The 143,516-nt window shown below is 48.5% G+C and overlaps 1 protein-coding gene across 3 annotated transcripts; it reads left to right on the top strand.

The window, feature by feature from the left end:
- The first annotated feature begins 69,169 nt into the window (after positions 1 to 69,169).
- On the top strand, positions 69,170 to 138,309 carry Gata4 (GATA binding protein 4). Of its 3 annotated transcripts, none has more exons than XM_041671560.1 (7): positions 69,170 to 69,242; positions 98,362 to 99,455; positions 131,970 to 132,139; positions 133,035 to 133,160; positions 133,663 to 133,750; positions 135,565 to 135,719; positions 136,659 to 138,309. In XM_041671560.1, exons 2-7 carry the CDS (start codon positions 98,843 to 98,845, stop codon positions 136,839 to 136,841), a joined length of 1,335 nt encoding a protein of 444 aa, XP_041527494.1. In that variant the 5' UTR covers positions 69,170 to 69,242; positions 98,362 to 98,842; the 3' UTR covers positions 136,842 to 138,309. The 3 variants fall into 3 exon arrangements, with proteins under 3 accessions (XP_041527494.1, XP_041527502.1, XP_041527485.1); XM_041671568.1 differs by lacking the exon at positions 69,170 to 69,242 and adding an exon at positions 94,612 to 94,740 and having other exon boundaries at positions 131,973 to 132,139; XM_041671551.1 differs by lacking the exon at positions 69,170 to 69,242 and adding an exon at positions 94,612 to 94,740.
- Positions 138,310 to 143,516: the final 5,207 nt, after the last annotated feature.

Below are 143,516 nucleotides of genomic sequence, written 5' to 3'. Positions count from 1 at the left end.
AGCCTGGACACCATCCAGGACGGAGTCAGGAGAGGGCCCGGATCTCCACAGAACATTTGAGCCAATTAAAATGACAAATGGCTGAAGCTTATCTTGTCTCTTCTGCCCTCTCCCCCGCCACTCTGCATTTGGACCTTCCCTTGCAGGGAAATAGACAGGGAACACCTTCGCTCCTCCAGGCCTGGGAACCTTTCAAAGGTGATGATGATGGCACGGCTGTTCCTTTACCTCCGCACCGGTCCGCTAGTGTTCTAGGACACGCTTGCTCTGCCAGGAGGACAGGGAGGAGGCAAAGAAGATAGGGAGAACGTAGACCACGGACACACAAATAGAGGCCAGACAAGGGTGGCAGGTGTCCTCCCAAGTCACTTTCTACGCTGAGTTCCCCAGCTCACTGATCCAGTAGAGTGACCCAGGGATACCCCTGTCTCTCACCAGCATGAGGACTATAGTCACACACCATTGCACCTGACTTTTTAAACCGTGGGTTCTGGGGTTCCAACTCTGCACATTACAGCCTAAGCCATCTCCCTGCCCCCAAAAGACTGTTTGAATTTTTTAATAAAGAAATCCTTGGAGCTTATTTTAAACTCTGACCTTGGGCCTTGGAGTTCTAGCAAAAAGCTAAGTAATTACGGTAACGATGACCATCCCCTGCCTTTGCCTTTCAGGAAAGAGGGCCATCCTGCCTAGAAAAGAGCAGGCTCTTTGGAAGCATAGGGCTTGGGAGACAGTCACGCGCATGCCCATCTGTCGGGTAGACCAACTCCAGGGAGGCCCCTCTCCAAGAAAGTCCTGTCTCTGTGGGAATCCTGTCCACCAGGGAGGCCTTTCTGCAGTAAGAGGCCCGGGTCTGAGGAAGGTTGTCTAGATGGGAGGCTAGCACGTAGACAGGAGACATGGAGGGATGTTGCCAGTGCTCACCAATGCCTTTCCTGGTGTGTCCACCGCACGACTTTTATTCTAACTTCCCTACAGCTCGCACTTCTGCCTCTAAGTTTATCTGATTTAAAGATCTCACAATATCATCAACAGAAAGTTTACTTGAGATCTGAATGGGAGTCTTAAAACATCCCTTTGCTCCTGTCACACCCCTGATGAACTCCTGATTACCCTTAAAAACCCAGGCCAATTTTCCTCCTTCTGTGTGTCCTGCCCTCCTTATTTATTCTGTGAGGCTTCACTTGTTCCATTGAGTTCATGAATGCTTCATGTCTCTTGTGTGCCAGGCCCTGCTGACCCAGGGGATGACAGTAAAGAGGGGGAAGGAGACCGTGCCCTTTTCTGGGCGTGGGCTTAAGTTGAAGGAAACAAATGTTAAAAAAAAAAATCCTTAAAACTAAGCCTTGTCAGTCCTGAACAGTAGATTGCAGCCAAGCATGGGCTATACACCCGTAAATGCAGCAGAGTTCGGGGCCATCCTTGGCTACATATCAAGTTCAAGGTAAGCCTGGGCTACTTGAAACTGTGTCTCAACAATAACAGATACTGTTAGACTCTATCACACACACACACACACACACACACACACACACAACACACCACGCTTCCTTTGATTTCCCATGCTGATCTTTGTACGTGGCCTCCAAGTGAGCTGGGCAGGCATTAACAATCCTCTCCAACACCCAACTTAATGCGAATGCCTCTTCCTTGGCTCAGGGCTCACAGGTCCCCAGCTCCTTGGGTCTGAGTCACGGACACAGTTTCCTACTGACCAACCACTAAAGCAGCTCCCTCCACCGGCAGCCTGAGCACGGTGGGCCAGGCAGGAGCCCTCGTCCTTCCTGCGAATGATGCCCAGCTCATTGCAGGCCCAGTCACAGCTCCAGGAACGGTGGGTCTGAAAGGAGTTCAGAGATCCATCCGCTGCCCCTGACCACCCACAGAGACGGCAGGTGGCCCCGTATAGGGCAGGGACACCGTTTAGACAATGCACTCTCAGGAATCCAGCACAGTAAGTAGATTGGACACTCCTTGCTTGCTTATAGCAAGCATGGATGTTCAACAATGGCTGATCATCTCAGCCCAGTCCCTTCACCCCTGCTCTCCAGGCCCGGATGCTACACCACGGCTGGTGGTAGTGACACTGGGTGATGCGGTTGATGGAGCTAGACACTGGCACATGTGTGTGAGAAGCGCTTCTGTGTCCATGTCTTCATTTCTCCTACTTATTTGAACTTTGAGACACTGGGAGGAAGATACCTATACCAGCCCCACATTGAAAACAAGGAGTGGAGGTGTAGCTAAATGCTACAGCTAGTGCACACACCCACAGCCTTTGACCTCAGGGGACATGTATGAAGGACAGGAGCACAGAGGCAAGGTCATCAGCCTGAGCCACCGGCACCAGCTCTCAGCGACAAAGACATGCAGCTCCCGCCTTGGCCAGGCCCTGAATCACCATGCCTTCACAACGGCATGAGCTGTTGCTGTCTAACGATACAAGCTAAGCATCTACTGTGTCCCAGGTAAAGGGCTGGATGATTGACACACTTCAGTCATTTTCATCCTCTGAGCAGTCTCACCAAGCAGGCATCATCCCTTTCACCTCCCAGGCAAAGAGATGGAGGCGCAGGGGAATTACCTTGCAGCTAGTCATAGCTTGTCTACTTGGCATCAGCCTAGCCCACTGACTTGGACCTACCGAAATCCTATGGTCTGATCCTTGTCTACATTAGCCTTCTTCCCTGATTGGACCCCCAGTGAACGGTATGAGAGGCTGGCTCCTCCCACACTTAGAGTCACAGCGCTGCTGCTGCCACAGCTGCTGCCTAGCTCAGACCAGAGACTGGGGGATCCCACTCCCAAGCCAAGTGCTCACTTGCCCTGGGCACCGCTCTGGAGGCAGCGGACCATTAGCACAACGAGGGGAGGCAGTGGCCTTACCCGTCACTGGGCCCATTAATCACAGGGGTATGGAGAAAAGTCGTGTAACTAGGTCCAAAGTCAGGAAAAGCAACTAGAGCAAGTCTGGCTGCATCGTGGCCTTGGCCTGTTTCTCCCCGCTAAGCCTTAGCTCCCATTTCCAGGCATTGGAAGGAGCTGGTAAACGGCAAGCACAAAGCACTGACTTGGAGGCTGGAGATCGGTGCACTCACCGTAGCTACCTGGAGCCAGCTGTTCGTACTAAGCCTCGGGTGCTTTTCCTACATAACGAAGGCATGGCACTCACCTACTTCCCATCCCTGCTGTGCAGGAGTGGGTGCTATCGTCAGGGGCATTAGCCCTGTGCAGAGGGTGCCCTGCATGTTGAGAAAATAACCACCACCTGCAGAGTACTTCCAAAACAACAATGTCAGAGTCCCAGAGCAAGCATCTGCAGAGTGTTGCCAGCTGCCTTAGCCCTGCAAGTGTCCTTGTGCCTTCCCAGGGTCACAGACCGGCTGAGCACCAGGGGAACAGGGCTCCCAGGCCCTTTCCCAGAAGGAGCTGTTTCTCTTCGCCAACCCCTTGCATATACAACAAACTAGAACTTTCTGGCTCTCCTGGGGCAACCGCAGCTGCTGCCTGAGATGGAACAGTGCCCTTGAGAAGGGAGCTCAAGGGCATGAATTCAGCCTGATTCCGACCCGGGCCTCCCCTTGCCTTACAGCCCACGACCTTGAAGATGTAGCACGCCGTGAGGGCTGGACCAGGACAGAGTGACAGGAGGCAAGAAATGGGAGCTGGAGGCAGAGACCGTGAAATCAGCAGTGGTGGGGGTCAAGGCCAGAAAGCAGAGGTGTCAGCCAGGGGCAGGTCTCAGCAGCTTCATGGTAATAAATAAACACGTTTCTATAGTAGCTCCCTCAGGTGGGGATCTCCAGGCCCTCCCCGAGCTCCAGTCCCTCTCACATCCTTTGTCCTGTGCATCCTAGCATCCTTACAGTGCCCTGTGACTCCAGCCTAGACATGCCTGGGCCTTTACCACATTCCATACGCACGTGTAGCTACAGTGGACCCTCAAGATTATTCACTACTCTCTAGCCTTCCCCGAGCCCCACAATCAGTATGACTGACATTCATGGGCTTTGTAGGGGCTGGGCTGGGCTCTCCCAATTCAGGTCAGAGTCCTGAATAGTACAGGATTGGGGCAGGGAATCCTCAAAGGGGTAGCTAAGGTCAACTAGAACCATTAGGCTGGGCTCTCATCCAGTGTGACCCGTGTTCTTATACAAAGAGATCAGGGCACGCAAGCACACACAGAGGGACATGGTGTGAGGACATGGGGGAGGATGGCGTCTGCACACCAAACAGCAAGGTCTTGGAGGAGCCAGCCATAGCCTTGATCACAAGCATCCAGTCTGCAAAACTGTGAGAGAATAAACATCTATTGTTTGAGTTGCCAGGGCTGTGAGCCTGTGCTGTGGCGGCAACAGAAAATCTGCCCACGGACTGGGTACGGAGACATACTGGGCATCAAGATGGTTGAGGCAGGGGGTCATGAGTCCCAGCCTAGTCTGAACTATAGAAAAGGAAGAAAGGAAGAGAGGGAGGGAGGGAGGGAGGGAGGGAGAAGGGAGGGGGGAGGAAGGGGGGAGGGAGAGAGGGAGAAGGGAGGGGGGAAGGAGGGGGGAGGGAGAGGGAGAGGGAAGGAGGGAGGGAGGAAGGAAGGAAAGGTCACAAAGAACTGGACAGTGGTGGTGCACACCGTTAATCTCAGCACTTGAGAGGTAAAGGCAGGGGGATCGCAGTTTGAGGCCAGTCTGGTCTACAAAACAACTTCCAAGATAGCCAAGATTGTTACACAGAGAAACCCTGTCTCGAAAATTAAAAAAAAAAAGCCAAAATAAGTAAGTAAATAAATAAAAATAAATAGTCCCAAAGAAATCCAGGACAAGTCTCCCTCGGTACCTGTGGCCCCTCACAGAATATCTCACCCTGCCTCCCACCCTTAACCTCCCCATTCCAGGGACTGGGTTTCAATTCTCTTCCCTCTGATCCCTATAGATCTCAGCCATTTTGGCTATACTCTCTTGGTCCTCTTGACTTCCGTCTGTCCTCTCTCACTCTCCCCTTCTCCCTCCTCTTATAACCCGGTTCAGTCTGGACTGTTCCAGATGCCTCTGGCTGTTCTCTCCCTCGTACCTGCAATAAAACCTTCTCCTCAACCCTACCTAGGAGTGGTCAGGCCCTTGTTTTCAGGAAGGAAGGAAAGTTTGCACAAGTGCCAGGCTTAGTGTCTCAGGCTTATAGTCCCAACACCTAAGAGCTAAGGCTAGACGGTCATTATTTTAAAGCCAGACTGGGCTACACGCTCAACACTGTCTCACTGTCTCAAAACAAAATAAAAGAAAAAAGAGAGTGGGGAGGAGACAAGAGGGACACGAGCCTCCATAGGACCTTTGACTCAATCAGGAGACACAGTCGCTCGGCAGCTGTGTGACCAATGAAAGGAGAGAGAGGAAATCAAAGATGAGTCCATCAAGTGGTTCATGGTCAAGTCAAGATCAGAGAAGTATGGGAGAATGCGTTTCTTCAGGGTTTGCCCCAAGTGACAATCTTAAGCCCTTACCATAGTCTTCTCTATACTCAGGCATCCATGTGGACTTCTGTCCTTGGAGAGATGAATCTCCCTCCTTTTCTCAGGCCCCAGAGTAGGGAATAGAACAGGGCTGAACATGTTCCATAGCCTCGGTGTCCATCCCCAAACCCCTGATACTTCTACCCTGGCCTCAGTGTCCTCCCCCGAACTTCTGCCACTGAAACTAGCTGGGTGGTCCAAAAGGTGAGGGCAAATGGGGTAGGAAGGAATCAGCACCACAGGTGTGTATGGGCCGGGCGGTGGTGGCGCACACCTTTAATTCCAGCACTTAGGAGGCAAAGGCAAGAAGATCTCTGTGAGTTTGAGGACAGCCTAGTCTACAAGAGCTAGTTCCAGGACAGCTAGGGCTGTTACACAGAGAAATCCTGTCTTGAAAAACCAAAAAATAAAAATAAAAAAAATCAGGAATAGGGGTTTTATATCAGTCCATTTTCTGTTGTTAATAAAATAACACTGTAAACTGAGCCACTTTATTAAAAATGAGGAAGTGTGTATTTTAGCTCCTAGTTCTAGATATCCAAGGTCAAGAAATGAAGTCTAGTGACCCTTCTTGCTTGCAGAGTCTATAGAGGCTTAGTAAATTAAACCCAATAAGAGACAAGAGATGGGACAATGTGTTTTGCTTTGCGTCTCTGTCCTTCATATAGAACTGCTAAGACTCAACCGTGGAGCTCTTCTCCACTCTGAAGACCTCATCTAATCATAAAGCTACCAAAGACTCTCTGGTTACATCAGGCTAAGTGCCCACCATCTTGATGCCTCACTGTAGGGTTAAATGTCAACAAGAGATTCAGAGGGACAGAGCCATCAAACCACAGCAGCTTCTTCCCCATGTTGACAATGACAGGTCATCTTGAAGTTCATCTTTTTGCTCTTATTTTGCAGTCAATGTGGATGGGTGGGCGCTGGTGTCCTCACTGGACCAGGTGACTTCTCTTCATCTCAGGAACACCAAAGGAGATGTCACAGTCTTGCCTTCATGGGGTTATGCAGAGCAACCAGGGACTCTCTGTGTCCTCTTGTCCTTCCTAAGTTGTCTAACTTCTGTAAGCCCTGCTGACGGTTCCAGCGAGAGGCTGGTGACACTGCAGATACTCCTAGACCTAACTCTTTGTTCAATTTTCCGTGTTCATCTTAACAGTGACCGTAGTGAGTACAGGGGTGTGTGTTCTCTGTGATTGTCACAAATCTGGTGCCTCAAGCAGCAAGCATTTGTTCTTGGGCAGTTCTGGGGCAGAAGCCAGAAGACTCGGTGTCAGCAGGGAAATGTCCCCTCCACAGACCCCGAGAGACGCTGCCTGCCTTCTTCCACCTTCCAGGTGGTTCTTGTCTTGTGTCTGCCTCCGTCTCTTGACTTAGCATGGTATGTCTGGGTCTGCTCCTCTCCCATCCCACTATGAGGACCCATGTGACCAGACATGATTTCCATGTGGGAAATCCAAGATGATCCCTTCTGAAGACTCTGACTTCCCACACAGTCCAATCTCCTCGAGGGCCACCAGTCAACACACAGCAGGAACACTAGCTCAGTTCTCCAGAGCACAGACAAGAGTCCTCTTTCTTGTTCGGAGTCATGGATGTTGTGAATCAGAGCAAAGCAGGACTTGAGGCTGAGGCCGGGGTGGAGGTGGGGATGTGGGCTGGAGAAGGTGGGTTCATTGCTTTCTTCATTGCTATGATGGAGTAAATGAAAATGGCAAACGAAGGGTGGAAGGGCTTGCACTGACTCACAGTTGGCGCACACAGTCCACCATGGTGGGGCAGCCACGGCAGCAGAATTGTGCAGGAACTGGTCCCATGGCATCACAGTCAGGGACCGGACAGACATGAATACTAGAGCTGAGTTTTTAAAGGTCAGGGGACAAAAAAGCTTGGCTACTGAGAAATGCTTCATGGAACAAAAAGGAGCAGCATTTACAGTGAGCAGAGGCCACCCTGCCCCAGAGGATCTTGGTGATGACACAATCTACTTGGGTTCTCTAGCTTTCAAAACATCAAAAGGCACACCTCTGGTGAGCCCACTCCTTGGTGGCAAGAAGATCATGCTGAGATGAGCCCATCAGTAAAGTACCTCAGGGACACGAGGACCCCAGGGGCACGAGGACCACGGCTCAGATTTCCAGCACCCATGTAAAAGCCAGGTATGTCAGCATGTGCCTGAAATCCCAGTGCTGGGTGCTAAAGTGGGGAAGAGAGGGTGACCCCCAGAGACCATTGGCAAGGCACTCTAGTGAAATCTCAAAAATGAACAAGGAGGGGAAGCTGAACAGATTCAATGGTTAAGAGCACTTGTTGCTCTTACAAAGGACACAGGTTCAGTTCCCATCACCCACGTGGCAACTCACAACCATCTGTAACTCCCATTCCAAGAAATCCTATGTCCTCTTCTGACCTCCTTGGGCACCAGATATGCACAGGACACACATACATACAAGCAGGCAAAAGATTCATACAAACAAAACATCTGAAATGCAGTGGAGAGCAACTAGGGAAGATACCTGGCATTGACCTCTTGACTTCACATGCACACATGCAAGCACACACACACACATGGGTGTGCACACATACCAGCACTCTTACACCCACACACAACAGAGAGAAGATACTGTTGAGCCTATCCGTGTCCAGAGTGCCATCATGAGCTCTAGATTCTAACCTCATCTCTGTCACTCACTTCACTCTGTGACCTTGAGCCAATTAGGGGAACCTGCGCGTGCCTCAATTTCCTTGCCTGAAGAAGGCAACACCTCTTTCAAGAAATTATGAGAATGGTAAACCAGAAAGCTTGCCTGCAGGTTGTGGCGAAGAGCAAACATTTAGAGGTTACTAACTACTACCTTGCTCCTGTCAGAGAACATCAACATTTCCAAAGGAAGAAAGCCTGGCTTTGGGGCTTCCTGGGAAGCATTTGAAGCCATCCGGACCACAATTTCTCCATCCTCATTGGTAAAAGAAGCTCTCACCTACATGGCTATCTTCATTTTCATGGGACCCTCTCAGCAAAGTGGTCTTCTGGGTCACAGCTTCCTTAGTGGTCACAACTCAAAGCAGCCAGGGCGAGTAAGCATGAATGTTTGGGACCTCAGGCAATGCCAGAGCCTAAGATGCAAAGCAAACTCCCATGGCTTTCTCCTGAAGCCATCCCTTGGTTCTTTTGCCCTTTGAGTGTTGGTCCCCTGTACTCTGGCCCTGGCAATTTCCTACAGAGGAGGAATTTGTGACAACGATAGACTTTGGTCCCTTAGCAATCTCAGTAAGAACTTCTCATGTCGTGTGAACAGTCTGTCCATAAGCCACGAAGGGCACTACTCTACCGTTGGCCTCATGGACCCATCGTTATCTCTTAAGGCTGAGTTTGGTGACTGGTCAGACATGTGATACAGTGCAGCGACACAGGACCTCCAAGTGGGGTGGCAGAACAGAGATGGACAGTCTACCTGTCACAGTCTGCTTGGTAACTCAGCTAGCCAGAGGCACAGCTGGAGAGAGGAGGGAGCACTCAAGTACTCTGCTTTCTAATCCAGAACTTTCTCCCCAGTCAGCTCCCATTCCCAGGCCTACTGATAAACCTTATTGATCAAGTGGTTGGGATGGATTTGTGCTATGCCGTTCCTTACTGAATTAGGGGGCTCACTACTGCCTTTCAAGAACCAGTCAACCACAAACTGTGGAGAAGCTAAACTTCAGCCTTGGTTGGGATGTAAGCACTATAAACACACATCCATAACTGCCCCATCAAAGCTGCCCCATGTGTGTGAGGGATGCTAGGGCAGCCTCCCTGCAGGGATGGCCGTACAATGCCACGCTCTAGCTCCCATCAAGAACCAAGGAGCGTCTTCCCTGGACACCACACATGTATCACATATCCTCAAAGGGCCAGGCAAGGGTTCTTACCTATCCCCGTGTGGGCCGAGCCTCTGTGATTAAGTACTTCAGGTCGGTTCTTTGGACTGGCTGCTCCTCCCTTTCCAGCTCTCTTCCTGTTTTCAGATGTTCTGGTATGGCTCAGGATGGTCCCACTGTTCCAGTTCAAATGGCCATGCAAGACTAGGTGCTAGCTGGAATTGTAATTGTGGGCCATTTACTCAGAGTACTTGGCTGCTGGGCCAAGGTTGGATGGAGCAGGTTGGCACCCTGATGATCCACAGAGCATTCCTTCATTTCACAGATGAAGAAAACAAAGGACAGGGCAGAACCTCATGACCTTAGGGCATAAGTTTACAACACTTGTCACAGAAGCACCAAAGGAAGTGGTCACCATAAATAGAATTGGCGAGACAACCTTCATTTGGGTGCCCTGATTCTTCTTCTTTAGTCATATTTGTTCTGGGCTCACGAGAGATGCCATTCTCTGTCTCACATGAAACCAGCGATGTGAGTCTTGGCTGGCACCCAAGGGAACGCAAATAGAGTGACAGCATCTGGGGATGAAGGACAGGTCCCTTGGGCCCCCTAGGCATCATTCCCCCCCAGAAACACTTAGGAGACCCAGTGCTGGCAGCTACTCATGTCTGTGTGACGATCTGAAGTGTTAATAACCATGATTTACGAGTTTCTGAGCGAAGAGAATGGGAGCTGCTCTCTTCGTGACACAGAGCCTGGTCCCGGGGGTGCCGGGATGAGTAATGCTCTCCCATGGGTCAAAGGGCTCTGTCTGAGTCCAGGGATGATGTAACTCCTCAAGGAGCCTGAGTCTGCCGCCCATAACTTACCCTCCCTGGGACAGGGATGGTGCATCTCCGGCCATGTTCGTTGCCTGTGCCCACAGGAGATGACATGAATCTGTCAGTCCCCCTGTTCAAGACAGGTCAGGAGGCAACAGACATAAAGAGAGACCAGTATATTGTGTCCATGCACCCCTGGGGGCCAAGGATAAGGTGATAGCCTTGGGGTGATTCCCAGGACAAAGCCAGGCCAGACAGTGAAGGGCCCAGTGTGGCTTTGAGTCAGGATGGAAAGAACTTCCCAGGACTTGAACACGAAATGTCTCCTGAGGCAAGGAGTCTCTCGTTCATGGAAAGGTTCGACAGAAACTGGTCCCATGCATAGTCATTGAGATGGCTGTTGTCAAGAGAAACAGAAAATAGCAAGTGCAGATGAGCTTACGTTGGCAATCACACCTGCCCTGCAGCTTTGCTTAAGGGCTAAAGGAGACAAGCTTGCCCAGTCCTTAGCATTATACCTGGCACAGAGAAAGTGATAGGAGCCACGAGAGCTCTCCTTGGGAGCACCCATCTCACCCCGTGCCTGCCCAAGGCACTTGGTTTTCACCCTCTCATCACACTAGGTCTCTTCAACCAGGCTTTAGGGCACTGGGATTCATGCAGCCGTCCTCCCTGCTCTCCCTGGACCATGTGCTGTTTGAATCTACTTCCCTCATCTCTGAGTCTCTGGTAGCAGGGGAAGACAGGTACAGTAAATGTCCAGAGAAAGGCTGGAATAATAAACGATGCTCGGTGCCCTTTGACCAAAATGCCCCTCCTGCAGCTGTCACTGGAGTCCCAGCCAGGCCACAGAGAGGAAGAACTACAGGGAGACCTGTCCATGAGGAAGGCCAGAGCTGTGTCCAGCCCAGACAGGCTCCAGCAACCGGATGTGCAGGGCTGTTTTCTGGGTCCAGCTGATTCCACTGTGGATAAGAGGAACCAGGCGGCTTTAGCTTTGGAGGACTATACTCAGCCCTCAGCAGACCGGCGCTGGGAGGAAGTGACAGTTGTGGGCCTCCATGCCTCCGGGGACGTGGTGGCTCCTAAGGACAGCTTGGCTGTGGAAAGCTGGAGCCTGCGGAAAAATGAGAGTGGGAAATGAGAGTCAAAGAGTCAAGGGAAACACGCAGCTGTTAACGGGGCTGCTTTGGCTTTTGTCTCTCCGGGAGGAAGAGGGTGGGGAATGGAGAGAGGACGCTGGGGCTGGCTTCCTGCTCTGCCAGTCTGGCGGCATCACCTAGATAATGGCTGATAGCAGTGGAAACAGGGGACAAGATAAAGACAGACCCGGGAGCCAGGGAGGAGCAGCCAAGGGTTGAGGAAGGAAGGGAAAGGTCTCAAGCCGTTCTCACCGTGACGCTGACGTTGGCCTGTTTGGCTGCCAGATGGCACAAGAGGCCCACGGACAGCAGCTTGCTCAGGCCCGGGAGTCCCTCCTTCCCTCCATCAAAAGATTAACCCATCCTTCATCCCCCGAGGAAACTGCTGTGGAGTTTGCGTTGTTAGAAACATGACTTCACCACTGGATCTACATCCCCTCCTTCTCTGGAAGCCACTTCCTCCTGTGTGGGGATTTTGGCCACTTCAGGTTTGGGTATCACCTGCTTGAGACCCTAGTCTCAGCAGCTCTGGTCCCAGGCAGTGGGCTTCTGGCTAAGACGGCTCTGCCTCTACACAGGCAAAGCTCCTGACAGACAGCGCCAGGCTGCTCCTCTATGTAGGGCCTAACCAACCACCCTATGCTTGGGTTCTGACTGCCCACCATGTAGAGAGACTGATCTCCCTCAGCCACACGGCTTCCTGAAGAGCCAGGCTGGGCTGGGCGCTGAGTGAGGCCTGGGAATGAGGCAACCTGAGCCCCTTCAGGAGAATGCCCGTGATTATGGGCCCTCTCTCCACATGTGAACCTGGCAGACTGATCCCCTTCAGCAGCCTTTAGTGTTTGTTCCCTTCTCCGTGTGCTCCGCTGTGGAGGCTGTAACATATGTGCAGCTATCTCAGTCCTGGAGCCTCCCCGTTGGGGTCTAAACCCTGTTGCTTCCCATGGAGCTGTCCACACTCCTCTGAAACCCAGGCCTCTGCGTCACACGCCTCTGCTTTCACCTTCCCCAACTTCACACATACCAACCACACATCTATATGCTTGTCTCCTCATTGGGGATGTGGGAACAATGTGGAAAAAACAAGAATGACAATCCTTGCCCGCAGAGCTTGAAATCTGATGAAGGGGAATGGGAAATTAGCAAATAATAATCACAAACCCTGGAAAGAGATTTGCTATCAAGAGATGGGGGGTGTGCGGGATGAGGAGAGGGCGCTAGCTCCGGTGTGGTCAAGGATGAAGGTACTTTTCTCCAGGGAGGTCACTGACTTCCGAAGTGAATCATTATTCCCGTACAGAATTGCAAATCCCAAGGAGAAGCAAGGTAAAAAGACAAGGCCAGAGACTGGAGGAGAGAGGAGAAAGGCGATAGTCTCTAGGCATTGTATGGAGGGGAGAGGAGAAAGGGCTCATCTCCTGACATTGTATGCTGAAGCAGGATTTCAAAGGCCAAGTGGAGCTCTGATAACTCTCTAAACAAGGCTGTTTGTTCCGGAAGAGGAGAAAGCACCTCAGTGTTTGTAAGAATTTTCCAAGAAACACAACTAAACCCTCTCCCTTTGCAGAAATGAGTCCCTGGGGTGGGGGAGACTTCAGAAATGTTGTTGAGCAGGGGAACACCTTGGAAATGTCACCCAAATCCAAAGAACCAACCAATAGAGTTCATCCCAAACACAGGGCTCCACGAGAAAGGAAATCGCATACCCCTTCCTAAAACGAAAACAAAAGCACAGGAAATTCCCAATCCGGAATCCCTGTCTCCCCTGCTTCTGTACCCTTCACTTGTCACAGGCCCTTCTCCCTGGGCACCTGGCACTCTAGGAAGACACGGAGTGAGTTAAAGTGCTCAGGACTTTGTGTGGGGGCTTACCCGCACATACGCTAGAGGTGCGGTTTTACTCTGACCACACTCTCACAAACAAACACACACACAGAGACACACAGACCTCTCTCTCACACACATATACATATACACACGTATACATACACAGTCAGACAGACAGACATGCGCACATATGTGCACACACAAAGAGACACACACACAGGACAGAAAGAAGGCAGGGAGGGAGGAAGGAAAGGAGGAAAAGTACAGGGCGAATCAAGACTGCAGATGTAGTTAGGTTGGCAGGTGCTTGCACAAAGCTCTGAGTTCAATCCCCAGCACCAGCACCATAGAAACTGGGGAGAGGTGGCACATGCCAGTAATCCAAGTTCTTGGGAAGTAGATATAGGAAGAACAGAAGTTAAACATCATCTCCGGTTACATAGTAGATATGAAGTCAGCCTGGTCTACATGAGATCCCATTCAAACAAGATTAACAAGCAAATGAACAAATTAAATAGCCTTAGTGGTAGAGTGCCCCGGGTTCAGTTTCCACTATGGGAGGGTGGGGTCAGGAGACTGAAGGGACATCTCTCATCACATGGCACTGGTGTGTTTGCCACCAGCTTCTGCAACCATTCTGAGCCTCTTGCACTTACAGGAGAGTGGTGTTATCAGGAAGAGAGGTGAGTCCGTGGTGTCTGGCTCTGGGATGGTGGTTTTCCCATCCTGGACTTTTCAAGCCTTGGCCTGTCTCTGAGCCAAGAACCCAAAGACAGTGGGTGCTAAGGGAACACCTGGAAGACCCTGAGAAGTAAAAGCAGTCTCTACGGTGGAGCATGCAGCCCCGCCCTTGCTCTAAGCCTCCTTTCATCCCAGGAATGTGTGTTTAAGAGACAAAGTCAAGAGACTTATCTTCTACCTCTTGATGTCATGGAAAAAAGCCTGAATCTGGACTCAAAAGACCTGGATTTTAATTACAACAATAGGCAGTGGCTTTGGCTACCAGGTTGGCAGAAGGCCTTCCCAGAAGACCTTCTAGGGCCTGGCAAGAAGCTAGTAAGATAGGATTCCCTTGTGTACACCTGGTCCTTGGAACTTTCTGGGAGCTCAGCTTCAACTCTGCTGTGCCACAGTGAGAGGAGCTGGACACCTGGAGACCCAAGAAATTCCCTGGATCCTGCGTGTTCATAACTGTCTTCCCAAAGCTTTCAGGCTCTTGGGGTAGCATGCTGGTATGTGTGTGTGCAACAGGGCTCACCTGCTGGGCCACACTGCACAGGTAAAACCCTTCTTAACACAAAACTTTCAGAGTGGGTCGTGGTGGCACACACCTGCAATCCCAGCGCTTGGGAGGCCGAGGCAGGAAGACTATGCATTTGAGAGCAGCCTATGCTATAAAATAAACAAACAACAAGTAAAACCAAATATTGGAGCTTGCTAGCGACACTTGGGAAGGTTTGAATGTACTTGTTATACACAAACTTTGACTCCATAGGCAGTGGTGACCTCTAAATGCTTGCGTTCAAGTCCAACCTTTGACTCCACAACAGTCTCGAATCTGCAAAGTCCAGGCTGGAGAGCATTACAACCAAGTCACCAAAACAAACCTAATGGCATTTCAAGTCACTTTACCACTTTGTGTTGGACCACTATCACAGCTGTCCTCCACTCGCCTTTGGCCCGTGGTCTGCAGGTTGGATCTGCCTGGCAACATGCCTGTTTTTCTTTTGAAAGATAATGGAAGAACTTGAAGTCCAGTGACTCATTTTCCAGATGTAGGCCCGCCCAGTCCATGGGGTTCCTCTCTGCCCCAGCTATCCAAAAAGGGATGCCAGGACAGTGGCCTCAGCCTTCCTTCCATTCTGTCTTGTTCGCTAGTTCCCCAGACCCGGCTTTGGAAAATCCCCAAGAGCTCAACTAGTCACAGCTTCTACTTCCTAGAGACCACACACCCAGTTCAGTCCTTAACTGTCCCTCCTGGGCATCTCCACAGCTTGAGTGCCCTCGGAAGCCACTGACTGGCCAAGTTGTCTCACAGTGAAGTGAAACATGCCCCCGGCAATGCTGCAGCATGGGTGGACAGCCCGTTTATACTGGGTTTCATAGTCTGAGTTGATAAGGATAACTGACCAGGTCTCTTCCCCAAGGAACAGGTTCCACCGAGATTCGAACCAGAGAATTAACCGTTACACCACAGTAATCGTGGAAAGACATCTAGGAAAGGCATCGGAGTAAATTGCCCAGGGTCCATTCAGCACCCAGTGGGCTTCTTTCTATGTCAGCCAGATATTCTACCCAGGATGCTTTATAATAAGTGCACCTCCAATGCACATGTGTGTGTGCACTGTGTACACGCACATACACACGTGCACATACAGGCTATAAATTCAATCCCAGGAGGGCCAAGAGCCTGGAACACACAAAGCCTTCCTTGTAAGTTGACCACACTAGGGATAGGATGTGGGTGCTCAGACTGGGCCAGAAGGCTTGCCCCAATGTGTTTATTTGGCTCCTGCCAAGCCTGGCCCTGGTGAAACCTTTATACGCTTTGCTTCGGAGCATGAAAAACAAGGGAAGCCAAGGGTGGTCCGGTGCTCACCTTCTACCAAAACCATATAAGTGTGCTAAGTCTCAAAGCCTACAGAAAAGGCTCAAAAGTTTTCTCTGCACTCCTCAGCATCTCAGCTCTGAGGGATGCCAGTCTATGGAGGTCCAGAAGACCTACCCAGGCCACAGAGAAGGCCTGGAAACGTAGTGGGGGAGGGGCGGGGGGCCGAGTGGGAGGGACCGAGTGGGGGGTGGGGGACCCATCCAGGGGGACCCACGCCCCACCCCCATCCCATTCTGGCTCCCATAGTGTCCAGGCTGTTAGAGGGAACAGGGTGACTTCTCATGAGAATTCTGATAGATGGGCTCCTCCACCCCTCCCCCTCCTCAATTAAAGCGAAGCTGTCGCAGCCCCGGTGCAGAAACCACTTCCAAGCCAGGCATGACATCAACATTTCAGTGATAAGGGGTGGACAATGGGGTGTTAGACTAATAGAAAAACAGTGCTGGATAAGGCCCGGCTCCTGATACTCGGGCTGATGGGAAATACCATTGTCTGTCGGGTGTCAGCTGAGTCCCTGGGCGACAGGGATTCCAGAGCCAGGGAGACTTTGAGAGGCATGGGAGGGGGGGAGGGGACAGGAGAAGGGCGGAGAGCAGCAGGAGAGGATCCAGAGAGCAGAAAGGCCACAAGGGCCACAGAATCAAGCCTGGCAAACTGTGGGAGAAGAGAGCTGCCTGGTATATCCCTTCCCGGAAGCCTCCTGGTGTGCCCTCACGCTTTCATCCTGTCTCTGTAGCGGGACAGATTTAGTCTCAGGCAGAAATTAAATTGGACCCTCCGCTTCTCCTCACGCTCTTCTCAAGACACGTGCCAGGTCTAACGAACCTAATGGATGTACTTGGTTTTCCTGCTACGTGGTTGATTGTTTGTTTGTTTGTTTTGCCAGGCTGAAGATCAAACCCAACGTCTCCTGTGTGCTAGGCAAGCCCTCGACCAACTGAACTACATCCCCACGAACAGATTTTTACAGAATTTTAAATTTTTGATCAAAGTAAGTCACAAACATGCTTGCTGGGCCTTAGCACCAATAATAAAAGAATATTTAACAACAGAAGAAAAACACTGGACTACCTGTTATTACCAGTCCATTCCCTCTCAGGCTCTGCTCCCTGGAAAACACTGTTAGCGCCTAGCTGCTTCTCCCTTTTTGAATAATGAGTCTTCCCTGACTAAGGACAAACTTCAGACATCAGCTGGCAAATGAGATACCAGCAACCTCACTCAGCCCCTGCACCTCCTCCCCACATCCACTCAGTGCCTTTGCAATGTTTGAACTAAATAATCCTCCCTGATTATTTCGAGAATAAAAATATTTCTGTGAGCCTGCTTCTTGCATCTCTGTCCTCATTTGGATCTACTCTCTGCTCTTGAATGGTGTCTCTCTAGGGAAGTGTATTTTTTATCTGTTGAAGTACCAGGTCCTAGGTGGAAATCATCTTTGCTTTGTGTGTTCACAGGGCTGAATCCGTGGTCGCTCCCTGGCCTGGGTCTCCAAGCGCAGCCTGGAACGTTTCCATTTCCCATCCTTCTTGTTGGGAGCATCCAACAAGGCATCATGAAAAGCATGGCTTTCTCCTTCATCACTCTAGACAGAAACACATGCCCTTCAACTAGGAGAAACGTTTATTAATGCTTAGCTAGTTTCTGCCTCTGCCCATGGCTTCCCTGCTCCCCATCTAGATGTTCTATTAGCCAGGATATTAGAAACCTGGCTTGGTCTTTTTTGTTCTATTTTTCTGGGAATTTCTCCAGCTTCAGCTTTACACTGAACTACAATTTTTTTTCCTCAATTGAATCCTGATTTTTAATGGTTCTTTTTTTTCCTGAGTGGTGCATTATTATACTCCCCAGACCTGTTAATCAAGACAATATCTCTCTTAAATAAACTGATTAATTATAGACTTTTATGCTTTTTTCTGTTCCTTACAATATTTGTTACTTTTTTTTTTTTTTGATTTTTCGAGACAGGGTTTCTCTGTAGCTTTGGAGCCTGTCCTGGAACAAGCTCTTGTAGATCAGGCTGGTCTCGAACTCACAGAGATCCACCTGCCTCTGCCTCCCGAGTGCTGGGATAAAAGGCGTGCGCCATCACCACCCGGCCTTACTTCTCATTCTTTCATACACCACTTTTTACAGGATTTTTTTACAAAATCATTGTTAGCGTAACAATCTTTTCAGACATGTACGTTGTGCTTGAATCATATTAACCCTTCCTTTACCACTCCCTAGAAATTAAATACCCATGTGTTTTGTTGTTTTTCAAACTGGAAACATGCTCCAGCCATTCTGTTTTCCTCCCTTCCACCAATGGACCATGAGGAGTAAAGAAATGAATGATAAACTGTACCCGTGGCACAAACGGGAGCTTTGTACATCATGCTTCCATTTTTTAAGTCAATTAGAAGAGAGTGTCTACCAAATAAATATAAATAGAAGCCGCGTGATCCTCACTTTTATTTGATTATTTCATACTACACACTTGCACACATAGAACATGCAGGAGCTCTCTTGTTTGAACCATAGTATGGCTTTTTCCCCCCTTTGGAAAGGGGGTGTTATGGAGAGTAAGTCTCATGTAGCCCAGGCTGGTCTCGAACTCACAAAATAGCTAAAGATAGCCTTGAACTGCTGGTCCTCCCGCCTCTCCCTTCCTAATGCTGGAATTAAGCCATGCACTAGGTTTTACTGGGTGCTGGGGATTGAACCCAAGGCTTCATGCACGCTGGGCAAACACCCATGAGCTGTAACTTTGTGGCTGCGAACAGCCACCTATGCCTACTTATCAGCACTTGTTGATGTGTTATTTGTATTAAATTAGCACTTCCTGCTTCATTAGGTTATCCAGCTACACAGAAAACAAAAGGGAAGTGCTGGCGCTGCCGAGGCTGGAAGGACTGGAAACTCAAGTCAGTGGAGACAAGAAGCCGCAAGAGACGCCAGTGTTTGGCACTGGGGTGAAGCATGTTGAGTTATTTGGCTGGCCATGCTCAACGGTGAAGCATTCTGGAGCAAGCACAGCATTTGGAAACCTAAAACTCTTTTCTTGAAAGCAGATTGTAATTGGAGAGCTCACTGTATCTCTTAGCTCTTCAGGAGTTCACTCTGCAGAAACGATCACTTGCCTGCTTTTATATATTTGAAACTGTCTGTAGTTTGGAGTCCTGCCCCCTTTTCTTCAACCTCAGTGACTTAGGGGAAAAAGTGACTCTCCTGGTCTCTCCAGTGACTACTGTGTTATCAGTCCAGGTATCAGTCTCCCAGAGACTACCACAGTAGCCAAAGCATTGTCTATGCCAGCAGCTGAGCCCAGTCGCTAGTGTGAAAAGTTCCTCCTCTCCCAAGGCTTACACGACAGTGTCCTTCCACTCTTTCTGCTCCTGGGCCCTTTGATTCCTTCTAAGAGCAGAGTTCTCAGGGCTGGGCCCTCAGCTCGGCTGGTAGATTGCTTATGTGGCATGCACGGAGTCCTGAGTTCACTCCTCAGCGCTGTATAAAACAGGGTGTGAAGGAGCAGGCCTGTAACCCCAGGACTCGAGAGTAGAGGTGGCAAGCTCAACGGTTCAAAGTCAGAAGTTCAGGGTCATCCTTGGCTATATAAGAGCTCGAGGCCAGCCTGGGATACATAAGACACTGTCTCAAAAACAAAACAAAGAATTCTACACCATCTAAAGAATGGGGCTTCTCTAGCCTGTTTTTACCACCCGCATCCCTGCTACTTGATAGTACTTTCCTCTTCTTGTGTGCGGCCCCATTCTTCTTTCTGTCTTCCCCTAATTGAGGCTCTTGAGAAGAAAATTCGGTGGAGGAGATGCCCCTAGTATTTGACTGTGAAACTCTACGCTGCTCCCACCAAATCCTGACGTAAACCCTCCAGGGGCTCTTGGCTGTCAAAATCCAGACTGCCAGGCATCACCGCACGGCCCTGCCTTGGTACATAGTTGGCACTTAATAAATACTATGGGATTTGTTTAACTAGACTTCAAATATGTAGCCCCTGACCACATATGGTTTACTATCAAAAAAGTGGCCAGAGAACTGTTTACATAAAATCAAAGATATGTTTTCAAATACTAAGACAAAGAGTTGGCTTTTAAAATAATCAATCAGCAGGAACGCTGGGTGGCCGCTCACTCACTGCGTGCTCACATCTGTGGAACTGAGAGGATCACCCAAACAATGGAGGTCACCCCTTTTTCACCATGTTCATATCCGCATTCCAGACACCCCAGTCCTTCTCAATCAGAGCAAAAATGAAGTCATGGCCATCAGAATGAGTAGAAATTAAGTATACCTTTCTCCTCTTTGCCAGAAAGGTGAATGGCCACAGATACAGTTTCTAAAGTCTTCTGCATGCCTGGGCTGATATTGAATGATGAACACATAGTGTGGCTACAGCTACTCCTCATTTCTTCCTCACAAGAAATAGATGAAGTTGGGCATGGTGGCACATATCTGCCATTCAGCATCTGGAGAAGCTGAGGCAGGAGGACAGTGAGTCTAACTGTGAGTCTAAGGCTAGCCTGGGCTATGTAATGAGACATGTCTAAAACACCAATAACAGTAAAGGTTAAAATACGGATCATCCATCCAGGCATTTTCTGTCTACATGAACCTAAGCATCACTTTTTCGATGTTCATCCCTCTACCATGAATGATAGAATGCTCCAACTGCCCAGTCTAGACCACTGTAACTTTCTTCTCTCTGCTTCTCTAATCCCTCTCTTTTTCGACCATAGTCCCTGAGGGCTCAGGCAATGCCATTTTCCCGCCATTAAACCTTGGCAGAGGAGCTGGAGAGATGGCTCAGTGGTTAAGAGCATTGCCTGCTCTTCCAAAGGTCCTGAGTTCAATTCCCAGCAACCACATGGTGGCTCACAAGCATCTGTAATGAGGTCTGGTGCCCTCCTCTGGCCTGCACCACAGACAGAATATTGTATACATAATAAATAAACAAATATTTAAAAAATAAATAAATAAATAAACCTTAGCAGAACAGAGTGGCAGTCTGGAAACAGCTCCGTGTGGGAAGAGCGAACTGGATTGATAAGGATGGGGACTGGAGGATCTGTAACCCTCCGAGACGCAGTTGTGGTTTTCACAAGGCAACAGATTTGAGTGGAAGCTGGGCAGATGTAGCAAGAGATGGACACAGTACCTGCCCATCAAAATGAGTGGGCAGAGGGTGGGCGACACAGAGGCAACCCCTGGTATTGAGTCTCCTCTTTAACCTTAGAAATCTATGCATTTCAGCCATGTTTCACGGGATTCTGCCGTCCCAGTGGCCATTCTTAGCAAATGTACTGGGGCTGTGTCTCCCTGCCCTTCACTGCTCACACCCTCCCACTCTGGGCCTCAATTTCACTTCCAGTGTCCAACTTATTTATTGTTCTCTTCTAGCTTGAGTTGCAATGACTCCAAGCCCCTTGTCTTCCTCTAAGCTCAGAGTTCTGAATTAGCCCCCAAATTACAGCAGTCCAGAAGGATGACCTCTCCCCAAATTCCCATTTCCCTAAGGTCTGCCTGCGATTCCTTTATACTCCTCAAAATCGCATGCTCCTACTAGTGATATCCAAAATCATTGTTAGCGTATCAGTCAAGACTCGGGTATGCATAACAAAAGTCCAGCTCAGATGATCCTTAGTGAGCAAAGGCAGAAGTCACAGGCTCTGTGATTGCGCGGTGTGGAGTGTCACGATGCACATGGCAGCATCAGACATTTTAGCGTCTGTCTCCATGGATGGCTTACCTTCTGTGTTGTCATCATTCTCGCCAAAGACCCTCAAACATGGTGAATAGAGACTTTAGGGCTCCAGCAGTCATACGTCATGATCCAAAAAGGAGGAGGACTATTCCGAGTCTACACATCATCCTGTAGCAGGATTCTAATTGGCTCTGCTCAGGCTACATGCCTACATCTCAGCCAATCAGTGTGAGGCCGGGCAGAAGAGATGAGCAATTAAAGACTACATAGATTATAAACTGTCCCTGAGGCCTGATTGTGTGACCTACCAGCACAGCACAAAGTCACCATGTGTACCCCACAGTGGCAGCTTGTGGGTCCTAAAGTCATTCATGTGACAGACACATCATGAGTAAAGTGTGGCTGTGGGGAAACAAAGATGAGTCCAGCTTGTCCTGGCCAACAGGGCTCAGTCAGTAAGCGACTTGGTTATTGTATTCGTTTCTTTTCTGGTTCCTCCAAGAACCTGAGTTCAGTCCCAGTGTAATGACTTATCTTGGCTGTCATCTTGACACACCTGGAAAGAGGGAGCCTCAATAAGAACAGCCTCCATCACATTCCTCTGTGGGCATGTCTGCGGGGGCATCTTCTTGATTTCTGGTTGATGCAGGGAGACGCAGCCCATGAGGGCAGAACCATCCCTATGCAGATTGAGCCTGGGTTGTTTAAGATAGGAAGCTGGATGTGATCCTGGGATCAAGCCAGCAAGCAGCATTCCTCCAGGGTCTCTGCTTCAGTTTCTGCCTTCTTATTCTTGCTTTAGCTCCTGCCTTGGCTTCTCTTGGTGACTAATTAACCTGTGTGCCTGTGTGAGTCTGCATGTGTGTGTGTGGTGTGTGCCTGTGTGAGGGTGAATGAGTGTGGATGTGTGTGTGTGTGGATGTGTGGTGTGTGACTGTGTGAGGGCGTATGTATGTGTGTGTGGTGTGTGCCTGTGTGAGGGTGTGTGTGTGCGTGTGTGTATGTGGTGTGTGCCTGTGTGAGGGTGGATGTGTGTGTGTGTATGTGTGTGTGGTGTGTGCCTGTGTGAGGGTGTGTGTGTGTGTATGTGGTGTGTGCCTGTGTGAGGGTGTGTGTGCGTGTGTGTGTATGTGGTGTGTGCCTGTGTGAGGGCGTATGTATGTGTGTGTGGTGTGTGCCTGTGTGAGGGTGTGTGTGCGTGTGTGTGTATGTGGTGTGTGCCTGTGTGAGGGTGTATGTATGTGTATGTGGTGTGTGCCTGTGTGAGGGTGGATGAGTGTGGATGTGTGTGTGTGGATGTGTGGTGTGTGCCTGTGTGAGGGTGTGTGTGTGTGTGTGTGTGTATGTGGTGTGTGCCTGTGTGAGGGTGGATATGTGTGTGTGTGTATGTGGTGTGTGCCTGTGTGAAGGTGGATGTGTGTGTGTGTGTGTGTGTGTGGTGTGTACCTGTGTGAGTATGTATGTATGTATGTGTGTGTGGTGTGTGCCTGTGTAAGGGTTTGTATGTGTGTATGTGTATGTGTGGTGTGTGCCTGTGTGAGGGAGGATGTGTGTGTATGTGTGTGTGGTGTGTACCTGTGTGAGTATGTATGTATGTGTGTGTGGTGTGTGCCTGTGTAAGGGTTTGTATGTGTGTATGTGTATGTGTGGTGTGTGCCTGTGTGAGGGAGGATGTGTGTGTGCCACAGCATACATATGGAAGTCAGGGGACAACTTTCAGGACTCTGTTATCTCCTTCCATTGTGGGTTTCAGGGATCAAACCCAGGTAGTCAGGCTTGTACCACAGCCATACCTTGCTCCATCTCATCAGCCTACTATTCTATTACTGATTCTTGAGCTCCTGGGTAGTAACAGCTCTTAAAGTCAGATTTAGTCCAGGCTTTTGTTTCCAGGGCCTCCCTTATGACTCCTAGACTATAAACTAGTCCTCGGACATGGACAAGAATGGCCCTCCGAATGGACTTACAGGAGGGCAGAGCCTTGCCTACAAAGGATAAGCTACTCGGGGCTATGGAGATGACTCAGTCAATAAAGTGCTTACCACGCAAAAATGAGGGCCTGGGATCTATCCCCAGTACCCACATAAAAGCCATGCGACCTATAAGCCATGTACCTAGAATCCTAGTGCTGGGAGGCAGAGGCAGGAGCATCCTGGGCTTGTTGACCAGCGAAGTCCACCAGAATCTGTGAGCTCAAGGTTCAGTGAGAGACCCTGCCTCAAACATGAGGTGAAGGGTGATTGGAGAAAAACCTCTACCTCTAGTCTCCACATACACCCAAGCGTGCACACATACACCCAAACGTGAGTGCATGCGTGCATGCGCATGCACATGAACAGCCACCTTCTGTACAAAGCAACACAGGTGGCTAGCCGAAACTGGTACACAGTAGCTACCAAGTGTTCCTAAAACAGCACAGTTCCATAGCACACACTGTCCAGGGTGATCGTCCAAATTCTGATCTATAGGCTAGAGAATCAGCGTCAGCAGCCAGTCTCCACCAGTCCCCTGTCCCCACCTCTGCTTTAACGGCCCTCCTTCTCTCGTGCTAATGTTGGTGTGTGGGTGGATCACTCCCGACTGTGGTGGAGAGGATGCTAGCTGGCCCTCAGGGCGTGGACAGGTAATGGGTTGCACGTGGCAGAGGAAACACCTGAACCAACTCAGGTTTCCTGTGAGCCACACCATTTGACTGGTCCACTGCAGTGCTTTTGGGAGCATGAGATGGATGGGGTTTGTGTTGAAGAACAAGATGCCCACAGCTTTATTCCACAGAGGCACGGCTTCCACCCTGCACAAACAAGCTGCACTGTTCTTTGTGTCGTCCAAATGAAATAGGATGGAAGCGGAGGAACACAAGAGGGCAGGGGCAAGCTGAACCCAGGAAGCCCAGAGAAGTTTTTGGTGAGGAGGTAGGCACCATGGTTGCCTGCTAGTTGCTTCTAGAAACCATGAAAGCAAGAAGTCAGGTAGTATTGCTCCCACAGGAGGGCAGGGTAGATTGGGAAGGAAGGGGGCCCGGGGCAAGGAAGGGCAAGAATAATTACCTGAGCTGGCAGCCTGCCCTGGTGAAAGAGTGACTCCCGGTAGCCCAGGGGAGAAGGAGCCAGAACGCCTTTAATGCTGCAGGTGTTGGAGTAGAAAATTTTCCATGAAGAGAGGGCTGTTCCACACGATTAAAATAACCACTTGGGCACACTTGGCAAGCGCTTTCTGTTCACACTTTGTGGCCACGGCCTGTCCTTTTGGAGGCCTGAGGATGTCGGGAAAGGAATTCCTCTTCCCTTCACACACTTTTGAGGAAAGGGGGAGAAAACGGTCTGGGGGACAGGGGCAACTGGGGAGGCAGGTGGTAAGACACTGTGCTGAAGGCCTTGAGTGAGGCCAGAGAGTGAAAACTTACTGGATAACAATAGGCCTGGGGACTAACGTCAGGAAAGATGGAGAAAGGGGTGACACACAACCTCACCCGGGATATCGGGCGGACCCTTGTGACAGTGTCTCCACAGTGTCACCCAGGCCTAGTGAGGCAGTGGGTGAGCCACACTCTCCTCTGTTATGCACAGATGACTTCCCTTCCCCTACATGGCACAGCACCTGTGTGAGGAGAAGCCAAGATGCGGTTCCCTTGATGGAACACGTGAGTCTCACTGCTTACAGTGCACACACAATGCTCATGGGGCCAGAGGATCAGATCATGCTAATGGCATGGGTTGGAAAGAACATTCAGAGAAGCCCCCGGGGAGATGGAGAGAGGTCTGTTGATAAACTTCTGCTCGGGCGGAACCACGGCCAGAAGAGGAGTGGAAGGAGCATCCCACAGAAGGGTCCCAGCGAGGAGAGCTGGCTGCGCCACAGATGCCTCACACTCACAGTGAAGGGCCTTCAGAGCAATGCTCTGGCCTCCTCCCTCAGACCCCTCCTTTCAGGCAAGAGGCTATACTACGAACTGACCACAGCTTCCCAGAAGACCGGGGCTGCTTCATTGATTGGCCTGTGAAAGGCCACTTGGCAGACTGGTTGCCGAGAAACGGCCGTGGAGGCCAGGGCCGGGATTAGCCGAGTAGTCCTGTTTGCTCTTCTTGTTGGGAGTAAAGGGGACTTTGGTCTCAGCTTATCAAACTGCCCTGAGTTTGAAAGCCCAGGAATGCAGCCCTGGGCAAATGTGCAGGTTCACAGGACACCCATTAATCAAACAGTTCCCTTCCCTCTACCCCTAATAACCTGACCCCCATTTCACACACACACACACACACACACACACTCCAACCCCCTTTCTTTCTTTCAGAGGTCCCAGAAAAGAGAAGCACACTCCACCAGCAGTCTCTCTCCAGGCCCAGCAGAGTGATCACAAAACAGTCCACGTTGGAAGCTAAGTCCTTCCAGAGTTTATCTGGTGGGCCACAAGCCAGCCTTAAGACCAGCTGGGGCTCCTGAAAGGTGAGCAGAGCCAATAGGTTTCCCTACCTGGTCTATATCCCTAGCAGCATACTGTTTCCTCAAAATGGAAATAAAAAAGTGTGGTCTCCACAGTAACTTCTAGAGACAACTTTAAAAAAAAAAAAACTGTTTCTTCAGCTAGGAACCCGTGAGGCCCTGCCTTCCCCTGTCATGCTATTGGCTGACGGATATTAGGGGTGGAAAGGAGACTTTCTCCAATGGTGTGACCACTCCTAAGGTCATGCTCCTGTAAGTCTCCTGACAGAAACCCATTGGGTCACACACACAAAAGGATATGAGATGAACTGAGAAGATGAAGATCAATGGGAGTTGGTGGGGGGGGGGGCACAAGAGAAGGTAATGACGGGGGCTGGAAAGAGGGCTCAGAGTTAAAACACATTGGCTGCTCTTCCAGGGGACCCAGGTTTGAGTCATAGCACCCACATGGTCATTCACAACCATCTGTAACTCCAGCTGCAGACAACCTGACGCCCTCTCCCAGCCTCTGTAGATACTGTACCCATGCAGTGCACAGATGCGTGCAGCCAAAACACCCACACACATAAAATAGAGTTCTTAATTTGAAAACAGAGAAGGTAACTGAGGATGAACATAACTGAAATACATCATATATATGTATGAAAGTGCCATGATAAATATAATGAACCTGTTATATATAATTAATAATATATGCCAATAAGATGCATAAATACAAGTTTCTTTGAGGCTCCGTGTAATGGAAAGGCAGTATCAGTTTTTCTCTACTACTGGTGGAATTGATGGATGGATAGTCACCATCAACCCAGAGCCAAAACTCCAGGCTTCTCAGCTTTACAGAGGAGAGTAGATGCGATACACCAGAACTCTGAAGGGATGGATGCGAGTAACAGCAAGTCTCCCTTCCTGTTAGTATGTGACTCTAACCTCCATGTTCCTGTCCAAGAACACAGTCTTGAGATTCTAGGCAGGGAGGGTTCTGGCTTTCAGGAGGCCATGTGCTTGTGGTATGAGCTGGCTGTGACTATGGCTACCACAGGGCTTATGTCAACTGGTGGCAGAAGGACAGCACCCAGAAAGAAGAGAAAATGCTAAATCTTCCTCTTCTGAAACCACTGCGTTCCACCCTGTATACAACCTCAAACCTTTAATGCAAAGGGAAGCCTGGTATCAGCAGAAGTGCCGACTGACTGGGAGGGACTTCCAGGTGTTGGTGATCAATCAGAGCAGAGCCTGGAGTTGTGTGCAGAGGAGAGCCTGACCGGGTCCTCCCTCTACCCCTTGCCTTCTGCCTAGTGGCCTCAGCCTCACCTCCTGACACTGTCCCCTCCTGCACAAGTCACCACAGCAAGCCCTTCTGAACTCTGGCCCTCTCTCCACCTAGAAGACAGGTGGACATTTGAAAATTCACCTGGGGTTCTGTATGTCACTTGCCCAGATCCTGGCTGCCCTGAGCTGTCTGGACCCTATATGGACAGGTTGGAATTAGCTGCAAATCAAGGGGTCCTACCGCTACCCAGCCTTTGTACACCCTACCTTCTGAGTCGGAAGTGCTTCAAGGATCAGAGTAACTATCTCCATAAGACTTGCCTCTTCCCCAAGCACAGCACCCTACCTGTGGCCCGCTGTTATCTTCCCACCAGCCTCCTTCCCTATACCATCAACTGCTGTGGCCGGCCACACATGTGACCTCAGCTCCCAGCAGGGCTATCCACAAGGATTTGCTAAATGTAGGGCACCAGCTTTCAACAATATGTGAGAGTTGGAGAAATGGCTCATCAGTTAAGGGTGCCCACTCCACAATCTGGATCGCCCAGAAACTAGGTAGCAAGCTAAGTGTCCCCACAAATGCTTGTAACCCCATTTCTGATGGGAGTGGAGACAGGAGGGTCTCTGGAGGCTTCCAGGCTTCCATGCTAAGCAAGAAAATGTGAACCCTGGGTTCAAAGAAAGACCCTGCCCTAAAGGAGTAGGCAGAAGGGGGGCACCTAACATGCTAACACTTACCACACATACATACACACTCCAGACTTTACTCATTAGTTCACACACACAAACACAGCAGGCATGTTTCAGTCAGAGGCACCAGCTTGGACCTCTCGTTATGGAGCTGAGGCCCTGAGAAGCCAGTTGCTACTTTATAAAGACCTGCTTTGCGTCTTCTGAAAGGCAATATGGGGGAGTTTGAGCAGCAGCCAGCAGGCCCTCGGGGAGAGCCTGACTCTTCTCTACCGTGACTCTGCAAGGCCAATACTCAGCTCCCAGCCTCCTCCTAGAGAGCTGAGCCTGCTTCCCACTGCAGGACATAGACCCAGGAGGCTGAGAGTAGGGTGCTGGGATGGGGTCCTGGCATCAGAGGCAGCCCAGGTGCAGCAGGGAGGAGAAGTGACCTCAGCAGCCAGCATAGCTCCTTGGCCCCAGTGGACTATCCTCCCTGACAGCAAGGTCACTGTTATCTGCTCCTCCGTGAGCACACTCACAGGGTCTGGACATCCTCCAAATATGTGCTGGGAGTTTTAGCCTAAGCCAGAACTGAAAGGCCTCCTACGCCTGACATTTGCCAAGTACTGTAGACTCCAAGCAAGGACAAGAAAATAAAAAGGTACTTGGAGGTACTTCTACGGCCACCACTGTGGCTGTTACCTCTGAGCGTGTTCACATACATGTCAATGCATGTGTGGTGGTGTCTAAGTGGTTAATGTGTGCACGTGCCATGCCTGTGTGTGTCGTTGCGTGTGCGTGCATCAGTGTGTCTGTGAACGTGTGTCAGTGTGTGTGTGCATGTGTCCTAGATACACGTGTGTGTCTGTGTGCCAATGAGTCAGTCTGTGTAAGTGTGTGTCTGTGTCCATGAATTGGGAAGGATGTAGGGAGTCGTCCACTTTGTGAGACAAAGTTAAAAATTGTGAAAATGGTGATCTGTGCTTGTATTTCCAGTTCTTAGGAGGAGGACAAAGGAGGATCAGACAGTCAAGGTCGTCCTCAGCTACCTAACAAGCTCAAGGCCAGCCTTGGATACAAGAGACTCTCAATCTGTTAAATTGAGTTACAATTTTAAAAGCCTGGTATAGTGGTATATACCTATACTCCCAGTATTCAGGAGTCTGAGGCAGGAAAAGCCAGTAGCCTTGGCTATCTACAGAGTTCACAGCCAGCCTGGGCTACATAACAAAACCCTGTCTCAAAAACCAAAACAGGTAACATAGGCATGTGGCTGCGATTACTCCAAGGGATGATCTCTAGGAGACAAGGAAGCAGGCGAGGGCACAGGCGGGCAGCAGTAGAGGCACAGCATCCTTGGATCAGCCACATTCTGGCCAAGCCAGTCCTGTTGGGATCCATGACTTGTTACTGAATTCCCCCATGCTCAGCCCACCTCACACGGGCATTTGGAAACAGGAAGTCAGGACAGTGAAGGTGACTTGAGGTTATATACACAAAATGTCCTTTGTGGTCTCTGCACTTCCCCATGCATGGTCTATGGCCTCAGCCCCTTGGCAGAGAGTTGGTCGCCCGAAGGCCATGTCCGCTGTTAACCATGCCTCACGTGGCTTGCAGCAGGGTCAAGACTTGCTGCGTCTCACCTGCTCGCACTCTGCAGCCCTGGCTGTCTGAGACTTCTGAGGTGCTGCCTCTGCAGCTAGCTGGTCAAGACTACTTCTGACTCTTCCAGAGGACCTGGATTAATTCCCAGCCCCCACATCAGGCGCCTAACAAGACCCTGCAACTCCAGCTCCAGGGGAGCCAGCACTCTCCTCTCGCTTCCATTGGACACCCGCACGCGCACACACACAGAGAGACACATAAATACAAATAAAATTTAAGAAAAATTGGTGCTTGGAACAGAGGAGTAGAGCAGAGCGGGTACGTCAGGGAGCCCTGTCCAAGGGTGAAGGTCTGGAATCAGCCCAAAGATGTCTATCTCACGTTGAAAACGTCCCTCTGGCCAGGCGGTGGTGGCGCACGCCTTTAATCCCAGCACTCGGGAGGCAGAGACAGGCGGATCTCTGTGAGTTCGAGGCCAGCCTGGTCTACAAGAGCTAGTTCCAGGACAGAAACCAAAAAGCTACGGAGAAACCTGTCTCAAAAAATCCAAAAAAGAAAAAAGAAAACATCCCTCTATTGGGACTCCCCCCTAGCCAGAATCTAGGGTGGGCAACGTAGATGGGTTGGACTTTGCTTTCTTTGTTTCGTCTTTAAATTATAATTACATTGCTTCCCTTTTTCCTTTCCTTTCTCCAGACCCTCCCGCGTACTCCTCCTTGCTTGTGTTCAAATTCACGGGCTATTGTTCATGAATTGTTGCATCCATCTGTATACAATGACTTGTCTGTATGTTTGCAGGGCTGACCGTCAGGTACTGGATAACCAATGGATGTGCTCTTCCCTGGGGAGGACTGCGTCTCCCATTCTCAGCATTCCTTAGCTGTCCGTACTTCTTTGTGTAGGGTTAAGGCCTTGCAGGCACAGGCGTTCCTCAACTCACCTTGACGCTATCCATTGTTGCTGTCTTTGTTCAGTTACTGTTTAGGTAGTCATGTGGGTAGAGCTTCTGACGTTACTAGTAAATCCAATGTCAGCAAACTCCCTGATCATCTCCTGGCTCTTACAAATGTTCCACCCCCTTTTGTGCAGTGTTCTCCGAATCTTAGGTGTGGGAGTTATTTTGTAAATGTATCCTTGGGACTAGGCTCAGGTCGCGTAGGTTTTTGGTTTTTTTTTTTGTTTGTTTGTTTGTTTTGAGACAGGGTTTCTCTGTGTAGCCCTGACTCCTAGAACTCCTTCTGTAGACAAGTCTGGCCTTGAACTCACAGAGATCCGCCTGCCTCTGCCTCCCGAGTGCTGGGACTAAAGGCGCGCACCACCACCTGTGGTTTTCTAAGTGTAGTGGCGTGTGTTTATAATCCTAGCACTTAGGAGGATGAGGTAGAAAGATGGTGAGTCTAAGCTTATATGGTGAGACCCTAGGTCAAACTATAATAATACAGTAAGAGAAGCTATGATAGCCAACCCTAAAATGTCTCTTCTGACTTGTAATCTCAGTTGGATAAGAGAGAAAATTAGCCAATAAAAATATAGTGAGCTGGATCTTTTATTGGGGGCATCATAGTTTTTTGCCAGCACAGACAAAGAGGCCTCCCAAATGGCTGAACCGGACAGGGAGCAGGACACTGGTGCTCAGAGACTGGGGAAGGTGACAGGCTGAGGAACAGTAGGTGCTCAAGGCCGGAGAGTCCCTCTGCTCAGAGCTGACCTGCGGGATTTTCTGGAGGGAAGGACACAGGCTTAGCACAGCCTCCATGACTGGTGGGCACTGAGGAGGGGCTCAGCTTCTGGGACGAACACATGACTGAGTCAACAGCTTTGGTGTTTTAACTCGAGATATTTTCCCCCAGTTGTTTCAGTCTCTCTGGTCCTCTCCTTCTTCCTGGATGAGGCATCCAGGCTGGAAGACTAACCCAGCCTGGATTAGTCTTCTTCCTCCTTCTAAGACAAGTGACATTAGCAAATGACACCTGTGACCTCCTTATTCCACAAATTACAGTGCTGCTTTTGGGCCCTGGCTTGTTGGGTCTTTAGCATTGAGTGCTAGAAATCTCTGTAATCTTAAAGCCCCTTTCAGCAGCTTCTGGCCATCACACTCTGCACTCTTCCCCCATCTCCTGACTCAGACCACTCTGCTATCTGTGACGCGGGTGGTACCCCTGATTCTCAGAATGACAGTTGATTTTTATCTGCTGGCAACAGGTTTGCTTTCATATCCTCTGGAACACAGGCACACACGCTAGAACACCCCAGCTCCCGCTCAACACACTTATTTAAACCTACTCAGTCCAAGGTAAGGAAGCTGTAATGGAGGCTCTTCCAACACCACAAATAAAATATGCCTAAGAATAATCCCAGTCGGGCTATGGTGGTGCACAGCTTTAATCCCAGCACTCAGGGGTCAGAGGCAGGCAGATCTCTGTGAGTTCGAGGCCAGTCTGGTCCACAAGAGCTAGTTCCAGGACAGGCTCCAGAGCTACAGAGAAACCCTGTCTTGAAAAGCCAAAATAATAGTAATAATAATAATAATAATAATCCCAATCACCCTCATCTCCTCATCACATTCTGTCCCCTCTCTGCAATAATGGACGCTCATCTAGTGACCTGTGTGTGTGTCAGACATCTACCAATGGTCTTTTCATCCCTTCCTTAGTCCTGTCCTTTAGGGATAATGGCACAAGGCCCTTAACATGTAGGCTAGGGCCTTCTTGTCGTCTCTCAGGAAGTCCCTACTGTTCTCCAACTGAACTTTGCTCCCCTGGGGCCACATTTACTTCTCTGGCCATCATCACTCACCCTTTCCCACCCTTGTGCCCTAGCCAGCATGGCCTGCTTGCCCTGGGTGAGACCATCCTGCTGTGCCCGGCACTGATGCCCTACCTGGGTCTTTTCCCTGGCTGGGATGCGCACCCCACCCTCCTTGGCTGGCATAATGCCCCATGCATTCTCCAAGACTATCTCAGAGGACGTGTCCTGGGAACTCTCTGCCTACAGTCTAAACTGGCACCATACATCCCCGTGCTCCCCATGTTCCATAGAAAAACCTGTCTGTGCCGAGCTGGGGGCATCTGACCGCAGCCACTAGCTGAGTTCAAGGTTTGGGTCTTATTCAACTTTGAGACCGTATTCCCTATTTTTATGCCTAGCCCAAGTGGCAACTTGATACCTTTTTAAAAAAATTATTTAATATGTATACAGGGTTCTTCTTGCATGTATCCTGCAGTACAGAAAAGGACACCAGATCTTATTATGGATGGTTGTGAGCCACCATGTGGTTGTTGGGAATTGAACTCAGGACCTCTGGAAGAGCAGCCAGTGCTCTTTATCTCTGAGCCATCTCTCCAGCCCCCAACTTGATACTTTTTTGTCAGACAGAACCAAGCTAAACTGTGGGATTCTTTAGAAGAAGGAAGGAGAAGAGAGCCTGGTGTTGAAACCAAGCTGCGGGTGACAAATTTCTCCCCCTCTCTCTGAAGAAGACTTCTGCAGCTAGGAAGAATCAGCAGCTGAGAGGAAGAACAGACAAACAGATCAGACAGGGGACACAGCAGTCAGCTGAAAGGCACCAACAGAGCGAGCAACCAGAGGAATCCAGAAAGGAAAGCATAGTCTGGAAATTGTATGGGGACTATTGATTCTGATCTGGAGAAAAACCTTTATTTCCAGGTGGCCTGCACGGCCGCAGGCTGAACCCTGGAGGTGGGACGTTTGTAGACAAGGCGGAGTAGTGACGGCAGACATACTATGAGGTTATTAGCAACGATCGAATGCTGTAATGTAATTTTGACTATATGGGAAAATAGCTTTTGGAGACCTCTGGAACTAATGGTGTGTGGTGAGATCCACACTTCTCTTTGAAGCACTTTAGTGTAAAATACACAGCGGGTTTGAAGGGTAAATGCTGCTCAGAGAACCTGCGAGTTAGAGGCAGCTAGTTCACAGCAGCTAACTTCTAAGAGAGACGACAGCTGTTGAGTTCATGCTGGTAGAAAAGAGGAGATTTGTACGAAGGTGCCTACGTTTGAGCTCAACTTCTTCGTGGCTTTGTCATACAACTGGTTACTTCTTCTTAGTGAAGTCACAATGGTTTAAATGACAAAAAGAGAGGCCTGGCAACCTAATTACCATCCCTTGAAATACTCCAAGTTCAGTCAGGGTCCTCTTCTTTGAATCTCCTAGTGGGGGTGGGGGAAACTTTCTCCTGCTTGTCACCTGACCTGGCTGTGCCCTTGAGAGTCACCCAACAGAGACATTGCTATCTTCATTAGTTTTCTATTGTTGTGATATAACACCACGACCAAGGCTACTTATTGAAGAAGGCGTTTATTTTCACTTACAGTTCTAGAGTGGTAAGTCCATCCTGGCAGGGAAGCTTGGCAGCTGGGGCAGGAAGAGAAGGGCTCACATCTTAAACCACAAGCTGGAAGCAGAGAGAAGCCCACCCCCAGTGACATACCTCCTCCAGCAAGCCCATACCTCTTAAACCTACCCAAACACCACCAACAACCCTGAGCCAAGAATCCAAACATCTCTACGTATGGGGGGGAACATTCTCATTCAACCCACCATAACCACCCAGCATCCTGATGTTAGCAATACAGGTTCTGTGGACACTTGCCAAAACTGCATTTTTCCAACAGGAAGACTGGTCCCCTGCAGCCCTGGCATGGGTTGGTGAGCTGGTTCCTAGATAGCTGCACCACCAGGATGGGTTTCACACATCTGTCACACGTGAGCCTTTGGGGAAAGGAATGCGCGATGATGGGAACCACTATGAGTGATTCTCGTGTTTGAGCTGCAGGAGCTCCTAGAGACCAGTTGACTCCAACAATCTTACTTATTAAGATGGAAACGTGAGCCCAGAGGAGGAGGAGACTGACCACTCACACGCAGGTTAACTATGGGATGGAATCAGAGCTGGGTTCCTAGCCACACTTCTTGGCCCATTTTGAACTTTGACTGCTCACAGAACTGCTCATTTAAACACTGGGCCCTACTCTGCCTCTGTGAGGGGGGATGGTTTTGTACGCCTGTTTCCTCCCCTACTATGTGAGTGTAATTGAGCTCACAAATGTGAAAGGAGGGGTTATAATATTCTGCACTGTACAGATCCACAGTTTACTTAACAGCTCTCTGTCCTCTGTGGGCACCCATACAGATGTGGCATACATTCATACAGACACGCACATACCCGTAAATAAAAATAAATCTTAGAAAACTGTATATAAAGCTAGGCATGATGGTGCATGCACATAATCTTAGCACCTTGGAAATTGTGTTCCACACTCAAAAAAAAAAGTTACATGAATAACAATATTTGTTGTACCACTGTGGTAAAGGTTGCTGGGAGTAGTCTGTGGAAAGGGGCCCTCAGGTCTGCACACAGTAGGTGGTCAACAGATACTATTTATTTCCTGAACTGAGATACTTGCTTCTCTGTCTGGGCTTCAGAGCCAGCCAGTCCACCCTCCCCACCCCACCCCCACTCCCACCAGTCACCCATTCCTTTGGTGGCTCGCAGGCCTGGTTCTGGGCTCTCTGAGCAGAATCGGCTTTACAGCTAATATCCCTCCACCTGCGGGCGCAGCTTGCAGAGGTGTCACTTTTGATAAGCTCCATTTAGTTTGGCGGCACTGCAGCGTTTAAATGATTCAAAGACAGATCGCTCCCTCCAGCAACCCCCCCCCCCCCAAGGATTTCTGCTCTGCTGAGTCTGCCGCTGGCAGGGCACTAAAGGAAACAGGGACGGAATCAGCAGGCAGTTTCTCACATAAGCTGAAATCAGTTCCAGTCCTTCTTCTCCACCCATCACACCCCATTATTCCCTGCTAATTGCAAGCCCCGGTATTTCAGGTTAACTCTTTGAGAACAATGGCGGCTTTGATTGCTGGAAATGCGGACCCCTCCCCTTCCTTGACACCCTCCCCCGCCCGCCCCACTGTCCCCAGCTGATTCAGCCTGTCTAGGATTCTGAGGGTTTCAGATTTTAAGACTGGGTTTCATGTAGCTCAGGCTGGCCTCAAATTCACTATGAGCCTAAGGCTCGCATTGAATGTTTGATCTTCTTGCCTCAACATCCTGAGTGCTGGTGTTATTATAGTCATGCCCCACTAAGCCTAGCGCTGCCACCCTGTGTTCTGGGGGGGGGGGGTCTGGGATGGGGCAGCTGGTAAGGTTCCACCCAGAGACAGTGAAGTCTTGTCTTTAACTGGTATCTGAATGCATCAGCCTAGAAATCTGGCCTGATGGTACCGGCCTGTTATCTCAGCACTCAGAAGACTGAGGCAGGAGGATTCCCAGTTCAAGGCCAGACTAGGCTACACAGCGAGACTCTATCTCAAGCAAACAGGATCAAAGTAGATGCAGCTGTTTGGCAAAGCCATCTGTCATACTGCCATGGCTGGGCTCAGTCTTGACCCCACACCTCCTCCAAACAGGAATAAGTCTCCTCACCCCTAGCACCTGGACCTGACCTCCCCCCTCCCCCCGTCCCTTACCTGGGCAGTTGGCCCACAGTGCTCACAATCAGTCTACATGACTATTGGGCAGCTGAAGAAACATTCTTCCAGGAACCCCTGTGTGTCATCCTCAAAACCTATTGGCCTAGATTTCGGGTGGTGCTCATTTAGGACAAATAAAACTATAAAACTAATTGAGTACCGGAGAAATGGTCCTGTGGGTAAAAGAGTGCTCACTGTGAACCCCCAGATCTCTTGTGAAGCTAGGCTGAGTCGTGTGCCTGCAAGCCCAGCACTGTGGAACGTGAAGACAGGGGCATCTCTGGGGATTGCTGGCTGCCAGCCTACCTCCAGGTTCAGTGAGAGATCCTGTCCCGAGTGAATAATAGATAGTTATGGAGTCCCATGGCTAAATCTGGCACACTCTTGTGTGGGCATGTGTGCCCCACCCCGGAAATGCACTGCATATATACACAAAACGGAACAAACTAATGATAAGATATTTCAGCTTGTAAAACCTAACATGCTTTTGCCTGGTCTTTTACAGGCAAAGGTCCTTGACTCTAGCACTGGAATTTGGATTCAGAGGGAGCAAGGCAGGGTGGCTCTGAAGACGTATGAGCCTGCCCTAGACTACACCCTGGCCCAGAAGACTAATGTCAGTAACATAACTGATGGTGTAACCTGAAGGACTTCTGTGCACTGACTTCCTTCACTGCGCTGGACGGCTCTGAGGGAGCCACTTACTGGGAAGACTGGGGACATATGAACTTGTACTGCTTTTGTAACCTCCTTGGGAACCTGCAACCACTTTATATTTCAAACCATCCTGCCTGGGTTCCTTGGAAAATTGGACTCATCCAAGAAGCTTTGCAAGAGGCCACTCTGATTTGGCTCCTTTCTCAAGATACTCCGAGTCAAGCTCCTTCTAAAGTGTCTAGTGCTTAAACACAGGAGGGGAAAGCACGGCGCCTTATTTCTATACCCCCAAGGATGCTGGAGGCACGGGTCCCCAGAGAAGGGGAAGTGGCAGTATGGATCCTTCCCCGCAAAGAGTCCTGAGAATAGTAACCTGGTATGTAATTCGATTTCTTCTTACACACTGAGGATGCCCAGTGGTTCTGTAAGAATTATCAAAGATGACAAAGGCCCAGGTTTGCACGGGAGGGATGCTTGAGGCTCCGGAAGCCAGCCCACGGTGTCAAGGGTTAGGAAATGGAGTTCAGAGAGGTTCAGAGCGAGCGAGCTAAGAGTTACTCTCAGAATATGTCTGGCGTCCGTGTGACTGTGTCCTGACACCGCCTCGTGTCTCCTCTAATCAAGGAGACATTTCTGGACTCCTGGCCTCAGCAGAATATTTATTTCAAAGCTCCCAAACGTGGGAATCAGATGGTCTTCGCACAAATCAAGTCTTCTAATGTGTTCAGCGCACCTCAGAGTAAGAAGGGTATCTTTAACAATAGCCGGGTATGCACATGCCTGAATGCTTAAGATACAGGAAGCAGAATCCTCAAAACGAGGCTCACCCTGATGGTGCCATGTGCTCCAGTTCTCTGCCTATTTCTTCCCTTCCTTTCACTGTCACTATTGAAAAGAAAAGTGCGCCTTTGTCATAGGACGAGCACTAGATGCAAGGAGTGCTGGGGGCCTAAGGGGGCCTCAGAAGAGGTGGCAGGTTACTAGTGGGCTATACTTAATCATCACCTGGCCCTTCTGTAATTGTGACCCCAGGCGGTCTCAACTCTATGGGTCGCTCCACTGAATTCTGATACCCAGGTTCCAGGTCCAGTGGGTATGCTCAGCTCAGATGTTCCTGGTATCAACTTCAGGAACACTAACTTACATATATTACATCACTGACACCCCCAGAACCCCCAGGCAAAAATAGAAGAGTTGTCCCTTTGTTACCTGATAAGAAGAGAAAGACCAGGTGAGATTGTCGGTGAAGTGCTTAATACGCAAGCAAGAAGACCTAAGTTCAGATCCCCTGCACCCACAAAAGAACCAGGCAAAGTGGCTTGTGGTGGTAATCCTGGTGCTGGGGAGATAGCCACAGGAGGGTGCCCAGGGGCTTGCTGGCCAGCCTGTCTAGCCAGATCAATGAGGACCGGGTTCATTGGGAGACTCTTCATGAAAAGCAAGGTGAAGAGGTTAAAGAGGATTCCTGACACTGACCTCTGGCTTCTTCCCACTCATACAGAGATGGGGCAAAAGGGGAGGAAAGGGAAGGGGGTGAGGAGAGGGGAGGGAGAGGGATGATCAGACCATTTGATGACTTTGTCAAGGTCACCTGCAGCCATTATTGCCAGACTTGGTCTTCTGGTGCTCTTTCCACCAATAGCGTCTGTCGCACCATCCCCAGCATTCATGTGTTCTCTGTCCCTGGACATCTGCGTCCTTCCTCTCCTCATCCTTGTATGTCTCCTCCAGCCCTCCAGTTCTATCTGGACCAGGACAGCCCTAACTGGAAAGAGTTTCTAATAGTCACTTTACTACATGGAGGGGCTTCAGCCAGAGCCTGCTTCCGGGGAGTGAGTGAGACGTTTAGCCATTTACACAGGCACAGCCACTCACTCAAGAGGAGCCAGTGCGAAGCCCAGGGCCTCGAGTTCTCCCAGGACCTCTCTGAAGATGCTGTAGTCAGAAATGACTTCAGAGCCTTCCAGGAAACTTGACTGAAAGGCACTGCTGGTGGCCGAGGGCTTTATTAATTGACTGTGTTTGCAGCTTCTTCAAGACAGGGAACAGCCACACTGCACCAGAGGAATCTCAAGCCCTGTGCCTGTTCATGGTCGCAGGCTCATCTATCTAGGGTGACTGTCAGATATTCCAGGATTTGTTGTATTTGGGATTAAATGTGGGGACGGAGGATAAAATTAACAGGGTTTCTATAAATATAACTTCTCTGGTGCTTGTTAAAACTCTGGGGTCACAGGAAGTCTGCCGTCCAACAGGACTGTGTGGCGGGAGCCTGTTTACTTGAGACGTCTCGCCAAGATCTAGCTTTGCCCCATTAAAACTAAATAAATAATTTCCACAGAAGCTATTTTTTGGCTCTCTTTACCAAAAGTTCTGGGAGAAGAGGCCAGCACAGAAGCTTCATATGCGTGTTTGCTATGGCGGTCTCAGGCTCAGTGGGAAGTGGGCTTCTTCTTCTGTAAGCTGTTTTATGACGGATGAAGCTCAGTTGGCAAATCAGTCCACGGAGAAGGACCCAGGGGAGCCGCCATCCTGGTCACTTCTGACAGGCAGCTCCATGGCTTCACAAATGTCTGTTCCCCATAAAGAACTTTAGGGGAGCATGGTTACTCAGTGGGATCATCTCATTGATCTAACACAAACGTAAGATGGTCACCTAAATTTGACTTTCAGAAAAACCTGAATAATTTTGCTTTTTTAATATTTGTATTTGTTGACAGTTTTGTCTGTTTGCTTGTCTGTTGTTTTATGGGTTTATTTTATTGTTGTTGTTATTATTATTATTATTATTATTATTATTATTATTATGTGACAAAAGACACATGAAGGTCAGAGGACAGCTTGCCATGTCAGTGTTCTTCTACCATGTGTATTCTGGGGACCAAACTAAGTTCTTCAGTTTTGGCAGCAAGCATCCTTACATGCTGAGTCATTATTTGGGCCCCTTTTTTTGTCATTGTCATTGTAGACAGTCTCACTAAGTAGCCCAAGCTGGCTTCCGATTTACAACCCTCCCATCTCAGACTCCTAAGTGCTGGGATTATAAAGTATGCAAGTCGGCCCAGCTAAGTGATTTTTTTTAGCTAAAAGTATGCTGTGTACAATCTTTGGAACTTCTTATGTTAATTTACTACTTGTGATTTATCTGAAACTCAAATCTAATGGACCATTCTATTTTACTGTTGTTTTGTTATTATTGTTGTTGGCAACCGCCATTAAAATGCTCCATCTGCTAGTCTCTCAGGAAATCTGATTTCTGACAGGATAAAGACGGGCAGTTATGAGCTTAGAAAGGAGCTTTGGGGCCTGGTGCATTGCTGACATGAGAAGAATTTGATTCACATCTGAAAAGGTGCTAATCCAGACATCTGGCCCCATGAGGAGGCTGCGCCCTGGCTCGTGAGAAGGCTGAGGGCTGGCGCTGACGCCAGGCAATGTGGGTCTCCCCCCTCCCTCCGAGACAGACTACCAGAGTGTAGATGAACTCAGGGGGGAATTTACAGTTCCTCTATAGCCCTGCCGAGCAAGGGAAAGGCAGGAATGGACAGCATGGATGCAGAGGGAGAGGAGACTAGGGGACAGCTAGAGGGTAACCACAAGGGAGAGTTCTATACGGTGATCTCAGAACACTGACTTTTACTGGCGTGTTCATGAATTCAGGAAGCTTTGGGGCCAAACATCAATGGAAAGAAAACCATGGAAGGACCAGAGGAGATTTTGTCAGGGAAGTAAGGAGAGCAAGGCGCCTATAGGGCTTCAGGGGAATGTACTCCTGACTGCCAGGGAGCCCTTGCCTGGAGAGAAGCCTGTCTTCTCTCCTTGGATTTGGGTCCAGTTTAATGAGAAAATGAAGCCAAACTTCTGGAGTCTCCTCAATCTTAACTTCAGGACAAGGACCCATCCCACCAGTTAGCACAAAGCCTCCAAAATCTCTACTGAAACTCAAATTCAGGCTCCAATAAAACCAGCACCCACATCCTACCAACTCTGGTACCAACGGTAGACTTTTTTTTTATTATTTTTTTTTTAGGTTAGCAAGCAAAGTAGTAGGTTTCTTTATAGCATTTTCATACCTTTCCATCATTACATTTTGTTCTCATCTCCTCCCTCATTCACCTCTGCACCTACTCTGGGGCTTCCTATCCTCCCCACAAATAGTTCTTCCTTCTACTACCCCAACTTCTAATAGCCTCCTCTTCCAGGCTTCTTTTCATTTTTTGTCTTCAAGCTACTTTTCGTATGTAAGAGAAAATATTGTACTTCCAAAACATTAAGGGACCTCTACTGGCCTACACCAGCAGTTAACAATAAGGAAGTGTTGTCCCCAGGATATGTGGGACAACGTCTAGAGATGTTTGGAGTTATTACTCCCTGGAGGAAGAGGAAGACCAGGGATGCTGATCTTAAACAAACAGAATATAGTGTACAAGCCAGCCCCTACCCGCCAAGATCTCAGAGAAGTACCTGACCCAAAAATACAGCCTGGATTGTTCACTTAATCCCTTCATTCAATCACTGAGCATCGTTTGAGCAATATAGTGTGCCCCGGATGTTGGACTAGATGACAGGCCTTGATGAAAATGGGACATGGTGTCTAAGGGTAACCTTGCACACTATAAAGGATGGAAGACTCACTGTGACTAACAAAGGCGACTACTCTGGGCATGGGGTGGAGGAAGGGTAGATGAAGAGAGGCAGGTAGGAGAAACTGTGCCTGGGAAGATCTGGGGAGGGCATCTAGAGAAATGTATTGGGAAAGAGTTACAATGAACTTGTGTTTGAGGGCAGAGGCCCAGAGAGGGCAAAGTAGCATGGCAGGTTCTAGAAACCATGGAAGTTCTGGGCAGCAGTGAAGGGGGATGGGGAGCCCAATGTGGAAGACTTAAGGCTACGTGTATACTGGGCCCTCCTGCAGCTGCTGAGGATAAAGCATAGGTTGGTTGGTCGATGATCCTATGCAACCCTAACAAATTTACCTGAGCCTGGAGCAGGAGGTCAGCCTGAGAGGATGAGAAGGTAAATGGCAAAGTCCTTGAGGCTAAAGGAGGAGACAGTGAAAGGCAAAATTGGAGAATTCTAAGACTCAATGCGAATACAACTGGAGGGCAAGGGTGGGTGCAAGGATCTGGAAAATGGCCAGAAAAAGATGAATGCTGATGTGGTTGAAGCAGAGAAGAAGCCAAAGCAGGTGGGGTAAGATGTATTAGTCTGCTATGGCTGCTGTAACAAACACCACTGATCTTCAGTAACAGAAGGGATGAGGATACAGCCAGGCAGTGGTGGGGCATGCCTTTAATATCAGAACTCAGATGGATCTGAGTTTGAGCCCAGCCTAGTCCACAGAGCAAGTTCTATGATAGCCAGGGATAAGCAGTGAAACCCCATCTCGAAAAACAAAAACAAAAAACAAACACAAAGAATGTAGAGTTGGGACCATCACCAGGAGGAGTAAGCCAAGCATCTTCTAGCCACCCCCAGGAGCTGTCAAATTTCGCTGATTATTAAACCTTGACTTCATAGGCAAGAAGACAGTAGCTCCTTCCCACAGACCAGGCTGCCAACTGTTCCTCTTGGCCAGAAAAAAAAGAAACATCCATCTTTTGAGTAATGACGACTCTGTGGCGTGTGTTTTACATCCAAAGCCATTTCATCCTCACAGTGACTCTGCAGCTAGCTATTGCTATCCTTGTCATATAGATTCAGAGACTAGAGGTCAGAGATGTCAAAACTTACCCCAAGCCCACTACCAGAGCCTCTCCTGCACTTGAACTTGCTAACTAGAAAAACCCAGTGTTCCCAGACATTATATCTCCTGGGAGAGATTTGACTTTATGTTACCATACGTCCATCGCCCAAACTCCATCTCACCAGGGACGTGCCCATAGAACAACAGGTAGCCTTCAGGACATTGGAGCCCCTGGTCAATATTTGCCTAGTAATTCAGGCAGGTAATAAACAGCTTATAGGTAGCCTCCCTTGTACCACACAAGCTTCCTCAACCAGGGAGCTGGGCCCAGCCCATGTAAGCTTAGGCTAGAGAGTTTACTCTCTAGATCCATGAAACAGAGGTAACTGTCCTGGATATACCTTAAATACCCAAAGAAGCCTTGAATGTCCTGGATCCAGGCCACATCCAGAACAGCTGAGGTAGCACTCAGGTGCTTACATTCCCATAGAGGACTTCACACACAGCTATGGTTGAACAGAAAGCCACAATCAATTGATGCAGTAAACATTCTTCATTGCTTCTCATCCCAAGGACCGAAATGAGAGTTACCGCATTCAGTTAGAGCCTCTTTCCCTCTGCATGAACATCTAAAGGTTCCTACTTCTAATGTCACCGTGCAGATGGACACATGACCCAGGACAGGTGTGCTACTCAGATATACGTGTTCAATCACAGGTACACATGTTCCCCACAAGCCTCAGAGAAGAAGGCTCCATGCCTGGGCAGACATCTGTGGCTGGGGAGCCAAGGCCAGTCGCTGGAGTTTTCCCATGTCACCCACCACATCGGCACCTCTCTGGGAAGGGTGACACCTGTGCACACCAGCATGCAAAGAGGCTAGGGGCCTGGTGGTTCTCCCGCCACCTCCTCCCTGAATGAGGTTAGGAAAGGGCTCAGGGTGACCATCCATGGCCCTGGTAGCAGAAATACAGTATGAACACATGGTCTCCAAGGAGAGTCACATCTGACATGCTTCTGAGAATATGAAATGTGTTCACAAAGTCAGTTCCACCATTCTGGGGGAACAGTGGGGTTTTCCCCCAATTTCAGATATGAGGAAACAAAAACAGAACTTTCTGTTCCCCGATTAAAAACTGTGGTAAGTTACATATGTCTACGAAATGCTATGTAAACCCTTCACACATAAAGTTGAGGCACACTACAGGCATAGCCAATGTTGCACAATCACCCCAACTATGTAGCCACAATGAAACTAACTCCTCCAGCTTCTGCCGACCCCCATTCTGCTGTGTCTCTCTGAACTGATTGCTCTAGGGACTTCACCTAAGTGTACCCACACAGTATTTATCCCTTTGTGACTGGTGTGCATCACTCAGCACAGTGTCGTTGAGGTTCCTCCATGTCGGAGCATGTGTGTGAGTCTCTGTTGTCGGATTAGTGTGGGAGCTACTTCTGTCTGTGTCTTGCTTTTATTGGTTGATGAATAAAGAAACTGCCTTGGCCTGTGGATAGGGCAGAACTTAGGTAGGCGGGGAAAACTGGACTGAATGCTGGGAGAAAGAAGACAGAGAGTGAGGGAGAAGCCATGTAGCCCCACCGGAGTTAGACACCAGAACTTTTCCCAGTAAGCCACAGCCTCATGGCGATACACAGATTAATAGAAATGGGTTAAGTTAGTATATAAGAGTTAGCCAATAAGAAGCTAAAGCTAATGGGCCAAGCAGTGGTTTAAATAATATAGTTTCTGTGTGATTATTTCAGGTCTAAGCTAGCTGGGCAACTGGGAACCAATAAGCAGCCTTCTCCCACTACAGTGGGATGTCTGTACATTGAGTGAAAATGTATTCCTGTGATTGGTGTAATAAGAGCTGAATGACCAGGAGAGAGGCAGGTGGTATAAGTGGACTTGAGGGCAAGGAGAGAGAACTCTGGGAAGAAGAAGGTTTAGTCACCAACTTGATGCAGAGGAAGCATGAACAATATGGAGAGATGAGATAACAAGCCAGTCAACAGAATGCAGATTAAAAGAAATGGGTTAAGTTAAGAGAGCCAATGGGACAAGCCCAAGCTAAGGCCATGCTCTCATAATTAGTAATTGGTCTCTGTGTCATTATTTGGGAGTTGGCAGTGGAAAAGAAAATCCATCCACAATATCCTTCCTTCATAGAAAGCCCAAATCCTCCCTTTTATAGGATGTTATGTTCGCTCATCCACTCTTCCATTCATGGGTACTTGGGTTGGCTATCGGTAACAATGTGAAAGTAGTATCAAACTTCTCTTTGAGATTCTGCTTACAATACTTTTGGACGTGTACCCAGAAGTGTAGCTGATTGGTTAAATGATAGCTCTGCATTTAATTTCTTTTTATATTTACATGTGTACTTGCATGTGTTGGACAGAAATCCAGCCAATACACATGGGTTTTGGGGATTGAACTCATGTCCTCATCCTTGCTAGACAGGCACTTTACTGATTGAGCCATCTCCCTGCCCTGATTTCATCTTCAAAGAGTCCCACCCAGTTTTCCACAGCAGTTGTACCATGAGTCTAATCATCTTTTCTTTTTCTACTCATTTCAGGTTTTAGTTGTAAGCAGTCGTCCTTATGGATGTGGTGTATGGATGTGATTTGTTGTTTTTATCTCCCAAGGAATCGATGACTCACAGCACCTTTCATAGGCTTCACAACCATTTCTAGACCTCATTTGCAGAAATGTGGGGTGCAGAGGCTTTACACAACAACTGTGGCAAGGCTAGGTTCACATGCAAGCCTGCATTTGCATAAACTTGCTCTCAACCACTAACACTGGGATAACCCATATGGAAGTTTTCAAACACTATCTCAAGAGCAGTGAGTATTTAGTGTCAGTCAGGCTACCTGCATATATTATAGCTGCTTTTATAACCATTGACCTGACTGGAGTTCTATTACTTCCCTTGACACTAGTGCTCATTACCTCCATTGACATTGCTGCCACTAATACTTCATTTGACACCAATGCTATTATTACCTCCATTGATGCTACTGCTATTACTACCGCTGATATTACTGCTACTATTACTACTACTTACATTGCTGCTGCAGCTTTGGCTGCTACTACAAAACTTCCTAAGGTGGGAATCCGCCAATTCTCTCTCATAAGACAGCAAACCCACCAATATGACAAAGCACAGGCATTGTTAACACCTTCTTGGCAGTAGGAGAAAAGATTGAGCAACACACCTGACAGCTCACCATCATCTGTAACTCTGGCTCCAGGGGCTCTGATTCTCTCTTCTGGCACACACACACACAAATATGTGCACATAAACACACAGGTACACACAGGCACACAGAGGCATAAACACACATACATATAAATAATAAAATAAACCTTTAAAAAGTTGTTAAAGGGGCTGGAGAGATGGCTCACTGTTTAAGAGTATTTGCTGCTCTTGTAGAAGACCTGAGTTCAATTCCCAGCAACTGCAAGGCAGCTCACAACCATCTGTACCTCTGGTTCCAGGAAATCCTTTGCCTTCTTCTCCTGACCTTCATGTGGGGCACATGTGTAGAAGCAGACAGACACTCAGGTGCATAAACTAAAATAAACAAATCTTAAAAACAAGGAAAAATTAAAAGATAGCTAAAGACAAGACATCACCCAGGTCACCTCCAAGCAGTGGGAAATGTGAAGACTAAACTGCCCAGACGGTGACGTCTCTCTTGTGTTATGACTTTCCCATGGAGACTCATAACTGATTCCACAGCACCCCAAGACTCCTTCAGTAACACCCAGCTCCTGAGACACCAGAGTCCAGCATCCCGCCCTGTCCAGTTACCCCAAAATCATCTGACAGGGTCTTCCTTGCTGACCCTTGACCCTCTCTACCCACAGCCCCTGGACAGAACCAGGCCCGCCATAGATGCTCCCCTCAGCCGTGTGCCGGGAGAGGGTGAAACAGAGGGAGAGTTACTGAGGCAGAAGGGAGGCGAATGGAGCCAGAGTGTTCTTGGGAAGTGAACAGAAGTGAAGCAGTGAAAAGCTGCCAGATTTATCCCCTTAGGGACGTGATATGTGCAGCCTCCCTACCAGCTGTGCACACTCCCAGTCCGAGCATCTGTAAAATAACAACCAAGTCCAGCTGAGCACTGAGTACATCCCGAACTCATTTACACAGACAGCATCTCATTGAATCTTTGCAGCATCTCCCTAAAGCAGACCACCATTGTCACTCCTGTTTACAGGGACAAAGCTAAACTGGGCAACACCAGGATCTGAGAGCTGACAGCACAACCTAGAATCAAAACCCTTCTTCACTCCAGCGCTGCGGGGTCTTCCTTACCCAGACCCAGAATCTGACAATGTTTATACACTGGAGGTGGAATTCTCAAACCATTCAGGGCCTTAGTTGTCACACTCAGCTCTAAGCAAACTCTAAGCATCACCCCAAGGCAGTCATGCTACAGACTCCAAGGCAGATGTACGCTTCCTGTCTTCTTCCCTGTGTTCCTGTCCCAAAGGGTCCGACCAAGTGCTCCGGCCCACATCTGTCCTAGCAGTCAGCCTATGTCAGGCCATTGAGAAAGCAGCTCCTGGTCTGCGTGGCTCTCTCCATTCTCCAAAACCACCTCCATTATCTCTTTTTCTTCTCCAAATCACCTTCGGAGTCTTTTCTCCCCCCTCCCTTGCCTTGGCTTGTGGAGGCTGCCCCAGCCAAGTGCAGAGCAGAGTATAATAAAGTGGAAGGAATTCGGAGTTTCTAGGCAACCTAGCCAGGAGGAGATAAAGAGCAGGGAGGAGTAAAGACAACCAGAGTGCAAAAGAAAGGAAAGACAGCTCCCAGCTGGAGGGCCTCTCTGTGCAAAACTCCCTGTAAGTGACCAAGGATCCGCAAATGAGCGAGGCCAGTGCTCTCTAGGCTAGGGATGTAGCTCAGTCGATAGACAGCTTGTCTATATGCACGAAGTCTTGCAATCCATCCCCGACAATAAATAAACCCCCATGGCACCACATACCTGTAATCCCAGCACTGAGGAGTTGCAGGCAGGAGGATCAGCAGTTCAAGGTTATCCTCAGCTCTACAGCCTGAGATACATGATAACTTGTCTCCAAATAACTACTACAAACACGGGTGCTCACTGAGCGCCCACCGTTGTCCCGAGAAGTGACATCCCCTTTGTTCGCTCCCACCCTGGGCTCCCAGAGCCTTTGTCCTGATGCTTTGAGACACAGAGGGGAAACGATGCTGTTGAGGGGCTGCGAAGGGAAGAGGAGCTTACTGGAGCCAAAGAAAACCTAGATGAACTGGAAGGCACCTAAGCCTCCAGAACACGCTCAGTGCCCTGGGACATGTGCACAGATGATGCTGGGGATGTTGCCACCGAGCTCCATCCAGGATTTGAGTCAAGGGATTAAGTCACGTGTTCAGGAAACTTGAGAGACCACATGCCTTTCCTCTTCACAGATGAGGCACTGGAGGCTACACGCTCTCTCCGTCCTGCTACAAGCGTCTTCATCTGCTACTCCAGGAAGGACATGAACTCTGGGCCCTTCCTAGTCTGCTTCATTGGCCCCTACACCAATCTGTTAGTTGCTTTGGTCTTCCTCCCATTTCCTCCCTCCTTATCCTGGAAGGAGAGCCTTCTCCCTGTCACTCTGAAGGAAGTCTCTACTAACCATGTGAGAAGCTTCTATCTGGACTCAAGATCCCGGATCCTCTAACCTTCCTCCAACTCTCTATGTCTCTTGACAGATTCCAGCAATAGGGGGCCAAGTCCATCCTCGAAAGATATTACCCCCCCCCACCCCCAGCACTCCCAATTCCCAAATGACTCCCAGAGCCCAGATGTTTTATGTCATAGAAAATAAACATCTAGATGATTTAATACTTCCTGCTGGCTCTCATTTGGCTTCTGGCACAGAGCTGGTTGGAGGTCACTCTGCCCCTTAAGCCTGGGCCAGGGCACCTGTCCTGCTCCAGCAGGGCCACTGATGACCACTGATCCTGGCAATCACTCTGCAGGAACTGTAGAGCCAGGGCTGTAAGAGACCTCCACACCCATGGGTGATTTGCTAAAATAGCTTGCTCATCAGTGGATCAGAGGTTCACAGCAATATTCACAAGCCAGTTTCAATGAACGCGTGAAGGCCATCCTGCAGAGAATAGGGATTTAAGGTCTAAGAAGCACCCAGAAGTGCCAAGATTCCAAAACTGAAGGCTATCCGCCCTTCTCCTACAGATCCTGGGGGAAAGAAGGAACACATTGTGTGTTCCTAAGAAGCACTGACCGAGTGCTAGGGGCCTGGGAGGGGGCCAGTGATTGTTAGATGCTTCGGTACCATACACCACGATTCACATACAATTCACGTGACGGCGGATGTGACAGCTCACAATGACTTGGTGATTCAAATGGTCACAATGCCAAATACAACACTCTTCTCTTTTGTGGGGAACAAAGCTGGCATGAAGATACTGCCTGCTTGGGTGGCATGAATGTCGAGCACCTGCAATTGCATACACAGCGTTCGTGATGATGGCAGTTAATGACAGCGACTGTGTTTCTGGTGTGCTTATTGGCCAGGCTATCCTTGCAAATTATTATCTTCGCATGCTCTTCTTCTATTTATAAAAACCCTTGCTGTAAAAACAATATACTTGCTTCCATCCACTTCACACACCTCATTTTTCCTGTTTCCCTTGATGACATCAAATGCCACATCAAGCAGCTGACCTGTGCCATCTAGGTATATGTCACTCCTCCATGACATCGTGTATTCATGACGTCATCTAATGATGTCATCCAAGGATCACGCCCCAGCCTGTAACACACTCATGGCTGTGTTTTGGAGTGTTTCGCTTGGTTTGAGACAGAGCCGCATGTATTGTAGATTCACCTGGACTTGCTGTGCAGCTGAGGATGACACTGAACGTCTCCTCCTTCTGCCTCTACCTCCAAAGGGCTTGGATTGCAGGTAGATACCACCACACCTGGTTAATGTGGTGCTGGAGACTGACGCCCTGGCTTTGTGCATTCTAGATAAGTATTTTATCTACATTGGTGTTTTGCCTGTCTGTATGTTTGTGTGAGATTGGTGGATCCTAGAGTAACAGTGAGCTGCCTTGTGGGTGCTGGGAACTGAACTCAGGTCCTCTGGAAAAGCAGTCAGTGCTCTTAACCACTGAGCCTTCTCTCCAGCCGCCCTGGCACCTACATCTTGGCACTAACCAACAGCTGTCTAGTTGTACTTAATGCCCACCTAACCAGAGAAAAATCACATCTGGTAATGGAATCAAGCCAGATACCTGTAGCTAGTAAAATCATGGATCTTAGCGGAGAACCTGCTCCGACCACTTCCTGGAGCCAGTATAATTTTTAACTGCCCTTAAATGCTCTCTTTCTGCCCTCAGACAAGTGTGGCATCCAGCCCTCATCAAAGAAGCTTTTTGCTGGCCATACTGATCTGTGCACTTATTCCAAACACTCGGGAGGCGGGGGCAGGTGAATCCCTGAGAGTTCAAAGTCAGCCTGGTCTACAGAGCAAGTTCTAGAACAGCAGGGCTACACAGAGAAACTCTGTCTTGAAAAACAAAACAAATGAACAAATGAACAGAATGAAGCTTCTTTTTGTAGCAGACTGAAATCTGTTATTGTTAAAAGCCAAAGTTAGCCGAGATGCAGGGAGTAACTGAGTGTAGAGATCCCACTGCAGCTGACGCCACAGAACTCCCACCCCTGCAGCTGCTGGAACATCACAGGAAAGGGGCCAGAGGAGTGTAAGCACCAAAGGACCAGGGAGTCCGCAGCTGGATTGTATGTTCTATGTAGGAGAGGGAAGCTACATGCATGAAATATCAACAACACAAGCTACTTAAACAAGACCAGAACAGTAACAACACCAGTTGACATACCAATATGGTTGAAAGGAATTTTGTAAGACCTCGCCCTGAGGAAGTCATTATAAAATGCAGAGAGGAAGAATTCATCTTCCCTGGGGATGAGCCTCCTAACCGACTAAAACCAAGTGGTCAGTCCTAAAACCTATACATATAGGCAACACGAAACAGACTCAGCAGTTTGCATTTATATATTTATTCCTCTGTATATGTGTGTGTGTGTGCATGCATGTCTGTGTGTAAAACAATAATAATTAAAGAAAAAGGAGCCACAAATTAAAAGGCATGGAAATCGTTAGAGGGGAGGCTAAATAATATAATATTTTAATTAGAAATTTCTTTAAATATCAACTCTCCATCCCTTCAGTTTGGGCATTCCCCCATTCTACTTTGGTTTCTATGAATCCATGAACCCTAGAGATCTATACCCTCTTTTTCCTCCCTCCTCCCTATCTCTATAAGAGAAGGTCTCGCTAGACTCAAACTGCAAATCCTTCTATCCCGGCATCTTAGTTACTTCTTGATGCTGTGATAAGACACCATGACCAAGGCAACTTATAGAGGAAAGAGTTTCTTGATGATTGAAGTCCCTGATTATCTTGGAAGTAGACAGAGAGTCATGGCGCTAGAGCAGTAACTGAGCGTGTATATCTTAAGACACAACCATGAAACCAAAAGAGGTAACTGAAAATCTCTGTGATGGCTATTCCTGGTTGCCAACTTAACTCTATGTGGAATGAACTACAACCCAGAAATGGAGGGCCCACCTGGGATCCGGATCTTGAGGCAGGCAACCCACATGCCTTTGTTCTGAATCTTGAGGCAGGCAACCCACATGCCTTTGTTCTGGATCTTGAGGTAGAATGACACACTCCTTTAATCCAGGTCTTGAGGCTGGACCACACACCTTTAATCTGAGTCCCACCGTCTTCTGGAAGTCTGTAAAGACAAGGGGAGAAGGAAAGTTTCCTTCTTCTTTGCCTGCTTGCCCTTGCCTTGTCAGTCCATCTATTCCTTCACTGGCATTGGAGCCTGCTTCTTTGGGCATCCAGCATATACAGAAGACCAGCTGAGATGCCCAGCCTCGTGGAACTGAGCAACTGCTGGATTCTTGGACTTCCCATTCACAGCTAACCATTGTTGGATTAGTTGGATTGCAGCCTGTAAGTCATTCCAATAAATTCCATAGGTATAGATAGATAGATAATAGATAGATAGATAGATAGATAGATAGATAGATAGATCCATTCCATAAATTCTGTGACTCTTGAAAACTCTAATACATCCTCCAATAAGTTCGCCCTTCTAATCCTTCCCAAACAGTTTCACCAATTGCGGACCAAGTATTCAAACATCTGAGTCCATGGTGACCATTCTCCTTCAGACACTACACTCAGGCTCCCGAGTTCTGAGATTACCAATGTGTGCCACCACAGTGGCTTCGTTTATCTTAATTGTGGGTGGCTTATCTCACTTGGTATGATGCCTTCAAGTTTGAATTTCTGGCTTTAGGAAGCTTCTTAACCAAAGTGTGGTGGCCTGGTGAGTCATCTTCTATGCCAAGAGCCCCAGTGCTGGCAGCCTTCCCTAGGTAAACCCAAGTCCATCCTCCGCTCTCCCCTGCAGAAGAGCCCTCCTGTCTCTCCCACAGAAAGCCTTCCCCCAGCTTTTGACAGGTGAGAAGCCTAGTCTCATTCTGCCTGTCCAGGCCTTGCTGAGGTTCCCCAAGACCTACATCACTTCTCATTAACTTCTTTGGAGTCTTTGCCTCCACACAGGCACCGGTCCCTACCTACCAGGGTGGTTCCCTGAGAACTCCTGAACATGCGTTGCTTCCTGGATGTTCTTGGCAGCTGCGGCACAAGGGTTGACCACTCTCTGCCCTCTCCATCCACACAACAATAGACATGCCCTCCTTTCCTCCTGTAAAGCAAGGGACGCCAACTCTGGTGGCCCTAGCTCTGCTTATTTACGTTCCCTGACAATCCGAACCACCCATCACCAGCCCCGCTCCCTGCACTGTCCAGGAGAGCTCCCCCATTTGCCCACCATTCTTGAGAGTGGAGCTTACCAGCCCCTTCTGTGCCCCTCATCACTTCAGGCTGCCTGCCTGAGGTAGCTCCACCCACCTGCCCGAGAACAGCAGCCGCGGATTGCAACACTCACACTTTTAGACTGTGGGTGCCACATGGGCAAGGGCTCTGCTATTTGTCTTGGCGTCACCTTTTTTATTAATTCCCTGCTGTCCTTGTTTAGAGCCCCATAAAAGCATAGAATTAGAAAGAGGAGTATCGCCAAGGCCTTTGGCTCTCCCTTTCCAAAGCAGGTGCTAGGAGAGGTCCTGCTTACCTAGTTCAAAAGTGAGAAGGTCACCTTTCACCTACATAACCACAAGGCCCTGCAGAGCCTGCAAGGTGCTGCCCCAGGCCCAATCCTCAAGGGCTTCCTGTTGGGAAAAGTCACCTCCCAGAGTCTATAGTCCCACTTTATTCCATCTACCACCTGTCTCCTCTCCGCTTTGACTCTTGAAATTGTCCAGAGATGGCCTTGTTCCCTCTCCCTACACCGGGCCCTGTGCTGAGTGGCTCTCTTGTGGGCCACTGCCCCTCTTCCCACAGCCTGGCTTTCAGGGAATATGGTTGTTCCGTCCGTTCTCTGGTTTCCCAGAGCCTTCCAGCCCTGTGGCCTCCCACCATTGTCTGAAGATTCCTGTTCTGAAGTTTTGCCAGAGTCTATTCCCCAGCGCCATCTCTGACCTCAGTCTTGAGAAGACGCGCCTTAATCCGACTGGGGTGCTCAGAAGTGAGATTTCTGGAAAATAATCATTAAAGGAGGCCATCGGGTAAAATGCCCCTGGGATTGAACCCTGGTTAAGAAAAGGCACAGAGTCGGGCGGTGGTGGCACACGCCTTTAATCCCAGCACTAGGGAGGCAGAGGCAGACGGTTCTCTGTGAATTCAAAGCCAACCTGGTCTAGTTTCAGGACAGGCTCCGAAGCTACAGAGAAACCTTGTCTTAAAAAAAAACAAAACAAAACGAACGAAAAAAAAAAAAAGAATAGGCACCGTCAGAGACACAGGCTCCCTGTCTCTTGCCATGTGACATTGCTAGCAAGAAGGTCATTGCCAGAGGCAACCTTCTTCTTCTTGCACCTCCAAAACCATAAACCCGAACAAATCTCTTTCCTTTATTTTTTTTTAAAGCGCACCTTCCCGAATATTCTCTTATGGGGCCAAGAGCTCCTTTGCACAGTCTGCCAGCGCTGCACCCGGTTCACATGGTCAAAATAACCCTACACCTGTGTTATTGTGGGGTCCTCTGTTCCAGAGCAAGCTTCTCTCCATGTTTCAGGAGCCATCTTGGCTTTCACCTTCTCCTCCAGCCTGTTAAAATGGGTCAGCTAGTAAGGGTGCGGGCCACCGAGTCTGAAGACCTCAGTGAGGCACCTGGATCCTCCCTCAAATCTCAAAACACTAAATGCTTCCCTGTTGGCCAGAGAAGACAGATTGGGAGCCCAGCTCCTCCACCCAAAATCACCTCCTATGGCCTCGATGTAATATCCCGTACTGTGTGAGGACACTCTAACAATTCCTAGAATGTTTGTGCTCTCTTGCTGTCTTAGGTGGAATGTGGACTAAGCCAGAGAGAATTGTGGGTTTTAAAAAAGGAGAGATTAATTGGGCAGTGGTGGTGCACGCCTTTAATCCCAGCACTCAGGAGGCAGAGGCGGATGAAGGCCAGCTTGGTCTACAGAGTGAGTTCCAGGACAAGCTCCATAGCTACTGAGAAACCCTGTCTTGGAAAAAGAAAAAAAAGGGGGGTGGGGGTGGGATGGGGGAGATTATGCTGTCTCTAATGATGGAAGGATGGAGAGGGGAGAAAAAGGCAGACTAGTGAAGACATTAAACACAGGATATCATCCCTGAAAACACATATCTAAATACAGGATGACCAGCAATAATGAGAGTATGAACTTAAATATGCACAGAGTTCTGTCTGTCTGCCTGTCTTTGACTTCCTCTCGCTGGAGTGGAGCGGATCCCAGCAGCGTATAGTGCCAGCTGCAGCTAGATGCAGAGCTGTGGCAGGGTCCCGACTTCTTTGGATTTTCTAAGTGTTAGTTGGGAGGATGGATTCGTTCCTAGTTAGGGCTGACATTTTCACGATAACAATGACATAAATTAGAGACTAACATGGCTTAAAAGATGAGTGCTTGACAGAGCAGGGCTGAGAGCCTCAAAGGGGAACCAGCCCTGAAGAGAAAAGGTGAATTCTGGCCCCAGTGTTACAAGAAAGGTCTGCCCCTAGGTGTATGTGGGGAGGGGGGGGGCGGGGAGGGCTTGGTAGATGCAGTCTTCTTTCCCGCCCCCACCCCATCCCCCCATCCCCTGCATCCTCTCTCTCCTGTTGCAGAATATTTGTTTACAACACCGTGAAGATGTGCTTTTGCCAAAGCACCTTCTGATTGGTTTAATAAAGAGCTGAATGACCAATAACTGGGCATGAAGAGTTTAGGCTGGACTTCCGGGAGTCTTGGAAGAAGAGTGTAGTACCCATCAAGATGGCAAAGAAACAGAAGGTGCAGTATGAAAGAAAGAGATAGCACTATATGGCAGAAGGCAGGATAATATAAATGGGTAAATTTAAATTATAAGAGCTAGTTGAGACAAGCCTAGGCTAAAGGCCAAGCTTTCATAATTAATAATAAGTTTCCATGTCATTATATGCAGGCTGTCAGTCCAAAGATAGTCTGACAAGAAAGCTTGCTGTGCTCTCTCTCCCTCTCACACCCCCAGAAGAACATAAGGTTATAGCATGCTGCTCTGTGAGGGCCCACAGACAGTTTGAGCTTATTTTTGCTCTCTCGAGGTCGTTAACAATAGGTGTGGCTACAAATGAGAGTTTCTGACCAAGGGTGTGGTTAATTAGTATTTTGGGTATAGAGGTGGATCCACTCCACCTGGACCAAAGGTCGGAGAATTCAAGTCTATTCCTTATATCATGTTAATAAAGTATGCTGCCTCTGCACTCCCCTTTCAGAGTGAAGACTATGAGCCTGTGGAAGAATAAATGAGGTGAATTCAGTATTCACTGAATATCCCTCCTGATGCTGCTCTGTGTTTCTGTCTCTTATTTCTCTTTTACTTCTGTTCCTTTTGCTTAATAATTCTACTCTTCGTGCCCCTACCCTGGAACGTAAGAGTTTTGTTGAAGCAGGTCTTCAACACTGCTCTTCCGCCATCTGTGACCTGTGTTCGTGGAACTTGCCTATCCTCAGCTCTCCGAAGCTGAGACCTCATGATGTCCAGGTAGCACCCTAAGGAACCTACAGTCATCTTCAAGTACACCTCCCCGGAAGGCAACAGACTGAACCATCTACAAAAGTGTGACCTTGAAAAAAGAGAAGGGGGAGGAGGTGTATTATTGACCTAAGATTGGTCTGGGAGAGAGCCATGCCAACAAGAACCCTTAAAGATGACCCATGGCTTCTGAAAGAGGACCCTCATGTCAAGGTTGACAGCATCTGGTCATTCAGAGGTGAAAAAATATTAATACTTTTAACCTGGATCAACGTTTCTGTCCCATATTGCCTATATTAAAAACTAAAGAGCAATTAATCCCAAAAGCGCAAGCAACAAAAGAAAAAATAATCAAGGAATTGTATAGTATTTCACACTTAACTTCTGAGTTGAAATGTATGTGGCAGAATGGGAGAAATATCTGCACACTGTTTGTCTAAGAAGGGGTTAATATCAATGACACATAAAGACCTCCTGTAGCTGGAGGACTGACCCCACAACCCCCTTTGTCTGCCATGAGGTGACATGGGTGAGGAAAATCAGGCCCGCCCTCCCCTCCACCCTTGCCACTTGTGGCAGGTCAGAGAGCTGGCCCTAGGGCCAAAAGAGTGGGAGAGCTGGCCTTGGCCTCACCAGCTGCGGCACAGGAGAGCAGGTACAGCACCTTGTCTGGGCAGCATACCAGACTGACCCTGTTGTTGGGGGCATTGGTGATCTGGGTCTGTGGTCATGAGAACAGAAAAGATGCCCCCCCCCCCCCCGTATCCCATGGGATGGCAAGGGTAAGGGAAATATGCTCTCCCTGCACCCTCACCCCTTGCCACCTCCAACAGGCAGGAGAGTCAATTTTTGGGGCATGAGAACAGAAGAGCTGGCCCTGCCTGCACCTAGCCTGGTGGTGTGAGTGCAGGTGAGCTGGACCGGAGAGTGTGAGAGCAAGATGGCTGGCCCTGCTCCTGCCGTAGGTGGGTGAGCTAGTGGGGGCAGTGCTGCCGAGCTGGAGTGCTGGCGAAATGAGGGAAAACTGGCAGACTGGCCAATCCAGCTACCACCCAGGCCCACAATCCGGACTACAAGGTAGCCCACCCCAACACCCACCTCATCTATGAACTACTGGAGCATGTGAAAGGGCTGGACCTACAGATCCGAAGCTACAGCATCTCCATGACACACGCCAACAATAGGATATCCAAGAGGAGTCCCAGTGAGGACCTAGTGTCACCCGAGGGTGTAGCGGAAGCTGGAGGCCTCTAACCAGACCAATGAGTCATTGCAATGAAGACCTACAAGTAAAGATGTATATACGGAAGGGTACACCGCGTGACTCACTAGTCCACAACAACTTCGAGGCCAGATTTTGTTTTGTTTTGTTTTGTTTTGTGTTTTGTATTTTGTTTTGGTTTTACTTTTAAATATTTTTTTGGTGGGGACGAAGGTTGCAAGGCTGAAGTGAGGGGCCAGGAAATAGGGATACGTGATGTGAAATCCACAAAGAACCAATAAAAAGTTAAAAGAAAAAGAAAGGAAGAATGAAGAAAGGAAGGAAGAAAGAAAGAAAGAAAGAAAGGCTCCCATAGCTTACCAACAAATAGAAAACAATGCAGTTGGAACTCACTGGAGGATTAGAACCTACATCCCCAGAGAAGACACAGAAATAGCCAATAGCGCACAAAGAGACACTTAGCACCACCATTAGTGGTGGTTAAATTGTTGAAAGGCCTGCAGAAGCCAAAGCAAGACAAACCTGGATTTCTCAGCCATCATGCTGTTGGTGTGTGAGGTGGGCACTCCTCTGGGGGTGGAAGAACAAGTCCCCACAAGATGGCACTCTGACTGAGGTCACCCCGCCCTACCCCCCCCCCCCCCCCCCCCGGGACCTTCATTCTGACCAACTACTGCCTTGATCCTAAAAGCTGAGAGGCCTAAAAGGATGAGAAATGGCCAATTCCTGGCAAATTCACATCCCCCAACTCCAACCTTACTCCCTGCTGGGCAGAGGAGGGATTGATACCTCCCATAGCTAGGGACATTCTGCCATTGTTCTAGAAAGCCAGCTCTGGACCACAGGAGGCAGAGGTGTGGTCAAGGTGAACCCCCTCAGCAGAAAAGGGGCAGAGTCTTGCCCAGTTTCTGACTGCACCTCACTGTGTCCCCCAGCTGCCATATGCCTGCCACCCACGAACCTCTATGGAGGCTATCATCCTTTCCAACAAACAGAACAAGGAATCCCCAGTTCCTTGTGGCCTTTTTAAGGGGCCCATCTCCTCCCGACTGCTCTCACCTTTCCCTGTCTGTCCCCATCTTTATGCCCAACACAAAACTTTCTGCTTTCCCTCAGGTCCCCTGTCTGGAGGGACTGTTTCTGAGTTTTCCTTTCTGCGTGTTTGCAGTCCCTGCAACGGGGAGTCAGCTCCTCCTGAGAGTCGGTGCTTTCTGCCTTGCATCTCTCAGACAGAGCAGCTCAGCAGACATCTGTAGAACCTCAGCTCCTAAGGACCCCTCCCACTGAGGGAGCTGGTACCTGGCCTTCCCCTGGGATAGTCTAAACAAGCATCTTCAGAAAAGGGCGTTTATTGCCAAGACAGTAGAGATAAGCGGGGCTCATCTGTCTGCCACAATGACTCGGGCTGGGCCGGCTTGTACGTTGTCAAGAGTGATTTTAGCAGAGCCTGCAAGCCATGAAACTCTTACAAACTCCAGATAAGGCCCTTGTCTTTAGAGAGCTTGGAGGAGAGGGGAGTGGGGAGTTGTAGCGATAGTCGCCACTGGAGATAAGGAGAATATATATTTTGTTTAACCAAACCTGTCTATTGGCTGAGACACCAATGAGCTGGCATCTATCAAATACTTTTCTGATTTACATGAATACCTGATTCCTCCCGATAAGGAAAAGTGTAAGTCAACACAGCTCTGTTGTCATTGGGTGTTACCTGCCCAGATACTGGAGTTTTTATCTACAGATTCATTCACAGGCTTCCTTCAGCTTTATCTGTGACTTAGGTGTGACCAAATTGTCTTGCATGCCTACATGCACAAATGCGTGCTCGCAAGCGTGCATGCATGCGGGTGGGTGTATAGGTGTGCGGATGGGCGTGGGGGTGTGCATGTGTATGTGTGTGTGTGTATTGCAGAGGTCTGTGTATGATCGTGTCATGAGGAAACACCATGGAGAAATGGCGAATTGGACCCCAAAGAGGAAGAGAGGGAGGTGGCAGCTGCATGATGAATGTGTTTCATAATCAGCCCAAAGCCGCCAACTGTTGTCTCCTCCAACAAGCTCCGGCCTGCTATCCATCAGCCCTAACTCGGGGAGTACAAACCCCAGGGCTGCCCGTGATAAGACAAAAAACTGTGGTCAATCATCCTACACCTCCGGACTCAGTTTCTCCACTTATGAAGGAGAAAATGACATCCATCATGAGGACGAATGGTCCACAGCATGCCAAGTGATCCTAAGACAGGAAGGCTGGTGGATTAAATAAAGATTTACAGAGAACCGTGTCCAAATGAAACTGACTTATGATGTGCTCTGTGACGGTAATAGATGACAACCACGGGGATCCCCAGGAGAACCTATTTTTAGCAACTCAGTTTCCAGAGAGGAGAGGTAGGGTGGGAGGGGAGGAAGGAGGGAGGGGAACACACACACACACACACAGAGAGAGAGAGAGAGAGAGAGAGAGAGAGACCCAAGGAAGAAGAAGGAAGAAGAATTTTCCCAGGATGAATTATTTCTTCCCTCTGCCTTATTCCTCCAGTTCAACATTCAGTTCAAGGCTTGGAAGAGTTCACCTGGTAAAACACTGATGATACCAAATCCACCACTCCAGTCTAAAAAAATGACACTTGAGCTGGGCGGTGGTGGCGCACGCCTTTAACCCCAGCACTCGGGAGGCAGAGGCAGGTGGATCTCTGTGAGTTCGAGACCAGCCTGGTCTACAAAGCTAGTTCCAGGACAGGCTCCAAAGCCACAGAGAAACCCTGTCTCGAAAATAAAAAAAAAATAAATTAAATAAAATTAAAAAAATAATAATAAAATAAAACCAAAAAAAAAAAAACCCCAGCATTCTAGAGGCAGAAGCAGGAGAGTCTCTGTGAGTTTGAGACCAGCCTGGTCTACAGAGTGAGTTCCAGGACAGGCACCAAAGCTACACAGAGAAACCCTGTCTCAAAAAAACAAAGAAACAACAACAATAAAAAAAAAAGTGACAATGGAGGCAAGGTGGTAGCTTACCAGGTAAAAGTGCTTGCTAAGCAAACCTGGAAACTAGAGTTCAATCCCCCAAACCCACAGTGTCAGGAGAGAAATGACTCTCAAAAGTTGTCCTCTGACTTCACACACACACACACACACACACACACACACACACTCTGTGACACACGCATGCTCTCACTCACATACGTGTACTACACACATCATCACCATAAATAAAAGATTTTTCAAGTGTGCTTTAGAAAGAAGGTCTAGCAGCTCAGAGAAACAGAGGTAGGAAATGGAAACCGCTCACCTAAATATACTGTTAAAGTCCTTCAAAAAGTTCTTCTGGGGGGCTGGAGAGATGGCTCAGTGGTTAAGAGCATTACCTGCTCTTCCAAAGGTCCTGAGTTCAATTCCCGGCAACCACATGGTGGCTCACAACCATCTGGAATGAGGTCTAGTGCCCTCTTCTGGCTTGCAGACATACACACAGACAGAATATTGTATACATGATAAATAAATAAATATTTTAAAAAAAAGTTCTTCTGTTTTGCATGCAGCATAGGAGTTTGTGTGTGTGTGTGCATGTGTGTGTGTACGTGTGTGTGTACGTGTGCATGTTTGTGTGTGTTGGTGTGTGTGCGTGTGTGAAATATTAAACCATCCCCCAGCTCTCACCTCCCCATCTCCTCAGCTCCTCATCCCATTCCCTTAGGGAACAAGCTTTAAACTTAGTCTTTCCGGACCTTGCTAGCTACAAACCTGCACCTGTGTCTGAACTTAGTAGTCTTCTCTCACAAAAGGGCTAGACAGAAAGTCTCTGGGGCCATTCTTGAACTGCCACTGAAACAGGGAAGAACCACCCAGCCACTAGGCAATATACATGAGCATCTATGTACTCTCAAGAAGGCACTGACTCATCACTGCTCCTTACGCCCAGCCTCCAGGACCACTGGCCTCAGGGACACACTCACCTCTGTCTTAGTCATAGCTCTGTGTGTGACGGAGGTTCTGAGACTGTGTGTGAGGGACCTGATAAGACAGGAGTTATGGGACAACGGGTAGAGGGGGCATCGTGTCCACCTTTTGATACATAGACAGTATTATGAGGAGTCCATGGCTCCTCATAAACCCACCGAAACCTGTCTTCATAAAACATCGACAGTTTCGACTCTGGGCATTTATGATATCCTGACCTCAACTTTGGAACAGACTATGAGGCAAGCAAACGTGTGCAGGACCCCACACCGCTCCTCACTATCCCTGTTAGCAGGTAATCCCATCCATTGACCCATTCACCTCCGCATCTACGATTGCAATCTTAGCAACCAGTGAATCATATTTCCTTACTAATGTTGTGTGGAGGCTAATTTTTTTTATTTAGGTATGTTAAAACCAACTACAGGAATGAAGGCTCTTGGGAGTCTGTGCCAGGGACCAGGGTAGAGACAGAGCTGTATGAGTGGCTTTAACAGAGATGACTTAGTGAAGGATCTGTCAGCTAGTGTTCTAATTAACTATTGTCCTAGTATTGATGTAGTAGACACCATGACCAAAGCAACTTGGGTGAGGATGGATTTATTTCAGTTCACCCTTGCAGGTCAGAGTCCATCATTGAGGGAAGTCATGGCAGAAAAATCAAGCAGGAACTGAAGCAGAAATCAAGGAGGAGCTCTCTGGTTCATCCACATCTGGCTTTCTTACACAGCTCCAGACCACCTACCCAGGGAAGGCAAAGCTTACAGTGGGCTGGGCCCTCCTACATCAGCTAGCAACTAAGACAAACCCACAAAGAAGACATGACCACAGGGCAATCTAACAAGGCAACCCCCACCCAATGGGGACCCCCTCAATTACTCTGGGCTATGTCAGGTTGACACCTGACTCCAACTAGGACAACTAAGTTTGAAAAGCTAAAAAGGCAGCATAATCACCCTAAGATGTCATCTAGGCAGAAATCCAAAGGCAGACATCACTCCTAGGGCAATCCTTGAGCAACCCCTAGGGAACGGCTGAACTTATTAGTCGTTAGACACCTAGAAAGATTGGTAGCAGAACCCACACTGCTGAGGAGGCATTGATTGACAGATGGCACCTGCAAAGAGAGAGAGGAACACTAAGACTCAGCTGGTGTGTTGCCAGAATTTAGAGGCTAGATGACACATTGACAGAGACAGGAAGCAAGACACCAAGAACTCCCTCCCCACCCCCGCGACCTCACTCCTGCTGGTTGAGTCCCCTCTATAGCTGGAGGGTCAGGAATGCTTCACAGTCTGAACCAAAGCGTCCTGGGGCAAACGGAGAGAGAGGTAGGTTGAAGCTCAGAGGCTTGGGTTTAAACTTGTGTCCTGTGCCTGTTTTGCTTCCTTCTTTCTGTGTTTGTTTGGTTTTGTTTTTTTAAGATAGTGTGAGTTTGTAGCCCAAGGTGACCTTGAACTTCCTGCCTTGGCCTTCTAAAGTGCTGTTCTATAGACGTGGACCACTGCTCCTGACTTCTTGCTTCCAATTTCCCTATTCATTTTTCCCTGTAGTATCACAATGACTTACATCTATGTAGAAAGCTGATGATGGCATCTTTATCCCACCAAAGCTGAAGTCATCTACTTAATACTATTCAATGGCTCACTTTTATCCCACTATAAAACTACAGTCGGGCCTGGCGGTGGTGGCACTTGCCTTTAACCCCAGCACTCGGGAGGCAGAGGCAGGCGGATCTCTGTGACTTCGAGGCCAGCCTGGTCTACAAGAGCTAGTTCCAGGACAGGAACCAAAAGCTACGGAGAAACCCTGTCTCGAAAATAAAAATAATAAATTAAATAAAATAAAAAATAATAATAATAAAATAAAACTACAGTCGAAGTTCTGCTGAGGTTCACTTTCATCAGGAAAAGATGCTGAATTGTATTAAATATCTCTCTATTTGTTTCTTAATATTAAAGGCACTTGGGTTTCTAGAAGTAATGAGTTTTTGGCATTGATGCCTTAATTTTTAATATAGTGCTGATTTTTGTCTGAGAGTGTCACGTTCATTTAAAACTGTTGCATCAGTCAGGTGTGGCTCGTGTTTGTGAACTCAAAACTTGAGAGGCTGAGGCAAAAGGAGACTAGTCTCAGTCAAAAAAACAGATTATGGTTTCATGGTTCAATATTAAGAAGACTATTGTGGGATAAACATAACAGTGGTGTGTGCCCTTAATCCCAGCACTTGGGAGGCAGAGGCAAGCAGAACTCTGCTTTTTTGAGGCCAGCCTGGTCTACATAGACAGTTCCAGACCAGCCAGAGTTACACGGTGAGACACTGTCTCAAAGAAGACGAGGAATGGAGAAAAGAGGAGATGAAAATAGTTTGTGGCTGCAACTCAGTGATAGCATACTTTTATCTGAATAGTATGTGCAAGGCCCTGGGTTCAATCCAATGCAGAAGAAAAAGGAGGATGGGCTAAGAAAAGGACCTACAGAAAAATAACCTCGGGGGTTGGAATATGGTTAGTTCAGTAGTAAATCATCCTAAAATGTGCAAGGTCTTAGATTCCATCTCTCTTGAAAACAAAGAATTTGAATTTATCTTATTTTGTCTTTTTGTTTTGCCTTTTTGAGATAGGGTCTCTGTGTAGCTCTGGCTGTCCTGGAACTCATTCTGTAGACCAGGCTGGTCTTGAACTCACAGAGATCTGCCTGCCTCTGCCTCCCAAGTGCTAGAATTAAAGGCGTGGGCCACCACCTTCCAGCTAATTTTGCATTTTAACAACTCAAACCATACAACTGTTATTGTCCTAAGGATTTCTGAGTTGAGTCAAGCTTTAGTTTTCTCCCAGATTCAGTGAGACCAGATGCCATCTCTGCAGTCTGCCAATTGCTTTATGAAATGTCCCTAGCTCTTCATTTTCATTAAATCCACCTCTAGGTCTAATCCGTTCATTTGTCTCTTCAATCCCCCATAAAGGGATGGGGGTTGGAACTACACACACATTTACCACATGACCACAGGATTCTGCTTTTTGCTATTCGAACTGAGAAGGAAGCAGTTACATTCTCAGAAAACCTTTGCACAACTGCTGTGAACAGTTCTATATGGGGAGACTCCCAGGAGCAGATTCAAAGGTGGAAATATATGAAAAATATCTGCCGCTCAAATGCATGGGCTATGGGGAGGGTCACACCAGATGAGAGATGGGAGCACTTGTAAACTACCTGCCGCTGCACAGATAGCTGCTCCCGCTACTCAGCTGGAAGCATGAGTGGAGGAACCCAAACCCAATGAAGAACATGATGGGCCTTGCACAGCAAGGAAGCAAGAGTGGGAGCCAGAAGACCCAAATGCAAGGCCTTTCTGTAAAATTAGACATAAAGGTCAGAGAACACACATGGAGCCGAGTGCTTGTCACGGGTACAGCCGTTTCGTGGTATGCATAGGACCCTGGGTTCCAATCCCAAAACCACACATGTGCGTGTGCACACACACACGGTGGGGGGGGGTCAGTTAATCCAGTTATGAAACGTCTCTCAAAACTCATGTATTAGATTGGTTCCCACCTGGAGGAACTAAGAACTAATCAGTAAGAAGTGATTGACCTCACAAGACATGCCTTAGCTCACCCTGACCCCGTCTCTCCTTCTGTTTCCTGGCTGCTGTGTGATGGGCCACCATGCTTCTTCTATAGCCTCTCCACCCTAAGCTAAGGGTCACGTGTTCAAGCACATGAGCCTATAAGAACATGTCACACTCAAACCATAAAACCCATCTTCCCCACACATAATATTAAAAATAGTAGCCCTTTGTCAATTTTTTGATGTCAGGAATCACAGACTGTGAATCTTAACAGGAGCCCTGAACAATAAGAATTATTACTGTACCTATTTTATAGACTTGAAAATCGAGGCTTAAAGATATTCACTAATATCGGTCATGGTGGTACATGCCTTTACTTCCAGCCCTTGGAAAGCAGAAGCAAGCAGATCTTTGTGAGTTTGAGGCCAGCCTGGTCTAAACAATGAGTTCCAGGACAACTAGGGCTGTGTAGAGATGCCCTGTCTCAAACAGCAAAAGCAAAACAAAACAAAAAAAGTATCTACTCATGAGCTCACATGGAGGAAGAAATGTCACTTCTAGAGGCTTTCTCTTAAGTCTGGGATCAATGTCAGGCCTTCTAGGAAAAGGAGAATCCTGTTAGGGAAGTTAAAACTTAAGACTGTCTGGTGAGGGAGGAAGGGGGAAAGGCCAAAAGGTAAGGGACAGTCTCATTTCTACTGCCTACACTACTTTTTAAAGCAATGAACACTTAACATTTTGATAAGAGAAACCAATAAAGGTGTGTGTTCATGTCAGGTGGTGATGGTGTACATGTTTAATCCCAGCACTTAGGAGGCAGAGACTGGTGGATCTCTGAGTTCAAGGCCAGCCTGGTCTAGAGAATGAGTTCCAGGACAGCAGGGTTACATAGAGAAACCCTGTCAAAAAAAAAAAGTATGTTTTCATATGTGTGTGCATATGCAGGTGTGTATGTGTGTGTGTGCAGGGGTGTGTATATGCATATGCAGGTGTGTGTGTATATTAAAAGAACAAGGAGAAAGGGCTTCAGATGGGGCTTCCTCTCTAAGTCCCTCTGACCTCTCCTGTGGATTGTTGGCTTTGAGACAGGGTCTCACTATGTGGGCTGGCCGCCTAGAATCCATTATGTAGACCAGGTTGGCCTTGAATCCACAGCAATGCTCCTGCCACTGCCTCCAAAGTACTGGGATTACACAAGAGCACCACCATACTGGCTCAGATGTGGGTCCACGTGACTTGTACTCTGGCTGGAGTTGCTCATACCCACAGCTCTGCCACCCTCGTGGTCCTCATCCCTGCCTTGTCCCGCTGACCCAGGAGCATAAGTACAAATTCAAGGTATGAAGAGTTCCATCACAACCTCATCTAAACTTCTCTAAACAATGACTTCTCTTCGTCCTCGTAACCAGGTTGGTCTAGCTGTGGTCATAGAACCACAGGCTAGACCCCAAAATGTTGGAGTGTCAGGTCCTCCCAAAATATATGAAGCTGCTCAGAAGTTAGGAGCCACTTCACAACATAATAACTCAACAGAGAGGGAAATGAAAGTACGGTATGTGTCATTAGCAACCGCAGGTTTGCCTAACCCTCCTTCTTTTGACAGAGTCTCATTTAGCTCAGGGTGGTCTCAGACTGGCTAAGCAGCTGAGGATGACCTTGAACTCCTGAGCTTCCTGCCTCTACCTCCCAAGTGCTGGAATTACAGACTGAGCCACACACCCAGTCTTCATGGCTGCCTTATAAAAAAAATTCTTTTTTGGGGCCCCGAAAATGTGGGGGTTTTTTCCTGAATATTGAATCTGGGCTATAGAAAACTCAGATTCTTGTGGTTACACAGAGTGGCAGGGCTAGCATCTGAGCCTGGGGTCTCTTGCTGGAAGTGCACTACAACACCCAAAGTTTCCTGTTGGTGTCCTCTCAGCTTTGGCACGGTTCTGCGAAGAACTTCACATCATACCGTCTCCTTGACTACAGAACTCGCTTCCGGTACAGGACTCCTCAGAAGGTCTGCAGTCTGTCCCTTAGTGGGACACCAACTGAAGTGACTACATATTGCCGCTCCCAACGAGGAAAAGAGAGACCCTCTCTAATTTTAGATCAAAACACCATAAAAGGCAAAAAGTATTGTAGTAGTTACTCAGGAAAGGAGACACAAAATTACCATCTGGTTCAGCAACTCCACTTTTGGAGATAGTCACAAAAGAAGGGAAAGCGGAGCAGAAAGCAGTGTTTAAACCCTGCTACTCTCAATGGTTAAAAGTCGCAACATCTTCTCCAAGAAAGAGCTCATTAACTGGTTACCCAATACCAGATGGTAAGCTCTGAAAACACACATGTAAGTAACATTATACAGACTGTGCAGGCTGTACTTATTATTAGGAATATACATAGACAGATATAGATACACACATACATATACAAACGTTTGCATGTAACAACAGTTAATGAAAAAGAGGCCATGAATTTGAAAGAAAGCAGGAGGAGGGGATATGAGGGGATTTTGAGGGAGAAAGGGGAAGGAGAAAATGATGTAATTACATTATAATCTCAAAAAGTAAAGGAAATCATTCTTGGAGTTGGCAGCAGCCCCAATACCCATCAACAGATGGATGGAGAAATAAAATGTGGTCTGTACACACGGTTCAGTGTCATTTGGCCTTAGAGAATGGAGATGCTAGTGTGTGCTACAACATGGATGAAGTATGAGGACACAGTGCTAAGTGAGACAAGCCAGTGACTAAAGGACAGAAAATGCAGGACACCAGTCATAGGTGGCAGTGGTTATCAATTTCATTTAAGTAGAAGGCAGAAGGGCTTACTGTAGAAACACAGGCTAGACTACAGAATGGTGGGGTTTCAATTCCACCTCCCCCCACCCATTAAAAGTTTTGGGTTTCATGAATGAAGCTGTTTGATCCCCAGTACTGTGTAAACTGAACATGGTAATGCATGCCTATAACCACATGTGGTGGCAGGGTCAGGAATTTCAGGTAGTGCTACTTAGCAAGTTTGAAGCCAGCCTGGTCTCAGAAAGAAGAGAAGAAAGGGGGGAAGGAAGGAGCAGGGACAGGAAGACGCATGCCTGCAATTCTAGCACTCAGGCAAGAGTAAGGGAGGAGGCTTGGACATCCGAGTCCAACTTGAGATACATAGTAAAAACCTGTCTCAAATCCAGATTAGGCTGTTAGAGAGATGGCTCCGTGATGAAAAACCTTTGCTGCTCTCCCAAGGGACCAGAGCACCCATATCAGCAGTTCGCAACTCCCTGTAACTCCAGCTTCACACACAGATACACATCTGAACACATAACTAAATATTAATATATATTATATGTATATGGTAAAAGTGGGGCTGGGATGGAGTTCAGTGGTAGAGTCTTGGCTAGCACATTCAGGGCTTGTGTTCAACCCCAGTAATGGCAGAGTGAGAGAGAGAGAGAGAGAGAGAGAGAGAGAGAGAGAGAGAGAGAGACAGAGACAGAGACACAGAGAGAGAGAGAGTCTGCAGAGGAATATTGTTGTACATAAGCGTCCTTAATGGCACTGAACCCTACAGTGTGAAGTGGTTGAAGCAGTAACTTTTGTGTTTTGTTTATTTTACAATGACAACACTAGAACCTATGTTACCAAAGCACCCGGCTGGTGACAGTTGGCCCACTGGACAGGGAAGGCCTGTGCCTCGTCTTGTTCAGCTCACGCTTCAGGAATTTTAATGACCTGACGCTTCGGGGAGTTTTACATGAGCATCTTCCTGTGGAATAGTTTCTGCAAGTCATCTGGTGAGGGCAGAGCATAGAGACAGAGGGCCATAGTAGACACCTTATTCATCACTCTGAAAATATTCATAACAAACTTCTTGGAAGGGAAAGGCAGTCCTGGTTCTTCCGCATCTTCCCCTTTTCCTCCAGGCCTTCTCTCTTTCTCTCCAGCTCATATTTTATTTTCTCCTGGTAGCGCCGCCCCCCGGGCTGGTCTCTTCTGTTCCAGGTTCTTTGCAGATCAGTAATAATTTGTCTGGGTTCTCACCACTGTGCAGGGACTGTTTCAAGGAACCCAGGAAGCTATGAACTGGGAAATGCATTAAAGTATGCAGGCATTGTGTTTATTCTTCTTGTTATTATTAAGACGTTCCTCCGGGGAGACACCAACTCCACAGGGGCCATCTACCCTGAGTAAAACCAGAGAGATCTGTTTGCCTGGTTCCCACGGCTGACTCTGTGAACCTTTCTTGGTGCCTAGCCCTTCATTCCTGGGTCATTTGGGGGCCTGTGAGAACCCCATGCCTAGGAGTATTCGAGGGGAGCTGTCACCTGGCAGAAGAGTCCTGCTGCATGCGGAAGGAACAATCCTATGCTAAGAATCCACAAGTTATCACCGATTAGGGGCTCAATTGATGGGGAATTCGATGTGGGTTCCATCCCTCCCTTGCTGTGTCACGTGGCCCCCTCTCTGAGTCTGGTTACCTCAATCAGCATCAGAAGCTGATCCACTGCCCCTGGTGCTAACCAACAGTGTCTAAAACATCCACTGCTTTTCACTGCCATGCTAGGTGTTTGGAGAAGGACCATTTTCTAAGGGCAAACCTGGGGTGCAAAAGCTGGTTGAAGGAGGAGCATTCTCACTGTGCAGGGTGATACCCGGGGTGTGTTCCATCTGTGTAGAGTCCTTCGGGGTGACCTTGGGCAGCCTGAGCAGAACCTCTTGAATGTAGACTTGTTATAAAAAAAAAAAAAAAAAGTCCGGTCAGAGCTCTATGCCCTCCAAGCTTCCTTCCACTTCCACACGTACCAACAAGAAAAAGCCAGCCACGGGACTCGCTGAATTAATGAATCACTTCTCTTATCTATTTTTGCTGTTATCTAATTCTGAGAGGAAAGCTGGGAGCAGAGGGAGCCGGGAGGTGTAGCTCACAACGTCTCCCTCCCACCCGGCTGAAACAGGCTGGAATCTCTGGGCCCCCGAGGCTGATCTGTCCCTGAAAACTGGCCTCCAATAAGCCTGGAAGAGCTTTCTACCCCTGGGTGAGTCACCACCGAGTGGCCCTCCTGCCAGGGAAGGCCGGGAGGAGCAGTTGAGGGATGGAACCCATGGTGCATGGTGAAGAGCAACCTAGAGAAGGAGGGAAGGAAAGGCTTCGTTTCACTCCTGGGCACCCACCCAGGCTTGGTGGGGCGGGAGTTCTTCAGCTTTCGCCTAGAGGGGAACGAAAGAATTGTTTCAAGGACAATCTGCTGAGGCAGCTTCCTGTTTCTCTCTCTCTCTCTCTCTCTCTCTCTCTCTCTCTCTCTCTCTCTCCTTCCTATCGCTGTTATTCTTTCTTACATTTGGCTGGCATTTTAGCTTCTCTCTTTCCTGGTTCACTGCCAGAAACTGATATGATTGTGGGCTCCCCTAGGAAAAACGGAGAGAGTGAAGGCAGGCAGGCTGACCCAAAGCAGGTGTCACTGGGCCTTTGCTCCCTCCAGCACCAGATTTTACTGCTTTTCCCCGGGGCTACCGAGTCATCTTAAGGACCACCTTGGCGAACTCAGGCAAGCCCTTCCCAACCATGCCAGAGTTCTGCACTAATTGTATTGGGTTAGTCGGCAAATGGGTCTTTCTGGATTTGCACCCCATTTTCTTTGCTCAAGCACGCCAAGGGTCAGTCAACCACCATGTGGGTTTGAATTTTACTGATTCTGGGGTCGGACTTTATTGGGATAAAAGTGGGTCCTGCAGGTGTATGGAAGCAAGCATGTTTTCTCTTCCTGTTCGCTCTGCGCGGAGGGTGGGGGGGAGCCTTGGACTGTGTGTACTTTTGCAGCTGAGGCAAACTTCCGTCTCCTGCTTCTCAAGACCGAGGTGGTGGGTCTTGAGCGCTATTTGTAGCAGAAAAGCTGAGGAGAGGGCTCAATCCAAAAGAAAAGGAGTCAAGAAAAAGGAGGCAGTACTGTCAGGACCGACTTAGAAAAATGAAATCGGAGGGCATTGGAAGAGCTGCAAACAGCCCAGACAGGCAACTTAAGGCTGTCCAGACCTCCTCCCCTCGCTCAAAGGTTGACAACAAACATTTGCTTTGCGCATTTTTGATACTGCTGCCTTTGGTGTTCTTCTGACGTTGGGTAGGATTTCGTAGAAAGTGTCTAGGTTCCCCTGCACTGGTGCAGGACACAGCGCCGGAGCAAAGCAGAGGGTGGGATCTTATTCCTCAGCAGTCAGCCCAGCCCATCCCCAGCAGCTAGCGCCCACACCAGCAGTCAACTCAAAAGCTGCCTGGAAACTTAACACCTTCTCCTAGTCTGCATTCCCAACACCTCATTTCCTCTTATTCTCATTCCCCGCAAACTCTCCAAAACTAAAGGAAATTCTCAGATTAGCTAAGGAAAAGATTTAAAAAAAAATAGTATCTATAATGGACTGAAGGGAAGAGTTACTGTACAGGGTATCAAAAATTCTATGAATTCTGGTCACTCGGCTTCGTTGTCCACATTACTGGTATTGCTGCTTAGACGTCTCCAGTGGTTCATTTCTGCTATCTATATTTTAATAAATCAGTCTAGGGTAAACAGTATTTGAACGTTCCCATTTATAAGCTATTTTTTACGGGCTTATTGTCACCAGTTTCGTTCTTCTAAGGACGTGTTCTGAACATGATTTTTGTTATTTTGGATCAAATTTAAGAGGATCTTAAAGACGACTTTCTGTGATTGCCACGGAAGATATATTCAGGAGCTGTTCTTGGTCCCTGTTATGTCTGGGGGGGGGGGCAATCAAATACCCATTTCCAACGGCTTTCTGCCTAGTTCTGTTTGCACCGGAAGGGAAGTCCTGTTTAGCACCCGTGAAGTCTGGGGAGGTTCGGAGCTGAGAACTGCCCAGAGAAAGGGGTTCGGGGCTACAGCCATAAATCTCCAATTGTCTAAACACAACGCTAAGTGGAGATTCGAGGCAATTATCCCAATAATGGGGGAGGGGGCACTTTCACCTTCTTTATGTGGATCGAAAGTGCGCTGTGGGGACAAACCCGTGATGTCTTTAGGCCCGGAGGGTTCTCAACAGTCTCGGAAATTTGGATAGCTTTCTGTAGGTTCTGGGAAGGAAATTGAGGGAGATTTCTAGAAAGGCTTGAAAGGAGATGGGGGGGGGGGGTAGTAGGCGGGGGCGCCGCTGGACGCCCGGATCCCCGGTGATAAAGGCCCAGAGCAGATCTAAGGTCAACAAACCCAGCGGCGTCAGGCTTGGGCGGAGGGTAGGAAAGCTCAGAGTTGGGCGCCGGGGAGAACCTAGCTCCAGGCAGCCTGCTAAAAGAAAAGGAACCGGGGGCGTTTAGCTCTGAATCCGTTGCACCCGGAGAGGGAGTACGGGGCGCCGCTGGGAGAGGCGGCCTTGTCGAGTGTCAGTTTGCTGGTGGAAAGGCCCGCCCCACCCAGCGTGTACAAGCGGGTCCCCTTGTGTCACAAGGAGCCCTTGTGCAAACCCCGCCACCAGTTAGGCTTCCAAAGGATCAGAAAGTGACACCCTTTTAAAGGGAAGGGTGCAAAGTGAGGGGACCTCATTGCTCAGCACACATGAATGTCCCCAAGTGAGAGAAGTTAGTATCATTAATGTTGTCAAATCTATCCTTGTTACAAGGCGCTAGGCGGCTTACAAACACCTCTTGTATCCTTTTTTGGGTTGTTTTTCTCACTCCCGGTAGAAGTAGGAGAAAGATAGGATAAATATACCCAAAGTCAGCCTCAAGAGAGGCTTTGTCTAGTCACTAAGGGACTTCAGAGGAAGTCTCCGCTCGAGGAGATCACGAAGCCCGCAGGGAGCGTGGCCCTGGAGCCTGTAAATTGCTCTACTTGCCCCCGGGCTCCTGGGGTTCGTTTGACCTACCCACTGTGGGCCTGAGCTGTCAAGGCAAGCCAGGTGGCCAGGTGGCCAGGTGGCCAGGTGGCCCGAAGTGGCTCAGAGCAGGCTCTTCCGCTAGGTTTGGAGAATCCCCGCAAACGGGTTAACTTTCCCGCGTCTGGCTCACCACTTAGCTCTCCGTGGAAAATCCGAGGCCGGAATGCTTGGATTGCGTTTCTGGACCGTGGCAGCCCAAGTCACTTGGTTGGGGAAAGTGGCACACGAATGTGCCAAGGCTAGAGAATACTAGCGGGTCCGCTTCCTCACGTACAGAATTGGTGGGCTAGGGAGATCGGGCTACCCATAGGTTCCAACCAAGGTCACTCTTGTGACAGGCCTGGGCCGTCGTGCTTAACGCCTGAGACTCCTTAGCGGAACAAATCCAAAGGGCCGGATGACTTGGGACCACAAGGAGAGCGGGCATTGTGCCTGCTGCTTACGATGCCTCTCCGGAGTCGCTTGCGGTATTTAAGACCTCGCCTGTAGCCATAGCCATCGCAGTCTAAACGGAGAAACTCCTAGGAAGCCTAGGACCCATTTCTTTCTAGTTTACTACTGCCTGCGTGAAGACCCATTCAAAATGGCTCGGTGGTAGCCTGCTCCCACAGAAAGAAAAGGAGAGAACTGTACATTTAGAGGTGATGTAGGTCAATGGTAGAGCCAAACTCTCCCCTCAAAGTTATATGTGCCCCTAATTTGACTATTCTCAATACCCCTATGGAAAACATACAGTGGAGGGTCTTCGCCACCCCAGGCTCCAAGACGCTGTGCGCATTTTCATTCCCGTCTTTTCCCAGCCAAATGTGGAGCAATATTGAGGAAGTGAAGATAAAGATTTTAATACGAGGGTTCGGAGTGTCGGAGGAGGGTGGTGGGTGAGTGGCCAGAGAAAGTGGGCTTCAACTCAGTTCTTGGTTCCTGGCTTTGACAAATCCAGAGCAATCATTGAAAGTGTAAATTTCTTCAACTTCGGGGAGTCTGGTCCATCTGGGAAAGCCGCCGCATCCCTCTCTAGCACCAGCTCAAGGGAAGAAAGGACCATCTCCAGCCACTCCTCCTTCCACTCGCGTCCCGTATCTTACAAAACTCCATCTTAGAGAAATGCCCGGCAGAGCCAGGCTGAATGCTGGAGTGGTAGCGCAATCCCCCTACCCCGAAACCCCTAAGCAGCTAGCTGCACCACCGCGCACAAGGTTGTACTTGGGCTGGGTGGGCGCTGGCACTCCTCCCTTGACCCGACGCTGTGGTTTCTTTGCACCGGGAAAGGTGCCTCTAGCTCCGCGTCACAATTGTCATTCTTAGGGGTGTCTTTATTCCTGCTGTTGATCCCCTTGACTTGGTTTTCTCATTTCCATTTCACTCCGACCTCTACCTCCCCCCCCTCCACTCCCCCTCTCTCTTACTTTCTTACCTCTCCCCCGCCACGTTCTTCCCTACCCCCAATTCTCACTCTTCTCTTCTAACTCTGTTCTATAATTTTCCGGTTTCTTATTAATGAAAATTCTCTTCCCTCACTTGCCCCTCTTTTTTCTAATTTTGCTCCTTTTTACTCCCTGCCCATTACCTCCAAACACACTGGCTGCCATTAAATTTCCCTCAGGGACTTACTGGGCCTTTCCACTTCCAATGGGACACCATCCTTGCTCTTTCGAATACATTTGTCTTGTTCATTTTCATGAGTCACTCCCCTTGCATTGGGTGAATCAAAAGTCTTCCAATGGTGAATTGTTATTTCTGTTTTCATTTTTGAACACCAAACTCCATAGCAGCTAATTCGTTTGCCCTTGAGGAGTTTCTGAAGCCTCTACCTCTAAATAGCTATAAAAAAAATAATGTTTTTCCAAAGACCCCAAAGTAAGATTTTTTTCAAAGTGAACAGTAATATAAACCGAGGCCAGATGCTCTATCCTGACACAGTATTTATTATGGCTCCAGAAATTTAGCAGGAAAAAAACAGGCTGCAAGTGTAACTCCTTGGTCACCAGCTAAGATTGTATTTGCTTTCTGTTAAATCTCGGCGGTTCTATCAGAATAATGATAGAACAATTAGCTGTTCTTTGTAGATAAATAATGATTTTTGAGTGCCTATTGTTTGCTTTATGTAGGATTTGTTGTTAGATCACACATACATGAGGAACATTTTTTACAGAAGAGTCTTGATAATAGACGAATTGTCCTCTCAGAAACTGACTGGAGACAGAAAAATTAGCCTCTAAATCGAAAAAAGGAAATCTCTCTCTCTCTCTCTCTCTCTCTCTCTCTCTCTCTCTGTGTGTGTGTGTGTGTGTGTGTGTCTGTCTGTTTTTTGTTTTTTCGTTTTTGACACAGGGTCTCACTATGTAGCTTTGGCTGTCCTGGAACTCACTCTATAAACCAGGCTAGCCTCAAATTTACAAAAATTCTTTTGCCTCTGCCTCCCAAGTGCTGGGATTAAAGGTGCGCACTACCACCGCCCAAAAAAGGATTTTTTTCTCTTAAGAAGAAAACAAAAAAAAATCATTAACTCTTAAAAACAAATCTATAACAAACTTTAAAAAAAAACAAGATTATTAGCCAAGCATGGTGCCTCTCCTCTTAATCCCAGCACCAGGGAGACTGGAACAGCAACATCACCATGATTTTGAGGCCAGCCTGGGTTACAGATTAAGGACCATCCCTTCTCCAAAACAACAAAACCAAAAAGAAAGGAAAATCAATAACGGAGAGATATTTGACATAGGAAACTTGGGGGGTGGGGAAAGCCAACTGTGAGTATGAACACTGTGCCCTGTCTCATGATTTGAAACAGCAAAAACGAAGAAAGTTGGGCTCAATGCTGGTAGTCTTAGACCCGGCTTGGACAAAAACAGAAAGGGTTATGGGGGAGGGGCGTCTCAAAGCATTTCTGGACCCTTAATGTTGAGAACAGAATCTAGAATCTAAGAGTTTCTATCTTCCGCCCGAAATCCCACTAACAGCAGCGACCCACCTGACCAGGAACTACTCAGGGATGGGGAAGACTTGAGATTTGGGGGAAGTGAAAGAGCCTTGATGTTCGGCACTTTCTTAGCAAACTCTCTGGGTTTTGTGCCTTCCTGGTTCCCCAGCTTTCGACCACCACCACCACCACCGCTGGGGTTTACTTCAACTGTGATAACGGAAGGGCTGCTATCTAATCTGGTCAGCAGCAAGAACAATCCATTAGCCCTCAGTATTTAGCATTTATCCGGGATGGGGGGGGGGATGGAGAAAACTGTGCTTCTGGGTCCTACTGCATGCAGCTGGAGTTGTGCCATTGGGGATGGGGAAATGAATGAAACTAAAACTCACCAATGAGATGGTGTGTCCTGATACTGGATAAATGATGTTTCCGCCCATTGCCATACCTCTTTGAGTTGGAGAGACAGCTTTTCTTTTAAAGAGATCTGTATGCTTTTACATTCTTACTTAACTAAACATCCTAAAGACACCTTAAAATTCCATTTTTCAGCAGTGTTCCTTGAGACCGCAGAGTCATAAGTCCATCCACCCATTCACTCGTTCACTCATTTAGCAAACATTTGTGAAGCTTTACCCGGTGCCAGACATTGTGCCTTGTACTGACAGGCTAAGTTATTTGCCTAAGATGAGGGTTATGCTGACGACTGGGGTGGGACCCTAAATCAACTATTGCAATCCCATGACTGTTTCTCTCCCCCAACGCATACAAATCAGAGACGTGGGGAGTGGAGAAGGTTCCACAGGTTATCTGGTCCAGTCTTCCATTCAATGCAGGAATCCCCTCCCCAAACCGCTGCTGATCAGACCCCTGCCTCTGCCCTCCACCAGAGCAGGGAGCTAAGAGCCGCCTTCTGGGAGTCCCCTTTGAAAGAATCCCAGCAGTCCAAGGTCCTCAGCAAGATCTAGGCTTGTTCTTGCCTAAGTTCAGAGTGCCAACCCCTTTCTGCTCCTGTGACTCTGCATCTTGGCGACTTGTACCCCAAGAGCCAGAGGTTACTAATTCTCCTGCCCAAGCGCCATTGCTCTCCTTCTGTTCTGGAAACGGAAATTCCTGGGATGTTGGCACTGCCCCCCTTGAAACTTGAAAACACGATGGACCTTGGCCAAGCTGCTTTTCTTCAGTACCCACAGGAGATGTATGCTGCCAGGTTAGATAAAACTCTGGGCAGTGGTCAAACAACATCCAGCACCTGGATTCTAAACCCAATACACAACTCAGAGTGACAAGCTGAGTGACCTTCGAGAAGTTCTTTCTGTAGCATATTCTAGAAATAAACTGCATGAATGCTCTCGGTAGCTGAGCCTGCCACCTTTTGCCAAGATAAAAGTGATCTCCATAAGTTGTCTGATGTCACAGAAAGCAATTCATGGACACAAGGAACTTTCTGGAAGTTTTCTCATCACTTTCCTGGCTGATAATCCTAGGAAAATTATCCAAAATGTCTGTGCTTCAGTTCCCTGTGTTTTAGAGTCCCTCCCCAAACCAGAGCCTGCAGACAAGCCTCCAGGTCCCTAGTTGATACAGTAAAAGCGTTCAGCTGGACATTAGTAGCTTCCATGTCTTTCTTTCTCTCTCTATTTTGTCTTTTTTCTCTAAACTTAAGACTCACAAACTCTTCAGATATCAAATATGCTTAATAAGAAGTGGACATTTTCCTAAATCAATGACTATATCTTTAGCTATCTTATCGGGAGCTGAGTGCCATGGGAAGCGCTGTGTCAGCTGTGGCTATAGGCTTTTGGAAGGCTACCGGTTAGTCTCCATGCAAATCCCTGTGATTCTGTGCCGCATATTTTTCCACCAGAAGACATGCACCCTAAGGAATTGCTGAGAGTCCTATGAGAAAAATGCATTAATAACTAAATCTTAGGACTTGGCAGTCACACCTCAGAAGTGTAGTTAGCAAAACAAAAATTGATAGCAACCTGCGCTGTAAACAGAATTTATTTTATAAGTGACTAAATTCATAATGTGGTTATCGCTATATTTTTTTAAATTTTTCATTACATAGCAAAGTCTCATGGGAGCTTATTTTTATAATTTTCTGATTATTTGCTAGCCATGATATTCCAACCCTGGGCCTCCTTCAGGCCAACTATGTGCTTAACCACTGAGCCCTACTTTTAAATTAAAATGGATTGGGAACCACTCTTTAGAATGTAAAACTCCCTTGAGAAGACAGAATGAATTAGAATGTTCTTAATGGTTCTTTCTACAGGAGGGGTTAAGAGTAGGGTTTTCTGTTGTTATGCTTTTTGTATTTTCAAATGAGAATAATAGACGTGTGCTTATTTCAAATTTGAAAGAAAAAAACTGTTTTAGAAGAAATGGGTCAGGCTTCCTTAGATCTTTATGACTTAGCCAAGTGGTGGTGGAGCATGTCTTTATCCCAGAGCAGAGAGGCAGGCAGATTTCTGTGAGTTTGAGGCCAGTCTGGTCTACAGAGTAAGTCCCTGGACAGCCAAGGCTACACAGAGAAACTCTACCTTAGGGGGAATAATTTTAAAAAGATCCTTGGGGCTGTTTTCAGGACAAAGGCTATATGGGCCCCCAACTCAACGTGGTCAGATTATAAAATAGTCCCAGAGACTTCCTGCCTGCTGAGGTTCCTGCCAGAAGGGATGATTGCTTCAGAGGCCTCCCTCCCCCTCTGGGGAGGCCCAGTCCTCTAGACAGTTGAGAATCTCTGCTACAGCCTTGAGTTTCTGAAACCGAAATCCCTCTGTCCTGGTTACTGTTCCTTGGACTCATACTCCCTTTGCTGGCAGGAAGATTTGGGGATGCCGAGCCAGGTGCTGGGCCAGCTGGGAAGTCAAGCTGATTAGCCCAGCCTGGGAAGTGGTGGAGGATGTATTGGGGGTTGAGGGAAGGTTAAACTTTGAGCCTGGGCCAAGAGGCCAGGGATGTTCAGAAAGGAAGGCCTTGGTGAAGACCAGAGAATTACAGCCAGAACTTCAGAGACCAAAAACACTTCAGGGTAACTAAGCGCCAGGTGCCACCAGGTGCCTTTCTTTTCTGACTTTGAAATCTCTTAGCAATTTCCAGAGGCCAGCAGTCCTCTCCCTCTGCAAGCAAAATGTGTGTGTGTGTGGGGGGGGGGGGTTAACAAAAAGAATGAGCAAAGGAAATCCCACCAAAAAAAAAAAAATGGCAGTGTGATCCTGCGGAAACTAAAAAAGCCTCAAAAGATCACGTGCTGTTTGCTATGTCAAAGTAACATGTGTAGTGGGTGGAAACACAAGCCACAGGTACTACCCCTATCCCTGACTCTTTAACTAGTATGGTGATGACCAGGCTGTGCCATGTACTTGCGCGGGCTGTGAATGACACTTGGATCATCTTTCTCCAAGTTTTCAACTTTTTTTTTTTTTTTTTTTTTTTTTGTAACTTCAGGATCAGCCAGTGGCTAGATGGTTCCTACAAACTGCAGAATTTTAGGTTTCTGTGGTGTGGTTTTGACCCTATCTCTGTTCTAACACTTCCCATCTCTGCTAAGGTAAGCAAGACCCAGCCAGACTATAGCCATCATGAGTCCCCTTTCCGGAGTCAAAATGGAGGGGGCAAGATCCAGAAGCTTTTGCTGACAGTCCCAAATTTGTAAGCAGCCAATTCTATCCTATATTTACAAAAAGAACCAAACCCATAGCAAGAAGCATTTGTATGACGCTGCAATGCAACATGAAATACCATGAAGCAAGAAGAGCTAGGTTGGCAGGTCTTCTATCTCCCTGGCCCTTGGAAAACAGACTAATCAACCACCTCATTCCTATAGCTGGTGTTGCTGAGTCTGTGAGTCAGTGTGGACCCTGACTGCTACTACAGTACCACCAGTATTTCCAGAAGTGTCTCTTCAGCCCAGGTTTTTTATTAAACAACCATCGACCTCAGGGAAACTGCCTAGGCACCCAATCTTTACGTGAAAATAAAATCATTTTCATTTGTAATCATGGAGAACAGGGGACTTCTAAAAAGCCCTTTCCCCTGCTCTGCTTCAAGTGCTAAATCCCACGGTACTAGCCCCCTCATCTCTGCATTGAGAATGGTATTGACGTTTTTTAGCGTATCCAAGTACTTTCAGGAATGTATTATATTTGCCCCTCCCAGCAGCCCTCTGGAGTAATCAGTGTGGGTATTACTGTGATGGTTGAGGAAACTGAGACTCGGAGTTGTCCTGCCGAAGGTCACATCACTAATAAGTAACAGAATTAAACTCTAATGCTTGCTTTAACTACCCCAAACGGCTTCCCCACCCTCCATGATGCCTGAGATCAGATGGCCCTTATCAACTGCTTTGTAATTGCTCTAATAGGGGTTATCAGGATCCCTTATTTTGCCTATCCCAAAATCAGGGAGTTAAAGAGTAGCAATAGCACAGTTCTAGGCTCCTAGGGCTGGTAGAGCCCTTCCCCGACCCACCCTTTTCACAGGTGTGGCCCAGAGGGGTTAAAGTGATCATCTGTCAAAGGTCAGTTATGTGTAAGAAGAGAATGACCAATGTCATTTTAAAAAATTAGCTAAAAGAACTGCCTACCAAGCCCATTTTTATGGCTTATTTTAAGCAAGTTAATGAATATACCAGGCACAGCTTTAACCCACACTGAGCAAATGCTGACACTCGTTTATAGATTGAGCAGATAAGTAGCAATAAGGAATTATTCGTCTCCCATTTATCATCCAGCCTCTGCAAGTACAAGTTATAAAGTGAAGCAAATAGCAGTTTCAGACCCCACACATGTGAGGACAGAACGGCTAAAAATTGTGTGGTCTACAAAGTTGTGCATTTAGAGAGTGTCTGGGCCCCAGGTCACACGGGGCAAGAAAAAGGAAAATATTCAGGGGATTTATATGCATTTCACAAACAGGCTGTAAAAATTAATCTCTTGGGGAGCATGTGCCATGTCGTACATGTGGAGGTTGGAGGTCACCTTCAAAGGGGCAGTTCTTGCTTCTCACTATGTGGGTTCTGAATATGGAGCTCAGACCCTCGGACTTGGCAGCGAGTGTCTTTACCAGTTAAGCCATCTTGCCAGCCCAGGCGTGTTTTGTGATTCTTATAGAGTTCAATATTTGGTTTTCATATGAATTCAGTCACTAATTCATTCTTCAAAGTACTATTGAGCACCTACTACATGAAGAGCACTGTGGGGAATTACATTATTAATCACCAACTATTTCTAATACCTTTTAAATTCAATGGGGTGGAAGGTATACAAATGTGCACACCTGAATCTCATTCCCATGAGCTTTTGGGATGAACAGCTTGTATAATGGGTCAACTGGAGTCAGAGTGTGCCTGGGAATGACTAGAAAGAAAGAAAAGGCTGTCTGTCAAGTCTAATGGAGACACGGCCTTGTTACAAGTCTTCTGTCCCCAAAAAATGAAGTATGAAGGGGGGTTACGTGACATCAGAGCTAGAAATGAAACCGCGAATTGATAGCCTCAACCCTAATCCCAAAGGCCATGAAACACCAACAGCCTGGAAGACAGCGGATGGAATTTGTCCAATCATTATTATCACATTTGGGGCATATGTTGAAAAACGAGTAAATCAAAAGACAATACACTTGTTGGGGGGGGGGAGCACTGGTGAATTTGCACGCGCTATTCAGAAAACTGGTCTGCCTTTTTATTTATTAATTTCTTTATCAGTCCCAGTTCACCAATAGTAGACCTCAAGCCCAAAGTTCATCATCAATAGCAGAGCAGCCACAAATCTAGTAAGTGACTTAGCTCCCAGCAGCCATGAGACCCCACATCAAGACACCACCACGTAACTCTGTTCGCTTGCCCAGTGTCTGGCCTATGTGTTCAGATACATGACCACTGACTCTACTGGAAAGAGAACAGGGGAAATGTTTGCTCAAAACCCCAGACTCACTTGGCTCAGCAAATTCAAGTAACTTACACAGAGGGTGAAAATACAAGTGCGTGCTAGTATCCCTTGGGCCTGTCTCAGGCCACACAGGACACTGTGTCACCTGTGGATCAACAATGAGAAGGGGAACAAGGCGGGTCCAGATGCCTGGGCGCTAATGACTTCCCTGCACCCATTTTCTTTATTGCGAGCCTTGGAACATGTATTAATCCACAGGACTATTGGAAGCTAATCTAGGAATATAATACAGGTCTGATTTTGGAATGGCTTGAACTCAGTCTAAGGTGGGCATAGGATGCTCATGAATCTTTATCAAGTCATCAAACCTCTACCTGCCCAGAAGCTCCATGACTGACTGGGCCAGCTCTTTGAAAGGGATGAAAGCTAAACCAGGTTCCCTGGACTTCAGGCCCATGTTCCAGAAGCCAGAGCTGCCCTCCTACCTTAGAGGTTACATAAAAGTGAAGAATATTTGCTCTTTGGATGCTGAAATGAAAAAGCAAGTTGATGACCACGCCAAGATCCCTAGTTTTGGCCAGCAACAGTCCTAGCTATGGTACCAAAAAAGTCAGTGACTGAGGAAAATCTTTAGGCCCACACGGGCCCCAACAAGTCTGCAGTCCTCTCTCTGTGCTATTTACATCATTGGGATTGGACAGAGCTCCACAGTAAGGCTGGAGAGGCTGGCTCAGAACTGATAAGTGGGCCAAAGGTACCTGGTGCCATGGTTACCACTAACAGGGGACTCTGGCTATGGTGCTGATGAGGCATCATGTGGCAGTGTCCCTACAAGAGCCTCTCTGAGATATCACACAATGAAAGAGACCATTATGCAACTGTTTCTGTTACACCCTTGACCGTGTGTAAGAGGAAGATTTGCACAGCATAGAGGTCGGTTGTAACCTCCAATTTTCTGAATTAATTAATTCCGGGTTGCATGGACCTAAGGAAGGCTGGTTTCAAATTCATTATGTAGCTGGGGATGATCTTGAACTTGTGATCCTTTTAAATGCTGGGATCACAGAGCCTCACCCCCACCCCCACCACACACACAGTTTGTATTTGCCTAGTGGCCTTGGAGGTCAGAAGAAGACTTTGAGTGACAGATTGCTGAGAACCACCATGTAGGTTCTGGCAACGGAACCTGGGTCTTCTGCAAAAGCAGCCAGTGCTTTGAACCACTGAATCATCTCTCCAGCCCCTAATTCAACATAAAAACAACAACAAAAGCTACTACATGTTAGACGCTATGGGAGATAGGTAGGATCTCCCCCCCCCCCCCCATAAGGAGACTAAAACTTAGGAGAGAGGTGTCCACATACAATTAGGTGTGGAAAAGGTAAAGAAATACAATGCTTTAAAGGTTGTGAAAACACAGGCAGAGGGAGGTTGACTCCGGAATGGGGGTGGCAATTTTAAAAAGAGGTGATACACTTCCCTCCTGTATCCCTCACAATATTGATACACTGCTCCATAAAGCAGTGTCTGGGCACTGGGATCAACCCACTTGAGTTTTGATCTTAATCTTGGTTTTGCTCATACTAAACTGGACAAGGTACTGGGTAGCTATGGCTGTCCATCTCTTTTGCTAATAGACTGGGAAAACAGACTGGGTAGAGTAAGGTGGCTCAGACACACACTTGCAACATGCAGGGAATAGAGTAACAGCCAAGTTAGCCATTACTCAATGAATGTTCACCCAGGGAACGGTTAAAAGTTTCACCTGCAGTTCAAGCCTTTTACCAAACACATTCAAATGGGCCCGCATTTACAGTTTCCTTTATTTTTGTCTTATGTATATGGGTATTTTGCTTGCGTGTGTATGTGTGCACCATATATGTGCATTGTCTACAGAGTCCTAGAAGAGGGTGTTGGATCCCTTGGGACTGGAGTGAGTTAGCTGTGACCTGCCAAATAGCTTCTGGGAATCGAACCCAGGTCCTCTGGAAGAGTAGCCAGTGCTCTTAACCACTGAGCCATCTGTTCAGTCCCTCTCCCTTTTGCTTTTGTTCCTTTTTTTTTCCTTTTCTTTTTTTTTTTTTTTTTGAGACAGGAACTTTCTGTGTGTCCCTGGCTGTCCTGGAGCTCACCGACACACACACACACACACACACACACATGCCCGCCTCATCCTGCTGAGCCCTGGGATTAAAAGCATGCACCCCTATTCTGGGCTAGGCCTCCCATGTCAGGTTCATCATAGAACACATTATCTACCGTTAAGACTGAGTTGGACCTTAATGGCTAGGTGTTCCCCCACTATGCATTATGTGGGACTAAGAGTGTGTTCCTGGAGATGGACAGTGGTGGTCTTTAATCCTGAGAGGCAGAAGCAGATGGATATCTGAGTTCCAGGGTCTGCATAGAGAAACCGCGGGGGAGGGGAGGTGGAATGTATCCCTGGTACAGAGTCACTTGACTGGTTGGCAGAAGAGTAAAATTTGGCGAAATCATTTTGTGGAGCTCAAAGTCACAGAATGTTGGTGTGTGACGGAGATGACTTCCTGTGACGTCACACTCACCTGGTGACAATGCCAGAAGCCACCCAGGAATCTGAAGTCCCAGACCACCAGTTGCTGCGTCCCTGCTGTCCCTCATCTATTTCTACCAGTGCCTGGGGCCACAGCAATGGAGTTAGGAGAAGGTGTCTTTCCTCCTTCTTTTCTCCGGTCCCAAAGAAAAGTTTTCTAGTTCTTGGGTCGCACTTCCTTTTTCACAGCTGTCTAGGAATTTGAGGTGGGTGCTGGGGGGGGGGGGGGCGAGCATCAGCGCTGTTTCTGCATTAGTTCGCCTCAACTGAAAGTGCTTGGCAAGACATGTTCGTGCTCCACTGTTCCCACAGAGAAGGTGCTCCCAGGGCGCGGGTGGGAGGCTTTCCATAGAAAACCCTGGACAGGTAAAGCCCGCAGGAGCTGGGGCGACTGGCTCTCCAGTCTGTTGTACTTCAGATTGTAAACAGTCAGAAAGCCTTCTTCTCCATCCAAAGGCCAAAGGAAGAAAAAACCTGAGCTAGCAAATATGGAGGAGGGCGCAGCCTGAGGCAATCGGTAGACAATGAACTGGGTACCGAAGGGACCTTGCTGTCTTCACCTGCGAAACGACTTAGCTTTAGTTACCGGGCCATCTTATCTGTCATCTGTCGCTGTAGTCACACGCATGAGCTGGATATTATAGTCGTTTGAGTTGCGATCGGAGGACTGGGCACTCAACGCCGCGGAGTCCGCCTTGACCGTGAGCGGCGCTGCGGAGCGGTAAGGGCCGAGGACCGGGCGCACTGGGCCGGGAAGGAAGCACGGCCGGCGAGCGGGGCGCCAGGCTCGGCCTCCAGCGCCCTCGAGCAGGGCCGGGGCGCGCCAGTGGGGCGCTGGCGGCGGCCGGGGGCTGACCTCGAGCGCCGGCGAGTCTGCGCCCTCCCACCGGCCCGCGCTCGCCTCCCGCCGCCTCGGGTTAGGCGGCGGCGGTCAGCGCGCACCTCATCAATAAGACCTGACAGGCCGCCGGCTCCGCGGCCATCCATCAAGCCCGGGCAGCGGGTACATGGGGGCGGGAGCCCGGGCCTACCCGAGGCTCGCTGCTCCGTGCTCACGCCACCGGGTGGCAGGCAGAACTCTCCTCTCCAGCAGAATACTTACATTTCATTGGGTTCCCCAGGTCTTAAAGATGTGTCAGCATGAGGCCCTGCACTGCTCAGGCGGGGAAACAGAGGCTAGACTGGCTGCTGGCACACCTTGGGCCTCACAACCATGCTATGATGAAAACCTGGGTCGAGCCTCTGGCACTTCACCCCGGCATCTAGATCCTGCAGCATCCACGCTGGTACAGTCGTGCCCCACGTATGACAAATGGAATAGGCTAAGTGGAGCTGTCAATAAAACGCCTACACATTAAAAATAATAAACTTCTGGAACTCGAGGTGTAGCTGAGTTGGTAGAGAGCCTTGCTTAGCAAACCTGAGGCACTGGATTGTATCTACTTTGCCCCATACACTAGCCACGATGGTCTTGGGCAGTGGAGGCAGGGGGATCAGAATTTTAGTCATTCTCCATTTTCAGCTACACAGGTCCGTCTTCTAAGCTAGCCTGGATTACTTGAAGCTCAATCTCAAGAGGGAAGGGGAGCTCCTTGAATTTATTATTTCCAGTTTCACACTCCTTTTCTCCCAAGAAGGGAACATGCTAGCCCCTCATTTATCCGTTCCTTATTCTAATAACCGGACTCACAAGAAGAGGTCTATGGTAGAGACTTGAGTTTGTAGTCACACCTACAGAGTTTGCCTAGCACAAAGCAAGCGGATCTTGTAAGGGAATTGTTACCATGCAGCTTTGTGGTAGAGAGGGACTTGATACCTTGTGCTTAGCCTCACCCCACCCCAAGGAGGCTCACAACACAGTCTTGATTTATTCAGGCCTTCCTAGGGTGGGTAGAAGCTGGTGTGGCCCCACAAGCAGCCCTTCCTTTTCTCCCTTCCCAAACTGTGGCTGGGCCAAGGTGCTCCAGCTGCAAACCCCAGCATCCATTTCACCCCCTCACTCCTTGCTTTCCCACCTCACTTTTTTATTTTCCTACTGTTTCATGAGCAACCCCCAGAGGCTTGGACAAGGTTACCCTAGGCAATGAACAGACCAGGCCAGACCGCTTCAAGTTGAACAGGAAACACATTGTTTTTTAAGGGGGTGGGGCTTGGGTTGTTTGTGTGTGATTCCTCCTACACTTCACCTGAGTGTGACAGCAGTGACAAGGCCTGAGAGCACAGGCAAGGGCAGGATGCTGTCTTGTACTGGAAATGCTGAGTTTCCAGTGGTTTTTCTTGACCCATTCAGTTGCTGCTGGCAGGTGGAAGGAAAGCCTGCCGGGTTCCCTCAAGCTTTGAACTTGACTTACTTAGAATCTGGCTGCACAAAACCAGTCCTGCTGACTGCCTAGGCTTCCCAGCTCCACTCTTCCTCCCATGTAGCCCAGAGGTTGCTGCCTGAGGAAGGCAGAGTGAGGCTGCAATTGCTGTCCAGGATGTCAGGGTAGGATCACATTCGCTCCTGCATTTGCCTTTATACAGCTAGCTGTGCTGTGTGTGTGTGTGTGTGTGTGTGTGTGTGTGTGTGTGTGTGAGAGAGAGAGAGAGAGAGAGAGAGAGAGAGAGAGAGAGAGGAGGGGGGGGGATGTGGGTGGCACACCCAAGATGGATCCTTGAGTCAGTTCTGTGCATCCAGGCTGAGCAATGAGTGAGGACGAAGGCTGGATGAGTCTGCATCCCTTAAAAAGAAGTCAGGAGCCTTCTGTGTATCTAAATCACTCTCCTGGAGAGCTGGAAGTGGGAGTCAAACGCGTACCAGGGGTGTGAAGCTCCCTGGAGACTGAGAGTCAGGCAGAGAGGAGAGGGGACTGAAGAATTTTATCTTGCCTCCCCAACACACACACACACACACACACACACACACACAGAGAGAGAGAGAGAGAGAGAGAGAGAGAGAGACACATTCTCTCTCTCTCTCTCTCTTCTGCTTTTTACTGTCAGATTAATTGACATGTTCTCTCCATATTGTAAACCTACTCCTTTTTATCATACATTCTATGTGTGTTGGCAAACAGAGCAATCCTGTAAACACCAGCACAATCAAGACATCAGGACAGTCCTAGGCTGCTCCTAATTCTCTGCCCTCACCCCACCCCCGCCCCTTCAGGTAACTCTTTCTTACTCTGTGGCCCTGGCTACCTCTAATTTGTCTTCAGCTGCTGTGGTTTTGTCTTTCCAGAATGTCCTACATACATGGTTCTTAAAATTTAGTCCACTGAGTCTTTTTCCAATGGCACTGAACACAGTTTAGATTCTTCATGTCCTTGGGTGTAGAAGTAGTTCATTCATTTTTGCAGCTGAACCCTACTCTGCTGCACGGATGGGCACACAGTTTATCTCTCACCTGAGCGTCTCAGTTTGGAGGAATTATGAACAAACATGTAGGCTTTTAAGATACCAGGGGTAGTTTTTGGTACGTGAAACAAAACACTAAGAAGCTGGACGTGTGGCTCAGCTAGTATTGGAGTGTTTTCCTAGCATGTGTGAAACTTTGGATTTAAACCCAGCTCAGAATAAAACTGGGTGTGGTGGCTCGTGCTTGTAATTCTAGGACCTTGTAGGTAAGGGCAGGAAGATCAGAAATTCAAGGTCATCCTCTATCTTCAACTACACAGCAAACTTGAGGCCTCGGTGAACCACATAAGATTTTGTTTTAAAATTAAAAAGAAAATTGCCAGGCGGTGGTGACACATGCCTTTAATCCCAGCACTTGGGAGGCAGAGACAGGCAGATCTCTGAGTTTGAGGCTGTCTTGGTCTACAGAACAAGTTTCAGAGCAGCCAGGGGCAACACAGAAAAAAAAATTTATGTGTTTATTCACAAAGCTCTTGTTACTCCAATGTAAATTACAGCCAGTAGAGCTGCTAAACAACCTGCAAAAGAAGGGACCAGTATGACTTAGTCCCTAATAGAGTGTTGCCGGTGAAGGAGCGTGGGGAATCCATTTTGGATTAAACTTGTCCTGTGTTTATTGCTTGTCCTTGTCGAGCCCTCAAGGTCTCCTAAGAAAGTCCTTACCTGTTCTGGACTTCTCTGCTCCACCCATTAGAAAGCAGTGTGGCATCAGGAAATGGGTATCTCTGGATACTTCCTGGGAGATAGATAAGGATTCTGCCCCACTCCCCGAGGAAAGGTCCTTCTCTCTTTTCAATGAGAGAAGTAGAGGCGGCTTCCTGGAGCTGGGCGCCTTTCTAGGGGCACCGTCAGCATCCCCACACACATAGAAACCTATCAATTCATTTTTTTATTTTTTATTTATTTATTTTTTTGCTTTTTGGTTCCCTTCAAATCCTTGTGTCTTAGCAATTTGTTATACATTAGCATCTCTGGGGAAGAACTCAGACTTTAAGAGGAATACATCCAATCCCTCCTCTAACCAAGGAAGGAAAAGTTGAAGCCAGTCACTGAGCGCTGTGTGAGGGCCATGGTGTAAGGCTAGCCTTACTGAGTTGTGATCGCCCTAGTCGTCCAGACTCCCGGTTCCATGTCCTCTTTGTGTGGAAAAAAGGTGCGGACTGTTTCCCAACTGAGAGGTACTGGAGGGGAAGGAACTGGCTCTCGGGCACTCGGAGGGCACCTGCCACAGTGGTGGGAAGTAGATGGACATGGCTTTGTTGCTGGTCCTTGACTGGGAAGGGTCAGCCTGGGAATGGTTGGTCACTGGCTGGACGGCGTTTACCGAAACCTCTTTTGCTCACTCCCACCCCCAGCCAGCTTGGGACTGGGCCTGAGTCAGACGGCTGTTTTTGCACTTGGGCTTCGGGCTTCCTTGACACTTTCCTGTCTCTCCAGTCCCGCCACGACGCGGCGCCTGCTTGGGCGTCTTCTCTGGCATGGAGTCACCTCTGGCTCCGAGGATGAGGTGAAAGGTGCTGGGGTCGGCAGCGTTCTTTCCGGCCACCTTAAGGTGAGGGGGGAGGCTACCATACGGAAGCAGGTCCAAGCTGGGGCTGCAAACATCAGGTCCTTGGGGACTCCCAGGGTTACCCCTATGTTTAGAGTTCTTGGGTGGGGGAGTGCTGGTGTACAGCTGTAGGGTCTGAAGATTCACCAGTCCTGTATAGTTTTGTCCCAGGATGGTCCCCTCCTTTAGCACCTAGTTGTGTGTCCCAAGCTTCCACCCCAAGCCCCCACACACTGTATCTGCCATTTGACATTCTACCTAATTGATGTGTTTTTCATCTGTCTTTATTTTACGGAAAGAAGCTGGCCAGGACAGCACCAAGTTCCACCCCTATAAGTTCTGTACTACAAAACAGTACCCAAGAAATGCAGATCGAATGACTGAAATGAACCCCATCTCTTTTTGACTTTTCCTAGCCTTGGTACTGAACCTGAGGTCTTCCTTCCTTCCCCACTCCTGTCTCTGCCTGCTTCATTTCTGTCTCTTCCCCTTTCTCTCTGTGTCTGTCCTCCCTACGCTTCAATTTTCCCCTGTCCTGGTGTCTGACAGTCCTCCGTTCCCCCAGAATTTATGGTGGGCCTTCTGAGATGACAGAGGCTCCCTTGGCGGGTTGCCTTTCCAGGATCGCCACCACCTCCCTGTCCATCACTGCTGCATTGGTGTCTAGCTAGCTTCTCCCGTTAATCTTGACTCCAGCATCCAGTCTAACCCAGACATCCATTCTTCTCCCCCATTCCAGGGCTTCTACTGTTTGTTTCCTGAGGAATAGCCTAGATTTTGGTGGGCAATCTGTAGTTAGGGATATGGGCCACCAGGGCTGAATCAGCCCTCTGCAGATCTCCCCTTGGCCCAGAGTCCCTCTTCTGGGACTGGGTTAGGAGGCTGTGCATCACCCAAAACCCAACCCGTTTAAAAAGAGCTTTGTGTTCTCCCAGCAACACCAGAGATGCTAGTAACAGCCCCTCTTGCCTGGGCTACACAATTTTAAGGGAGAAAAAGCAAAGCCAGAGAGGGACAGCTCTTTGAGTTTAAGGTCAGCCTGGTCTACACAGCAGGACTCTGCCTCAAGCAAAACAAATGAACAACTCCTCCCCTGTTTTTGTTTTTGTTTTCAAATTCAACCATTCCACAAACACTCATTGAACACCTACTGTGCACTGGCCTTGGTTTTCACCTTAGGGAGCTTACTTTCTGGAGGGTGTGCTGGTGTGAAGGTGTCCTTCAACAACTACCGACAAATGAATTTCTAACCCCAGGAAAGAAACACCTAAGGATAAATTAAATAAATATATTTAATATCACCATACGGAATTAATGGTGTTCTGTCTTTGGTTATAATACTACCCCTGGGCGACTTCAACCATATAAATGAGGAAGAAAGGAGATACCATGCGTGAATGAATTGGGGTACCAGGTCACCAAAAGTATCTAAGAGGTGGCAGCCCCTACAGACAGCAGTCTGAGCCTGTTGTCTCAGCTGACCGTGCTTACTGGGAACTCCTGGGCACCCAGCCGCCCTTCTCTAAGGAAGGGTGAAGGAGTCCTTAGGGAAGCCGGAAGAAGGGGGTCTGTGGAAGGAGGGGATATCAGCAAGTCTATTTCGGGAGGACAGATCTAGGCTTCCAGACCCGTTGGCGACCTTGCCAAGACTGGGACTCTGAACCGAAGACTGTCCTCCCCATTCATCGTTCACAAACTTAGCAAAAAAAAAAAAATTACACAAGGCTTTTCGGGTTTCGTTCTAAATAAATTTTGCATTTTTAAATATCAGACACGCGCAGTAACGGAAATTTAGAGAATAAAAAAGTAAGACGACTGTTATAGAGAGTATTTTACTGCTGCTATGAAAATAAGAAGGAAGACGGTACTCTCGTTTGGAGACCTGCAGCCTCCACACACACTTAGTCACCTAGAATTTGAGTCCCGATCTTTCTGGGCCGTTTTAAAGATGACGAGGGTAACTTTGTCTTCCTCATCCTTGCTCGGCGGTGTTGTTTTCCCAAAGAAAAATGAAACAGGAGAGTGATCTGTAATTTAGAAGTGACTGTAAAATAAGCCACGGACTGGTCTCCAGACTGGAAGCACCTGAAATATTTCCCGAGGTCTGTGAGAAAGGCACGGCTTTGGCTTGCAACACTGAACATTTCTTTAAAAGCGAGACTGTTCTAAAAGAGTTACTTCCTTCCTCCTGGGGTGGACCGGTGGCAAGATCCCCCCTCGGTGTGGGGCTAGTTCTGGGGTTTGTATGAATGGGGAGTTTATGTCGATTCCTTTTCCACCTGGAATCCCATGTGTAGAAGGCCCAGGGTTGGGGGAAGAGTGCGTGCGTGGGAGGGGGGGCTACCCCGGCGCAGCCTTTATAGTTAATTGGTTCTTCATTCTTCCTTGAACAGGATGGGGTGCGCCCAGCTGCTCACTTTTTCTGCTTGTTCAGGGGATCTCGCGGTGTGGGCTATCAGTCACAGAGGGATGGGATATGGTGTCTGTGGCCTCTGGCTCCCCCTGGGGAATTGGGGAATTCCAGGACACTGTCAGGCAGCACACCGCTTTCGTTTGGCGCGGGTCTCTTTGCAGGACGAATCCAATGCCTTTTGACTCAGGGGCACATCTGCATCAGGGATGCGCGTTCTATGGGGCCAAGGTGAACTTCTGTAGTCTTCCCTCTGGCTCCTGTTTCCGATTACAGGACACTGGAAACTGTCCAAGCTTCAGATTCTTTCCGGAACTCATTTTTTGCTCACTGCGTGGCTCGTGAGTCGATTCCTGCCGAATAGTCATCCGCCTCCAGAAACGCTGGCACTGTGGCGCTCGGTTCGACGTTGCCCACGGTTTAAAACAAACTACACGGTTCCCAGGGGGGCACGCGTTGGTACCGGGCTCTGGGAAGGAAACCTCCCTTGGTCTCTGTGTGAAGTCCAACATCTGCTGTTTATTTTTTTCTTCGAGGGAATTCGAGTCCCAATTCCTCCGTATGGTCGTATTCAGCCTACAGTTTCATTTCTGCTAGTTCACAGATGGGCTTCAGTCTCAGGATCCTCCAAGGAGCAAGAAATAAATTCATTGTTTGGTGCTGCAAGGATTATTGAAAAGTACAGCTCACTTAAGCCCGTCTTATTATGGAAAACCTCAGACACTCCCCCATGAGCAAAAAGGATTTAAAAGGTGGAAGGTGAGCCGGAACGTTTCTGCCCAAAGGGCAGAAATCTTGAGAAAGGAAAGCGGAAAGGAGAACGTGAGAGAGGTTGGGCCACTTTCCCCTATCCATCCCAGGGACGTCTTCCTTAAAAATAGCCAAGTCTGAACCCTAGAGTGCCCAGCCCCCCTCCTCCCAGCCGCCTCCCTTAGTCTGAGAGGAGCCTGGGAACTTCTAGAGGCAGCCGATAACCCCCTTCCAGCTCCAGCCAGCAAGGCCTTGAAATGCTCCCCGCTCCTGGCAACGCATAGAGGTCGCCTTGGTTCCTCTGGTTCCAGCAAAGGAAGGGAGCAACTGAAGGGTCGGAGGGAAAGAGAGGGAGGGAGGGAACGGGGGCAAAACCAAAAGCGCCCAAGAAACACGTCTGGTTTGAGACTCAGCCCACACACCGGGAGAGATTTGGTGTGTGGGACCCAAAGTGTGGGGGTTAAGTCACAGGAAGCTGGAACAAATGTCTCCGTACCAGGCGCCTGGAAGAGTCAGAGAATTGTCTGGGGCTTTGGGCTCACAGCTCTTAGCCCAGCAGGAGAGGGCCTGCTGGAGGCCTGGGAGGGAAAAGTGGCCTAGGAGAGCCCGGGTTGTAGCCGGCAGCAAGCAAAAGCTAAGAATCACGCGACTCTCTTAGAGACTCCACTCGAGTTTCTCAACAATCACACGGAGCAATATCCCCAGCTTAACTCGAGGGCAATCTCCTTTTATTTTATTTTGGTTTTTCAAGACTGGGTTTCTTTGTGTAGCCCTGGCAGTCTTAGAGCTTGCTCTGTAGACCAGGCTAGCCTCAAACTCAAAGATCCGCCTGCCTCTGCCTCCCGAGTTACAGGGATTAAAGGTTTGGACCACCAATGTCCCCAGGCAAAAACAGGGCTTCCTGCCTGCTAGGTTGAGCAGTCTACCAGCTGAGCTACGTCCCCAGCGCGGCCACACTCTTTCTAAATCGTTAGGAGCTTAGTTTACGGGTGGTGAAAACGCTAGGCCACCACCTCGCTAAGGCCCATCCCACACACCAGGGAGAATGTCCCTGGCAGCGGCCAGAGACCTTGGGGACCTGGAGGAGTGACACTTGGTTGCTCCCTCAGACACTAAACCTCAAACCTCAGGCTGGTCCTGGTCCCCAACCTTAGTACATTTTGATCTATGAGGGTTGCTACAGAAAGGCTGATCTGAGACCTGTTGCTCACAAGTGGGAGGCGGGGAGGGGGGAGAGAAAGAGGGACGGAGGGGGAGGGAAAGAGAGACTTTTCTTCCGTGGGCCATGGGCCTTTGGCTTCGCGTCTCTCCTGCTCACCGGGTGACGGAGGATTCCTTGTAAATAAAGCAAGGGCCATACCATTCTCTTCGCGCATCTGAGAGGCCCAAATCCGAGTTTGCTCGGGGAGGTCTCTGATGCCCAGGGAAGGCCTCTGAGATCCCCCAGAAGACCGTCCCTAAAACTTTACCAGACCTTGAACCTGTGGCGCCTGATTCTGTACAAACACTGTTTAAAATGGGGTGGGAGGTGGGGGGCTGGACCCTAGTCATGGGACCCCCTATTCCGGGCCGTCAAAGGGCTCAAGCTGGCTGCACCGCAGGCGATGTCGGTGAGTCAGACCAGAGAGAACAGGACTTCAGCAGCTCAGGAACCCTGACGGCATCAGTTTTCTCTCCTTTCCTATGGCCGCTCTGAACCTCGGCCCCTTGGGTTTGGAAAAGAATTCCCCCAGCGCAGCCGCGCTCAGTCCTTCCTCCGGGATTTTCCTGAGATCCCCACGGGTTGGCCAAGGTCCCACGGGTTTTTCCTTTCAATCCGCTCAGCGTCCCAACCTGTCCCTATCTCCTGGGGTGCCTGTGCTCCGGCCGGCGTTGGCAATCTGCTGTTGATCTCCAACGACGGGAGCGGATGCCATCCGGAGCTCTCTGGCTGCAGCAGGTTTCTTAACGGGTGGTATATTCCAGCCCCCTTCTAACTCCTCTAATCTTGTCTGAGAAACCAGTGTTGGGGAGAGAAATGCGGCCTTAAAAAAAAAAAAGTCAGTTTAACCCAAAGCGTGAGAGCCACCAGCGAGTTGTTATCTGCGGCTGAAGGCTGTGGTAATCGATGGGGTTATTTTTACGCGGTAATAGGGCCCTGTGATTGCTCTATTAACCTTTAGACCTGTCTGAGGGACTCTCCCCTCACCGCCCCGCTGCGCCAGGGCCTGCAGGCCCTGACGCCGACACCAAACTCTGGTCTGACACCCTCCCTGCCCCCACTCTGGGGTGGGGGAGCTACAGCCCCCTAGATGAGTTTTAACGTTGGAGACAGGCTCCTCAACCCCCTCCTCGTTCTTTTGATTGGATCCCAGTCGCGGTGGGTCGAAGAGAGCACAGGGACAGATGAGAAGGGACAGGAGGCCTAAGGAGTTGGAAGCAGTATGGTACGCGTTTTGTATAAATACATAAACTCCTGCGCTGGTGGCGGGTTCTCGGCGCCTTGCAGTCTCCACCGACTGGTGGGAAGGTGAAAAGGACTCTTGGGTCTCTAGGCACAGACCTTAAGGTTCAGTTCGGGTTTTAGTACCTCCTGACGCTCTCTCGAACGCATTTCAGGGGCAGGGTAGATCTGAGGCCAGCCAGGCACCCCGGGTGACCCAGTGGCCCCACGGGCAACCAGGAAAGAGCCCAGCGCTCGGGGTCACCTTCCCCTCTACCAGCCCCGCCCCTTGCCCACCGCTCCAGAACGTGAAGCACTGAAAGTGGGAGAAAACAGGAGGAACTAGTGACTAAAACAATCCTTGTCGGAGCAGCGCACCACCAGGTTGTCGGACAGCACCGTGGGCCGGTGTCGGCACCGGTACCGAGCGCTTTTGGTTCTCTGAGGTCCGCGCGCATGGACTTTGCCTGCTGGGGGAGCTTTGGGAACAGCCGGGTTGGCGGACGCCCGGCAGAGGTGCAGCCACTGCCGCGCACCCCCGCCCCCCGCCCTTGCACGTGACTCCTTCAGGCCAGTCAGCGCCTACGAGCCCAGTGCGGGGGCCCGGGGCGGCGAGCCGGGAGCAAGGGACGAGCCGGAGGCCGGCACAGTGGCCGCCTGAGGCTCCGCCGCCGCTGCTACTCCGCGGGTGCTCGGAGGTCGTGCGGGCTCTCCGACAGGCTCGAGCGGGCCAGGTAGGGCTCCCCCACTCCCTGCTCTTTTCCAGGGTAGGCGAAACTCACCAGTCTCCTGCCCTGGTTTGTCTGGAACAGGGGGAAAGCAGCTAGTAAGTGGGAAATCAGCCCCCGGTCCCTGCAATGCCCCCAGATTGGCTAAAGCCGGCTCCACTTTTGACTTTGGCCTAGCAAGGACTTTATTTAAATCGAGTGAAAGCAAAAAACTTATGGGTACTCGCGAGCGTGTGTTTGGATTGTTTGGGAGAAACATGATCCCTTTTAATCGGTCCGGTGTGCAGATTCTCCAGTTCTGTTTTGCACCCCACAGGCCAGGGCCCGTGTAATCTCTCTGACCGACCGACCTGGGACAGGCCGCATAGCCCCCACACTTTTAGGGGCGCAGTCGAAGGAATATCTCCAACCTGCGACGCGGGGAATGCGGAGTGGCTGTGGCAGGCGACAGTAGGACCTGGGGGGGCAGGGCTAGAGGCACTCGGAGGTAGGCTCAGCGGCCTCCCGACCTTTTCTGATTTCTCTTGCTTTCTAGTTAACCTCCGCAAACTCTAGACTAGGGCCCATGATTGGTGTGTGCTGCACACTGCTGACTAGCGCCCACTCTCACTGCTTCAGAGAGAAAGCAGCCCAGGGCCGAAACCCCCACGGCGGACAGCAAGGATGTTCCTGGCTAGCCACCTCTAGCTCCTTCATCCATATATTATATCGCTTGGATGTGGCCTGAGAGTGAGCGAGCAGTTGTTATCACTTGGGAGAGAGATGTCTATGTGGCCAAGTTTCACCAGGTGGAAGGAAGAGGGGCTTTTCGGTTCTAAGGAAGAAGGTAGCGAGGGACCTGAGCCGTTGGCAGAGCTAGGGCAACAAGGCCGCGCTGCTGGGAAGCACCTGGGAGTTTATTTCCTGTACCTTTGGAAAAGGAAGGCAGGCAGGAATGACGCTTCGTGCGTCCAAAGAAAAAAAAGCTGCATGGTGAGGCCGGCCGAGATTCGTTTCTGAAGCCAGGATATTATTAGTTGGTTGGTGACAATTCTCAGTGTGGCGGTGCTAAAGCGACCGCATGAGCGCGAACCGCAAAAACCGCGAGCCGCACGGAAAAATCTGTAAAGGGACCCTTTATGGCGTTTCCAACTTTCAAAAAAAAAAGGGCTAAATTATTAAAAGAGAAGATATTTGCTTTCTGTTTGGGAACTTGGGGTGAAGTTCGTGGAGTGATTCGAAAGACTGAGAAAACTCTGGGCCAGGCTGGACTACTGTGAGAATGTGGAGGTCGCTGGGCCCGCTCACAGGCGGGAATCCACTTAAGGGAACTGTCTGGCCTTTCCAGAAAGAGAAAAAGAATTTTCTCCACCTTCTATTGTTCTAGTTACCCAACTTCAGGTTTAAGTATCAGCCATTTGAAACTGCAGAGCGCTTCGAAACGTAAGCCTGAGATCCCAAACTGATTTAGCGCTTACATTTTTTTCAAGCTTGCAAATTAGATTACAGAACTAAATCTCTTCCTTTGTTAGTCGAGAAAAGAAAATTTACAAACCACTATTTTACAACTTCCTGAGTTGAAATAACAGAAATTAAAATTAATTATGCCAACTACTTGATATAAAAAATTGTATGTGGCCGGGCGGTGGGGGTGCACACCTTTAATCCCAACACTCGGGAGGCAGAAGCAGGCGGATCTCTGTAACATCGAGGCCAACCTGGCTACAAGAGCTAGTTCCAGGACAGACTTCAAAGCTACAGAAAAAGTCTTTCTCGGGGTGGGGGGGTGGGGGACAAAACAAAAACAAAAAAGTAAGCAAAAAATTGAATAATGAATATTTTTATCAGTGTAAATCTATGTATTTATATATCGAAACCCTGAGATTTCTAGGAAGTTTTAAGCTTTTTGTCTTTCCTTTTAAAGGAAGAGTTGACGACCTCAGGTCAAATTTCATGTATCCATCCTCCAGTCAAACTTACTAGAAGGAAATATCCAACTGTCAAGCCAATAATTTATTGTATATTTTGAAAAAGTAAATACTAAACAATTTATCAGTCACAGTGTGACAGTGTACTTTGTCATGATTCCATTTTTGCTAGAGATGATGCAAAGATAATGAAAAAATTAATATGTATATTAAATGCCCCATTCCAGAACTTTTATAGTAATTAAGATGATGGTTTATTGTTAAGTATGAGCTACATCCCAGGCACTCTTTTGCTGTGTATTAGAGATCGGCAATAAAGCTGTTATACAGAATCTTCTGGGTGCCTGTTGTAACAGGTTTCTAAAGTCTGGTTATGAATGTTCTGTGTGTATTAAATTATAGTTGCCACCCATAATCCTCCAATGACTATAAGACACAGGTACCTTTTATATTTGCACTTTACAGATGAGGGACTGGGGTGTATAAAGTTATTTATTCAGGGAGTGGCAGACCTGGGCTTGTATTTAGTTCGTTTAATATTCTAGCTAATGTATTGTTGCACTAAAAAGAAAGAAACAAACAAGCAAAGGAAGACAGAAAAGGAAGTTAAAAACAAAAGAAAGAAATCAACCAAAAGAGGCCGCCTCTTAAAGGAAAATGAATGTGGATTGTGGATTTCAAATACTCAAGGCCCTCCAGCATCCCCAGCTATGTGTTTTTTGGGGCTGCAGCAAGTTTCAAACTCACCTATATTTCAGTTCCCTCTTAAGTAAAAACAACAAAATTCAGACACCTTTACTTAATGGAGGTGTCCCCTCCACACACACACACCATAGTCTCTGGTAATGTCCAACACGGGGTACCTGGAAGGATGCAATCAAGTATCAAGAATCAATTCTGCTTTTGATAGATTTTTCAATCTCACTGGAAAGAGCCAGCTTGAGTGCTTCCCTGAGTTCTGTAGTGACCTTGTTCAACTCTCCTGCTTTTCTGGTCCCAGTATACAGTCTGCAAAGTGTTTAAAATGTAACTATTTGCAGAAACGTGTGGCCTGTCTGATTTGACACCCACATGGTGCACGGTACGATTAAGGAGTTTCACAATCCTTTTTATGGGTTTGCCGACACTTGCTCATGTATAAACATTTAGATTCTACCTCTAGGTGCTCTTTTTTTAAGATTGCAAACAAAACTTTCGTAGGTTGCTGGTTTTTATAAAGTTTGTCACTCCCGCTCCCCACGCCAGCCCTGCCCCAATCTACAGTTCTTTCTTGTTTGATGAAGGAAATGTTTGAGGAAAGGTGAGGAAACAATTGAAAAATACAAAACGATGGAGATCTTTTGAGTCACTAGCATTCTCCGGAACTCCAAACCTTGTACTTACAGAATACTCTGGAAAAAAAGAAAGAAAGAAAGAAAGAAAGAAAGAGTGTTTGGAGAATAAGGTAAAATTAAAGTCCTTCCTGATAAGCAATATAAAAATAATTGGCCCTAATCGCAACCGAGAACTGCACGCAGAACTGCACGCCCGAGACCTCGTGTTTCTTAGGCGGTCCTCCAAGATACTTGCCACCGGCGGCCTGATCCGGATCAAACAAAGGCCGGGGCTATAGAAGGGCGGTTTCGTTCACTGTGTTGGAGAAGAGCAGGAAAGCGGGAAAGCTGACCGAGGCTCTGAAAGTCCTGGGCTGAACTCACCTGTGGTTTATTTCCTCTTTCAGGACTGCCACGGCAGTGAAGAGACCTTCTCGGCCCTCTTCGCTGGAGTCCTGCTGGAACTAGCGGTATAGCCTGGGCTTGCAAGAGGCGGAGTGCAGCGACTAGGCACATCCAACCGGTGGGTGATCCGAAGGTCTGCTCAGGGAGTTCGAGCCCAGCCTCGGCTACGTCCTGGGGCACCTCCAGCCTTCCAGGCCGGAAGGAGAGTCAGCCCTTCTGCACTACCTTCTGGAACAACCACAAATCCAATTTGGGATTTTTTTTTTCTGAGCAAACCAGAACCTAGAGGTTGCTCCTCTCATGCTGGATTTAATTCGTATATAGTTTGAGCGAGTTGGGCCACTCCCAATTGATTTTTGATCTCCGTTTTCGTGACAGTTCCGCACACCTACATTCTAATTCTTGTCGCTTTGGTCTGCTGTGCCCGCGTGGCTCCTTGACCCGCAAGTGAAGAGAGGACTTCGACGCGCAGAGCTTGGGGCGATGTACCAAAGCCTGGCCATGGCCGCCAACCACGGCCCCCCGCCCGGCGCCTATGAGGCGGGTGGCCCCGGCGCCTTCATGCACAGCGCGGGTGCGGCGTCCTCGCCGGTCTACGTACCCACTCCGCGGGTTCCTTCCTCTGTGCTAGGCCTGTCGTACCTGCAGGGAGGAGGAGGGGGAGCCGCGTCCGGAGCCGCCTCGGGTGGCAGCTCCGGGGCCGCACCGTCGGGTGCGGGGCCAGGGACCCAGCAGGGCAGCCCAGGCTGGAGCCAGGCTGGAGCCGAGGGAGCCGCCTACACCCCGCCACCCGTGTCCCCGCGCTTCTCCTTCCCGGGGACCACTGGGTCCTTGGCGGCTGCAGCCGCTGCCGCCGCGGCTCGAGAAGCCGCAGCCTACAGCAGTGGTGGCGGAGCGGCGGGCGCGGGTCTGGCTGGCCGAGAGCAGTATGGGCGTCCCGGCTTCGCAGGCTCCTACTCTAGCCCCTATCCGACTTATATGGCCGACGTGGGTGCATCCTGGGCAGCAGCCGCCGCCGCCTCCGCAGGCCCCTTCGACAGCCCAGTCCTGCACAGCCTCCCCGGACGGGCCAACCCTGCCCGACACCCCAATCTCGGTGAGTACTGAAGGAACTTGAGTCCTGTCTGGGGCATTCAGCTTTCCCAACTTTGTTAGGGTTGGGGAGCATCCTTGATGCGATGAGCCTTCTAGGAAGGCAGCCTAGATGTGGGTGGCTTGTGGTGGTGGTAGTAGTGGGCCATCGTGGTGACCTAGTGGCCTAGGCACTAGAGTCCAGCAAAGTTCTTTCGTAACTGCGTGGACTGGTCTGCATAGCCTACGGGCGACAGTGAGAGGTGTCGGGCTCTGTAGGGTCAGCTGGATGAGTCTCGCGGTCTGATCCCTGGGATTCAGCCCCCCACTTCCTCCATCCCTTCTGAGTCCTCAGCAAACCTGAGACCTGCGCCATTTGGCAGCCAGGTTGGAGAATCCCTCAGGGTGGCAGATGCCTTTCCGGTGGGGGGTTTTCACACCCGGAAATAATGACGAGATCAGTAAAAGAGACCGCCGCCAGAGGTGGGTTAAACCTCCAAGTTTCCTCGCGCGCACCGTGGGTCTCACGGAGCCACTCCCCTGCTCAGACCTTAGTGCAGAGGAGCTTCTTAAGAACGTCTGAGTTAAATGGAGACTTTGTAGGGCTGCAACGCCTAGAGCCGACTCTTCTTAGGAGGACTTGGTTAACATGAACGAAGGCTAGTATTACTCCCGTTCAGTGTCAGACCCGAAGGAACTGCTAACTTGCTCCTCTTATCCAATCAACACACTGACGTTTCAGAAGAGCCTGGGCTCTTGGGCTGGGGCGGGAGGGGGGGGGGAGGGAAGGAAAAGTGGCTAGTGCAAACTATCCAAATTCGTGTAGAATTTCCAGAAGGGTTGGAGGCGGCCTTTGGATGAAACTGGCTGTTGGGGAAGGGAGGAAGCACAGACTTGAGAAACAAAGTTAACATTTATTGACTACCTACTAAGTGCTAAAGCCTTTTGCGTTTGCTGTCACTTTGAAGAGTAAAGTCTATCCCCTGTCCCTCCCGGTGCTAGGTTGTCTCCGGAGTAGAGGGACTGGCTTTGAAGAGGTTTAAAGTTATTCTCTGACCCTGGGTGGCCATGGTAGGTCCCCAGGAGGGGGGTCTAGCCAAATATACATCCCAGGTAAACTGATTAACTGGTGGAGGTGGCGCCAGGGCTGGGTTTGTAGCTGCCAGTGTCCTGTCCTATCCCCTCCTCCTCTCCCAGCAGGCAGGGCCAAGCAGATGGCAGGCTAAGGAAGGGGGATAAGAGTACGGGTATGGGCTCAGACCTTTGAGACAGAGCAGGGTGGTTACTTCCACGTGGTGGAGGCTGGAAGCCGGCCTGCAGGGGCTTTGGCCCGTATTCCTAGAGAGGCCAAGTTCCCCTCAACCCAACCCCTAGTTTAAAATAAGAAGCGATGAACTGAGTGTAATGGCGCATGACTGTAATTCCAGAACCAGGAGGATAGCCTGGGCTACACAGCAGACCCAGTCTAATAAAAAAAAAATCTTGGAGATAGAATTTGGTGTTTGGATACAGCAAGGAGTGAAGTCCCTATCTAAAGATGAAGAAGACATTCTGGTGTTCAGTTTATAAAAGCAAAACAAAGTAAGATTGTGTGACTGTACATGTGAGCCTGGGGGCTGAAGCTTTCTCAAATTCCAGGGTCCACACACAGCCAACAAAACAACAGGGGACACCTCTCCCCAGAGAGCTTGTGTTGGACTCTCATCTCTGTGGTACCAGGCAGTCCACGGAGCCACTGCATTCAGTTAAGTATTTAAAGAGGTGCTCTGGGATTGCCATGCCATGGGGGGCCCAGGCAGTTTGAAAACCCCTTGTCTTCCTTGGATGTATTTGGGAGATACACTCATTTTTCATCACACAGCCCCCAGAGGATCTGGCGATCTGATGGCATTACTTCAGTTAAAAGTGTTCTCTGTGAAGATGTTTTCTTCTTTAGCCCCACCCCAAGACAGAGGATCAAACAGAGTCCCTGTCAAGGGCTCTACCACTGAGAGACAGTCCCAGCCACTGTCCCTCCACATGCCTTATGTACTTATATACATGACTTATATATATGCCTTATATATACTTATATACATGCCTTGCCTGTGCATGGACATTAATAAATGCTTGGTAGCCTTAGTGAGAATCAATCATCCGACTAGCTGATGGTACCAAGTGATGGAAGGGTGAAAAGAACAAATTCTCTGATGTCTATTGCGAGGTCCTCTTTGGATGGATGTCATGACCACCAAGCTCATGTAGAGCCCCCAACCTCAGTATCACGTGGCTTTGGGCAAGCTGCCTACCTCTGTCCATCGCATCTCATGCTCTGTGGTGTGACTTCAGTTCAGCTCAACAGGCTTCAGAGCTGTCCTGACTTAGGTGGTCTGTGTGATGTCTAGTAACTGATCTTTTACAAATGATGGTTGCTTTTTATTACTTTTTCTAGGACTAAAGGGCTTCCTAGGACTTGAGAATTTTAGCATTAAGCCTGTGAAAGTCCCTGCTGAGCAGGGATGGTTGGCTCCCCTAAGTAGATGTGAGAATGTAGAAATGACTCTCCATGTGGTAAGGTAAGGGGGAGATGAGCTATGAGCAAAGCTGAGAAAGCGGGAAAGGAACTTCTCCCTAAAAGCCTGGAAGTCTTCACCTAGGTGGCACCATCTGCCCTGGGTCTTGTCGCTTCAACAGGCGTTTGCCAGGAAAGGAGCCTGAACCTGCAGTTTAAAAAAGGAAGGGAGAGAGACCGTCCACTCACTAACATGACACATACGTAGAAGCATGGAACAATACAGTACAGCTTGCCCTTTGCTTCAATAATAGATTCACCTCCACAGGTAAATCTCAGAGACTACTTCCTAAGTCTGAAATGGTTTTAATTTGTGTGGAGGAGAAATAAGCAAATACCACTATTCTTTTCTATGACATTGGACTGTTTTGCTATTAACATTTAACATCTAGCAAGTTCTTGTGTTGGCTCTTAGAAGAAGGCAGAAGTCAAAAGGATAAAAACACCAACAGGGGCGTGTGAAAAGACGACCTTGGCAAGAAAGAGATTATTACACCCTCACTGTAACATATGTGAACTTTAGTTCATTCCAAGTTCAACAGACCCAGGACCCTAAAGTAATTTGTTGGAAGCATTAGTTAGACACAATAATGGAATTCTGTGGCCTTCCGGAGGCAGGTACAGAGTCTTACTCATAGCTAGGTGCCTGGCACATGCTGGACTAGTAGCAAATATTTGAGTAAAGATCTGGGAGGTAATTGCCCCAGGACTCTGCCCTGCCCTGGTCAAACCACACAGAATGGCTACCGGTGTCCTTAAGAGGCAGACTAGAGCTGGGTGTGGTGGCACACACCTGTGACCCCAGAGCTCAGGAGGCTGAGGCAGGAGAAATGAGCACTCAAGGCTAGTCTCGGCTACATAGCAATCCCCTGCTTAAAAAAAAAAAAAAGAAAAAAAATACAAGTGGAGTCTCAGACAAGAAGAGAGCAGGATGGGAGAGCACTCTGAAAACCTGGGACCACTGGAGAATGCTGGCTCTGCCTGGTGCCAGAAGTGAGGAAGGGTAGAGGCTAGAAGAGGGTATCAGATGCCCTGGAACTAGAGTTAAGGGTGGTTGTGAGCCACCATGTGGGTGCTTGGATTCAAACCCAGGTTCTCTGCAAGAGCAACAAGTACTCTAAATTGCTGGCCCATCTCTCCATCCTGGGATAGATTCTTAAAATAGAAGATTTTTATTGTGTGTACAACATATCACAGTCTAATAGATTTTTGTGCCCGTTAAGATTTGTATAGACTTAAAGCCAAAAAAAGAGATCGAAAGAGAAATTAGACGTAAATAGACCTTGAAAGACATGCTATGCTTGTAGCTGTTACTGGGATATCTAAAAAATAGAACTTTCTAAAGGAAGAGTAATTCTTGTGTGTCTTAGAGACATAAGCAATCCTACTATTCTTAAAGAATCTAAAAACCATGGAGTTGCGAGAGGGTTCAATGAGACTAACAGGAGGAAAGAGATGTGTGTTTTGCCTGGTGCTTTTGAAACAAGTGAAAAGCGTTCTTCCATCTTGTGTGGGTGGGGCACATAAGGTTTAGGTCAGCAGAATATGCTGTAGTGTTTGCTAGGTCTTTGGGGGGATTGCTTTATCAATCAGGTCAGTTGCTTTCAGAGCTGGTTTGCTTAAACGGGGAACGCTGTGATCTCTGAAGTAGCCTGTTCAGTTTGAGAACAATTTGTCAGTCTTCAAGAAAATCAAAGTTGTGTAATTTTCCGGTTACCACCCTGAGCAGGTCAATCAGAGAGGGGGCTGGTTTGTGCTGCTAAGTGGAGAACCAATTAAATAAGGAAGGTGTGTTAAAGTAGCCTGGGGTGTGTCTCTGCCTCCAGTGACACTTGTCGTTTGCCGGATTGTGTCCCATGAAAAGGTCAGGCCACATTTGCTGGAGGAATGATGTTCAGGAGACAGTTTCAGATAACGCCTTCTTCTATTCCCCTCCCTGCTATTTTTCTCCCTTCTTCTTCTTTAAATGCACCAAGAAAACAAACACACTGAGAGGTATGGGGGACAGGAACTCTGATACCTGTGGGTGGGAATGTTCCTTGGTATAACCTTTGTAGAGAGTCCTCGGTAAACCAAATTACAGAGTAGATAGCTTTGACACTGAACTTTTGACTTCAAACACTTAACTCTGGGGTGCATATTCGCTACATTGGTATCCACAATAACAAAATCCGGAAGTAACATAAATGTGCACCATCAGGGGATTGTCTTCATATGCTGCGCACATACCTGTGCATAGAAGATGATGGCGGTCGGTATTGGACCCCATAAGATCCCTTCCCAGCCATTTGGAAGTGCTGGAGGTGTGTGCAGCACTTATATTCTTGGTGTCAAAAAAAAAATGGCAAAATACATTGTATTCATTTGAGAATATACAAATTATCTCTGGGAGCCCCACCTCAGGCCATAGGTAAAGAATTTGTAATATTGATTGTCTATAGGGAGTCCAAAGGGTAGGAGGAAGAGGATGAAGTTGGGGAAGGAACTTGGCAACAGTCATGGATGTAGTAGAACTGAAAACACCCTTTCGATCAGCTTAGCCATTTTGGTAGTCGTTTTTGCGCTTCATAATTCTATCAAATAATAAAAACATTCTTATGTCTAGCAAAGTGGCCCAGTGGATAAAAGAGCTTGCTTGCCTTCAAGCCTGACAACCTAAGTTTAATTTCTGGATCCCCATCGTAAAAAGGGAGAACTGAGCCCTGAAGATTCTTCTCTGACTGCCACACATGCACTGTGATACGTGAACGCACACGCACAAACACACATGCGTAAATATTTATTTAGTAAATAAATAAAATATACTAAAAATATTTGAAAATGCATTTAAACTCTGGGGAACTTAGGTTTGATGTCATTTTTAAACATTTGAATTCTATTTATTCATACACACATATAATACATATGTCTGTCCCCCCTTCCCCTCTGTGTGTGTGTGTGTCTGCCTGTCTGTCTACGTGTCTGGGCCTGTGTGTATGCCCATATGAAGGTCAAACACCAACTTGTTATGGAATCTGTCTTCTCCTTCCACTGTGGGAGTTCTGGGGATTCAGCTCAGGCTGTCAAGGTTTGGAGGAGAGTGCCTTTACCCACGGAGGCATCTCACCGGCCCTGCTATGCTTTCCTTTATCACCATAGCAAGTTTTCACATGCAGTTCAGTGTTAGGTCTCAGCACTGCTGTGCCACGGATCTTGAGGATGTTTTCCATCTTACGGAATGGCAACCGTTCCTCATTCTTTATTTCCCTAGCCACTAGTGCCCCTCTTTCTGCTTTCCATGGCTGTGAATTTGATTGCTCTCCGTACGTCCTATGAGCAAATTACATTGCACTTCTGTCTTTTGTGTAGGGTGTATTTTGCTCAACGTCACGTCTTCAAGGGTCACCCAAGCCGTAGCGTATGGCAGTTGCCTTCTCTCAGCGGAGGAGGGTTTTACTTTGTCACCACATTTTGTTTACCCAGTCACATGCGGGTGCACACCTGACTGGCCTCCACCTGCTGCCAGGTGCTCTCTTGCTGTGGATGGCAGTGTTGCCTTTTGAGTTCTGAAAAACGGAATGATGTGATCCACTTTTAAATGCTATTAATCTGGATGGGCAAGATTGCTCCGTGGATAAATGTCTTTGCTGTTGGACAGTGCCGTCCTGACAACCCAAGTTTGATACCCAGAACACATGCAAAGATGGAAGCAGAGAAGTGATTTCAAGGTCGTCCTTAGACCTCCACACACACCGTGGCATATGCACACCACCCAGTAGTAATGAAGAAAAAATTATACCAGTTGAGCTTTTACAAACAGACACATTACTCACGGAAAAAATTTAAGAGTGTTTGCAGACACATAGGAAAAGCACGTTGAATTCGATTTTTTTTTTTTGGTCTGACGTTTATTTACAAACTCCTGGGATTTCCCCATGCCCTGTTTCAATATCCTTAACCTGTACCCTGAATCTGGCTTTTGACATTGGTCCTTTACTGAGGACAGATCTATCTCCTGCTGTGGCAGGAGGTAAGTCAGCAGCAGTGAGGCACAAACACTTATACCTGGCAGTTAGTGATCACTTCTGGTGGGCAAGCCTCCTTCAGGTGATGTTAGGACCAGAACCTGCTGGAAAACCACTAACCTTTTAAACTGGTCACATAAACTAGCTTTTAAAAATGCTGGAGTTGGTGCTGGAGAGACTGCTCTGCTGTGCAAGCAAGTGAACCCTACTCGTTCAGATCCCCAATACCCACATAAAGGGGGGTATGGTATTGCAAGTCTATAACCCTGCTGCTGGGGCAGCGGAGATGGGGGGAACAAGTAGATCCCTGTAATTCATTGGCCAGTCTAGTCAAATCAGTGAACTCCAGGTTTAGTAGCAGACCCTCAAAAGTGAGGGCCAGCAAGATGGCACTTACCTGCCAAGCCTGATATCCACATGGTGTAAGGAGAGAACCAGCTTCCCTATGTTGTCCTGTGACTTGCGTATATACACCGTGGCATGTGCATCCCATTCCCCCAAATAAATTAAATGTAATTAAAAAAAAAAAATAAGGTCAAGAGTGTCTGAGGCAGACACCAGAAGTCACCCTCTGATCTCTCTATCTGTCTGTCTGTCTGTCTGTCTGTCTCTCTCTCTCTCTCTCTCACACACACACACACACACACACATGCACTCACTTCACACTTAAGGAGCTGTGCTAGATTTAGAAAAGAAGCCACTGCAAAGGTTGTTGCTGCTTCTGACTGAGAAAAAAAATAGATAAAGAGATAGATGGATAGATAGATAGATAGATAGATAGACAGACAGACAGATAGATAGATAGAAGATAGATAGAGATCGACAGGGAGAAAGGGAAGATAAAAGAGAAGAAAGGAGGGAGGGAGGGCTGTGGAGATTTCCTTGCCTTTCTAGAAGCTTGATTCTTTTGGTCTGGCCTGTTGCTATGAGAACTTCCAGGGCCCTGGTTGACCTTTGGTAGATCAGGACGAGGCCTCGTGGAGCATTCTCCGAACAGATTACTCAGATTTTATTGGCTATCTAGACAGCTGCTCTGTTGTCACCTTCTGAAGCAAACAGAAAGATAATATAACCAGGGATACTAGGAATTAACCTCTAGTCTGTTATAATCTATGTAAAATAAATTTATAGTCTTGGTCTGCAGGCGTGCATATGCTAGCAACCTTTTAGAGATAGTAGCCTTACGCTGCTTCACACAGACCACTGGTGAGTAGAGAGTTGGCAGGCTGCTGCAGCCTGTATCTCCTGGGGTGGGTGTACTGGTCTTTGTTATGCTCAGGAAGTCTTGTGCTCCCTACTGCAGGAGCAAGCAGGAGCTCTTGCTTAGGGCAAAGAGAAACCTCTCTAGGAAGACTTCCTCTTCACACACACTGGGAACTACTAGATTCATGGCAGCTGAAGGTCTCCCTTCTACAGGGTAGCTGCCCAGTTAGGCCTCCTTACTTCCAGGGGACTATTGTCTCTGCAGGGCCTGACTCTTCCTGAGTCTCCATCCTGCCTATTCCCACCTACAGAGCTGACAATAGGAACCCCAGGCTTGCATATCCTTCTCATCTTCCTGAAGTTGGTCTGCAGATCATGACAGTCCCCAAATTCAGAGCTAGATGTTCTCCTAACTTCAGAGGGCCTGTTTAGGAAAATCCAAACCCCTATGGCTCAGAAAGGACTTTCTAGAGAAATCTGTTGCCTCTTCCCCATCTGCACTGGCCATCTCAGATGTATCTGTGGTAGGCGGAGGAGGAGAGGGAAAGCTGAATGGGTCTGTTTCTAATAAAGGCCATGTGGGACATGGATGCAGACTGGGAAGGAAGTTGGGAAAGGCTGTTCTGCATGGAGCCCAGCTGCCAGTGCCGGCTTTCTTGGGGCTGGCAGGTGGCCTGCGGTTTTATCTATTGCTACTCTCTAATCAGAATTGGACCAGGATATTCAAACTTCTTATCTCACTGAAGAGCATTTGGTTTTCTGACTTTTGGCATTTTTGCAGGCGCCCAATACATGCCTTTACTGTGTTTAAACTATCCTTTGCCACAAGTCTAATCTAGGCAGGTAAACCAGTCTGTGCTCACAGCTATAAAAATGCCTCTCCCAGTGGTAGTCGTGGCTGTCTTTTACTCTAGGTTGAACGGCCTTATTTTTTATTTTTATTTTGTATGAGAGATGAAGAAATCACATGTCCAGAATGGGTGGGAAATTTTATAGGTTATGCACTATGTCCTGCAGGGTCTCCCAACTGCGGATAAACTTAGCTTCCTTTTTCTCCCCACTTAAATTTCCAGTTCTGCTTCCAGAGATCCACTCTGAACTGATCGATAGCAACTGGTGAGCAGGTTAATTATAATCGCAGGATAAACGCAGAAGTCTCAAAGTTCAGCACTTTGCAATGTTTTCAGACCCCTCAGGGACCATGCCAAGAGGTGGTCATTGACCCATGGGAGCAGGTGTGGCAGTTTGAAACCGAGCAGACAATCGGATCTGATTTGGGACAATTCAATTTGGTTCTTATCTGCAGCTTTCCCTATCGCATGAAGTCTGTCATTTCAGATAAAAAAGGCTCATCCATTGAGCTGGGACCTGGCAGGCTACATTTTCCTCTGATAAAGTTTTCTGATTGCTTTATAAGATTAGACTGAAATAGCTGTGTGTCTCTGTCAAGGTCTACAGGACCTTTTCAGATATTTTATCGGGTATCAGCTCCAGGAGACCACCCCCTCGTCTTTCTTTCTTTGACCTGGGAAACAATGACCTGACTTCCAAGATCATAAATCAAGCTGGGCGAAGAGAGGTAATAATACAAGTCGCCCCTCAAAATTGAGTGGGCGGAAAGACAAACAACAAATACAACCTTTCCCTAGCTTGTAAGAACTTAACTTGACCCTGCATGAAGAATGTGGTTCCCATGATTGCACAGTTAGCAGGAGAATTCCGCTGATCTGGAAAAAAAAAGGGGGGGGGGAGACGTTTTCCAGGTGATGATGGCTTTAGAAAAACACACATAATTTTTTTTTCTGTCTCAGGAAAACTTCAATTATCTTTCTTCTGTAAAGCTTAATTTATGAGAATATGGCAAAATGAAAAACTTTCAGCGTGCAAACCATCAGAAATCTTACCACACCAAGCGAGCCAGTGCCAGGCAGCGATCCCCGGCTTTTTAGTTGCTGTATATAGATCTAAGCATGGCTATTTCTATTTTTAAATCACCGTAAAAGCTACTGTTTAAAGTCACTCTGCACTGGAGAGTTTCTTTAAGATTAGGGAACCAGACTGGCTCCCAAGGACTGGACGGACCCTCAATAAAGCAAAGTAAGAGAGCTGGTTCCAAGAACTGGCACTAAGAGCCATCAAATGCAAGAACGTTTACTTAAAGAGATGTCACTCTTAAAGTTGACGAGGGCTGGCCAGTGTAAAGCTAAGTCAGAGTTGCTGTATTTGTTAATTATTTTTGTGCTAGGGACTTGAGCCTGCAAAGCACATCTCCTAACCCAGCTATCCTTGCAGCTTACTTAAGTTCTTAATTGGACCCTTCGAAATGAAGTCCCTTCTTGTATGAGGCTCCATTGGCTGGGAAATGTGAGCCCTAGTTGTCAGCTTGCATCTAAAAAGGGCTTTCGGAGAGCAGCAGTTACAGGGAGGTGACAGTTCATGGGTTCATGGCACTGATGACCCGGATTTATGGATCTGCCCTGCTGGTGTGTGGGTCCCCACTTGTTTTCCTGCTGGGTGACTTTGGACCCCCTTCTGAAGCTTCTCTTTGCTTGTGGGTAAATAAGGTAATCAGGCAAAGAAATGGTGCGAGGAGCTGTCTTAGAACCCGTAGAAGACATTTTAATATTTAATTCAATTTTTTTAATTCAATTTTTAATTGTACATGTAGATGTGCATGTCAGTGTGAGTGTAGCATCCAGGAGAAAGTGTAGATCCCCTGGCGGTGGAGTTACAGGGAGTTGTGAGCCAATTGATAAGGGTCCTTTGCAAAAGCAGTGTGTGCTCTTAACCACTGAGCCATCTCTCCAGCTCCAAGGGAGACTTTGAAAGTTCAACACGCCTCATATGAATAACTGAGACCATGTCAGTGCAGACCACAGGTCCCATATCACTGACCTCCACGACAGCAAATGAGCATTCCACTGGAGGGTCAAGGCTTCCATGACTGCCTTGCTCACTGAACAACAGTATATTTGAAATCACGTGTTAGATATCACAATTCAGTTTTTTTTTTCTTATGCATAACAGGGCAGCACGAGCCACTGAAATGTAAAATGAGCTTGGGGAAGATGTGGGTGGTGACCTCGGTGTCAATGTATTGTTGCTTTGGTTTGGTAATGAACCCATCCACTGTGAGAGTTTCTAGGAAGCTCCAGAGATTCATAGAAGGTAGACCTCCTTTCTTCCTCGGCCACCAGGCTGAGAAGTATCTCTGCACACTTTCAGTGAGCCTCACAGCTGGGCTTTGGAGATAAAAAACTTGAGCAAGAAGACCTCTAAATGACAGCAGCCCAGAGTGTGGAAGGGAGCTAACAGGCGAGGGCGCAATCCAAGAGCTGTCAAAGGGAAATTTCCATTCTGCAGGAGCCCAGGTAATACCACCACCTGTCGTGGTACACAAGTAACCGCCAGGCTTGCCAGAGAAGGGAGCCTGTGGAGTCCTACAAGCCAGATAGGTGTTGGACAGAGAAGGTCAGTACTGGCTAAGGCTGGTTGGTGTCAGGCAGTCTCTGGTAAAGGTTGGATCACAAACAGAGGCCTCGTACAAGTGGAGACGCCGATGGCCTGGGGATGGCGTCGATAGACCTGGCAGCCAAGCAGCGCTTGAGGGACCCTTGAGACTGAGCACTTTGGTTTTGATGATGAAAGGATCAGAATTGTGACTCCTGCCTTCTTTTATACCTCCGCTCTGCAGAGTGGTAGCCGCCTCTCTGCATTCTGCACCCGCAACCCACTGAGGTAGGCTTCAGTGAAGCCTCAGCGTCAATGGAGCCTTCTGCTCCCGCATTCTTGGAAGCTACTATTCTAAAGCTGAAGGGCAAAGGCAACCGCGTGGTTTCAACACTGGGGCAGCGCACAGTGGCCTGTTGTTAAGGCTAAAGAATCACAAAAGGGAACCAAGTCGCAAGTCAATGAGTTTCAGCCCCTAATCCTCTACCCAACACTGAGATGCAAGAAAGGGAGACAGTCTCTGAAGCACCCACATCCTTGCCCTTGTCCTGACTCCACCCACCTGTGTTTTCTGTAATGGGGTAGCAGGTGGGAGTAGCTTTAAATAGCAATAGGAGCAGTTTCCTGGGAGAAATACTCGTTTGCTTTGTGATGCAAAGATAGAGTCCAGGGCTTGCGCACGCTAAGAAAGAACTCAACTACTTGGTCACACCTCCAACATCTCCATCTTAATTCTTTTTAATTTTGATGCAGAGTCCCAACAAATTGTCCAGGCTGCCCTTCAAGTTATTTGGTAGCCTAGACAAGCCAGGGAGTTGCAGTCTTCCTGCCTCAGCTTCCCCAGTAGCTGGGATGTGACAGGTCTATACTGATAACCTTGACCTGTATTTATGCAAGTATCAATGCATCTTGTGGGGTGCATTTACCAAAGTCCCTGCGTACTAGAAGGCTTAAGGGTGAAGCTGAAGGGCCCTGGTTAGCTGCCTTCCTGCATGATTCTGAAACTCTCTTTAAAACATCACTATAATTTTGGTCTCAATTCTCACTAGGCTATCCTGTCCGGTCTAGAACTTGGATCCTTTTGTCTCAGCCTCCTAAGTAGCTAGGATTGCAGGCTGATCAGTCCCTGCTGTCTTTCCCTCCTCATTTGTTACCTGAAATTCTTCATGACAAAGAAAATGACTGCCTGGAGTGGAGTTTGGCAGGGAGAAGTAGAATAAACGATTTCTACTTTACTTCTCCATTTATTCCAAAGTAATAAACTCCCCCTAGCATCCTTCAGAGATTATTAAATTAAAAAAAAACCTAGTTTTTAATCTTCTAGCATTTACGTGTCTCAGGTGTGTTTTGGTCACCTGTCCTGATTGTTGCTCAGCGTGTGCCCCCTTTGCCAGTCAGAACTGGTTCAGATTGGCTCCTGAGTCTTTTGATGAAATTTCACGTTAATAATTTTTTGCATTGTGCTACAGAAAGTTCCAAACTTCACTGACGCGTGTCTTCCTCCCAGACAACTGAGGTTTTCTCCTCTGAGACAGTGCTGGGGACCAGTTGGAGCCAGTTCAGCTGGCCTTGCTTGTTAGGATTGGGTTGGTCATCTAACAGGCAAAGAAACAAGCCGTTCCTCTCAGAAGAGAGGATGAAACAGCCTGTGCGTTTATACTTTCACACCAGTGTTTTCAGTTCAGGTTGAGAAGTTCAGTGAAGAATGTTTGTTACATTTCTTTGCTGTTATTCTTATTGTTTTTCGAGACAGGGTTCCCCTATGTAGCCCTGACTATCCTGAAGCTCACTCTGAGTTCAAACTCAGAGAGATCCTTTTTTCCCTAGTGCTGGGATTAAAGGTGCACACCACCACACCTGGCTGTCTGCTGCATTTCGTGGGTCTCTCTCTCTCTCTCTCTCTCTCTCTCTTAAAAATTGTGGTCAAGTATGCATAACTCAAAGTTCAGGGCTAAGGGTATGGATCAGTTGGTAGAGTGTTTACCTGCGAAGTTCTGGGTTTAATCCCCATCACTGTGTAACCCAGGCATGGTAATGCAAGCACCCTTAGTACTCTGGAGGTAGAGGCAGGGGGATCAGAAGTTTAAGGTCATAATAAATAAAATAAACACAGTGAATGTCTCCCAAACACATGGACATTTGCCACTCGCATCCATTTTAAGTTTTTATCTTCTCCAAGGGAATTCCTAGTTCAGTGGCAAATTTTCCTATCTCAGACCCCAGTCTACTTCCTGTCTGTATGAACTGCTCCTGGTATCGCATGAAAGTACATTCATACCGCATATACCCGTTTGGGGCAGGCTTATTTCACCAGCACAGTGCTCTCAATACGCCATTGATTTGCAGCATGACTCTGCATTTTCTCCTTTTTCAAGGCTGCATACTATGCCCATGTGTGTACAGGTCACCTTTTGTGTATCCAGCCATCCCTGGGTGGGCTCTTGAACTGCTTCTGCCTTCTGGATATCGTAAACGATGCTCCTATTTCTATAGGAGTATGTAGTCTGTTCGAGCCCTCACTTCTATTTAATAGCATGTAGCAGTTCCGTGTGTTTCTGAGGAACAGCCTATTTCCCACAGCATCTGCACCACATTACATCTTTCATGGGTGCTAACACCTAAAATTCTTATATTCATACGAAAAGTCTCATTTAAAAGTCTTTAAGTACTGTGTGTGTGTGCGCGCGCGCGCACGCGCGCCACAGTGAGTGTAGAAGTCAGGACAACTTGTTGCAGTCGGTTCTTTCTTTCTACCATGTGGGTTCTGGAAATTGAACTCGGGTCCTCGGGCCTTTTAAAAGAAGTGCCTTTTATTTGATGAGCCATCTTAGGGGCTCCAGAATTCCACTCTTGAGAACTACAGCCTAAGGGTTCATTAGCACCCAAACACTCTCATGACAATGTTAGCTCCACTGGGGGAGCTCCCAATCGCATCTGCCTGGTTCCATTCATTCTTTCCCTCACTTTCATTTAGTTAGTTTTCCTTTACAGTGCTGGAGACAGGACCCAGCGCCTTGTGTGTAGCAAGCAAGCGCTCCACATCTGAGCTGCATCCCTGATTTGCCTCAAGTGTTCCTAGCTTTTGGCTTTGGGGTCCTTTGTAACCATATGAGCCGCTCACATGTAGCCGCACCCGTCTCTCTCCCTCAATGGGCAACCCTACCTGGGCATTATGGTTCTCATCACACATGTTCTCACGCTCCCTGATAGGGGTAGCAAGGTAGCCATGGTGGTACTAGATGGAAGAGGACCTTCAAAATCAGACAGAGGAAACTCAGGCTTTATGAATGCAGGGCAGGTGAGACGGCAAATTAGAAAATGTACACAGGACTCTCTCTCTCTCTCTCTCTCTCTCTCTCTCTCTCTGTGTGTGTGTGTGTGTGTGTGTGTGTGTGTGTGTGATGTACCCAGGTAGCGTTCTCAAGAATTAGTACATGGCCCGTGCTCTGTCTCTCTATACCTCATGCTACTTACTTACTGGGTTTGGCTTGTTTGCTTGTTTTTTGTTGTTTTTGAGATAGCCCTTGCTTGAACAAACATGCTATGTAACGGACGATGGCCTTGAATCTCTGATTTCCCCTGGGATTGTAAGTGTGTACCATGCCCAATTATCGCTGTGCTGGGGTTTCATGAACAAAGGGTTTCATGTATCTTAGACAAACAATCCAACAGCTAAGCCAAATCTCCCTGCTGTTTTTTTCTGGTTTTCACTGGACTGTAGAGCAAGAATTAACACTTCATTTTTGTGTCTAAAATCTTAGTAAACTCAAGTGCCCTCTCCAAATTATGCCTTGAAAACCATACCTGGGTTCATACTTGGTCCCATAGTGTTCTGGGGTGGGGCGAGGAGGGCAGCGGTGCCCTTTTAGGTTTCACAGGGTGCCACCTGTATCAAGACCTGGGGTTTGGGCCTGCAGTTTGTCATTTCACATTGCTGGGGGCTGAGTCTATTCTTTCCCAACTTCCTCTGCTGAGTGGAATCCGGGTTCCTCCTTGGAGAGGTGAGGGGAGGGAGTTGCGGGTACCAGGGCCTGTCTCTCAGCCTCTTCATAACAAAGGGCTGAGGAGCTCCGAAATCCTCTGTAGACCCAAATTCCCAGTCAGACTCTGTTTAAAGCCTGTAAGTGTCTGTTGACTTTGGAGGAGAGCTCTGCCCGCCTGCAAGTGCTTCACAGAAGTGACAGGACACTTTCCTTCGGGGAATGTTGATATTAAGTTTCCTGCCCTGTATAAACACGCCTCCAGAAATGGCATTAATAATAGAGACCTGTTCCCCGGACAGAACAGAGGGATGGCGGTGAGGAGAGGAAGAAGGGGAGAGCTGGCCACATGGACAATGTAACCAGCTGTGCGCATGAAGAGGGGAGTCCTTGTTGTCAAACTTTCTGTTCTCATTTTCAGAACTTTTGCTTATGCTCCTTACTGGGACTTGCAGCTTTCTGTGACTTGGCAGGTGAAAAATGAGAGCCAGGGTCTTGCGAATAGGAAGCCAGTCTGGAGAACGACACCTGATTTGAAATCCTGCCTTCATTCTTTGCAAGGTCCTCCCTCTGGTTTTCACATCTAAAACTAGAGGTGTGGCTCGGTTGAAAAGCTCTTGCCTAGCGTGCACGAGGCCCTGGACTCCATCCCAATCAGAGAAACAGAGCAGGGCTTGCTGCCTGTCTTGAAGGAAGTAGGCAGGCCAGCCTAGGCTTCTGGTTCTTGGTGAAAATGACCCGACGGTGCCTCCTAGGTATGTGGGCCTTTCTGGGTCTGGAATCATAAAGCTAAGGATGGAGTGTAGTCTTGGGATGTAATAATGATTATAGGCTGTGGAGGAGGAATAGAGCCTGGGTCCTAGCTCAGTTGGTAGTGTGCTTACTTGGCATATATAAAGCCTATCACTACATAAACTGTGCATGGGAACACACACCTGTAATCCTGCTTGGGATATGGAGGCAAGAGGATCAGAAATTCAAGGTCACCTTCAACTAGACAATGAGAAAAGTGAATGACACTTGTGTGGGCGCTTGCTCTCAGGAGCAGGATTTTTGTCTGACCGTCTTAAAGGGTTGAAGATTGCAGGTAGGCAGAAGCAACAGAGATGGATACTGCCCGTGTCCCCAGGCCTGGTCTAATGCCTTGGGGAAGCCGTGACATGTGGAGACATTAGACCCCAGCACTCACTGTTCCTTACTTCCTCATGGCATCTTTTTTCAGTGACTCCTGTGGGCAGGAGCTGCCATGTCCAAGGATAGATAAAGAAATGACAGTTATAGGACCCCCCCGCTAACACAAGAATATCTGCCAGGACTGAGCAGCCTAACTTCCCATTGCCTGTGTCAGCAGATTTGGCTGACTTATAAACACAGGACTAAGGGGAAAGAAACATCACTGCCCAAAGGTGGCAGTGACCTAGTGTCTACGAAGGGGACAGAGTGGGTGGGTAACAGATGCATATTGAACACATTCAGCCTTAGAAAGGAAGAACATTCTGGAATAGGCCACACCAGGGATAAATCCCAAGGACACCGTGTTAAGTGAAATAAGCCAATCACTAAAGAACCAAACGTTGTAAAATTTCCTTTGTATGAGACATGGAGAAGTTAAGTCCCAGAAGCAGAGACTGGGGATTCCTGAGGGAAGGGGGAGTTAAATGTACAGAATTGTGGCTCTGAAAAAAAATGTTTTTAAAATCTCTGGAGATTGATTGCACAATGGTGTAAATATGTTAAATTCTATTGAACTATGCCTTTCATAATGCCTGACATGATAAATTTTATGTATTTTTTTAACCATAATTAAAAATAAAAAAAGGTAGAGAATGGGGAAAGTGTCATTTGTGGAGAGCAATGACTTCTCTCCCCAACAACAGTTCTTTCCTTCCGCAAAGGTGGAGAGTGAGGATCTGGTAGAACTCTACTCCAGATCTCAATTGGTCTACATAGTTACTTTGTTTTTGTTTTGTTTTGTTTTTTTTTGTTTTTGTTTTTGTTTTTTGTTTTTTTTTTTTTTTTTTTTTGAGGCAGGGTCTCATGTATCCCAGACTGGCCTGGAACTTGCTAAGTAGCCAAGGATGACCTTGAAATTCTGATTCTCCTGACAGCCTTTCAAGTGCTGGTTATATGAATAAGATACCATGCCCTTCCCCCCTTTTAAATGTGGTGCTGGGGATTCAACCCAATGAACCAGGCAAGCCCTCTGCCTGCCTAAACACAGTCCCAGCGCCTTCTGTAGCTGTAACTGCTCCACACTTTCCCTAGGATGTAAAGGGACGGATTGAGCTCAGTAGGACGCCCAGGCTCCTAACCTCAGAGAGTGCACAGGGCTGAGCTGGATGAGGTCTGTGTGCCCGCCCAGAGCGTGGTGTAGTGGACCGGAGAGCCTTCCTCCCACAGCACGATGCAGAGGCCTCCCTCCATCTGCTTTGTATATGACTTGTAGATGTTGGCTGGGCTGAAGAATTCTGAGGCTAAAGACAAATAAAGGAGAAAGAAAATAAATCTAATCAAAGCATGAAGTATATTCAATATCTATATAGTTATGATTTAGTTTTGCACCAATATCTGATTTGGGAGAAAAGAGTGACTGTTAATTTTGATTGACAGTTTGATTGGGTTAAGCTATGCCTAGGGGAGGCTGGAGAGATGGCTCAGAGTGTGACCTGCTTTTCCAAAGAACCCATGTTTCGTTTCTGTCACCTGTGTCAGGAGGCTCACAGCTCCAGTTCCAGGGGGTTCAATGCTTCTGACTTCCAAGTGCACCTGTGCTCACACGCTCATAGACACACACAGAGAGAAGGGCAGGGGTAAAGAATTAAACAATTTTTTAAAAAGTAACGTCATTTTAGAAAAATCCCTAGGTCACTGGAGACACACCTCTGAGTATGTCTGTGGATGTGTCCCCAGAAAAATTTGATTTAGGAAGAAAAGTGTGGGTAGTGCTATCCCATGAGCTGGAGTCTGGGACCAAATTAAAAGGAAAACAGGCAAAGGCAAGGCAGGATGGATGTCAGCACCCATCTCTGCCTACCGTATGTAAGAAACAACTGCCACAGACTCCTGCCACCGTAGGTGGAACCCCAGCCTCCAGGCCTTGCCCCACGATGGACAATATCCTCTCGAAGAGTAATTCAAAGAGCACGATCTCTCCTTACGTTGTTTATGTCAGACGCTTTCTCCCAAACATGGGGGAAGTAACACACAGCCAAGAGAGCTAAATGCTATTCTATCAAGTATATTTATGATAGAGTGATATTTATCAAGGATAAAATAGGCGATTCGAGATAAAAGTGACCAACTGCCATTTGCACCCATGAAGGACACAGGAGCGGACTACAGAGGGATAGCAGGTGACAGAACTGGAGTGAGTCTTGCTGGGAGGTGCCAGAACAAGGGTTTGCCTTCTGCTTCCTTCCTCAAGGCCACTCCATCAGTTAAAACAAATAAGGAAAAAGTTTCATCATCAGCCAATTTAGCGTGCTGGGATTTTCTGCCAAATGTAATAGAAATGCAGGAGGCACCGAGGGGCAAGGCTGAGAGCCCATCTCCCCCACCTCCAGCTGGTCTAGTCTCCTTGTTGACGAAGCAAATGTGTTTGGAAATGAAATGTTGATGCCTTGGTTTCTTAGTTGAAAGATTGTCAACTCAGTAAACAAATGAGTAGTGCCTGAGGAGTACTCATAAAAGAAGACCCAAGAGTGGGGAAGACACCGAAATCTTGGAGTAATTAGCACAGAAATATTTTCTATTTCAACCCCCTCCCCTCAACAAGTCTATACATTTATTGCTGTCTCAGGAAACAGCCCAATAGGATTTCTTAAATGCAACTTGTCAAGTTGATTATAGAATTTCTGTGGAAGAGTTATTGTATGAGAATAGCCAAGATAATTTTTTTAAAAACAAAGACTTTTAAGAAAAGGGAACTTTCCTTATCAGAAATCAAAACAAACCAACGAGGTCCTGGCACAGAAACACACGCCGCGCTGTTCATTACAGCCCTGTTGTGAGTAGAAGTGAAAAATTACTTATTGGAAGCCAGCCAAGGCGTTAGGTCCCAGGAGACAAGCACAGAAAGACTGGCATTAGCATGGCTTCCTTTCCAGCATCAGGACCAGCTGAACAACTGTGGGGACTGGAAGACAGAATGTAAATGTTATGTCCCGTTACCGTGTAAAACTAAGAAGCTCTCTCAAAAGAGTGAAGTTAAGGGAGCTGGAGAGATGGCTCAGCAGTGAAGAGCCCTGACTGCTTGCTCTTCTGTTCCCAGCACCCTCAGGGTGGCTCACAAACCAGCTGTTAAGTCCAATTCCAGGGGATCTGATGCCCTCTTCGGACCATGGTATGCGCAAGGTGCATAGACACACACACACGCAGGCAAAACACTCACACACATAAAATAAATCTAAGAAATATGTTTAAAGGAGTGACCTGATCTGTGCCGATGTAGAAAATGCCCAGGACACATGCTTTCAGGGAGTAACTGAGCTGTAGAGGAATGGGTATTGTATGCTGCCCCCTAAGATAAGTACGCATTTATCTTTTCTGTCATCCTGAAGAGGTGAGCTTGCGAATGGGACTTACCTTGAAGTCACCTTGCAGCCATGTAGCAGAGGGCTTTTGTGTTGCTCTGCCATCATTTTCATACTCTGCCCCATGGAAGGAATGAGTCACCTTCAGTCTAAATGCCAGCTGGAGGGCCAGCAAGACAGCCCGCTCAGCAGGTAAAGGCACTTGCTGCCAAGTCCAACACTGAGAGAGAACCAAGTCCTGAAAATTGTTCTCTGACTTTCCTGCACACTCCACGGCACATGTCTACCTCCCAATAAACAAAAACATAATCTTAAAAATTAAAACCCCAGAATGAAGCACAGGTACATACCAGAACTATGACTAATTTGCAGCTGACATGTAAACAGAGAAAGGTCCTCAGTATTATTATAAGCTAATCATAGGCTCTATTGAGATTTGGAAGATGTTTATTACCACATAAGCTAACAATGGCTGACTGGTACATTTCTGACCCCCACCCCCCGCGCCGACAACTAAGCAGAAGTCACTTATGCAAATACTTCTTGGCATGGCTGTAACAAGTCCATTATACGATAAAACATAACAAAATCCTTTTCTCCTATAAAGAGATATGTACAAGGATGCTTGCTTGAGGCATTGCTACTAAAACAAAACTTGGAGACAACCAAAAAACAGCCAATCCACCTTAGTGGGGCTGCTATAGAATACCCGAGACTGGGTAGCTAAAGTGCATACATTTATTCTGGAACCAAGGATGTCCGAAATCAAAGTGCTGGTATATTTAGTGAGGGAACTCTTTGTGGTTTGTGGATTATGATGTTCTGTAACCTCAAATGAGGTGAGATAGATGTCTGTTCATTTTTCTCTTATAAGGGCATTCATTCCATCCGTGAGTGCTTCAATCTCATGACACAATCACCTCTTGAGAGACCCACGTCATCATGCTGGGTTTAGGATCTTATACAAATTGCGGGCTGGAGGGACACAAACTGTCTCAGTGAGCCGGCGGCTAAGGGAATGTGATGGATGGAGATAATGAAAACACAGGGCTGTACAGACTACGGTTCCACACTGTGGAGTGGACCTGAGACAGAATTACAGCGCCTAAAGGGAAGAGGCTACATCTGCAATGCTCTGTTTGTGTAAAACTATCCGAAGCAGGACCTGCGGTAGCAGAGCAGCAGGGCATGTGCTTAGCGTGCAGGAGCCCCGAGTTCAATCCCCAGGTCTGGGGAAAGGAATAGGAAGCAAACACCAATATGACAACATAACGAAGATTTGACAGCGCCAGGTGGTGGGTGCCATCGTTTGCTGTGCTCTCGTTTATTCAGTGATTTGGATGGGTTTTTTTTTTGTTTGTTTGGTTTTTGTTGTTGTTGTTTTTTTTTTTTATTTTCGAGACAGGGTTTCTCTGTAGCTCTTTTTGGTTCCTGTCCTGGAACTAGCTCTTCTAGACCAGGCTGGCCTCGAACTCATAGAGATCTGCCTGCCTCTGCCTCCCGAGTGCTAGGATTAAAGGCGTGTGCTACCACCGCCCGGCTGATGGTTTATTTTTTTAAGTAAGTATAAAAAAAGAATAAAAGTAAATTTTTTTTTAGTTTTCTATAACTTAAAAGTTTCCTAAAAATAATAATTATAATTAAGAAAATAGACATATTGAAAAGTATAAATTTGTCAGCCACCATTACTAGGGATGGATGCTGGTGACAGGAGAGACTTAAAAAAATGAGACACTCTCTCTTAAAGCATAGTTGGAGTTTTTATAGCAATTTTAATTTATATAGCTTAAATACAAAATTTTAGGTATAAATCAGGAGAAGGAAACCTAAAAGTATATTAATCCGGAGCATTGTAATGGAGTTTCAAGTCAGGTGGCTCCGCAAGCAGGAAGTCAGAAACCATCTTTCCTGCAGACTTCATTTTCAAGTGGAGACTAGTTGAAGAGAGGTAACCAACTATGATGAACATATTCCCACTTCTGATAGCTTCTGCAATTGGTTTTCATGGCCGTGTACTGCCCACAGTGCCCTCTATGGGTTGGAGGACCTTCCTCGGGACCATGTTATGTGGATGGGAAGAGACTGGGAGCCCTTTTACTAACCAGCTCTGGCTCTGTCTTTTGAAGTTATTTTAATTTTGATTTTCTTTAAAGAAAGCTTTCTACAGCTTATAAACAAAGGACAAACAACAACCACCACCACAACAAAACAAGCAAACGAAAAACCTCTCACTGCGGAAAGAGCAATGTGCAGACAGCATTTGATCTATTAATTTGAATAACTGTCATTTAGGGAGGGAGCGCTTGAGTCATAGATCGTCTATTTATTTCATGTGTATGGACTGTTTGGCTGGCGTGTATGTCTGTGTGCCATCTGTCTGCCTGGTGCCCTTGGAGGCCACAGAAGAAGAGACTGTTGGATTCCCTGGAATTTCAGTTACAGACACCAGCTCCCTGTGGTGCTGGGAATCAAACTAGTGTTCTTAACAGCAGGGCTATCTTCCCAGCCCCAAACTTAGTCCTCTCTATAACACTCTCTTTTATAGCAGGGGGGCGGGGTGTGGAGGGGGTGGGGGGATACTGGATCATGGTGTGTGTGACAGTCTCCTGAGCCTATAGGAGGATGCAGTTGATCTGTCTTTATTTTTGGTTTTGCTTTCTGTTCACCGTACTCTCAGACTCCATATTTCATGCAGAAAGTTTGCAGCGTTTCAGGGTAACTGGGTACATTAGCGGGAGAAGATGTTAAGTGCAGGCGATTGGGGCTTAACCTTGGTTTGATTAAGTAATCCCTGAGAAACCCCAACAGGGGAAAACAGACTTGGTGGATACTTTTCAGCACCCTGGCTCCCCTCCCTCCCCTTCGAAAAGACGTAAATCTCCCCCGAAACACCTCCCAAGTGTCCAGGGCAATAAAGAGGTCACATTATATCTCCATAAATCTCCCCTCTGGCTGGCTGGCTGCTGCCATTCTGACAGTGGCTGCAAGCCTGGAAGGAAAAGGCTTTCTCCGAAGACCCATTGTCTCATCCCCAGGGGAGCGGCCCTGGCAATTTGTTCAGTGTTTCCGTCTAGGCTGCCAGCCTGCAGTGCTCCTTACACGGGTGTGGAGGCAAATGGTCGTGGTGGCCTGGCTGAAGCCTCGCCTAGGAAAGTCCCGTCTCAGGCTTTCTAGTAAAGGAGCTAGGGTCACGTATGCGCATGTGTGTAACTGAGCTGGAGATGTCAGGCAGAGCCACTGGCACTGGGGTCCATGCACAGGCGAGGAAGGCTATTAGAATTGGGGCCTGTGTCTGCCTGTGTTGTTATATGGGGCTCTGGTACGGAATGAAGAAATAGAGAAAAAACAGCAGAGTGCTTCTCTAAGTAAGCACTTAGAGAAGGGATTCCCTTTTCTCACTTGTGAAATAGGATGCTTTTATGGGAAAATCAGAACGTGAAGCCTGCCTGACTTCAAAATGCTACTGCTACACAGAGCAGGGGTGTTACCAGTCTGGGGCATCGTTAGTCACGTTCCTGACCATGCAGAATACTTACTGCTCTTTGGGAATAAATGCACAGTACAAAAGGGTGGTGCGCTGAGCGAGATGTCTGCCTGAGCCACCAAGACGACTCTCTGGAAGTGACTTTTTACTGTACCTGCTCCATCCTTCCACAGTCTGCGCTGTGAACACAGACCCATCCCTAGGTTATATCTCCCTTTGGTGAGAGGCATTGTATGTGTTGCCCTGTCCTTACAACATAAACTGGCAAGGCTTTCAAATCAGTGCGGAGTTCTTCAGGCTTCCTGGCGATGGTATGTGTGCTCGCTGAAGCGGCCATTCCATAGGGAAGGATATTTGGGCTGGCTTCCCCATCTTCTGTTATCGCAGAAAATAAATCTCCTCCTTAGAAGCCATTTACACATGGGTCCGTGAACTCACAGCAAACACATGGAGAAGTAGGATAGTTGAATCAAATTGCACACACCTTTTATACTTGTGATATGATATTGTCAAGTCGCCACCCCCCTGGTCTGGGTCATGCCTCCTGCCATGCTCCTCATCATGTCGGGGAGGCTTGTTGCTCACCCCCTCTCCAGGGCACCATGAAAAGATGGAGGTTGGCAGGGAAGGGCCATTGGCACACACCCAGTGACTGGCGGAGACGGGACCAGTGCTGGACTTTGTCCACAGTGTGGTTGGCAGCATCCTTTGATAAACTGTATTCTATTCTCACACTTGCTGGAACTGTCCCCTGTAGGCAGAGCTTTCCCTTTCCTCTGCAGAAAACACAATGCCCTGGTGGATGCTTGAGCCTGGTGAGTTTACTGCTCTGGACAGGCGAATCCTGGTCCTGGGGAGAAGGTCCGTTGTGGGAGGCATTTATTACCCCTCTGTTTATTTATTCTCTGTCCACTCATGGGCACGCCATGGCACTCCTGTGGAAGTCGGAGGACAGCTCTCAGGAGTTGGTTTTCTCCTGTCATGTGGGTTCCAGGGATCAAACTCGGGTCACCAGACTTGTCAGCAAGTGACTTTAGCAGCTGCACGCTCTCACTGCCCCCTGTTTACCTGTCTTCTGAGATAGTCTCATGTATCTTACGGGATGATACAACTGTACAGTTGAGATATTGCTTTGGGTAGCCTATTCCTCTTGCCTCCACCTCCCAAGTGCTGGGATTACAGATGTGCACCACCACAACTGGCTCTTTCCATCTATTTTGAGATGTGAATATCCAAAGAGTTAAAGGCAGGGTGTGTATGGGGGGAGCAGGGGGAGTAGACATCTCCCATCTTTCACATGCTAAGAAGACTGACTTGTCTAATTGCTTGCCTACTTAATTACTTTAAGTCATGTTTGAGGAAGGAAATCTCAATATTTTAATACAATATTAAATATATATATACATTTTTTTAAAACTCCAAATTTTTGTTTCTTGACTGAAACTTGTTTTTATTTCTTGCTCCCGATCATTGAGCACGTGGGTCATTTCCATGTTTTGCCATGAAAATATCTAAAATAAAAATCTCCCCCTGTGGAGACTATTCTAGTGAGTTGTCGGGGTGGTGGTTAGCGCAATGTGGTGTCCTTTTCCACAGACACACATCCGTTACACACCGTTACACGTGCACACACATTACTTATACATGGGCACGCAGCTGGGTGCTTGTGATCCTCTGATACGTAGATAGCTCTCCCAGACCAGTGTGAGTATGGCCAGGGACGGAGGGTCACTCAAATCGGCCTCGCTCTCCTGGGGATCTCCTGCTCCATGAGACACCTGGAGGTTCAGATCTTTGTCGAGTCCCACGGGTCAGTGTACACTGAGCTCTTGTTGTGTGCAGAGCACGGCAGGTGGAGTGACCCAGAGGACAGCAGTGTGGTGTGGGTGAGGATAAGATCAGGTCACTCACCTTTCTGGGAGTGGTACTGGCTCTCAGGTCACCTGTCTTCTCTGGACCTTGGTTTCCTCTGAAGAGTCATGAAAATGCATGCGCCCCACTCTCTGGTTTTTGGACCACCTTCCCCGCAGCATTCTCCAGGAACCTTGCGCTCTGCCGCCAGCCTACATGGGGGAAGGTGTGGGGAACTGCACAGCAGTCAGAGGGCCAGGGCCAGGGAAGAGAGGACACCTTGGGCGGAGTCCAGGAAGTCTTTTACTTGTTGGTTCATCAGGACGCTGTGGGTGTAGTTGAACTGACGTTGATAACCATGAAGCCTAGAGGCCTCTGGGGTGTTACCCCTCCTCAGAGAAACAGCGGTGGCAGGATTTTTGAGCCATGTGTTTGGCATTCTCTGAGCACTCTATCTGGGAGGGTCTGGACATTATACTCTTTTGATACCATAGTATTTCCTGTGTCCTGCCTGGGCCCAGCTCTGCAGAGCACAGGGGTCCAGGACAGAGTCCTTGCTGAGGCCCAAGGTCTTGGCCCTCTCGGGTCTCCTGGAGCTTCGTGGTGGATCCTATGCTTCACTCCAGGGAAGCCTTTTCTTACCATATTCCTGAAGATCTGCTCACAACAGTGTTGGAGGCAGGGAAGCATTCCTCTAGTGGGCACCCTGCAGAATAATGCCATGCGTGGATCTACCTCTGAAAGTCTCTGAGACCAGACAAGCTGGGACGACAGTATGCTTGGGTCCTGGACTTCTCTAGGCTCTCCTGCTAACACATCCTGTTGAGACTGAGTTTTTGGACAACAGTCCTCTCTAGGCCCTGTGCAGAGAGGGTTGGGACAGGCAGCAAAGCCACAAGATCAGGAGGTAGCAGATGACACCTCTGGTTTCTAAGCCACATCTATAGACCATTCTTCAAGTGCTCCCTGTCCTGACCTCTAACCCCAACCCAACAGTGGTAGGCCAGGGTAGCTGGGATTGTCAGGTTTTCTGAGGAAGGAGGAATGGTTGCTTACTCCTGCCTTCATGGCTGAGTGACAGGATTGCCTGCTGCCGGCCTGCAGTGTGTGAGTATTAGCTCTTAGAAATAGCTGAAGATGTTCTCTTCAGTAATTCATTATTCAGTTTTCCTCTCCTGCCTAACTTTCCCTCCCCTCTCCTTTCCTTCCTCTTCACTTTGATGCATTTTTCCCTCTCCCTTCCCTCCCTCCCTCCCTCCCTCCCTTTCAGAATGTCCTTGCCTGTATATGATGTGTCAGGACCCGAGTCACATTTTAGAGTCCCCACATAGACATACATTGGCATTATGTTTCTCTGCACCAGAAGCAGAGGCTAGGGCGGGCTTCACCCCCAAGGCCTGACTGTGTAGCCACTTCTCTTCCACGATCCCAGGGTTTCTAAAATAGGTACTTCAATCCGATCGGAGGAGCTGTGGCCCTTGTGGCCAGCCAGCTTCCTGTCATGGGCTTCTGCTGCATCCTGATGAAGCCCAGAGAAATGAAACTCAGTGGCTGCCAGAAAAACCCCGGGGTTTGTTTGTTTCTTGTGCAGACCCAGGCGCCAGCCACGGCGGCGGATGAACTGAGGCCTGTCAGGAAACCCTAGGCCCAATCTGCTGAACCTTGGATCTGTGTGAGGTTGGGGTTCAACATGGGACATTTGGGGTGGGGCTGCAGGCTTCTCTCCTGAAGTCCCTTGGTCCTCGGGAAAGGTCCCTTTGCACCCCGCCTAGAGTGTGCCTTGTTTTACCCCCAACGATTCTCCATTTTGAATTCTCTTCTCCTTCTGGCTCTTTTCCTAGCCCTGATAGCTAGCTGCTCTGAGAATGGGCATCATCACTGCGTGGTGGTGTACCACCATTCTCTGAATAGAAGACTCAGTGATCTAGGACAGTGGAAGTGGAGAGGGGGGTACTGAAGGCCAGATTCACTGCAGTGTGCCACACTTAATAGAATTATTTGTTTTGGGCTGTGTCTTCTCAGCTAGGCCAATGCATACACCTTGGGACAGAGATTTTGCTCCAATTTTTCTGCCATGCCCATGTGTCCAGCACTTGTCAAGGGGTCAGTAGATAATAGACACAGGGTAAAAGGAGACACTGCATCAAGTTGCTACCCAAACATAGACCAAGGGTTCTTCCAGCATGGGCTCTGACTCAAGACTCAAGATAAAAGACTGAAGGACACACCCAGAGCAGATTAGGGCCTGGGTGACACTCGACGTGCAAACTCAAGGCAGCATCAGCTACCTGGGATTGTTTCCCAAAGGTCAAGGGACAGACTGCTCTCCACAGTGCCCAGGGGGTGCTGCTAGCCACGACCCAGCTCTTCCCTTTCTCTCTCCTTTACCTGGGATTGTTTCCCAAAGGTCAAGGGACAGACTGCTCTCCACAGTGCCCAGGGGCTGCTGCTAGCCACGACCCAGCTGTTCCCTTTCTCTCTCCTTTTCACTCCTTCTGTCCTTCTCCCAGCCCCCATTTGCAGAGCCAGGTGGGTGTGCTCTATAGGAGGAATGGAGCAGGTCAGAGGTAGTCCCTACCTTTGATTGCATCAGCCTTGGGGGAAATCAGGGCCTCCTTTCCCTTCCTGGCACTTGGACAGGTGTGGTGTGCCATGATTTCTAGGACTGTCCGTCCTACAGCAATGTATTCCTGTTTAAAAGAGAGTTGTTTAAAGTCGGAAATGGGATGGTAGTGGGGAGTTAGGTGTCTGTCTTTGGGATTAGGAAAATATTCCATTTCCCCTGAGCAGCTCCTGAGAATTCCTAGGCAGAGAGTGTGAACTTTCACTTCCGGTGTTTGTAGCTTGCAGCCTCAAACTTGAGTTGGGAACCCCATGGATCTGAGTCTGGCCTCATCCATGCCAGAAGGCATTAGATTTCCAAGTCTTCTCTCCTGAGTTTCTCCCCGTCCCTGGTCCTTCTCCCTCCCTCAGCCCCTCTTCTCCAGCCTCAGAACAATAATCAGTCATGGTCATCCTTATCTCACTGGGTGTTTGCAGAGCACTCCACGGCCATTGTTGTGAGTTTTTCCTCTCATTTGCAAAGTACTTTACAGCTATTATTACAAGACTGTCCTCTTAGAGTGGAGAGATGCTGACCCACTCTCCAGGGTTGGATTCCCACTGCGCCCCAATGGGTGGACCAGTGCCTGTACTGGACAGGGGTGGGATTGGGAGACAGGCTGTCACCGGCCAGCTGGAGCCACATGGCTGGGCCCTCAACTCAGCCTCTGGAAAGTTACACCCTGTGCTTTTCCTGAGGAAGAGTAAGAGGTGCTGACTGGGGACTGGGCAGTCCTGCACCCCTTCTTCCCAGGAGTAAGCGCTAAGCTACTGAGATGGGATGCATTCTTTCCACTCCCTGGCCCTGCACGGGGCCGGCAGGGGTGAGGACGGGGAGCAAGGGAAGTCAGACAGACATAAAATGCTCCTCTCTGTTTGGGGATCAGATTTCTCTGTTTTCTAAATCAGAATTTTTAAAATAAGTAGCTATGATTTTCTAGACCGGTGCTTTCATGAAAACAGAAGTCCCCACTAGAGTCTGTCCAGTCGAAGCTCCTGTCTTCTAGGCTTTGCCGCCCTCACTCTCCAGGACACCTTTGTCAGTCTGCAAGCCAGAGTCAGCCCTGTGCTCTTCCGCCCTAGGTCCTCCATACTGGCCACTTACAGTTTCCAAGAGACGCCTCGGGGGCTAAAAGCACTTGCTGCTCTTGCAGAGGACTGGGGTCCAGTTCTCAGAACCCACATGGTGGCTCACAATCACCAGTACCTCTAGTCCTGGGGGGGAGTGGTTCTAATGCCCTCTCGCCTTTGCAGGTACCAAGCACACACACACGGTACACATATATACATACATAGCTGCATGCATGTTGGCAAAATATTCATATGCATCAAGTAAATCTCTTTTTTTGAAATAAAAATTCCACATAACATTTCATCAAACTGGTCAGGTAGTAAGAGTTCGTGGTGGAATATGTAAACAGGTGTGCCTGGCTAGGCATCTTGAGGAAACATGGTCTTTGCTTCCTGCCCCATTCCCTCCTTCTGCTCCTGAGCTACACTGACTGATCTATGTGGGCTGGACTTGCACATTTCCTGTCCGAGACCAATGGTATCTGCCATAAACCCGCACTCAGTTGGGCGTTTGAAAACGGAATGCTTCATCTTATCGCCCACTATCGATTCCCAGGTCCGGTCTGTTAAACTAGATCATTAGCGCCCGAGAGCAAGGCGTCCTCTTCGCTCCTGCGGCATCTGTTGTCCTGCTTCCCTCACAGGTGTTTGGTAAATATTTGTGGGTGTCAAATCCATATTTACCAATGCCTGGCGACTTTATCTGGGTAGGAAAGCAGTTGCTAGAAGGCATAACCTGAGGTGTCCTTGCATGAGTTTCCCAGGTCAGCCTTTGTGCTGAGTCCTCAGAGCGGGGAGGGGTGACTGAGGGACAGAGAGGATGTACCCACGGGCGCTATTGATTCCCTCGATGGTGTATGCACACGTGGAATGTACTCAGTGAGAAGAAAAGTGGGGCCTCCCCTCTCAAAAACAACAACAAATCACAAAGGGATTTTACCAGAGAGAGAAACCTGTGTGAGCATCTTTACCTGTGGAGGAACAGACTGAGACTTTGAGCTGAAATGAAAGGATCTTGGGTTTTCTTCTGTAGTACAGGGTGGTTAAAATGGATAAAGGTCCAGGTGAGGTGACAGATCACGGGAAGCCGCTTGATGGTTAAATAGGAGCATATTTTATACTCTGCCATCCTTGGACTATAACCCATTTCAAGGTAAAACAGAATCAAAGGACTGCAGTAGGTCTGGGCTAAAACAATGAGCAAAAAATCCTTTCTCCCAAGGAGCGATTTAACCTAGAGTCTGTGGTCTTGGTTCAGTTTTGAGGTTGTAGCGCCCTCTAGTGCCTATGGCAAACAAAGAGCTGCCACAGCTTGTTCTCAACCCTGCTGGATGTTGGCTCTGGGAATTCCTGGTCTTTCTACCGCTTTCAGAGGGCTGGAAAGGCAAGAGCAAGACTGGCAGGCCGCCGACAAGGTGCTGGTGCTGGTGCTGGTGCCGATGGTGGTGGCCCAGCAGAGAGTAAGCCACGGACAAGAGTCACTTCTGGAGGCAGGTGACCTTGATGAAGGGCCTTCAGTGTGACACAGGTGTAAAAACAGCCTCTCCGGGCTGGCTTTACTTAAGCTCCTGGCCTGAGCAAACAGCCCCTCACACCTGTAACATTGTTTGCTTGGGTGGACTCGCCGCCACCTTTTGCAGGTGTAAATGACTGTTTGCGTGCCCAGAGTTATGGGGAGGGCACCCTGCCCGAGGGCACCCTACCCTCTTCCAGCCAACATTCCCTTAGAGTTGATTACTGAACAGTGAAGCTGGCAAGATGTACAGCCTTAAACCCCAGGGCTGGGGCCTGAAGGAGGAGCCGACCTTTAATCCCGCCTTCGAAGGGGTGCAGATGGCTTCCCCAGAGAAGAACTCAGCGTTGCCTTTGGTATCAGGACAAGGGCGATCAGGAGACCAAGGTGGCTATGCTTAGAGACAGAAAACTTAGATGGCATGAGTCAGAGGGACTTCTGGAAGTTTCCAAGCAGGGTTTATATAGGTCAAAGGGAGTGCGAAAGCCAACCCTACCTCTCTCACTCGGGCAATGAGAAGGGACACGAGTTTCACCAATGAAAGGGCAAATGAAAGGGTGACAGATGAAGGCAGCCTTCTTGTGGAGGAATGACACTCAGATTTGATGGACTCTATAAGATGTCTGTAGTGTGTGTGCCACATACAAGGAAAAAGAACAAAAACAAGATCACGCATATACGTTAAAAGTACTGTCCTGGTTTCATTTCAGTTACTGATAAAAATACTCTGGCCAAAAGAAAGAGAGAGAGAGAGAGAGAGAGAGAGAGAGAGAGAGAGATTATTTTAGGTGACAAGTCCAGGTCCATCACTGTAGGAAGTCACAGCAGCAGAAGCCTGAGACAACTGTCCACACCACGTTCACAGTCAAGAGCAGAGAGAAGGTGCATGCATACTTGCATGCATGCTTGCTTTCTTTCTTATGCTCCTTTTCTACTCTTGAACAGTTCAAGAATCCTTGCCTAGGGAATAGTGCTGCCTACACTAGACAGGGTCTTTCCATATCAATGAACTTAATTCAGACAACACACATGCTCACAGCAAGGCCCATGGAGGCCATTCCTTGTAGAGACTCTTTCCTGAGGTAATTCTCGTTGATAATAGCTGTGAGGTGTCAAGTGGGCAATTCCAGCTAACCGTCACAGGAGGTAAGCTAAGTGAACGATAAAGTTAAGAGTGTAAATAGAACCCTAGTCTCCGTGACCTCGAAACTCTCCTTCTAGGATAGGAGTCGGAGTCGGAACTAGAACTCATCAGAGATGTATGTACAAAGAGACCCGTGTTTACAGAACAAATATCAGAAACTAGACAGAGATTAAGCAGTTACTGAAGAGCAGACGTCGGGGTGGGGGCACATTTCAATGATGGGCTAATATTACACCATGCTGAAATGAGTTTATAATACATTTCTAATGTGGTAACACATTAGGGCATTAAGCAAACAGAACAAAGCAAGATAGGCTAGGCCGTATCTCTTGACCTCAACTAAGCAAAAGTATGTGTCAACATAGAAAGTCTTACAAATGATAGAATAAAATAACAAGCTCACAAAATACTGACCCGTGCTTTCCTTACATGTTTCAATACTAATTCTCCCACAATGTAAATATATTGATCCAAAAGGAAAAATAATCTGTATGACTTAACTTTTGCAATTATTATGACTGTAATACCCAGAGAAATTGTTTAACAGAAGACAGATTGATTTTAGCTCATGATTTCATAGGGATTTGGTCTACTGTGGTGAGGGGGGCGTGTCAGAATGGATGGGATGGCAGAATACTGTGGAGGTTTCTCGGAGTGCAGGAGACCAGAAGGCAGTGAGAACAGGAATAGAACAAGGGGCCTGGAATTATAACCTTGAGCGATTGGCTTCTGCCAGGCAGGCCCCACCTCCTAACTGGGTTCCACAGCCCCCCCCCCACCAAATAGTACCACGTGCTGGGAACAGGTGTGCAAAACATAAGCCTGTGGGGACATTTCGTGTTCAAACCGTCACCTGGTCATAATTTTGGGAAGTAAAACGGAGAGAAAGGTCTGAGCAGGTTAGGTGGTACAGTGAAGACTGTAGTGGCAAGATCTGGACTCAGAAGTGTCCCCTATCACCTAGGGATCTGATGACTTCCTCAGGCAGCTCTGCTGCGTCTGGGTGGCAAACAGTGGCACCCACTTGCCTTGCAGTCCTGACCGAGGAAGAAGGAATCTTCTGGAGAGACCTTGAGCCCTGCGTTCCGGGTGAAAGGTCTCCGAGCAAAACAAAAGTCATCATTTGTGTTCCCTTTCTCCTGTGTCCTCCCCCAGTAGATATGTTTGATGACTTCTCGGAAGGCAGAGAGTGTGTCAACTGTGGGGCCATGTCCACCCCGCTCTGGAGGAGAGATGGGACAGGACACTACCTGTGCAATGCCTGTGGCCTCTACCACAAGATGAACGGCATCAACCGACCCCTCATTAAGCCTCAGCGTCGGCTGGTAAGCAAGCACCCCTATGGCTTAGGGACAGTTGCCTGGAGAGCAGCCAGCTTCGCCCGTCTTCCCTGCACCAGACTTTGAGACTCTTGCCCAGCTTTACATTTTGGAATTGGAGGATATGAGCTGAGGGGTTAGGTAGGTGGGAGAAGGAGGGAGCTTCTCACACCTTTAGAGTGAGCTTGGGCTTGCTTCGAAGATGCTGGCCCAGCTAGTCCACCCTCATCACCCCTCTCAGGCAATAGTAGAAAACTCAGCTCAGCGAGGTGAGCAGCACCAGCCACAGGGAGCCAGATCCAGGCCAGATCCAGCCAGATCAGTCCCTTTGTCCTGAAGGCCAACATAAACCAGAAGTCGTCTTATTTTCAGTTGATCCCCAAGAAAGACCAGGATTCCAAGAAGGCAAAGCAGTGGGTGTGGATTCTGGCTAGGGAGGCCTGGAATGGGAGCAGGTGTTTGCTGCCTGTGTCTCCTCCTCCTCCTTCTCCTCCTCCTCCTCCTCCTCCTCCTCCTCCTCCTCCTCCTCCTCTTTTTCTTCTTCCCCTTCTCCTCCTCCTCCTCTTCTTCTCCTCCTTCTCCTCCTCCTCTTTCGTCCTTCTCCTCCCCCTCCTCTTCTTCTCCTCCTCCCCCTCCTTCTCCTCCTCTTTCTTCCCCCCTCCTTCTCCTCCTTCCCCCCTCCTCCTCTTCTTCTTCTTCCCACCTGACTCTGATCAATACCAACCCACTTTGGTGTATCCAGGGAAGGGGACTAGAGAGAGAGACCCTGAAGCTTCCTCTTTGAGACCCATCAAGTTCCTCGCCCCAAACATAATCAGACACTGGCATCCATGAGCTCCACGCTGGGGAAGACATGCTCTGTTGACAGGTCATTCATACCATACCCTGATCTATGTTGTAGTCTGCTTCCCGCCGGGTAGGCCTCTCCTGTGCCAACTGCCAGACCACCACCACCACGCTGTGGCGCCGCAATGCCGAGGGAGAGCCTGTGTGCAATGCCTGTGGCCTCTACATGAAGCTCCATGGGGTGAGTCAATGCCCTGCCCTGCCCTGCCAGGCCTATGCCCTACCTATGCCCCCTCATGCCCTCAGCTCTGCCTGACAGGAGCCTCCTCCATTTCTGTTCTACAGGTCTCACTTGTTTTTCCTCAAGAATAGAATCTACATGCTTCTTCTTTTACAAACCTTCACTTAATGTGTGTGTGAGAGAGAAAGTGTGTGTGATACCACAGCACAAACCTTCATTTAATGTGTGTGTATGTGTGTGTAAGAGAAAGAGTTTCAATACCATAGTGCAAACCTTCATTTAATTGTGTGTGTGTGTGTGTGTGTGTGAGAGAGAGAGAGAGAGAGAGAGAGAGAGTGTGTTTCAATACCATAGTGCAAACCTTCATTTAATTTTGTGTGTGTGTGTGTGTGTGTGTGTGAGAGAGAGAGAGAGAGAGAGAGAGAGAGTGTGTTTCAAGACCATAGCAGACATCTACAAAGGGAAATTGATATATTAAACATATTAACTTCCAACCCTTCAGGTACCCAGGCCTCTTGCAATGCGGAAGGAGGGGATTCAAACCAGAAAACGAAAACCCAAGAACCTGAATAAATCTAAGACAACAGCAGGTAAGGAACAGATCCGTGCGCAGGCATGTGAGCAAGTCAGGAGTTCCCAGAGCATTTGAGAACCATGTCTGCCTCGGTAGGCTGCCAGAGGATGGTGGTAACCGCCTCCTCCATCCTCTTCCCTCAGGACAGAAAAGAAGCCAGGCCCATGAAGCCGCAGGATGATTGCCCTTGCAATAGACTCCTTGCAACAGACTGGCTGGACCAGTGTGCGGCCTGAGAGAGTGATGTTCATTGGTCCTGTCTTTGATGCTGCAATTAAAGCAGACAAAGTTCTCGTTAGGCATGCTCCTGACAGATGGATCTGTAATTGGGGGTACATTAATGTCACGTAGAGCTCTGAACCTGCACAAGTTCCTGCAGGGATCCCCTTAAGACCTGACAGAAGCAGACTGTTAGCCTGTCTTCCTAATAAGCAAACTGGGGCTCGAGGGTAAATGGCTTAAAATCACATTGGTATTGGCTGGGATTTGGAATGTTCACTCTGGGATCAACAGTCTGTTCAATATGTTGCTCTGTCTTCAGAGTTTCTACATGGCTCAGAGTAACCTTGACCTCATGACCCTCCTCCTCAGCCTCCTAAACTGTAGGATTATATAGGCATGAGCCGCCCACTTAATGGCAATGCCTTCTTAATCTCTAGTTAAGAAGAGGGTTACAGGGATGGGGAGATGGCTCAGCCATTAAGAGCACTGGCTACTCTTCCAGAGGACCCAGATTTAATTCCTGGCATCCACATGGGGCTCACACCTGTCTGTAACTCCAGTTCCAGGGCTTCTGATGCTCTCACACAGACAGACATGCAGGCGAAACACCAATGCGCATAAAATAAAATAAATGGCACACAAGAGAGACGGGGGGAGGGGGGGAGTGTCACTAATGTCTCCTACCCAGAGCCTTCTGTGCTCCCTGCTGCCAAATTAGGATTTGATTGGCTTCAGCAGAGGGAATGAACTGGCTGATGTGGTGGACAGCTCACCTTCTTACCCCAGGCAGGCAGACCCACAAAAAGCCATGGCCGGCATTCTAGGTTCCTACATTAAACAGGGACTTGGGGAAGAAGTATCTCCACCTGAACCCTCTGCCACTCCTCACGGGTCGTACCTGCCTCTCTCCGCCTCCTGGACTAGGAGCACAGCAGAGCCTCTGGGCTCAGGTGGAGTCCTCAACTCTAAGTCAGAATTCAGGACCATAAATTCTGTAGCAGGACCTGTTCTGGAGCGGCACAGACCATTCGTCACCGCCACTTCCCCCCAACCCCCCCAGCAGTGTTCACATTTTGCTACGGAGAAATTAATATAGTTAATTAGAGGTTGCTGTCCCAGAACCCTCTGGCAGTCTCCTGAAATACATAGTAATTACGTTGAAAAACTACGCTGAGAGCGTGGAATCCCCAAAACAGAATGTGGTCTCCTGGGCTTATGGATCTAGGGTCAGGAGGGAATCACTGAGTCTTTTGCAAAAGTTCCCTTAGGGCTCGGGGTGTAGCTCAGTGAGTACTTAGCAGGCAGGAAGCCCTGGCTTCAACCTCCAGCATTCCATACACTGGGCGTGGTGGCCTGTCATCCCAGCACTCAGGAGGTGGAGGCAGGAATACCAGTTCAACTACATAGTGAGTTTGAGACTAGCCTGGACTACAGCAGACACTGTTTTAAGAACGTGAAATAGTCTCCTTGGAGTTTGGATGCTGCTGTTGGTCCATCAGAGAACCGCTGTTCCTCACCGGAAGGACACCTACTTTTCTTTCCAGCCAATGTAACTAGGGCCTTCGTCCCTGCAGCTGGACTGAGTTTCCTGACTCTGCCTCCTTGCAGGTCCATCTGGTGAGAGCCTCCCGCCCACCAGCAGCGCCTCCAGCAACTCCAGCAACGCCACCACCACCAGCAGCAGCAGCAGTGACGAGATGCGCCCCATCAAGACAGAGCCTGGGCTGTCCTCTCACTATGGACACAGCACCTCCATATCCCAGGTGGGTGTGGTGACGAGGCTAATAAGAAAGTAGATTCCGGATCCCTGGTGGCCTGCCCAGTCCTGGGAGGTGAGCTGTAGGCTGCCCCTGAGCCGCCCAGCTCCAAATAGCCCAGCCTCTTGTCCAGCTGCGGTGATTCGGACACAAAGAATGCCACATATTTAGCAGCTCCCTGTGCTGTGACCTGTGAGAACAAGGAGAAGGACGCAGGGACTGCACCCAGGGTACATGTGACAAAAAGCACCAACTACCCCCTGAATCAGACTTGGGTGTTGTGGTTGGAAGCAAACTTGGACTCTAGAGTTGGAAGTGCTTTGACCTTGGCCTTGAAGGCTTTTCAGGGAAGGCAGGAGGACCCTGTTAGCATGGTTCAGGCTTGGGTGAGAGGTAGGCAGAAAACTATCTTCTTAAGTCCCAGCTTCCTGAGAGCCTCCACAATGGCTCAGCAGGGGACCATGCCCTCTTGAAGGTATGATGGTGCCCAGTTCGTCTGCCTCTTTGGGGATGAGGAAGTCACAGTTTCCCTTTTCCAGCCCCACTACCTCTAAGTGTGTGTGGCTGTCTGAGCATTCTACCCTCAGAATGAACCAGAGAGAACCTGGTTCCACAGAAACAAAAGTGCTAGGACCCCTTCAGGATGGAGAGGACGACCTCAATCTGACCAGGAAAGACCTCTATCTGACCCGGAAGTGGTGATAAGAGTGTCTCCTGTGGCTGTCAGAGCCTTCTGAGAAAGCACAGCTGCCCAAAACTCCTGGGTTATGGCCCTAATTATACTGTTCTCGGGAGCCCTGGGGAAGCACACAGACCCCTGCAGCTGGGCCCTGGCCCTAGGCTCTAGAGAAGCAGCTGAGTGCTTACTCCCTCACCCTTTCCCCAGATCTGGTCCTTGGGCCCCCAGGGGCCTCCTACTGGCTCACTCTGCTTTCTGCCTTCCAGGCGTTCTCTGTCAGTACTGTGTCCGGCCATGGGCCCTCCATCCATCCAGTGCTGTCTGCTCTGAAGCTCTCCCCACAAGGCTATGCATCTCCGGTCACTCAGACATCACAGGCCAGCTCCAAGCAGGACTCTTGGAACAGCCTGGTCCTGGCTGACAGTCACGGGGACATAATTACCGCGTAATCATCCCCTCTCCCTCTTCAAATTCCTGCTCGGACTTGGGACCTGGGGGCCAGCAAAGTCTGAGGCTGGGGCATCCTGGCCAGCCCCTTCGTCTGGGAACAACTCCCGAAGAACAACTGGGTAGAACTTGAAGTTGTTGACAATCGCTTAGGGATGTGGGTGCTGGGTTTCTTCAAACACCTTTTTCAGGTGGAGCCCTGGGAAGAGCCTGCGACCTTAGAGACATGCCCACCTTCGCATGAGCATGGCCCAATGAGGCTCTTCCCTGGAGCAGGAGATCTCTTTCTCTTTCTCCACCTGCTTGTCCAGGACAGAGACCTAATCTCCTTCACCCCAACTCTCCACCCCAGTGGTTCTAGGTAGTGGGGTTTTTTTCCTTTGTGCTCCTCAGGTGGCTGTAGGGTTCCAGGCTTCAAGACACTGTCTCCAGCCTGTGCAGGGTGTCTACTTGATGTGGACTGGACGTGGCAGCCCTGCCCTTGTCCAACACTCCCCTTGAGGCATGGCATATCCCTGCATGCCCCATACCAGATCTGACTCCAGAAGCGTGGGTGCAGTGCAGATGTTACTGAATGTTCCCTGGGGCAGACGGTGGTGGCGAAGGCACATCACCCATCACACAGGGTATGCGTCAGATCCCAGTCCAGCTGTCGAGCCTTCCCTTCCCCCTCTCCCAGGAACTCCGGCATTAAACCCTTGCTCTCCAGCCTGAACATCTCCTATCCTCTGCAGAACTAGAGCTCAGTTGTGTAGCAGGCTAGGGCCATGGGGTGCTGCGCCTAGCATCCTTTTTCAACCCCTTCACACACAGGGGTTCCACAGAGGAACAAAACCTGCTACGGAAGCAGCTTGGTGACTACACTCATCTGCCCCTTGGATCCCTCTGGAGGTTGTGTCTACAGCACAACCCTGTTCCCAGGGCTCCAGCTTGCTTGCTCTGAGCTTGCTCTGAGCCTGCCAGGCCATGGCCTTTCTCAAGTCAAATAGTCACCTGGATCTGGGCCTTTCTCCAGCCCGGGTCCTTTGTCTAAGAAACCCAGAGCGTTTGCAAGACAAATTCAAAGCAGGAACAACCGAAGGAGATTTGCAGAAGGACAAAGGTGACAGATGGAAGATGGATGGAAGCCATCTCAGGGCCAGATGGGATTGCCATGCTTGTAGCTCTCCTAGAATTGGCCTTCTTCCCCTCCCCCATTCCTGGGGCCCCCAAAGATCCTTCCTCGTCCTCATCACCCACAGAGCTGTAGCCAACTATGGCATGATCCATTGTACCCCAAACTCCCAGCCCCCACCCCGAAACGTTACTGGCCGTAGCAGAGAATAGCTTTGAACCAAGATTGTTGTAATCCTCCTTTACACCGTTTGCTCCCCGAAGGCTGCCTCCCCCTCCGCAACCTGTTAACATTGTCTTAAGGTGAAATGGCTGTAAAATCAGTATTTAACTAATAAATTTATCTGTATTCCTCTTTCCCTCAGAATTCTTTTCTAGAAGTCCTGAGGCTCACGCCCTTTTTAGTAGACCAAAGGACAGGGACTGTCTCTACCCAGTTCCCCCTTCACGGCTTTGGCACGTTGGAGTTAGTGGCAGAGGCGGCTGAGGGAATGGAAGTGGAAGATCTCAGGACAGGTTCAGCTTCCTGGAGAGGGCGGGAGCAGCCGGAACGGAAGTTCCTGTCCTCAGCTTCTCACATAGCTATCCCCTGTGAGTGGGGACATTTTAGAGCATTTGCCTTAGTGCCTGTGATTCCTTTAACTGAATGGTCCTCGGTCTCTCCTGTCTCCCGATGCAGGACACATCCTGAGTGGCCCCCAAGGGACAAATATCCCAGTGAGACAAAGGGAGTTGTCTCCTTTATCCTCAGGTCACACCTGCCGATCTGCTTCACCTCAGAAATACGAGGAGCGCGGAGCAATCATTGACCCTAAGACCACGTGTCGAGCAACCATGTGTCATTTGGTCCCTGCAGCATGGCTGGGCTTACATATCACCCACCTTCAGGACCTGCTTATGCCACATCTGCCAGGCATCTAGGGCCTCAGATCTCATGGCATTCCGGTTATTTTCTAGTAGTAATAACACACACACACTATTCTATGTAAAACCGGAAAATATTTTAAAGTATTTTCAAAATTATCTAGTTGATTGTATGAAGGGGCAGGCACAGGGGCACACACGCCACAGCACCCCAGTGGAGGTCACAACATCGTTTGGGAGTTACTTCTCTCTTTTTCACCTCTATGTGTCCAGGGTTCAAACTCAGGTCGTCAGGCTTGTGTGGCAAGTGCTGTGCTCATGACCTGTTATTTTTCCTATATTTTATTTTTTTTTAATTTTTTTTGCCTCCTCCCAGCCTCCCATTTCCCTCCCCCTCCCCCCACTCCTCTCCCCCTCCGTCTCCAGTCCAAAGAGCAGTTAGGGTTCCCTACCCTGGTGTTTTTTTTTTTTTTTTTTTTTTTTTTTTGCTTTTCTAAGACAAGACAAGGTTTCTCTGTGTTGCTCTCGCTGTCCTGGAACTCACTAGATTAGGCTGACCTCGAACTCACAGAGATCCACCTGCCTCTACCTCCGAGTGCTGGGACGAAAGGTGTGCACCACCACAGCCTGGCTCAAGTGACCAAATCCTACTGGCCCAAGAAAAACTTACCAACTCTTTTTTTTTAATAAAATTTTTTGGTGATTTTTTTTTAAATTTATTTATTTATTATGTATACAATATTCTGTCTGCATGTATACCTGCCCACCAGAAGAGGGCACTAGATCTCATAGATGGTTGTGAGCCACCATGTGGTTTCTGGGAATTGAACTCAGGACCTCTGGAAGAACAGCCAGTGCTCTTAACCTTTGAGCCATCTCTCCAGCCCACCAACTCTTAAAAGAATAGCCAAACCCATCAAACTGAGAGTTTCTGTCAATCAGGTAAGGTGAGTCCTAGTAAGAAGAGAGATCCCAAATTGTCGGCCAAAGAGATTCCATGGGTCTTGTTAGGGCATTTTTGTTTAAAACATTCACATTGCTTGGTTTGGTTTGGGTTTATTTTATTTATTTATTTATTTTATTTTTTTGGTTTTTCGAGACGGGGTTTCTCTGTGGCTTTGGAGCCTGTCCTGGAACTAGCTCTGTAGACCAGGCTGGTCTCGAACTCAGAGATCCGCCTGCCTCTGCCTCCCGAGTGCTGGGATTAAAGGTGTGCGCCACCATCGCCCGGCTGGTTTGGTTTTTTTGAGACAGGGTTTCTCCGTAGCTTTGGAGCCTGTCCTGGAACTTGCTTTGTAGACCAGGTTGGCCTCGAACTCAAGACCTGCCTGTCTCTGCCTCCCAAGTGCGGGGATTAAAGGAGTGTGCCACCACCACCCTGCATACATCACGTCTCTTTAGAAATGTATTTCAGAACAAAATTGTACATTGTCTCAGTAGACGCCTCTTTCTGCATACAGTCATGACTGGACCTCTCTCCAGTTAAGGTAACTTGGCCTCTTTGATCACCAGACTTGTTGCAATCCTTAAGGAAGCCTGAGTTGCTGTATCCAAGAGACTATAAAAGATGCAGACGGGCCTGGTGGTGAACATTGTCTCAATCATCATCGACAACAAAGATGCATGTCCAAATTGTTAGTACATGTTAGGGAGGGGGGAGAAGCGAGGGAGAGGGTACAAAATGATGTCATTAGGACAAGTCACTTTCTCAAAGGGCAAGCCTACTAACAAATCACATGGCTTTATGGTCACATTTCTGACTGATAAAACCTTCTGGGAGCCAGGTTAAGTCCATTGGATATACATTGGCCCCAGCTTCTGAGACAGCTTAGCTGTGACCGGGTGTGGTTGGGTTGATGACAATGGCCACAAGTTTCTTATCACTGAATATGCACCAAATGGGGCTGAAGAATTATTAGGAGGAACCCCTGTCCACAATGCTTGGCGTACTGAGTGTGTTTGTCATCTTTCCCTTGCCATAATTAACCTTGAGACAACTGACATAAAGGAGAAAGGTTTAGTCTGGGGCTTTACCTTCATTAGTAAAATGCTTACCTAGCATGTGTGAAGTCCTGGGTTCGACCCTCAGCACTGCATAAACCAGGTGTGGAATAAACCTGATACCCCGGCACTCACAAGGTGGAGGCAGGAGGCTCACACGTTCAAGACCAGTCTGAGTTCTTCGTCTCTGGTATAGTCTGAGGTTGGAAGGCTGTCTGTCAGATTAACCATCACATCTGTCTAGGGTGCCCTAACACTTGGTGGGACAAATGGAGCCCGAAGAAAACCTTAGTTATCTTAAATGAAGGTTGGATAATTTCTGCCAATCCCTACATCCCTTTTTGGAGGTACAAGCCTATGAGAGTTCAGTGGGGTTACAGGGGTTCAGTTACTAAGAATGAGTGTCCAACAGCCAGCCTGGGAGAGTTGAAGACTAGCTATGAAAAAGGAAAGTTAGATTATAGGGGTCTCAGGGACCATCTGATGGTCCAAATGCTTTAATGTTGCCATCCAGAGAACTTCCTTATGGCCACAGTGGTGGGAGAAAGACTGCATTTACTCAATTCCTCCCCTCCCCAGGCCTGGAGAACAAGGAAGCACTGCGATTGTAGTTCATGAATTCACCACGTGGGGCGCAGGCATTCTCATCTCCCTTTCCATGTCCGTTCTAGCTAGTTTTCCAGCTGTTAAATCCGAGGTCAACCCCAACCCAACTTTTCTCCTCAAAAACATTACTGCTTATTGAGCACCACTGAAGGCTAGACATTGACAGCTTTATCAAAATATTTTTTACATATTTGCAATCATGTTTTACAACAAAGATTAATCAACACTTAAACGTTTCCAACTGACCCATACACATATCAGAGTTTGCGAAATACGGCTTTATGTCTGTAACGCTGTGGCATAGATGTCCCATTTAAACGCTAGATTTAGGTATTGTGGCTGGCTTGTTTTCCCACAGCTAACAACGAGGCAGTCTACGTAAAGATTTTCCAAGGTGTCTTACACACACAGTGTGTGCTCAGTAAACTAAAATGGCGATTTTAAGTGACAGCAGCAAATTGTGAACGGTTCACTTTCTCAGCTGTAGCATCCCTCGGTCTCAGAAGAGACCTCTTAGGTGCACAGCTTTGATTCCACCAGATAAGGCTCCCGGGATTTGGGCTATGGCTTCTATCCAACACAGCCTGTCTACAAAATGTGGTGTGTGTGTGTGTGTCCCGCATGCGTGCATGTCGCCCTCTGGAAGCTGCCACCGGAGTGCACTGAATCCTGTAGCAGATGTTGATTCTCCGAAGAGGCCAACTGCAGAAAGTGGGAAAGCGTACTCCAGTATGCAATAGGGAGCCCCCCCTCTTTAAAATGCTGCACCCTCAAGCTCACCTTCTGCCCCTAAGGGACCTTTGCCCTCCGGATGTCAGAGGCCTCCTCTCCTTACTTCTGCTCTCTGACCTGCAGCAGGAGCTATGGTGAAAGACTAGCTGAGCTACTCCTTGAGGCAGGGCTGTCTTCCCTGTGCTGGCCAGGTCCTCCTGGGGCCCTCAGTTGCAAGGTCCAGGGACTGACACCCTAGCCACCTCCTGTAGGCCTGCTCGGAGTTCGCCAAAGGTCCGCTAACTTCCTGGAAAGTGCTGGCCCCACTCTTCTTTAAGTCCTAACTATCGTTGAACAACCCGCTGCCATCTTTATTCTTCCAAATAAAATTTTCAATACACAATAGAAAAAAGTTTTTTTAAAGCACATAGTAAAAATTCAAACACTATTAAAATAATATAAAGTTAAAAACTAACTTCACTCTTTAAAAGCTTTTCAGACCGGTCGTGCTAACTGCGTTTAAAATCCCAGCACTTTAAAGTCTAATACCGGAGGGTCACCCAGGAGTTCAAGGGTAACCAGGGTGCCACAGTGAGTTCCAAACCAGCCTGCATTATACTGTGAGGCTTTTTCTCACAAAACCAAAACCTCGCAGAAGAGTGCAGAGGACCAGAAACGTCTGTCTTGGCCTGAACCATGTCAAGACCACTAGCATCTGAGCGCTTGCCTTTTCTTGGTACTAGTCCACTCTCTCCCAGACTCTGGGAGTTGGCAAGCCCGCGGGAAGTCGTGGGGAAAGGAGGAACAGAGGGGTGTGGGTGCCGGGGAGCAGGCGAATAAGCTTCCAGCCTGCCTCAACAGAGCGGAAGCCGCCCAGGGAGAGAGCTGCGTCTCCAGTGGTTACGGCAGGAAGAAAACCGCAGCATCCTTCCTACCGGTGGGAGGAGCCTGAGTAGAGGAACCCGCAGTTCCCATCCCGAGGTGAACCCTGTCTCCAGCTCCTCCAGGAGAGATCGCAGCTCTCCGTCCCGGGGCGTACCCCGCCTCTAGCACCCCCAGGGGAAGAGCTTGTAGCTCCTCCGTCTCGGAGGGTCCTCATTTCCAGAGTTCCCAGGAGAGAAGCCCGCAGCTCCCCACCCACCTGCAGGACGAACTGGGTCCCTGGAGGAGCCGTGGAGTCCCGGAAGCGGCTTCCCGCCTATCCCCGGGAAGAGTTATTCGGCTCCCGGCCGCAGGGGCCAGCTCGCCTCTCGCAGGCTGAACTTGTCCTCCCTCGTCCCCGCATCCGTGTCCTCCCCACCACCGTCTCCCGTCTGGAACTGGGAAGCGCGAGCGGATTGCGCTCCCGCTGCAGCCGCTGAGACCCGGTTTCGTAGAGTACA

The sequence above is a fragment of the Microtus oregoni genome, unplaced genomic scaffold, assembly GCF_018167655.1.
Source record: "Microtus oregoni isolate MIOR12 unplaced genomic scaffold, Mior012 000001F_ref0000356, whole genome shotgun sequence".
Lineage (NCBI taxonomy): Eukaryota > Metazoa > Chordata > Mammalia > Rodentia > Cricetidae > Microtus > Microtus oregoni.
Note: the sequence above shows the minus strand (reverse complement) of the source record. Positions and strands in the feature narration are given on the sequence as shown.

What these genes read in the sequence shown, in the direction of transcription:
- Gata4 (XM_041671560.1), top strand. Translation starts at nt 98,843, where the DNA reads ATGTACCAAAGCCTGGCCATGGCCGCCAACCACGGCCCCCCGCCCGGC. An exon ending in TGCCCGACACCCCAATCTCG is followed by an intron (nt 99,456 to 131,969) that starts GTGAGTACTGAA and finishes GTCCTCCCCCAG; the next exon opens with TAGATATGTTTGATGACTTC. An exon ending in TCTACATGAAGCTCCATGGG is followed by an intron (nt 133,161 to 133,662) that starts GTGAGTCAATGC and finishes CCAACCCTTCAG; the next exon opens with GTACCCAGGCCTCTTGCAAT.